Source organism: Gobio gobio, assembly GCF_949357685.1.
Source record: "Gobio gobio genome assembly, chromosome: 1".
Lineage (NCBI taxonomy): Eukaryota > Metazoa > Chordata > Actinopteri > Cypriniformes > Gobionidae > Gobio > Gobio gobio.
The window spans coordinates 85,841,795-85,985,973 of NC_137097.1; the positions used below are offsets into that span (position 1 = coordinate 85,841,795).

General features: G+C 39.4%; 7 protein-coding genes across 12 annotated transcripts; 4 read left to right on the plus strand and 3 right to left on the minus strand.

Annotated features, from left to right (window-relative positions):
- Positions 1–3,509: 3,509 nt before the first annotated feature.
- On the minus strand, positions 3,510–13,319 carry LOC307132251 (uncharacterized protein). 2 transcript variants are annotated; one of them, XM_079826425.1, is made up of 4 exons: positions 13,192–13,319; positions 5,785–6,782; positions 4,259–4,291; positions 3,510–4,093 (listed from the first exon to the last, which is right to left on the minus strand). In XM_079826425.1, exons 2-4 carry the CDS (start codon positions 6,685–6,687, stop codon positions 3,959–3,961), a joined length of 1,071 nt encoding a protein of 356 aa, XP_079682551.1. In that variant the 5' UTR covers positions 6,688–6,782; positions 13,192–13,319; the 3' UTR covers positions 3,510–3,958. The 2 variants fall into 2 exon arrangements, with proteins under 2 accessions (XP_079682551.1, XP_079682550.1); XM_079826424.1 differs by lacking the exon at positions 13,192–13,319 and adding an exon at positions 8,444–8,741.
- Positions 10,569–12,992, minus strand: LOC307132119 (uncharacterized protein). The gene is made up of 2 exons (XM_079826284.1): positions 11,619–12,992; positions 10,569–11,420 (listed from the first exon to the last, which is right to left on the minus strand). Exons 1-2 carry the CDS (start codon positions 12,652–12,654, stop codon positions 10,615–10,617), a joined length of 1,842 nt encoding a protein of 613 aa, XP_079682410.1. The 5' UTR covers positions 12,655–12,992; the 3' UTR covers positions 10,569–10,614.
- Positions 13,320–39,159: 25,840 nt separating the features above from the next.
- Positions 39,160–59,298, plus strand: LOC307132336 (GTPase IMAP family member 9-like). 2 transcript variants are annotated; one of them, XR_013817283.1, is made up of 5 exons: positions 39,162–39,252; positions 51,438–51,497; positions 56,642–56,677; positions 56,770–58,219; positions 58,294–59,298. XR_013817283.1 is itself a non-coding variant. In XM_079826579.1 (4 exons), exons 2-4 carry the CDS (start codon positions 51,473–51,475, stop codon positions 57,690–57,692), a joined length of 984 nt encoding a protein of 327 aa, XP_079682705.1. In that variant the 5' UTR covers positions 39,160–39,252; positions 51,438–51,472; the 3' UTR covers positions 57,693–59,298. The 2 variants fall into 2 exon arrangements, 1 of the variants encoding a protein (XP_079682705.1); XM_079826579.1 differs by having other exon boundaries at positions 39,160–39,252; positions 56,770–59,298.
- A 4,277-nt stretch (positions 59,299–63,575) lies between these two features.
- LOC307132128 (GTPase IMAP family member 8-like) lies at positions 63,576–88,732 on the plus strand. The gene is made up of 7 exons (XM_079826294.1): positions 63,576–63,892; positions 72,043–72,643; positions 73,747–74,992; positions 75,077–75,129; positions 86,290–86,431; positions 87,243–87,295; positions 87,960–88,732. Exons 2-3 carry the CDS (start codon positions 72,064–72,066, stop codon positions 74,829–74,831), a joined length of 1,665 nt encoding a protein of 554 aa, XP_079682420.1. The 5' UTR covers positions 63,576–63,892; positions 72,043–72,063; the 3' UTR covers positions 74,832–74,992; positions 75,077–75,129; positions 86,290–86,431; positions 87,243–87,295; positions 87,960–88,732.
- Positions 88,733–98,340: 9,608 nt separating this feature from the next.
- Positions 98,341–105,371, plus strand: LOC307132321 (GTPase IMAP family member 7-like). 3 transcript variants are annotated; one of them, XR_013817279.1, is made up of 4 exons: positions 98,341–98,490; positions 102,551–102,589; positions 102,727–104,636; positions 104,930–105,371. XR_013817279.1 is itself a non-coding variant. In XM_079826560.1 (3 exons), the coding sequence occupies exons 1-3, from the start codon at positions 98,463–98,465 to the stop codon at positions 103,644–103,646; spliced, it is 987 nt and encodes a 328-aa protein (XP_079682686.1). In that variant the 5' UTR covers positions 98,341–98,462; the 3' UTR covers positions 103,647–105,371. The 3 variants fall into 3 exon arrangements, 1 of the variants encoding a protein (XP_079682686.1); XR_013817280.1 differs by having other exon boundaries at positions 102,727–104,595; XM_079826560.1 differs by having other exon boundaries at positions 102,727–105,371.
- A 1,188-nt stretch (positions 105,372–106,559) lies between these two features.
- Positions 106,560–119,842, plus strand: LOC307136902 (GTPase IMAP family member 8-like). 2 transcript variants are annotated; one of them, XM_079834261.1, is made up of 6 exons: positions 106,560–106,677; positions 110,793–111,393; positions 111,485–112,721; positions 112,799–112,851; positions 116,830–116,886; positions 117,103–119,842. In XM_079834261.1, the coding sequence occupies exons 2-3, from the start codon at positions 110,814–110,816 to the stop codon at positions 112,534–112,536; spliced, it is 1,632 nt and encodes a 543-aa protein (XP_079690387.1). In that variant the 5' UTR covers positions 106,560–106,677; positions 110,793–110,813; the 3' UTR covers positions 112,537–112,721; positions 112,799–112,851; positions 116,830–116,886; positions 117,103–119,842. The 2 variants fall into 2 exon arrangements, with proteins under 2 accessions (XP_079690387.1, XP_079690386.1); XM_079834260.1 differs by having other exon boundaries at positions 106,569–106,677; positions 112,802–112,851.
- Positions 119,843–130,447: 10,605 nt separating this feature from the next.
- Positions 130,448–137,819, minus strand: LOC307129003 (uncharacterized protein). Its single transcript, XM_079821115.1, has 2 exons — positions 137,783–137,819; positions 130,448–131,042 (listed from the first exon to the last, which is right to left on the minus strand). Exon 2 carries the CDS (start codon positions 131,014–131,016, stop codon positions 130,543–130,545), a length of 474 nt encoding a protein of 157 aa, XP_079677241.1. The 5' UTR covers positions 131,017–131,042; positions 137,783–137,819; the 3' UTR covers positions 130,448–130,542.
- Between the last annotated feature and the right edge of the window lie 6,360 nt (positions 137,820–144,179).

Here is a 144,179-nt window from a genome sequence, read left to right on the forward strand (position 1 = left end):
TAATAAAATAATCAAACGTTGTAACGTCAGTCGCAATTGTATTTCTTTTCATCTACAGATGGTCAGTCCACACACACACACACACACACGCACACACACACACACACACACACACACACACACACACACACACACACACACACACACACACACACACACACACACACACACACACACACACACACACACACACACACACACACACACACACACACACAGGGAGATCAAACACAACTCACTGTGCACGATCACTGTGATCAGTATGAGCTGCTTACATTGTAGGGCTGTAATCTCCCAGTCGATTAGTCGATTATTAGTTGAAATTTTAGTGATTATTAGTTGAAACCAAAATTCTGATTGGTCGATTTTTTGCCGCGTTCATTTCATTCGTTTTGCTGCGTTCATTTAATCAGTTTTGCCGCGCCACGTTCATTTCATCAGGTGGAAAGCACTAATTGCTAATGGGGGTGTTTTGAGAGCAGCCCTGTTTCACAGGTAACAGTCTGCCTTCAGAACACCCCCATTGTTTCCACTTCTTTTGGATTAGCCCAACCCACTGGCGAAGAGAAGTCTCTCGCGGGTCCTTTGTTTTTCATTCCCGCTGGCTCAAACGCACACCCATAGCGGTAAATTTGAGGAACGCCCATCAACATACACATGAGGGGAATCGTCACAACACCGCGCTAAGTGGATCTGTACTGTCAGTTTTGCCGCGTTCATTTCATCAGTTTTGCCGAGCCACGTTCATTTAATTAGTTTTGCTGCGTTCATTTCATCAGTTTTGCCGCGCCGCGTTCATTTTCATCAGGTGGAAAGCACTAATTGCTAATGGGGGTGTTTTGAGAGCACCCCTGTTTCACAGGTAACAGTCTGTCTTCAGAACACCCCCATTGTTTCCACTTCTTTTGGATTAGCCCAACCCACTGGAGAAGAGAGACAGATTGAAGAATGCTAGTTTTCTTGTATATTATTTATTTAATTGTGAGAGCGTTTTTTCTGCTCTTGATCTGGCTTGTTTAATAAATATTCCTTTTTTATTAAAGTGGACGTGCCTTTTGTGTTTAAGAGTAAAAGCTTTAAGTTAATAGTCTATTCGTGTCTCAGCCGCGAAGCTGAGCTCAGCTGAGCTCCTAACGTTATATGTTTGAGCTGCACAGAGCGGCTGAAATGATAGTGTCTGTCAGTTATTATAATACATACAAAAACAATTGTCTAAATTATGTTGCATATTCCTCAAACGTTCTTGTGATGATATCTAGTTGACAACACATAGTACTATATTCTAGGATGTCATAGGCTATGATATTGCGCAGGTGCACGTGATGCAGCGCTGTCAGAGCCGAGAGACTCGTGTCAGACTCATTTCAGTGCAAAATAATCAGGTCAAAAACGATTTAATATTCTGCAAATAGCCTACTAGTTTTTTATGTTTATTTATAATTAATTTAGGCAGACAACAAGGCTACCAAGTACTGCGCACAGTGCGCAGCTTATTCATTTAACGTTTTTTTTCCTAACGTCATTGTAGTCGATTTTTAGTAGTTTCAGGACTTCAGTCGACCAAGATTTTCTTTGGTTGATTACAGCCCTATTACATTGATTCTTATACAAACTCCTTTTCCTTCTGCACCAGGATTTTTCCTCCAATGCACTTTAGATATTCCGGCCGCCATTTCCTCTTTGATTTCCATTTCTTCGAAGATCGGCCCAGAGTCTCTCTGAATATCTTCAATTGTCACCTTGTATGGTTTCATATATTCTCGTAATTTCTTTGTTATTTTGTGTTCTAATCTGGGGGCCTATACAATTTACTGTTGAATCACAAACTCTTTCTGTCCTTCTGGCTGATTCTCTCTCATTGGCCATCACATAACATTCTGGTTCTAGTATTTCCATGTCATTATTTTCCACAATTATCACCTTAAACAAGTGAGTTAATACTGCTTTCCCTCCCAAGATCTCATATTCCACACGCCTTTCGATTTTATTTTTATCATTATTATCTTTTGACTCTCTGTCACTCGATAGGTAGAGTGGTCCTGTGTACACATGGACCTTACGGACATTCATTTTCTTAGCTATTTCCCGACATAGTTCCTCCAAATGGTTCCAGATGCCAGAGTTAAAGTTACACTGCTGTGGTATAATGTTGCTTATAACATAAGTGTCATCGTAGGCTTCCTGACACCACTTGTGATTGGCAGCCGCAGCGAGATGACCTCGGTTGTATTCCGTATTCGTATACGTTTCCTTAGATGGCTGGAAGAGTGGATGGACTGAGGGATCCTCTTTAAATGGACCTCTTTTTTGAACTTGTATAGATTCTGGACTCTCATTCAATATCTCATACACCCATGCAGCATTCCTGGTTTGGTTGTCATATAACGTAATGTAAGAATTCTTTTGTAGTATTTGAGTAGGTAAAGGAACTTTGTCTAGTAATTTATATTGTTTTTACCCTAACCCTTTCTTTGCAACTGTACGTGAGGCCGTGCATTCTTCATCCTTTTCAACTGTGTGTTTTTTGTTACTCATCTCTGAGAGTGGGATGCGTATGTAGACAGGTTTATTAGCACTGGGATCTTTTCCAGACTGCTGATTATCCTCCTTCACATCAGACTGTTCTGTCTCTTCTTCTGTCTCACTCACATCATTTTTAAAATATTAAACAATATTCCATGTTAAACAGCTAAGTCATAGATTTGATGTATTGGGCCGTTGACAGCATTTCTTATAGTGTCAATGGAACTGAAACGAGTCCTAACCTTGTCTATCCTTTAGAAACAGAGAAAATCATGCAAACTCCAGTCTAGGGCCCAGTAACCAATAATCTTCTAGTAAATGATGTGTTTCAGTTGTGACAGTGAAACTTCAATTTATTGCCAAGTTTAGGCGCACTTCACAAAAGTACTTATGTACCATCCTAATGAAACTAAGATTAGGGCTCAGCAACAAGGATATTGCTTTCAGATTTAATGTCATAGAATGTAACATCTCTAAAATTTTTAGAAGTTAGATCCCTGTTAGCCTATGTCTGCAACTTTGAAGCCTCTCATCAAGTGGCCAAGCAAGTGTGCAATATTAAATAAAATGGCAAAATGTTTGAAACCTAAATATAAACGTTGCAGGTGCATTATCGACTGTACAGAAATTTTGATTCAGACCCACAAATTTAACACCAACACTGTTAAATATTTGGTTGGCATGTCACCTGCAGGAGCCATTACTTTTCTGTCGTCAGGTTGGGGTGGGCGTGTTTCGGATAAACAAATTACAGCTGAGTCCGGATTTTATGACCTCCTAGAGCCTAATGACGAGATACAGGCAGATCGTGGTTTTACCATCAGAGATGAGCTTGCCACACGTGGTGCCACCCTTAGGATCCCTCACTTTACCAAAGGTAGAAAGCAGCTCTCTGCTCAAGAAGTGCATGTATCAAGAGTTATGACCCCTTGGTCTAGGGGTGCAGGGGTGAACATAAAAGCAAGTAACAAAGCAGGTTTACTTTTAAAAGGAACTTTCTCGGGTTCCTGTTTTTATTTTTGTGAGGTTAAAGGGGATGAGCATCGCCAGAAAGTCAAAAAGAAAGCAAATAAATCAGAACGCAAGAATAACTTCAGGACTAGGCCAGGCCAAAATAATAAACAAAAACCCAACTAACTTATCCCAAGAAAAACTAAATTTTCTGTCAAAAGAAAAATAGGACAAAAAGGAAAATACAACATCTTCCCTATCTCCTTAACTAAACATAAACAGGAGAAAAAGTATCTTGAAAGCAAAAGGCACCTAACCCCTACAGCGCTCATAAAAAACAAATGGTGGGTATAACAGTGGAACACACGCCATTAACAAAAAGAAAATGATAGCAATGAGAGGGAGTAAATTCAAAGAAAGAAAACATCAATGGCTCACTCAACAACAGCCGTTCGCCAGCACAATTTCACAACACTGCACAGGACTAGAAACACTGATCAGTCTCTGGCTCTCTCCCTCTCGCGAGGACACACTTCCACTCCTCTTTTAAAAGGACGCCGCGCTGCCCGTAACCAACCACCGCGTGCTCTGACGGCACGTCCAATTTGGGCAGAATGACCTATGAGAAGCAGGATAGGAGGAGAGACAGCGGAAACAACGAGGAGAGAAAAAAGCACGCACATCCGAAAATACAGTCACAGACGTAACACAAGGCATTTGTCTAATGTAAGAATTCACATTGAAAGAGTAGATGGAAAATTCTGACAACTGTTATTCCACTCACACAGGTTGACCTCTTAGATGATATAGCAATTATCTGTGGAGCATTAACAAACCTTTGTAAATGTATAGTCCCAAGAAGATAGCTTGATATAGATTTATGTAACTTTATTGTAATAAACATTTTATTGCACATTCAAGTGTTTCAATGTAAAATAGTAGTACTATATTAAATAATTTGCTTTGAAGTACATTTCAATCTGACTTATTGTTTTTGCACTGTAAATCTCCATCCATTAGCCCAAAAACCGAAAACTAATGACGTGGTCAAAAGGAATTCTGCGTGTAAGCCTTTTCAGCCTTTCGGTGAAGTTCTCCTAATTTATTGATATCTCATTTTAAATCTGACTCCATTAATAATTTTATCTGACTCCAATTCTAAGTGACTCCATAAAGTGTGCTACATTTAGAGTTTATCAGCTGATTTTACGATTAGTTGCGATTTAATTTAGATCGTTGATTTTCTTTATATCTTCCTAGTTTTTATATTCGTTCATCGAGAGACCCTAAATCGCACAGAGACATGACGCGTCCGGATTTCGCGCGCTCACGGGCACAAAACGGTTACTTCTGTGATTAGTCAGAGGGTGCAGGGTGAATATTTTACCTTTAAGTGGTTGCACATGCTCACTCAACAAAAAGTGTAATTTTAGCAATATTCACGGACTACAACTTGCTAACCCAGCGATAGTCAGAAATCGGAATATCGCGCACGCTGCGCTCCATGCTTCAGTCGTGGCGTCATCGGTGTGATCTATCATAACCCTAGATTTTGCGGTAATAAAGGAGTCTACATCGATCCATACTAGAATAATGATTTCGGAACCATACAAGAGAAATCAAGGTTAACATTTATTTTGGCCAGACAGGAAAAGTAAATACGTAAACAAGAATCCATGGTACACAACTGATCAGCGTAAAAACATAAAACACAATTGCAAAGCAATATGAAAATAATTTAAAAGAGTCATCATGTCTGGCACATCTACATGCAGTTTGCACGGGGGGTCTGACTACAGAATATTCCCCCAGAGAGTTAGAACATCCAGCCTTAAATACTCCAACCAGAACAAAAGGGCTGTAAATATTTGCAACACCCCCACCTGGTTTTGGGGGAGTGGATCAGATATCTTTGAAGAGACTACTCAAAGGAGAACTGAATTCTCATTAGTTTTCCAATCTTTCTAATACTACCAGTGACTGCAGTGAAACTGAGACCATTTTACCATTCGCACTGAGACCTTTAAAAAGACATCAAACATGAAAGGGATAAAACAATAGATTTACAAAATACATCATCACTGATATATCTGCATTTGGTGACTTGAAACCAGGACAAGGAGAGGGCAAAATGGGGAATGGGGAGGAATGTTTGTCAGGGTGTTGTCACAGTTTCTGTGAGATCTTTTCCTCAAGATTAGTGACTTTTATTGTTCAATTACTGAGGTGTGTATCTCAGCTTTTGTCTTAGCACCAAAACCGACTCTTACAGCACTGTTCACAATACCAGTCCACTACCTTTCTTCTTACCCTGGCACATGTGTAGTGGAAATGGTTCTTGCACTTCGCACAGTCCATCATCATTCCAAAGTTTGGCCTTTGACAGTGTGGGCAGATTTTAGGTGTATGCATCAGTGGATCCATGCTGCGCGTTAACAGCTCAGGCAAAACACTCTGTTTGAAGAACACTTCAGCTTTAGGCAGGACTGCTTGCAGCATTTCTTCATCTCTGCTGATGCGGTTGATGACAACAACTTGCTTAGTCCAAACCACAAAATCGCAGTACTGGGTGTTGCATACATACATGTGAAGCTGAACTTGATGGTAGTATTCATGATTCTTCTTTAGCTGTAGTGCTTTGTCTAAACAGAACTGTGTGTCCTCACTACTCCCCATCAGACCATCACGGTATTTGTAAGGGCACTTAATCTCTACAGTTGCTTTCCCACAGCAGGTACAGCTTGCTATTCCATCCGGCGATGCCCCAAGATGTGGTTTGTCTGGTCTCACAAGAAGACCGCAGAGCTCCACGTCAAAGTTTTGATGTTTTGCTTTCATTATTTCTGTATATTGTCTCCTGGCTGTGTCCTCCATATCCTTTCCCCAAAGTACTGCTGGAACATGGGACAAGTCTCGTTTGTTGTAGTGCATCACCTGTTTTACAAGGTTTGTTTTAGCGCTCTCAGTCACTACAGTCCATACACGGTGTAGGGTTGTGCTCGTTATCCTTCCAGTTCTGTGTGTGTGCCAGGCCTGAGAGTGGGACTGATCTTTAGTCGTAAGCTCAAGGTTTACACACTGCTCATTAGTTAACTCCATCCCCAGTCTTTCAAAGGTCTCTTCACTTCTCTCTTGCAGTTCATTTTGGCAGAGGCCTCTCAGATTGGCATCATACAGAGCTACCAGTGGCTCTGGCAGGTCTCCGGTGTCCATGTCCGATTCTGACGCGGAATCTGTGTCACTGCATTCAATGCTAGTGAGCACAACTGCGTTAGGTGCCAGTACTCTCAGTTCTGCAATGTCTTCATCTGTCAGTCCAGAAAACACAACAAAATAAATGTTAGATAACTTATTTTAATACAAATTGCAATCAAAGATGGTTACATAATGTCATTAAAGGATTGGTTCACTTCCGAAACAAAGATGTACAGATAACTTACTCACCACCTTGTCATCCAAGATGTTCATGTATTTCTGTCTTCAGTTGTAAAGAAATTGTTTTTTTGTTTTTTTTTTAGGAAAACATTTCAGGAATGTCAAAAAAGGTTTAAAGGTTTCTTCAAAAAACTATTTCTTTACTTTGTTCTGGAAGTGAACTAAACCTTCAATAGTTACATGGCACTGATTATAACTTGTGTTTTTACATTAATTACACTACTGTTCAAAGTTTTAGAACATCCCTATTTTATAGTTTTATTGACATAAAAGCAGTTCAAGTCCTGTGAATGGTACAAAAGTAATCAGCAAACTGCCTAAGTTAAAGACCTGTAGAAATGTGTTTCAAGGCTTCATTTACTTCCATTGCTTAAAAAAAAGACTTTTAGATCAGTGAAACTCAGAAATAATGTAATTTTTAGATATGTACAATTTTCAGGGATAAAGTAATGAGTTAACAACGGCAAGATATTCGGCAGCAATAGAAGTAAACAAAGCCATTAAAGTTAATGCAAAAACACATTTCTACAGGTGGTCCAATGTGTAAACACCTTGGAAATGATATTGTTAATACACACTGAGAAGCTTATATGTACAATATTGCAACTAAAAAGTCAATTCATTCAAAAAAAAAGTTATAGTTAATAGCTGCTTGTTGTATGTAGGGGAGAGGGGGGCACAACCTGACGCTTTTTGACTTTCTCAGTTTGTGTAAATCCACTTGGGGTTCAGAGTATTTATTGTTTCCCACATTAATTGCACACGTCTAGTACAATTATGTGGTTTTATTACATTAATACAGTGTATTCTTTTTTCTTGATTTACCCCGAAAGAATGGAAGTGAAATGTGACAACATGCCCAATAGGTGGGGTACATTGTAACATGTGAGGGGTATTATAATCAAAAAAAAATATACAAGACAAACTAAAATATTTTGTCAACAAAATACAATTAATAACTTTTTAAAATAAAATAATGGCATTTTTTAATCATTAAAAATATAAGCATTTTTGAGTTTGACTACAAACACATCGCTAAATACAGCTAAACAGCATAGTTCAAAACATAATAATAATAAATAATTTCTGAACATTAACTCTCAGTCATTATTCACCCTTTTCTCATGGTTTCTCAAAAGAATTCATGAAAGTATAGAATATAATGGCATATTTCTAATAGGGGCTCATTGTAACGCAGTGTTAACACACCCCACCTGCTCAACTGGGATGTAAACCCGCGGCTCGTGTCTTCTGCTGTTAGATCAGCATTAAAGAACATCTCAACTGTTAAATAACAGAAAAAACTAAACTTAAGTAAGAAATTTACTTTTGCTATGGTTAAATACATTCAGTAATATCTTCCAAAGATTGTTTAATTTTGGCGCTATTTTGGCGCTTCACTAAGTTTCGTCATGGCATGTGTGGAAAGGGTTAAAACATGCGTGTTACAACTAACCCCGCGTTAGGTTGTGCCCCGCGCTCCCCTACATGACCTGGAATGACCTGGTCTCCTCTACACTCAGATTGTGTCTACCTTTTACATTGCTCTTTCTACATTTCACTCTGACTGGCTGCATTTGGGTGTCTGTCCTCTTAGCCTTTCTGAAGCTGATCTCACTCAGTCTGGCTGGTTTCACCTCTCTCCTGGATGGCTGGATCCACATATTTGTCCCTGAAGAACAACACTGTCCATCTTTCCTATCCTGACCCATACTTTAAACATAAGTGCAGCTGCATGGCTGCAGCATGATCCTAACCTGCACAAAATGTTATAAAGTATGAAACACAATGGTTTAAATCGTGCTTTAGGCTATACATATAACAACAGTTGATTAAATGTTTGATTCCGTTGCTGACAATGTATGAAAATGTAAGATTTTGGTTACATACCCAGCCATACAGGTGCAGTAAGAATACAGCTGTTTTTCTTGTTGACAATAACCCAGGGCTTGTACAGTTCTGTCTTCTTACCCTGTCTTTGGCTATAGGCAGAACCTCCGTCTTCAGCACTACGAAGTTGTGAATGTGGTAATTGTGAAATTGTATGTCTTGGACATGACCACACAGAACGATGTTGTACGCATCAAGAGACTTGTACGCTTTTACCTTATCCCTGGTATATGCACTTGGAGTGTCGATCAGGTAATTATATATCTCTGGCCACTGGATGCTTGGCCAGTTCGTTTCATCGTTTACCCATTGACAAGATGGTATGGCAAACGGATCAGTAAGACGTATTCCACTCACTAGCGTTCATTTCGTTGACTAACACTCCTTGTCGCTGGGTGACAAGGTAGTGTAATATGCGGACAACATTTTGAAAATGACGTATCTATAATTTATAAATATATATCTATAAATAATCTATAATCTTTTTTAAATCTAACGATTTAGTATCGTATCCATTAGGGATGCCACAATTCTCAATATAATATTGAACCGTTCGGTACGGCATTCACGGTTCAATACGCGCTTGTGAATTGCGTTTTTTTCGGTTTCGCATTTAATTAATTATTTTTCTACAAATTCTATAATTTGCCTCCATCCCAATACTGAACAACGCGACATACATTCACATCACAGGTTAGTGGTAGAGTTATACTCACGGGACACTAGAGTTATTCACAATCACCAAAGTTCATTATTTGCATGCGTTTTAAAGGCTTGCCGGTTTCATTCGCGTGCGCGGTTTTAACATGCGCTTTTCAGAGCGCGCGCACTAAACGCCTGTCAAACACGTGATTACTGGACTAAGTAGTCTTACTGCGCTAATACTGTCAAATACACACAAGGTTAACATAAACACTGTCGGTTATGTCTAAAGTGAAAGTAAAATCTTAATCTGTATATTAGATGTGTAGAGGTCTTAAACTGACAGCAGCGCAGCCTATAGTGAACACACGGTCCTTAAAGGGACAGTTCACCTATAAAATTATGTTATTTACTCACTCTAATATTGTTTCAAACCTGTATTCATTTCTCGATGACAGAATTTTCAGTTTTGAGTGAACTAACCCTTTAATGTTAATACAACAACAAAAGACAAAGAGAAAATCACTCACTGCTCTTGACTGAAGAACTAATACAGTAGCTTTAATAAGAATCAGTGTATATTTTATAGTGAAGTCTGTGTAGTGTTTTATTTTTACATTCATTCATTCAATTTCATACTTAAATGCTGCTGTACAGCTCTGAGCTGCCAGTGTAAATCTTTATATATATTTATTTTATATTATCCAATACACTAGGAATGTGTTCAAGGGTTTTTTTTTAAGTAAAGTTTTAAGTTTAAGTAAGGTTTTTCAATTCTTTTAAGTAAAATAAAGAAAGAGTATTGCAATAAAAAAATAGTCTTTTTTCTCTTTAACCTCTTGCGGTTCCTGTCGCCTAAGAATAGAATAACAAAAAGTTTATGTGACAAGCCATCAGAACCGAACCGAACCGAAAACCGTGGGTAAAAACCGAGGTATGTATTTACATTTACATTTACATTTAGTCATTTAGCAGACGCTTTTATCCAAAGCGACTTACAAATGAGAGCAATAGAAGCAACTAGAACGGTCAAGGGCTACAGTATGCAAGTGCTGTAACAAGTCTCAGTTAATCTAACACAGAACACACAATTTTTTTTTTTTTTTTTTTTTTTTTTTTTTTTTTTTAAATAAATTAGACAGACAGAAAATGAATCGAATGGAATGTTAAGTGCTATTCTTGATTGGTTAGGTGCTGCTGGAAAAGACGTGTCTTTAGCCGTTTTTTGAAAATGGCTACAGACTCGGCGGCTCGAATTGAGATAGGCAGGTTATTCCACCAGGTGGGGGCAGTCCAGGAAAAGGTCCGTGAGAGTGATTTCATGCCTCTTTGGTATGGCACTACAAGGCGTCGTTCACTGGCAGACCGTAAGCTCCTGGAGGGTGTGTAAGTCTGAACAAGCGAGTTTAGGTATATTGGTGCAGAGCCAGTGGTTGCTTTGAAGGCGAGCACCAGTGACTTGAATTTGATGCGAGCAGCTATTGGCAGCCAGTGGAGACTGATGAAGAGAGGCGTGACGTGCGCTCTCTTCGGCTCGTTAAAGATCACCCTTGCCGCTGCATTCTGGATCAGTTGCAAGGGTTTGATAGTGCATGCCGAAAGGCCCGCTAGAAGAGCATTACAATAGTCCAGTCTGGAGAGAACAAGAGCTTGGACCAGGAGTTGTGTGGCCTGCTCTGATAGGAAGGGTCTGATCCTCCTAATATTGTATAACGCAAATCTGCAGGACCGGGATGTTGCAGTAATGTGGTCAGTGAATTTTAGCTGATCATCAATCACAACTCCAAGATTCCTGGCTGTCCTGGACGGAGTTATGGTTGATGATCCTAGCTGAATGGAGAGATTATGATGAAGTGCTGGGTTGGCTGAGACCACAAGCAGTTCTGTCTTTGGAAGGTTGAGTTGCAGGTGATGTTCCTTCATCCAGGCAGAAATGTCTGTTAGGCAGGCAGCGATACGACCACCAACCGTGGGATCATCTGGTTGAAATGAGAAGTAGAGTTGAGTGTCGTCAGCATAGCAATGATAGGAAAAGCCATGTTTCTGAATGACAGTTCCCAGTGATGACATGTAGATGGAGAAGAGAAGTGGTCCAAGCACTGAGCCCTGGGGAACTCCAGTGGCTAGATGATGTGACTTAGACACTTCACCTCTCCATGACACTCTGAAGGACCTACCTGAGAGGTAAGACTTGAGCCACTGGAGAGCAGTTCCTGAGATGCCCATCTCCATGAGAGTTGACAGGAGTATCTGGTGGTTAACTGTGTCAAAAGCAGCAGACAAATCCAGTAAGATAAGTACTGTGGATTTGGAAGCCGCTCTTGCCTGTCTCAGTGCTTCAGTAACCGAGAGCAGGGCAGTCTCAGTTGAGTGGCCACTTTTGAAGCCAGATTGGTTGATATCCAGGAGGTTGTTCTGTTCAAGAAACGTAGAGAGCTGGTTAAAAACAACTCGCTCGAGTGTCTTTGCAATGAAAGGCAGAAGGGATACCGGTCTGTAGTTTTCTAAAAGTGCTGGGTTCAGAGAGGGTTTCTTAAGCAGTGGGGTTACCCGAGCCTGCTTAAATGCTGTGGGGAAAGTCCCGGTGTGAAGAGAGGTGTTGACAATGTGAGTGAGTGCAGGAGTAACAGAAGAAGAGATGGCCTGAAGGAGGTGAGTGGGGATAGGGTCAAGTGGACAGGTAGTGGGGTGGTTGGAAAGGATGAGTTTGGAGATGTCAGCTTCAGAGAGCAGAGAAAAAGAGGGGAGCGTATGTGTGATGGTTGTTGAGATGTGCGTGTCGGTTTGTGGTGCGGAGAATTGGCTGCTGATGGAGGAGATTTTATTTGTGAAAAATGATGCAAAGTCGCCAGCTGTAAGAGTTGATGAAGGAGGGGGGGGAGGAGGACAAAGGAGTGAAGAGAATGTTCTGAAAAGTGCACGAGAGTCAGAGCAGTTGTTGATTTTGTTGTGGTAGTATGTAGATTTAGCAGTGGAGACATTAGCAGAGAAAGAAGCAAGGAGAGACTGATACAGGGTCAGGTCAGTAGTGTTTTTAGTTTTTCGCCACTTCCTCTCTGCCGCCCGGAGCCCAGAACGATGTTCGCGGAGAACATCAGACAGCCAGGGGGCAGAGGGAGTGGTGCGGGCTGGCCTGGTTGAAACGGGACAGAGGTTGTCCAAGCAAGCAATTGAACAGTGGACTAACTGTATTGTTGCATCCCTAGTATCCATGTAATCTTCTATATGTAAACGCTGCCTCTCTAGTGTTTTCTGCGACCTAGTTGCGCACGCATCCTGTTTGTTTACAAACAGTAAATTGGTCTATTCCACATACTTTAGGTGGCCGTTACAAAATGCAGAGGCTGGAAATAATTTATCCTTTGCTGAAACTTCTTAGACTTAATGGAGAATGCGGCTCATAATAATAAACACCACTGGAGCGCACGCTCCCGAGCTCTTGAAGAGACGAGAAAGCGACACAGCTCGCATTTCCACACGTTTTAGACGCGACATGTGAACGGGCCATTAATACGCGTTAAGCACTTCCGCATTGAGCATTTTAGAATCACTGATTTGCCTAGGACCTGCGCGAGACATGCATGCACAACATAAAACACAGGCTATAATTCTGAACAATCTGTTCTGATCTAAAATCTGTTCTGGTGATGTTCCAACAGAAGTAACATTCCCAGAATGCCCCAAGAATCAATAATGATTAGATGGGTTTAGTAAAAGTCAAATATCAAATAAATGTAAATGTAAAAAAACCTGAGGGAATCTGTGTTGCTGAGTTTTTCTGCTGGATGTGATGTAAGAGATGCGTCTTGTTTTCTTGAATTCTTTTGCTGTACTCTTTTGCCACTACATTTTGGGCTTAAATAAGTGTAAGCCCACTCATGTTATGTAAGATGCACGTCAGCCAATCAGAAAGGATCTGCATGTTATTGAGAATGTCTCTTTTTCCAGTAAGTCACATGAGTTTCAGGAAAAATACCACAGTATTTGGTCTGGGCGGGCGAGTGGGAGGCAGGACTTGTGACTGTGGAAAAGAATATGAATGTCGTCTTTGTCTCAAGACACGTAATCTGTGTTGAATGTTCACTGAAGGCACTGTTTCTCATTGTTATATCACATAGCTGCATATTATTGTCATTTTTTACACTGATTTGATGCCAGGGGAAGGATGTGCTTCTTTTTGTAATTAGCTTTTAGTTTGTAATGATATCGTTTACGCTGTTGTCTTCTTCTAGCACTCGTGCTCTTCTTCACTGTAGTCTTCGTCTGTCTCATCTCTGCTGGCGGTTTCAACACGTTCTCTTCACCCTCGGATATCCTCTCGAGAATCTGTGTGGTTGGTTATGAAACATTAAGTTCAGGAAACAAACTTTCACAACTTTTGCTCATCTCATCCTGCTCTATAAAAAACAGCCCTAGCTACTTAAATTGAATAAGTAGTCATGCAAGTACTTTTAATAAAGTACATTTCAAATCAAGTACTTTTTTTAACTTAAGTAGGGTTGTCATTGTGGTACTTCTACTTTTACTGAAGTAAATATGTCTCTGGTTATTTGTAACCTACTTTTACTTCCACCACTGGTGATAGAGAATGCGTTATACTCGTAGCTCATAAGAGGCTGAACTGTGACAGGAGTCGCATTGGAGTGATGTAAACTTCCCTCTTCCATTGATTGGCTAGAGGATGAGCTGTCAATCTAGAACTAGTGGACCAATGGTGATGCTAAGACCCGCCCTAATTTACATGAAACTCTAACTGCATCATTTGGAAACACAAGTGCAGAATGTGGAAACAAGAGCAAAGGAGAAAAGAGCACGGACATACAAAAAATGAAAATAAGAGCAGAAAACATGATTTTGTGTGCGATTCAGATCATTTTGAATTCATGATTCAGTTTTGAGCAATATCATGTTAAACTTGTTAAAATATTTGATTTACGCTCATTCTTTTTTTATGCGTGACCGCAAAACATTAGGTGGGAATCTGATCCCATAAACCACCAAAGTGAATTTTGCATAACATGTTTCTTTTAAGTGGGGGATCAATGACAAAATGATCAATGACAAATCATACTATGTTAATGACATCATGAGCTGATGACATCACCATTTTCTCCGGAGCGGCTGTACGGCTGAATAAAATTATGCTGTATTATTTTCCTGTTTAACACTGTGAAGCTGCTTTGATACAATCTGCATTGTAATAAGCGCTATATAAAAAAAGATGACTTGACTTAATACAGCTGTTCTGTTAAAGAAAACTGACTGCAATGCATATTTATCATGAAATGGAAGATTGTATGTATTTTGGTGTAACTGGGTGGCAGATCCTCTTCAGTTAATGACATTGGTCTGTGTCTGTTTGGTTCACTGGAAGGGCATTGCATTTCTGTTTTGATGCATGTGTTCTTGCACAGCCTTCAGTGCTCCTCATCTAGTCTTACTGCAGATACACTCAAGGCAATATAATTGTTGTAGTGGAACCCACTGGACACTAGAGGGCACTCCAGTTTAGTAAAAGAGATAGAGAAATGTGCATAGAAGGAAAATAAAAATGTATGGATGTTTGTGTTTGCGTGTCCTGATGTTTCACCTCAGAGTTGATAACCAATCTGTTAAAATTGTCATAAAACATGTTACACAAAGAGAAATGGATAAATATAGGCTACATATACAAATGTGATCACAATAAACAAGTCGTGCCAATCACACAAAACATGTATGACTTATTAACTAATAGGCCTAAGTTATATATTTTGTGTCATTGCTAATTATTTTCTGTTTAACTCTGGATGTTTCTAACTCATGTGATCAGCTAAAGACAGAAAAGAAGGGATGACTTTAGATGACAGGCAGCAAAACATCTGAATCAACACTGAACCCCATGTTCTCCGTCGGGTTGCTTTCATCTAGAACATCTTTTGCACTTTTATGATGACAGGGCTGGACTGGGGCTAAAACTCGGCCCTGGCAAACCTAGCCCATCCGGCCCATGAGTTCCTCTTGAATGTTTAACTGGGGTTAGGGCCTTAAATTGGAGTAAATAAATAAATCTAGGACAGGGACAACTAATGATGGATATTATCGAATTTACTGCAAATGCAGATAACAAACGTAATATTGCACTTTTGTCACACAGAAATGCACTTGACAGTAAACCACTGATTTTGAGCTAGGATACATTAAAGTGAATTTACTGCTTTTAAAATCTGTCGTCATTTACTCACTCTCATGTCGTTCCAAACCTGTATGACTTTCTCTCTTCCGTGAAACATAAAAAGATATTTTGAAGAATGTTTGTAACAAAGCAGATAGAGCAACTATTGACTACCATAGTATTTTTTTCCTACTATGGTAGGTAATGGTTGCTCTATCTGCTTGGTTACAAACATTCTTCAAAATATCTTCTTTTGTGTTCAGCAGAACAAAGAAACTCACACAGGTTTGGAACAACTTGAGGGTGAGTAAATGATGACACAATTTAAATTTTTGGGTGAACTATCCCTTTAATGCATGGGATCCAGGCTTTAAAGCTGTTTTGTTGAATTATAATTTAATTACCCTACACTCTAAAAAAAAAAAAGGTTCTATATGGCACCAAAAATGGTTCTTGGCTCGTAATGATAGGGGAACCTTTTTTAGTGCTATATAGCACCAATTTTGGTGCTTCAGTGGTTCTTCAGTGGTTCTTCAGAGGTGCTATAAAGCACCTTAGTCAAAGAACCGGTGAAGAACTTCTGAAGAACCGCTGAAGAACCACTGAAGCACCAAAATTGGTGCTATATAGCACTAAAAAAGGTTCCCCTATGATTACGAGGCAAGAACCATTTTTGGTGCCATATAGAACCTTTTTTTTTAGAGTGTAATGACATTTTAACTGAGTTTAACTGTAGGTCAGTTTCATTTAACTGTATGGGCATGGTAGTCACAGGTAAAATCATGCTCCTCATTACCATAGGTATATGGTTTCGAAAATAAATAAATAAATAATAATAAACTATTAAATTTGGTTGTGCTGGAGTGACAAGTTTGTAGTTGTGTGTATTGCTGTTTTCCAATTTACCTCGTAATGTAGGCTATTTACATGGTCGCGGCTGTTTTCAGCTGATTCACCACAGAACCTTTAATGTTCCCATATCACACGATTGTATAAAACAACATTCGGAGTCAAAGTGCCGGTTCATCACTTCATAGAGCAGTAGAAACGCAGCGCACGTTCGTCGGCGGCAGCGCTGTTGCGCGGATATTCGCCTTTTGCAGTTCATGCGCCCACATTTTTAAACAGCGCCTAATATTAAATATGGACACAGTCTATGGAGGAGGGAAGGTCTCTCTCGCTTTGGCCTGTCAATTCAGAAAACAAACCAATGGGACGCTGTCCCTGCATGATGGGCCAGTCCGTGGCAAAAAAATTAATAAATAAATAAATAACCTTGTATCGGCCCCAAAGTGCGTCGGCCCACCGGGAAAGTGCCCGGTATGCCAGATTACCAGTCCAGCCCTGTATGATGATAGATGCACTTTTATGATGGACAGATGCACTTTTATGATGATAGATGCACTTTTATGATAATAGATACACTTTTATGATGATAGATACACTTTTATGATGATAGATACACTTTTAGATTAGATTAGATTAGATTCAACTTTATTGTCATTACACAAGTACAAGTACAAGGCAACGAAATGCAGTTTAGGTCTAACCAGAAGTGCAATAGCAGCAAGTGCAGGATATACAACGTTTGCATAAGTGCAGGACACTAGATAGGTGATAAGTGCGTTTTGATGCCTTGCCTTGCCTTGCCTTGGATGTGCTCGATGGCAGGTAGTGGAGTCCCTGTGATGCGCTGGGCAGTTTTCACCACCCGCTGCAGTGCCTTGCGCTCCGCAACAGAGCAGCTCCCATACCACACTGCGACACAGTTGGTCAGGAAGCTTTCTATTGCGCAGCGGTAGAAGTTCACCAGGATAGCCGAGGAGAGCTGATTCTTCCTCAGTGTCCTCAGGAAGAAGAGGCACTGGTGAGCCTTCTTGACCAGGCTGGAGGTGTTGGTCGTCCACGACATGTTTTAGAGATGTGGATCCCCAGGAACTTGAAACTGGAGACACGCTCAACAGCCATTCCATTGATGTGGATGGTGTCGTGTGTGCCTCTTGACTCCTTCCTGAAGTCCACGATGAGCTCCTTCGTTTTGGTGGTGTTGAGGAGCAGGTTATTTTCGGTGCACCATGTGGCCAGGTGCTGGATCTCCTCCCTATAGGCAGTCTCATCGTTGTTGCTGATGAGACCAATCACCGTAGTGTCGTCCGCAAACTTGACGATAGAATTAGATCCATACACAGGGTTGCAGTCGGAGGTGAAGAGGGAGTAGAGAAACGGGCTTAGCACACAGCCCTGTGGTACACCAGTGTTAAGAGTTATGGATGTGGAGCAGGTGAATCCTGAACGAACATTCTGGGATCTGTCAGTTAGGAAGTCCAAAATCCAGTTACACATTGAAGTGTTGATGCCCAGGTCTCCAAGTTTGGCTATTAACTTGGTTGGGATGACAGTGTTGAATGCTGAGCTGAAGTCAACAAACAGCATGCGTGCGTAAGTGTTTTTATTGTCCAGGTGAGTGAGCACAGAGTGCAGTGCCATGGAAACGGCATCCTCTGTGCTCCTATTGCTGCGGTAGGCAAACTGGTGTGAGTCCAATGTGGATGGTAGAGAGTCTTTTAGGTGTTCCAGGACCAGCCGCTCAAAGCACTTCATGACGATGGGTGTGAGTGCTACAGGGCGGTAGTCATTAGGGCACCTCGGGCTGGAGTGTTTCGGCACTGGCACAATGGAAGTGCGTTTAAAGCATGAAGGTACAGCTGCTTGGGCAAGAGACAGGTTGAAAATGTCTGTAAAAACCTCAGCGAGCTGCTCCGCACATGCCCTGAGAACACGTCCAGGGATGTTGTCTGGTCCAGCAGCCTTGTGCGCCCTGATCCGGCTCAGTGCCTTGCAGACATCTGTGGTGGAGAGTGTGATTGGTGGGTGGTCAGCTGAGGGTTTGAGCTTGGTGGCAGTTTCTCTGTTGTCTCTTTCAAAGCGAGCATAAAAGTGATTTAGCTCGTTCAGGAAGTTGACATCAGTGGCTGCGGGGGTGGAGTGGGGGGTTTGTAGTCACTGATGGCCTGAATGCCCTGCCACATGCGTCGAGGGTCAAAGTTGGAAAAGTGTCCCTCTATCTTTAGCTTGTAGCAGTGCTTGGCCTTTTTGATGCCCCTCTTCAGGTTTGCTCTGGATGTGCTGTACGCTTGTGCATCTCCTGATCTGAAGGCAGTATTGCGTGACTTCAGCAGGAGTCGCACTTCCCTGTTCATCCATGGCTTCTGATTTGGGTATGTGGTGATCTGTTTCTGGGTTGTAAAACTGTCAATGGTGGTATTGATATGATCCAATACAGAGGAGGTGTAGAAGTCAATGTCCGTGTGAGCGCCACTGGTGGCTTGAGAAGCAAACACACTCCAGTCTGTGTGTAGAAACCTTTCCTGGAGTGTGGAATCAACCCCCGCAGGCCACACCTTGATGGTCTTCACTGATGGCTTCACACGGTTGATGAGGGGTGCATATTTGGGGATGAGGAACAAAGAAAGGTGATCTGACTGTCCCAGGTGGGGGAGGGGTGTCGCAACGTAAGCGCCAGCCATGTTTGTGTAAACATGGTCTAAGGTTTTGTTTCCTCTGGTGTGGCAGGAAACATGCTGGTAAAACTTGGGTAGCACTGACTTTAAGTTTGAATGATTAAAGTCACCTGCAACAATAAAAGCAGCTTCCGGGTGATCAGTCTGTTGTTTACTGATGGCTGCATGAAGTTCTTTCATAGCAAGCTTGGCATCAGCATCCGGGGGAATATAGGCTGCAGTTATAATGGTGGAAGTGAACTCCCGCGGTAGATAAAACGGTCTACATTTAAACATGAGAAACTCGAGGTTAGCTGAACAATGACTCCCAACAATAGCAGAGTTTGTGCACCAGGCTTTGTTAATGTAAATGCACAATCCACCACCTCTGGTCTTACCGGAGCCATCTAATGTTCTATCCGCCCGGAGCGTGTGGCATCCCGCTAGCTCAATAGCGGTGTCCGGTATTCCGCTGTTTAACCAGGTTTCCGCGAAGATTAGGACGTTACAGTTCAAAAGTTTCTTGCTGTATGTGATGCTGAGTCGAATCTCCTCCATTTTGTTCACTAGCGACCGTACATTGGCAAGGAAAATACTGGGTAAAGAGAGCCGATGTGGGGTTAGCCTTAGCTTTAGCCTTAGCTTAGCTCTCAGACCTCCGCGTTTCCCCCGCCTTTGTTTACGATCTCGGCGCCGCCTGCGAGCACTTCCGCCCGGCCAGGTAGAGTGCATTGCCTCGGGTGTCCTAGCGATCTCAGGAAGGAGTCGAAGATTGTCCATAAAACTGTCGGAAATTCGCAAACCAATATCCAAAATCTCACCACGGGTGTACGATGTTAAGGCACAACTATTCTGAACGAACAGACCCGAGATGAGCAGGAAAAATACCGCAAAATTGCAGAATCTGGAGAGACCCAGAGCCTCACGAACTACTCGCGCCGCCATCTTGGAATGAGATGGCGGGCGAGTTGAGACATATGGCGGGAGCGTAGACCACCCTGGTGGTTGATGTACGCTACTGTCGTCTGTCCGGACTAGTACATGTTGACCCTTAAGCAACGCTAGGAAGCGGTGCAGGGCGAACCGTACTGCCAGCAACTCGAGGCAATTGACATGCAGAAGGCGCTGGGGTCCTGTCCAGGAGCCCACGGCTGCTTGTCCATTGCACATGGCACCCCAGCCCGTGGAGGAGGCATCTGTTGATACAACAACATGATGGAAACTCGTTCTAAGGACACTCCGGTCCGTAGAAAACTGAGGTTTGACCACGGGGTGAGCGTCTGTAAGCAGACCCGAGTCACTTGTACCCGGAGCGTGCCAGACCGCCATGCCCATCTCGGGACTCGATCGCGAAGCCAAAGCTGAAAACTTCAGTGGGACTGCACTCTTGCTCTCGCATTAATGAAGGCAAGTCAGCCGAGACTGCGTGCGCGCTCGCTGGTAAGCAGCACGCACCTGCGACCGAGTCGGAAACCACACTGAGAAAAGAGATCCTCTGCACGGGGCAGAGTCGCTCTTCTCCCAGTCGACCCGAAGGCCCAGACGGGCTAAGTGCCGGAGCACTTGGACTCTGTGTCCGCAGACCTGCTTACGAGAGTGACCCAGTATGAGCCAGTCATCGAAGTAGTTCAGGATGTGAACCCCGTGCTGCCTGAGTGGCGCAAGGGCTGCCTCGATAGACCATGTAGAGTCACGAGGGGACAGAGCTGCCCGAATGGGAGGACTGCGTACTGAATGTCCGCCCCTTGAAGCAAATCATAGGAACGGTCCGCGTCGAGGAAGGAGACATAAAAGTAAGCGTCCTTCAGGTCGATCGTTGCAACCAATCTACCGGACGAACGCATCCGAGGAGGCGTTCGCTACCGACATCCTGAACGGAAGCCTGTGAAGGGATCGGTTCAAGATGGGCAGATCCAGGATTGGCCATAACCCACCGGTTTCCAAGGGTACAATGAAGCAAGGGCTGAGAAGTCGGACTTCACTTCGGCTGGAGGGACAGGCTCGATCACACCCTTCGCCAGTAGGGTGGCAACCTCCGCACGCATGACTGGGGCATTAGGCCCCATCATGGCGGGCGGACTCCCCAGAGCGGGGAGGAGCCTACGCGAACCGAATCACGTAGCCGAGCCTGATGGTCTTCGCGACCCAGTGGACAGTCCCGGAAGCTGTGTCGTCCCGGAAGCTGACCAGCAGGATCACTCCAACCACAGACGTACCCCGGGTGGGCCAGCGAGGCAGCGTGACTGGCCCAGACGTGGGAGGCGTAGTGTCCCGGTGTGGGGGCACAGTCAGCAGCTGCGTCCTGACAGAGGAGACCAGAGAAGGATGCACGTTCCACTGGGGTCTGCTCTGAGAGGAGGCTGGCGAGAGAGAGGGACGAGAGCGGCGCGGCCCGGAGGTGGCGCACACTGGAGGGAAGGAGAGGCCCTGCTACCATCCCCTGGAAAGAACTGGAACCCATCTCTGAGTTGTCCACCTCCAGCCTGGCGTTTAGTCAGGCTGAGGAGCGGACTGGGCGTCATCCTGCAACCACCTCCACAGCGCGGCCCAGGTGAAGATAGCCACGCCATGTCAAAACCCTCCGTGGACACCGTAGTGCGCAACAGAGTGTTCAACAGTGAGGGGACCCCAGTGTACCCTTGGCCGCGGCCCCATCGAGGGCAGAGAAGGCGGAGGAGGCCACCGAACGGTCACAGGAGCACGGGGACCTCCAGGACCGCGTGATCTCCTCATGCATCTCGGGAGTGAAAGGCATTGGGGGCGGGGCCCAACAGCTGTCAGGTGCCGCTCCCAAAACCAATCGCGCAACCACGAGCGCTCGTGACAGGGCGGAGTTCCACACCCGCGCGAGGCTCGCGGCTGCCCGAGAAAACATGGCTGTTAACTCTAGGTCGGATCCGGCAGTGCTGACACACCCGAAGGCGGAGCACAGCCTAATCGTCATCCCCAAAGGACTCTAGCCCACCTTGAGATGCGGGGATCGACATCTCGCTGCTATCTGGAGTGTGAACAAAACGAACGGGGCGTCCGAGACGGTCTCGCCACTTCAGTCCAGCACTCGCGGGAAGCGATGTGCAAGAGAGGGGCGTGGCCCGAGGAATGATCGTCGGGGTTCTTAATACCACAGCACCACCTCTCTCTGAGACGGTAGATTGGGGTGTGGCAGAGGGGACTCTCTCTCCTCACGGAGATCACTGAGTCTCGACCGCGACATCACGATGGTCACGTTCCCGCAGTGGGAACATGACACATCCACAAACACTGCCCGAACGTGCTGAAGCCCAAACACGTTGGGTAGTGAATGTGCCCATAGACAGCAACGGAGATCGATCGCACCCGGAAGTGCACGGGCGAACCGTCTTGAAAAAGACGTGCCAATCGCAAGCTCTTTTTGTGAGAGGAAAGCTCTGCAGAGTGCCGAAGTGCCCAGGGAAAACACACACAGCTGTTGCAGATCAGTGCACAGATCAGCAGGCAGGCAATGCGAGATCACTGGAATGCGCCGTCACACCAACACCCTGGAGAACTGCTCGTCTCGAAGACTGAAGAGAAGATGTCAGAATTCAGGCTTGTAGGAGTGAAGAGATGCTCTTGGCTCCGATGCAGAAACATAATGCGATGTTGCCAGCGTACTTCCTTATATACCCACGAGGTGGGGCGGAGTTACGCATGCAAATTCCGCATGCCCATGGCATTGGCACTGCCATTGGGCGCTGTTAAATTCTCGAAGGTAATTGGCTTCTAAGCGAAACCCCCATTCGTTAGTCACTAACGTTATGTCGTAGTGACTGAACAAAAGGGAACAGGTAATGTAGTGGATAATGGCATCACAGTGAATTGCGGACGGGAGGTTTGGCGCTTATGGTGGTTTGGTGTGATATTGGTGGGAGCGCGGAGAGTTTCTGCACACCGCGTACAGCTCGTACCAGCTCATGTTGTTTGATTTATTATGTGTAAAAGAAAGTCGAGTTGTGTGTTTGAGCGTGTACGTTTTTGCGTTGTAGCAACAACCTGCCAGCAAGGTCATTGATCTGGATCTGTATGTCTCTGATCATTGCTTTTCCCTGTCCATGTTGCTGATAATACTCTGGTAGGTCAGTTGAGTTTTATCATGTGCCATCAGTAGTTGATCGCCGCTTAAGCAGCGGAGTAAAGTTAATTTTATGTTTGATATTCGCCGGATTTTTGTTTTCCCTTGATACAGTTCTAAAGAGTCAATCTTTGAGAGACATAAATACCATGAATAGTTTTAACAATTACGCAACTACTGTATAGCAACATAAACAATTAATTCAAAACCACTTACGTGTATTACAGCTGCATATTTATGCTGATTTATACCCGGGAATGCTTTGATCACCTTCATGACAAAGGGAATGTCTGGAAGTTCCCCAACAGCGTAAAAACGTCTAATTTGTAGAAGTTAAAATGACTTTTAAAATAAAAAATAAATACAAATAATTCGAAGTTGTAGTACATTAAAAATATTTTAGACTGACTTACAAGTATTAGCGCTCATCATATAGTGAGTTACTGTATTTTTTTCTATAAATATTAGTGTACTGTACGTACAGTAAGGATGATATTGTCTAAAACGAGATATTGGCAAAATATAATAAATATTTTCGCCCGCTAGGCATTTACATAGCCCTGTAAAAATGTATTTGAATGAATTGTTGAGACTCGATTTGCACTGTGTGGTGAATTTGCAGACGGTCCCTTAAGCAGCCTATGCGGATATGTGGCTAATATCAAACCTAAAACTAACTTTACCTCGCTTTTTTAGCGCGTTTTCTTTTTTCATTGTAGTAAATGAGGCAGCGTGGTTGCTGAACTTGATTGATTATGAGCTTTTGTGGAGGTAATTTGAATATATTAAAAGTTTTATAAAGTACTTCATTAAAATAAATGGTCGAAAGGCAATTTTTTTCATTTGTATAGTGTTCACTACCAGTTGATGTATTTGATGATTGTATATTAGCTTGCACGTGTGGACTTCACAAGATTTTATGCTTGTACTAGAAATAGCTGAGACTGTTACTTACAATTGAAGACTTTTAGTCTAAATGAGTCCATCTGGTCCCCTTATTCCTGACATTTTGTTTGTATTTATTTTGCATTGTATTTTGTTGATATTGATTTTATTTTATATATTGGATTCTATATGGGTTTAAGAATTGTTTTTCTTTTAAAGAAATAAAGACCATGTACTGCACCATGCATGCACAACATAAAGCACAGGCTATAATTCTGAACAATCTGTGATGTTCCAACAGAAGTAACATTCCCAGAATGCCCCAGGAATCAATAATGATCAGATGGGTTTAATAAAAGTCAAATAAATGTAAATGTAAAAAAGTCAAACCTGAGGGAATCTGTGTCGCTGAGGTTTTCTGCTGGATGTGATGTAAGAGATGCGTCTTGTTTTCTTGAATTCTTTTGCTGTACTCTTTTGCCACTACATTTTGGGCGTAAATAAGTGTATTGTAAGATGCATGTCAGCCAATCAGAAAGGATCTGCATGTTAATGAGAAGAGTCTCTTTTTCCAGTAAGTCACATGAGTTTCAGTAAAAATTACCACAGTATTTGGTCTGGGTGGGACTCATCACCCTCGGATATCCCCTCGATAACTGTGTGGTTGGTTATGAAACATTAAGTTCAGGAAACAAACTTTCACAACTTTTGCTCATCTCATCCTGCCCTACAAAAAAGAGCAAGTCAAATACATTTGTTTCTACATTAAAACCATTTTAGGTATTGCAGGTTCTCTCTAATCAGCAAAAACCAAACACAAATAACGACTTTATTCAACTATCTCTTCTCTTCCATGACACTCTCCTACACGATTCACGCAAGCACCACATGTATGTGATCATGTGATCGTGCTCGGCCAATAGTGGGTCGGCATTCTGCCGTAGAACCCGGAATCTCTCCCGGAGAGTGACAGGGAAGACAAGGCATTGTTGAATAAAGTGGTTATTTGTGTGTGTTTTTGAACACTAAAGTATTCTCATCTCTTCATCACATTAAGGCTGAGCCACTGAAGTCACATGGGCTATTTTAACCTTGTCTTTACTGTCTTTCTGGCCCTTGAAAGTGTTCATTACGTTGCTGTCTGTGGAGGGGTCAGCGAGCTCTGGGATTTCATCAGAAATATCCTGGTAACCACGCTCACGTCCATATTGACAAATGCCAAGTTTTACGAGGAAACAGCCATATGCACAGTCATACATTTGTTTCATAAATGAGACCCAATGCGTGCATGATTTAGTAAAACAAGGAAATGTATTATTATATCCTGTATTCATTTTCTCATTTTAATAAATCATGTGCACAATATAATAATTAATCTACTAAATCAAAACTCTGCACATTTTTGAAACAGATCTTACAGTCGAAGTGAGAATTATTAAAGGGATAAATGATTATATACATTTCAACAAAGGTTGAGTAATCTTTGAAGTTATGTCGTTATGTGCATGTGTCTCATGAGGATTCAGTGACGGAGAACAAGGGCTTTTGGGGCTTTTAAGAGCCAGAACTGAGCAAGCTGAACTTTATCTGTGGCGTGAGCTTCTGTCCTGTTAAAGGGGTGGTAAAACACATTCTTTTGAAGGCTTGATTGTGTTTGTGGGGTGCACTGTAACATGTGTTCATGCTTCGTTTAAAAAAAAAAAAAATCATTATTTTTCATATATTTGACCTTTATTCTACACTGCTCTGTCCCTCCTGATGCTTTCCGGGTTGTATGAAGCCAGTCCCTCAAAAATACGCAATGGGCTCAGATTGGTTAGCTGGCCCAGTGTGTTGTGATTCGCTAACCGCAGAAACGTCACGCCCCTTACCTTACCGGTAGCCGGTAGACTGTGCTTTGGTCAGTATTAGAAATGATGGCGTCAATAAAACCACACCAATCTGAGCCCGAATCAGACCCAGAACATTTGAGTGAAGATGATCGAGCAGAACCTGTTCAGTCCTCAAGAGTAAAGACTGCGGATCTATAGTGATCGCTACTGAATGGCACTGTTACTTTTGTATTTTTAGAACATTATAGCCAAATATCTGTCGCAAGAACTATTAACCCAAAACACTAAACACTGGCTTTACTATAGTAGCCAAATCACACACAGAAGCATGTTTAGCATGCCTGTAGATAAACAATACATAAAAGCTCTAATCAAAGAATCATTTACACTAATGTCAGGTTCGCTGTTGAGATTTTAACGTTAGTGTTTGTAATGTTAGGTGTTCGTCGGATAACGTTAAGTATGAATGAGCATTTAACAGACTGGTTTGCAGAACAGCTTGTCATCTGTTTACTTCCTTGCTACAACCTATTACAGGAAAACACATCGATGAAAAATAAATCAGACTTACAGGTTGTGGCCCGTAAACAGCTTCTGTTTGTAAATCCAGCTTTCAGGACAAGCCATTGTGCATATCCTGCATTGAACTCGCGAACATTGTGAAAGTTTTCCTCCGTGAAATGTGCAGCGGGAGGGAGCCCCGCGCGCGTCGTGCATTCACACACTGGCAGTGTTTGTCTCACGGACTCACGCAGCTGACGTTGTGCAAATCCGGTGTTGAACTCGCGAACATTGTGGAAGTTTCCCTCCGTGAGATGTGCTGCGGGAGCCCCGCACGTGCTTGTTCCCCTCTGTCTCATACACACGTGCATATAACATGTTGTATGTTAAACGCTCTGCAACGCACACCCCCGTCCCTAGGAAGGCTGAACAAAGCAAGTACCCCAGACCTGCAATCCGGATGAATATAACAGCGTTTCCTCGGCATCGCGGCAACAACACTCCAGCCTAACTATACCACAACAACACTCCAGCCTAACTATACCACAACAACACTCCAGCCTAACTATACCACAACAACACTCCAGCCTAACTATACCACAACAACACTCCAGCCTAACTATACCACAACAACACTCCAGCCTAACTATACCACAACAACACTCCAGCCTAACTATACCACAACAACACTCCAGCCTAACTATACCACAACAACACTCCAGCCTAACTATACCACAACACCACTCCAGCCTAACTATACCACAACACCACTCCAGCCTAACTATACCACAACACCACTCCAGCCTAACTATACCACAACACCACTCCAGCCTAACTATACCACAACAACACTCCAGCCTAACTATACCACAACACCACTCCAGCCTAACTATACCACAACACCACTCCAGCCTAACTATACCACAACACCACTCCAGCCTAACTATACCACAACAACACTCCAGCCTACTAACTATACCACAACAACACTCCAGCCTAACTATACCACAACAGCGCCGCGATACAAAATGGCGCCCCCGCCCCCCCTATTTAATATTCTCGGAGGAGGGGTTTATGTAAATATTGAGCCTAGTGATGTCACCAACCCTGGAGGAATGTGTGTAGTCGCCTACTGGCCGTTTGCTGTAGTTCTTAGAAATGGATTTCTTTAAAAGCAAATATCTCCCTTTGCTTTAAACTTTGAACGTTGTAACTTTGCAGATGTTGTTTATCCTCAAGCAGCAACATTACACGCTAGCTAAAGTTAGAATAGTGAAATCGTGGTTTACCACCCCTTTAATATTTCATGAGGAGTGAGACAAAAATGGCCACAATTCTGTTGTGTTGGAGGTACTAAAACAGTCCAATACATAGTCAAATTCATTTTATGTTGAAAAAAAAGAGGATTTCTGTGCCAGACTGGTTTTCACTCACTGTAAGAGCTGAATAAAACACAGTACAAGAAGTGTGCATTAAAGTCTTACCCATAATCTCTCTCTCCCTTGCGTTACGATCAGCATACACAGCGAGTTACACAATAACACTCCTTACAACTAGTAAGCAAATACAGACTTTATGTCTTTTCAGTGGGTGTTTAATAAACCGGTAAACTTTATGTCTGTAAAACTCTAACAACTTGTGTGTTCTCCCTCTCAGGACTGCCGTGACCAGTATCACTCCAGAGACCATAAACTGGATCACCAACAGTTTGTACAGATCCAGCCTTGACTTTTTAGCAAAGCCTGCCTTGTATTACCCCTTGTTCACAAAGCGGTCTGGAGTGAAATGAGTCCCGCAGACAGAAACAAATGTACTTTGTTGGCGCATTTTCACTGTGTCCTCAGTGGCTCAGCTGTTGGAGGAAATGAAGACTGCCATGTTCACTCTTACATCCAATAACAGAACACTGGGATTGCTTACGAGACGTTGGCCCCTCAATACTACAGAAAACGGCAGATAGCATACAACTCACTGAGGGCCGGAAACTCTGGTAATGCAGGACTGCCAGTCAGCAGCCGTGGGCGGGGCCTAGAATAAAAACATGTCTAATGTGACTGCTTTGGTTTAAAGGGGATTAAAAAAAGGAGTGGATGGATTGTGTACACACACTGCCAACATTTATGTCCAAACCATTATGGGATCAGATTCCCGCATGAAAAAATAATAAGCGTGCAGTGAATCAAAATTTTAAAAACATGTGAAAATATAACACACAAAACTGACAATTCAATGGAAAGTTAACCAGAATCACAAACCACCAGAAGACATGGGGGACAGAAATGATTTTGACAACAGTAAGTTTTGTTCTGATGAAAGCCTTTCTTTTAAGTGAATTCCGTTTTGTATAAATTGTATCTTAGTATTAATCAATGTTTTATCAACCATTTGCCTGGATTTAATAAATAATAATCAAATATAGTAGAGTAAGCTGACAATGACATGGAGGCGCCAGCGCTGTGTGAACAACGGCTTAAATGAACAACTCGGCTACTAGAATTTTTTTAGCTACTTAAATTGAATAAGTAGTCATGCAAGGACTTTTAATAAAGTACATTTCAGATCAAGTACTTCTTTTTAACTTAAGTAGGGTTGTCATTGTGGTACTTCTACTTTTACTGAAGTAAATATGTCTCTGGTTATTTGTAACCTACTTTTACTTCCACCACTGGTGATAGAGAATGCGTTATACTCGTAGCTCAACAGCGGCTGAACTGTGACAGGAGTCGCATTGGAGTGATGTAAACTTCCCTCTTCCATTGATTGGCTAGAGGATGAGCTGTCAATCTAGAACTAGTGGACCAATGGTGATGCTAAGACCCGCCCTAATTTACATGAAACTCTAACTGCATCATTTGGAAACACAAGTGCAGAATGTGGAAACAAGAGCAAAGGAGAAAAGAGCACGGACATACAAAAAATGAAAATAAGAGCAGAAAACATGATTTTGTGTGCGATTCAGATCATTTTGAATTCATGATTCAGTTTTGAGCAATATCATTTTAAACTTGTTCAAATGTTTGATTTACGCTTATTATTTTTTTATGCGTGACCGCAAAGCATTAGGCGGGAATCTGATCCCATAAACCACCAAAGTGAATTTTGCATAATATATTTCTTTGATCAATGACAAATCATACTATGTTAATGACATCATGAGCTGATGACATCACCGTTTTCTCCGGAGCGGCTGTACGGCTGAATAAAACACTGTGAAGCTGCTTTGATACATTCTGCATTGTAAACAGAGCTATATAAATAAAGCCGACTTGACTTAATACAGCTGTTCTGTTAAAGAAAACTGACTGCAATGCATTTTTATCATGAAATGGAAGACTGTATGTATTTTGGTTGGCAGATCCTCTTTAGTTAATGGCGTTGGTCTGTGTCTGTTTGGTTCACTGGAAGGGCATTGCATTTCTGTTGTCACGCATATGTTCTTGTACAGCCTTCGTTGCTCCTCATCTAGGCTGCGTTCGAAACCGCATACTCATTGAGTAGGTACTCATTTTCAATAAGTACTTACTTAACGAGCTCTAAAAGAGTAGGTACTTTATTGCCTGATCTCGTTAAGTATGAATGCGATCCGCACTTTATGCGCCATGTTGACGTTATCATGTGACCTACGACGTTATATCAAGCGCAACGACTTGAAAGACGAGTGACAGGTTTAATTAATCGATCTATAAATATCTTAATATTGATTAAACTTGCTAATTGTGTGGGCTTGTTGAAGAAACAGCTGCCCATTTATTTTGTGATATTAACCCTACTAATCTGACCCAGTTTTATCCTTATCAAACCCACAATCGTGATCTCTTGAATATGTTGTTAATTTCTTTATTTTATATGCAAAACATGTCATCCACAAGCAAAATTGCCCTAGATCTCCTTTATATTTTCCTTTTTAAATTTAACTCCTGTTTTATCCCTCAATCCCTTATTCAAAGATATCTAACCTTGTTATTGTTTTTTCTTTGTATATAATGTATGCAAACCCATGATATTTGTTTTATTATTAGGATTGTTAAAGATACAACTATGTAATTATAAAATAAAAGATAGGCCTATGAGTGACAGGTGCAGTAACAGCTCAAAGCATCAGTAACTCCACCGCCCGACCTGTGCGGTTTCCCTCAGAGTCTGCAACGAGGACCTCTTTCAGCTGCTCGAAGATCTCACCTTGGGAGAACACTGTTGATTTTATACTCTTAAAATGTAAGTTATCACTATTCAAAATTAAGATTACCCCAGAATGAATTGCATTGCTAGCCCACTAAAACACTTACAATAATAATAATAACAAATGCTGACCAATACTTAATTATATTACTTTTTTTTTACTGAAAATTATATTGTTTTAGTAAAACAAGCAAAATGCAACTTGTTGTCATATGACATAGCGATGCATGAATACACACTAGACAAATGCAGCCGATGTGAATACCAATTTTCAGTCAAGCAATGAATAAATGCATGAGTTAATAAAATATTTTATTTACTGACAACAATACGAAACATGAATTAATGAGTAAAAGAATGAATAAAAGTAAACATCACAAATGAATAAGTCACCATGAAACAAAGCTTTATTCAAACGTATTGTTCTAACAAACCATCACACATTTACAGACGGTGAACCCCACATCTGCTGCCATCTCAACACAGCTGTGCCAGTTCTGTGGCTTTATATTGATGAAGCAGTTGACCACCGTGAACACCTTCACCTGTCCCAGCCGTCCATCATGTCCCTCCATCATGTCCATCATGTCCCTCCATCATGTCCTCCTGAACCCCACAACCCTGAAGCAAGAGTGGGAGAACATGTGTGGGACAATCTGACTGCTGATGTCTGCTCCAAACATCTGTGTGCCTCCATCAGCATGACTACTTAAAACGCTTTACAATTCATGCTGTCAGCATCCCATTTCTTGCCATATTTGATTTAATATTTTTTACAATTACATGCTACTTGTATTGTAGCTTTATGACTTTTGTGGTGTAGTGGGCTAAACGATTAACTGATAAGCAGAAGGTTTCCTTGAGCAAGGCTCAACCACAGAAGCTCTGCAGCAAACACACAGACATCAAGAATCAGAAAAGTGCTGAAATAACTCTGTTTGAAATTAAAATAAAATACAACTTAAGATTTAAATGTATGTTTTATTCATTTCTGTAGTATACTCAAAGCCTTTGATGACAGGCTTCCTTCATCACCCTCTCTCCAGTCTCCACCAGATAAACACACACACACACACACACACGTGCTCTTCTGCCCCTGTAACATCAGACAACTTTCATGTTACCTGTATCTTAAACAACACCTTGATAAAAGCATACACGTTTATGTGCTCAATTGCCTTAAATGTTGAGGTAGTTGCTGATGTGTTAATGTTCCTCAATTCATCAACAGTATAATGGACAAATAAAAAAGATAACTTATGTTTAGTTACTTTATGTAGATCTATTAACATTACTGACGTTTATGTAAAGCAGTGTTGACCACAGTGAACTCTACATTATAGCACACACACATCACTCTGATCAGATGTCTATTTCATGCTGTGATGTCATCTGCAATACTTATCGAAAATGTTCCTGTCAGATGTTAAATAAACATTTAATAAGCATCTTTATCTTTAAGTATATCGTTTATGTAAATCCACTTTGGAGACGTGTGTGTGTGTGTTACTGGAGCTCATACATAATAAAACGTGTTTTTACAGCCCAATCACAACTACACTATACTGTCTGTCGTCTTTACACTTTTAACAATTCAACAGTTTAACGTTACTCTACAGTAGTCCAACAAATGCGATTTTAACACAAGGAACGGTGATTTTGGTTTGTAATACTCACATTTGATTGGCTTTTCTCCGCCTGACGTATCCTTTCCTGTGGCCTCATGGGAAGGCAGGGATAGAAATGTATCCGACGATGGGTACTTCACAATCTGGGCGGAATCAGTAAGCCATCCGGGAACTTCTCGCCTACTCTTTTATGATTACTGAGGTTTCGAACATACTTCTCCTTTCACGTACTGTTTTCGCCTACTATATAGTAGGTAAGTAGGCATATTCGAACGCAACATCAGTATACGCACGTCCGAATCTCGCGAGAAATACTCCAAAACCCTGGTAGTTCTCGCCTTCTCTTTTATGAATACAAAGGATTCGAGCATACTCTTCGCTCGCCTACTGCTTTTTACATACTATATAGTAGGTAAGTACGCGGTTTCGAACGCAGCCCTAGTCTTACTGCAAATACACTTTTGTCAATATAATTGTTGTAGTGGAACCCACTGGACACTAGAGGGCACTCCAGTTCAGTAAAAGAGATAGAGAAATGTGCATAGAAGGAGAATAAACATGTGTGGATGTTTGTGTTACAATCGTCATAAAACATGTTACACAAAGAGAAATGGATAAATATAGGCTACATATACAAATGTGATCACACGTGCCAATCACACAAAACATGTATGACTTATTAACTAATAGGCCTAGGTTATATATTTTGTGTCATTACTAATTATTTTCTGTTTAACTCAGGCATGTGATCAGCTAAAGACAGAAAAGAAGGGATGACTTTAGATGACAGGCAGCAAAAGATCTGAATCAACACTGAACCCCATGTTCTCCATCGTGTTGCTTTCATCTAATACATCTTCTCTCTCCTGCTTGAATATAACTTGATTTGCATCTCATTCTCCCAAGTTATCGGATGAGCTATGGTCTGAGGCCCTTGCTAGAGCTCTGTATGTGCTTGGCTAAGTCTCATTCGGCTAAAAGTCTTGCATTAAATTCATCTGTCCAAAGCTGCACTTCATAAATCGTTCCCAGAAACAGTTTCACCAGATGCTCCTTCTCTCCTGCTGATCACACCCATACATTCTTTATCTGCCCAAAACTGGACTCATATTGGGCTTCTTCCTTTGACTTCACGTCTAGGGTTCTGGACGTTCGCCCATGTCCTGTAGTTGCCATCTTTGGGATATCTCACTATATCTCCACACTACTCAACTGCTCAACTGATGGATAGATGCACTTTTATGATGGACAGATGCACTTTTATGATGGATAGATGCACTTTTATGATGGATAGAGGCACTTTTATGATGGATAGATGCACTTTTATGATGGATAGAGGCACTTTTATGATGGATAGAGGCACTTTTATGATGGATAGAGGCACTTTTATGATGGATAGATGCACTTTTATGATGGATGGATGCACGTTTACGATGGATAGATGCACTTTTATGATGGATAGATGCACTTTTATGATGGACAGATGCACTTTTATGATGGGTGGATGCACTTTTATGATGGATGGATGCACTTTTATGATGGATAGATGCACTTTTATGATGGACGGATACACTTTTATGATGGATAGAGGCACTTTTATGATGGACAGATGCACTTTTATGATGGGTGGATGCACTTTTATGATGGATGGATGCACTTTTATGATGGACGGATGCACTTTTATGATGATGGATGCACTTTTATGATGGATGGATGCACTTTTATGATGGATGGATGCACTTTTATGATGATGGATGCACTTTTATGATGGATAGATGCACTTTTATGATGGATAGATGCACTTTTATGATGGACAGATGCACTTTTATGATGGGTGGATGCACTTTTATGATGGATGGATGCACTTTTATGATGGACGGATGCACTTTTATGATGGACAGATGCACTTTTATGATGGATAGATGCACTTTTATGATGGATAGATGCACTTTTATGATGGACAGATGCACTTTTATGATGGGTGGATGCACTTTTATGATGGATGGATGCACTTTTATGATGGATAGATGCACTTTTATGATGGACGGATACACTTTTATGATGGATAGAGGCACTTTTATGATGGACAGATGCACTTTTATGATGGGTGGATGCACTTTTATGATGGATGGATGCACTTTTATGATGGATAGATGCACTTTTATGATGGATGGATGCACTTTTATGATGGATAGATGCACTTTTATGATGGACAGATGCACTTTTATGATGGGTGGATGCACTTTTATGATGGACGGATGCACTTTTATGATGGATAGATGCACTTTTATGATGGATGGATGCACTTTTATGATGGATAGATGCACTTTTATGATGGATAGATGCACTTTTATGATGGACAGATGCACTTTTATGATGGGTGGATGCACTTTTATGATGGATGGATGCACTTTTATGATGGACGGATGCACTTTTATGATGGACAGATGCACTTTTATGATGGATAGATGCACTTTTATGATGGATGGATGCACTTTTATGATGGATAGATGCACTTTTATGATGGATAGATGCACTTTTATGATGGACAGATGCACTTTTATGATGGATGGATGCACTTTTATGATGATGATGCACTTTTATGATGGATAGATGCACTTTTATGATGGACAGATGCACTTTTATGATGGACAGATGCACTTTTATGATGGATAGATGCACTTTTATGATGGATAGATGCACTTTTATGATGGATAGAGGCACTTTTATAATGATAGATGCACTTTTATGATGGACAGATGCACTTTTATGATGGATGGATGCACTTTTATGATGATGGATGCACTTTTATGATGGACAGATGCACTTTTATGATGGACAGATGCACTTTTATGATGGACGGATGCACTTTTATGATGGACAGATGCACTTTTATGATGGATAGATGCACTTTTATGATGATGGATGCACTTTTATGATGATGGATGCACTTTTATGATGGATAGATGCACTTTTATGATGGATAGATGCACTTTTATGATGGACAGATGCACTTTTATGATGGATGGATGCACTTTTATGATGATGGATGCACTTTTATGATGGATAGATGCACTTTTATGATGGACAGATGCACTTTTATGATGGACAGATGCACTTTTATGATGGACAGATGCACTTTTATGATGGATAGATGCACTTTTATGATGGATGGATGCACTTTTATGATGGATAGATGCACTTTTATGATGGATAGATGCACTTTTATGATGGATGGATGCACTTTTATGATGGATGGATGCACTTTTATGATGGATAGATGCACTTTTATGATGGATGGATGCACTTTTATGATGGATAGATGCACTTTTATGATGGATAGATGCACTTTTATGATGGATAGATGCACTTTTATGATGGACAGATGCACTTTTATGATGGATGGATGCACTTTTATGATGATGGATGCACTTTTATGATGGATAGATGCACTTTTATGATGGACAGATGCACTTTTATGATGGACAGATGCACTTTTATGATGGACAGATGCACTTTTATGATGGATAGATGCACTTTTATGATGGATAGAGGCACTTTTATAATGATAGATGCACTTTTATGATGGGTGGATGCACTTTTATGATGGATGGATGCACTTTTATGATGGACGGATGCACTTTTATGATGGACAGATGCACTTTTATGATGGATAGATGCACTTTTATGATGGATGGATGCACTTTTATGATGATGGATGCACTTTTATGATGGATAGATGCACTTTTATGATGGGTAGATGCACTTTTATGATGGACAGATGCACTTTTATGATGGATGGATGCACTTTTATGATGATGGATGCACTTTTATGATGGACAGATGCACTTTTATGATGGACAGATGCACTTTTATGATGGATAGATGCACTTTTATGATGGACAGATGCACTTTTATGATGGACAGATGCACTTTTATGATGGACAGATGCACTTTTATGATGGACAGATGCACTTTTATGATGGATAGATGCACTTTTATGATGGATAGAGGCACTTTTATAATGATGGATGCACTTTTATGATGGACGGATGCACTTTTATGATGGACAGATGCACTTTTATGATGGATAGATGCACTTTTATGATGATGGATGCACTTTTATGATGGATAGATGCACTTTTATGATGGATAGATGCACTTTTATGATGGACAGATGCACTTTTATGATGGACAGATGCACTTTTATGATGGATGGATGCACTTTTATGATGATGGATGCACTTTTATGATGGATAGATGCACTTTTATGATGGACAGATGCACTTTTATGATGGATGGATGCACTTTTATGATGATGGATGCACTTTTATGATGGATAGATGCACTTTTATGATGGACAGATGCACTTTTATGATGGACAGATGCACTTTTATGATGGACAGATGCACTTTTATGATGGATAGATGCACTTTTATGATGGATAGATGCACTTTTATGATGGATAGATGCACTTTTATGATGGATAGATGCACTTTTATGATGGGTGGATGCACTTTTATGATGGATGGATGCACTTTTATGATGGACGGATGCACTTTTATGATGGACAGATGCACTTTTATGATGGATAGATGCACTTTTATGATGGATGGATGCACTTTTATGATGATGGATGCACTTTTTTGATGGATAGATGCACTTTTATGATGGATAGATGCACTTTTATGATGGACAGATGCACTTTTATGATGGATGGATGCACTTTTATGATGATGGATGCACTTTTATGATGGATAGATGCACTTTTATGATGGACAGATGCACTTTTATGATGGACAGATGCACTTTTATGATGGACAGATGCACTTTTATGATGGATAGATGCACTTTTATGATGGATAGAGGCACTTTTATAATGATAGATGCACTTTTATGATGGATAGAGGCACTTTTATGATGGATAGATGCACTTTTATGATGGACAGATGCACTTTTATGATGGACAGATGCACTTTTATGATGGACAGATGCACTTTTATGATGGATAGATGCACTTTTATGATGGATAGATGCACTTTTATGATGGATAGATGCACTTTTATGATGGATAGATGCACTTTTATGATGGGTGGATGCACTTTTATGATGGATGGATGCACTTTTATGATGGACAGATGCACTTTTATGATGGATAGATGCACTTTTATGATGGATGGATGCACTTTTATGATGATGGATGCACTTTTTTGATGGATAGATGCACTTTTATGATGGATAGATGCACTTTTATGATGGACAGATGCACTTTTATGATGGATGGATGCACTTTTATGATGATGGATGCACTTTTATGATGGATAGATGCACTTTTATGATGGACAGATGCACTTTTATGATGGACAGATGCACTTTTATGATGGACAGATGCACTTTTATGATGGATAGATGCACTTTTATGATGGATAGAGGCACTTTTATAATGATAGATGCACTTTTATGATGGATAGAGGCACTTTTATGATGGATAGATGCACTTTTATGATGGACAGATGCACTTTTATGATGATAGATGCACTTTTATGATGGATGGATGCACTTTTATGATGGATAGATGCACTTTTATGATGGATAGATGCACTTTTATGATGGATCCAGACAGACATATAAACAACATTAAAGTACTTGATTTTCACCACAGGGGGACTGTAAGCAAAGCTGGGGTCTTGATAAAGGCAAGTTCATCAAATGCAGAAGAATGATTAAAGGTGGACACTGTGTAACTTGGCAAGGATCTCCATCAACAGGTCAACATCTGAAACACTTCCAGGACTGTGTCACCATGAGCAAGCTAAAGAAATGCATTCACCTTTGCTGAGAAGATCCAACCGCACAGTACCGCCTCCTGAGAGACTGAACCTCTGAATATTGCTTAAACACATCTGAAGCATTGGAAAGTAAATAATTCTGGAGATTGTTATTTGATACATTACGTCCTGTATAATGTGTACAGTGCTTACTTAGTGGTTAGACCATCTAGAAGTCATTAGTAATAACTTGTTCTCTGTGTCTAATGGAGAGGGGATGTAGTGATAGTATAGTTGTATATACAGAAACTAACCACTAGGTATCAGTATTATTATACTCGAAATAAGAAACATTACAGATTGCATTCAATCTGATTAAATATAACCTAAATGAGGGACAGCCTGCTCTGTTTATTGTGTCAGATTTTACTGTTAAATGTTAAAACAGATCATATTTGTATGTTTCATTCATTAAGAAGAGTCTCTAAGTGTAAATATATACTCTCTAATACAGAATATTGAGTCTTATAACATCATGCCTTACTGCATATTCAACAGGCATTCATTCACAGCAGCTTTCTGCTCATTTGCATAATACACAATATATCTCAGTTGAGAAATGAGAGAATAATGCTTTACTGTAAGAAAGCTTTCTGTCAAAGGTTACAGATCCTCGCTTATAGTTTTTATGCTTAGTAGTCTGGAAACCTTCCTTATAATCTGACATATTATTCAGAGTGCACCTATTCACACCTGACAGATCCGTACACATGTGTAATATCTATAAAGATAATAAACATTGTCCTGTGGCTTTATCTGAACCTACACTTTTCACAAGCAACACTTGTGAAGTCTTTTATTGTAAAACACAAGCAACATCTATTATTAGCAGTAAAACCTTCACAAATGAATTATAATTCATTGTTATATTATTAGTAGATATTTCTCCTAGTGCTAATGAACACAAATCATTTGATGATGATGTTATTATCTCTAATGCTCAACAGTTTGCATTCACAGAACAAGCATTCAGACGCATGCGTACTGCTGATCACAGCATGAATATGGTTATGTGTACTGTATATTGTTATCCACACCGAATGCAGATTTAGACCTTAACTTTACATCATTCACTCTAATTCCCTCCTACACTCATCCGACCAGTTGTATCACGTGACTCTGCTCTTCTTCCGGTGATGTTCGTGTTTGAGGAAGAGTCGCCATCTTACAACAGCGCGTCATGTCGTCTTCAAGTGGCACAAAATAGACAAAAGGTAACTTTCTGTCTTTATTGTGAGATTATTTTTGGTCATACTAATTATACCACACTAGTAGATGTTATCTGTTCAGGGCACACGAGTGTGTTTACCTCAGAACCGTCGAGCTGTTTTACTTTCGGTTTGTAAAGCTTCACATACTGACCATACTGCCCTTAACTCTGTTTTTCTCCTATAGGAGAAAAAAAACAATCTGTTTTTTTAAATCTGTTCCCACAAATTCATAATCCAAAAAATAAAATAAAAAAGTGAGTAAAGTTTTTACAAACCCGTGCGCACGGATTGTTAAAGCGAAAACTTTACTCACGGATTCATTTCAGAAGAAGAACAGCAAACTCCCATGAATATTATTGTTTTATTGTGTATTATTCATCAGATTATATGAACTGCAGTGATTCTCTATAGTGTGTTTTCACGATACGTCATCATTTGGCGATACTGAATGTACACAATGCCACTGAACCGAACGGAACTTTCGCTGATTATTTCTGCTGAAAATGGTCAATTATTGTCGTGTTTTAGGCTGCACTAATTGGTCGGACCGGGAAAAACATTTGGGGTTTTATAGACTGCCAAAAGTAATAACAAATCAAGGAGAAGAGTGCAAAAACTGAGGAAAGAAGGCGTTTGTGTTTGGCCAAACTGAACCAGGAGTTCAAGGGCAAGAATCTTGAAAGTTGCTGTTTTAGGCCATGTTTGTAAAAATAATCCTTTGTAAATTGTATTTTTGTGTAATACAAACATACATAGTATACCATTAAAACAACATGGCAGTGACAGCAACATGACTTATTAAAAGAGCAGCTGGGTATGGTACGCCACAACTTTTTACTTTATTATATGATGTACAAATTATGTGAAAATGTACTCTATTAAATAAAACTGTAACAACAGAAAAAATAGCGTGAATTGTCATTATAACACATTACATTTTCAAAAGGAAATAAAATAAATATTAAAATAAATCTTTCAGCCTAATTGAAAAAAACAAACAAAAGTGAAGTGCTTAAGGAAAGAAATGACTATGCTTGGCTACACTTAAGCTGTACATCAGAGATATAAATGAAAACGTGAAGCTACAGAATGATTCACTGCATATAACAAATATACACATGGTTTTTTTACTTAATACCTTTCTAATGTGGCGTTCACACCGGACGCGATTTGCGCGAATAATTCGCGCTTATCGTGCGAAGGTGGACGCTTGAACATTTTGAGTTTACTCGCTTCATTCACGCGTGACAACTACACAACAGACGCAAATTCGCATCATGGGAGGGGCTTCTGCCCTATATGAGTCTATGTGAGCCTATATGGGCCCTATTTGAGCCCTATATGAGTCTATATGAGCCTATATGAGCCCTATATGAGCCTATATGAGCCCTATATGAGCCCTATATGAGTCTATATGAGCCCTATATGAGTCTATATGAGCCCTATATGAGCCTATATGAGCCTATATGAGCCCTATATGACCCTATATGAGCCTATATGAGCCCTATATGAGCCCTATATGAGTCTATATGAGCCCTATATGAGCCTATATGAGCCTATATGAGCCCTATATGACCCTATATGAGCCTATATGAGCCCATATGAGCCTATATGAGCCCTATATGAGCCTATATGAGCCCTATATGAGCCCTATATGAGCCTATATGAGCCCTATATGACCCTATATGAGCCTATATGAGCCCATATGAGCCCTATATGAGCCTATATGAGCCCTATATGAGCCTATATGAGCCCTATATGAGCCCTATATGAGCCTATATGAGCCCTATATGAGCCTATATCAGCCTATATGAGCCTATACGAGCCCTATACGAGCCTATATGAGCCCTATATGAGCCCTATATGAGCCTATATGAGTCTATATGAGCCCTATATGAGCCCTATATGAGTCTATATGAGTCTATATGAGCCCTATATGAGCCCTATATGAGCCCTATATGAGCCCTATGAGTCTATATGAGCCCTATATGAGCCTTATGAGTCTATATGAGCCCTATATGAGCCCTATGAGTCTATATGAGCCAGCTTGTCTCAGTCACTTGAAGTCTTTTCTGTAAAAAATACTGCTATTAATGTGTGACAAAACGTAGTTTAAAGACTTTTTCAGGCGATAATATAGTTGTTTAAAGCTCAAATCTGTGGTTAATTTATAAAAAGAGCCTATTTGAGCATTTTATCTGGCGTTTTGGGAGTTCTGCGCTCGTTTACCCGGCGAGACCCGCCTTTCCTCGGCTAGTCCTTCTCTCATTTGCCGCTGACTCTGGCTCTTTTTTTCTGCTCCAGTCTCGTTGTGAAATGGCTGACATAGATTGTGTTGAGAGGGTAACTCACTTTCTTCCAAGCAAGATCCTTTTTATTCCTGTTCCTGTAGTGATAGGATGATGTATCACACAGCTCCGGGTCTCCACATGCGGCCACCCTTATCTTGTCCTCCATTGTTGTTGGGATTTCTGCCTCCGCTTGTAAATGCGTCACTGCTAAAGCAAGCTCGTGATTGGTTAACGCGGCACGAAATATCCGCCAAAGTTCAGATTTTTCAACTTGAGCGATTAATCGCGCAAATCGCACGTTCAAAACGCTCAATTCACGTCATTCGTGCCGCCTCATTCGCATGAATCGTGCCGCAGAATGCCATTTCGCGTCTCTGCATTGACTTAACATGTAAATCACTCGCACGAATCGCGTCCGGTGTGAACGCACCATTAGACCTTTTTTGAAGAAACTGAGGTAGCTTACAGCAGTTAGAACAAAACCATTTTCCTTTTGGAGCAACCTGAACATTAACACATGCATAGTGAAACCACTGAATAGGACATTTTGCATTGTCACACATAATCATCTGACCAAACTCAACCTGGCCACAGTGACACCAGCTTTTTTCTTGCCTACTGCCACTTGCACCATTGTCAGAACCATCCGAATCAGGGACGGATACACCAGGTTGTGCTGACACATTAGCCATGGTCGATGAAAGCCAACTAGTTCTGGCATAATGCACATGTCGTTGATGAGCTGATGCTGTGCCTCTCTCACCCATCCACACACCATCTGGTTGTAGGCCTCCAAACCTTTGTAACATTTGAGGTCTTCAGCTGTGTATGGGCTTGGCGAAAAAACGAAGTAGTTCACTGTGTCCGGATAAGAAATCGAAGGGAGAATTGTCAGGTCGTCAGTCCACGACAAAGGAGCTAGCTCGTACGGATCTTTACCGCCTATTAACTTAAGTTTCTCAAAATATCGCTCCCTTTCCTGCTTACTAAGTCCTTCTCTATATGATTTCGCAGCTTCCACACGTTTTTTCCATGGTTTAGACATCATAAATTAGTAGAAATTAGTCTTCAGTGGTATATTATCCCTTTTCTTCTTCTAAATGCATGTAGCATAAATGCAACAATAGGCAAATAATAATTATAATAATAATAACAACAATTATTATTAGGCAACGCGGGGCTCAACCTAACGCGGACCACACACGCCAGAATGACGAAACTCAGTGTATTTACTAGTTGCCATAGCAACATTATTTAGAGAAAAAATAGCGCCAAAATGAAAACATCTCTGGAAGATATCACTGAACATTTATTTAACCATAGCAAAAGTACATTTCTTACTTAAGTTTAGTTTTCATCTGTTTTTTGTGTTTATTAAAAATAAGACAAATGCGATATTATTGTAATCTTCTATCTGTTATTTATCAGATGTTGTTTAATGCGGATCACTGCGTTACAATGAGCCCCTATTAGAAATACGCTATTATATTCTATACTTTTATGAGTTCTGTTGAGAAACCATGAGAAAAGGGTGAATAATGACAGAGTCCATGTTCATAAATTATTAATTATTATTATGTTTTGAACTGTTTAGCTGTATTTAGCGATGTGTTTGTAGTCAAACTCAATTTTTATATTTTTAATGATTAAAAAAAATGCCATTACTTTATTTTAAAAAGTTAATAATTGTATATTATTGACAAAATATTTTAGTTTGTCTTGTATATTTGTTTGATTATATCAGGTCACATGTTAAGCTGTTATTTGGTCATGTTATAATGCACCCCACCTATGGGGCATGTTGTCACATATTTCACTTCCATTCTTTCGGGGTAAATCAATAATAAAGTAAACACTGTATTAACGAAACAAAACCACATAATTGTACTAGACACGTGTGACATTAATGTGTGAAACAATAAATACTCTGAACCCCGAGTGGATTTACACAAACTGAGAGAGTCAGAAAGCGTTAGGTTGTGCCCGCTCTCCCCTATTTATTGTATTTATGTATGTATAAATGTATTCAAAATCAAATCAATCAAATCAAATCAAATCACTTTATTTGTCACTCTACCATATGCACAAGTGCAACAGCAGGTGAAATTCTTAGGTGCAGTTCCGAGCAACATAGCAGTCATGACATGACATGTACAACATTTAAAGCAGCATCAGATTACACATCTGATGCGCCCACAATTACTCACATAACAGTATACACTACAATAAACAATAAATAATTTACACAATGTGAGTGTCGTTCTCACAGCTTTAACCAATATATACATACTTACAATATACATATACTTTAAACAATATACACTAAACATACATTAAACAATATACATTAAGCTATAATAATAATAATATACAATGTACAGTATACATTATTATTCACAGTGGAGATCCACACAACAGAGTTATGAGAACCATATGTACAATAGGTGCTATATGATAGATGATAAATAAATGTGTATATAATGTGTGTGTATCTACAGTGGGTTGTGCTGAGTGATATTCTGTCCAGTGTGTGTTATGATCCTGATGGATCAGGAGTTAAGGAGTCTAATTGCTTGTGGGAAGAAGCTGTTCTGGAGTCGGCTGGTGCGTGTTCTGATGCTGCGGTACCGTCTGCCTGATGGCAGCAGTGAGAGCAGCCCATGGTTCGGGTGGCTAGAGTCTCTGATGATCCTCTGAGCTCTCTTCACACACCGCCTGGCATAAATGTCCTGGAGGGAGGGAAGCTCACTTCCGATGATGCAGCTGGCCGTGCGCACTACCCTTTGCAGGGCTTTACGGATGCGGGCGGTACTGTTGCCGTACCAGGTGGTGATGCAGCCAGTCAGCAGGCTCTCTGTGGTGCTAGAGAGAGAGAGAGAGAGAGAGAGAGATAGAGATAGAGATAGAGATAGAGAGATAGAGAGAGAGACATTATTTGAATCTTTTAAAGTCTATTTTGGGCAAAAAGCATAGTATAATAAAATCACTAAAACAAGTCTTTCATGTTAAAAATGAATAGTACACAAACATTTCTAAAACTCTACAAACTTTTTTTTTTTTTTAATAGCGCATTAATTATTTTATGATAAACATACTGTTTTAAGTGCACTCATTTATAGTCATAAATTAAAAATAATTGATAAATAAATACATTTAAAAATAAATACAATAAATAATAATTGTTGTTGTTGTTGTTATTATTATAATTATTATTTGCCTATTGTTGCATTTAGAAGAAGAAAAGGGAACAAATAAATGAAAAGTCAGTCATAATACACAATGTCAGGTTTATTAATAAAGTGCTAAGATTATTACAGTTAAACAAGATTTTGACGCACATAATTCTTATTAAATCGTTGCATTCCGCCGTTTATAGAGAATCACTGCAGTTGATATAATTTGATGAATAATACACAATAAAACAATAATATTGGTGGGAGTTTGCTGTTCTTCTTCTAAAATGAATCCGTGAGGAAAGTTTTTACAAACCCGTGCGCACGGATTATGAATTTGTGGGAACAGATTTAAAATCTGAGGGTACGGTTTACAAAATCTGAGCGCATGGATTGGAAATTCATGGGTACGGTTTATTAATCCGTGGGCACGATTTGTTAAACCAAGGGAACAGTTTAAGAAATCGTGATCACGGTTTATAAACTGAGGGAACGGATTGCAAAACCGTCGGCACGGATTGTGTTTTTTTCTCCTATAGGTGACCTGCCGGGCTCTGTACTATTCCCTGCATCACTGAGGTTCACAGGATAGGGATGGGGAAATGAAGCCTCATAAAGCTTTGCAGCTTTTCTCTGATTTAAGATTTGAAGCACCAGGGGTTATAGAGAATGGGAACGTGACGTCAGCAACGCAATGCATTCCTGGACTTTAGGACACAGACACTACACTACATGTTTTGCAGAAATCATTTCTTTAAAGTGAATTTCGCTTTCTATAAATTGTATTTTAATTTTGATCAAGGTTTCAACCCACTGGCCATGTTTCCTGAAAGCGTCTTTCTTTTGAATGCATTTCTTGAATGTCTTAATTACAGTAGGCCTATAGCTAATAATGATATTTGTGGCTGCACCGGGTCCATCATTATTAGGTTAAAGCTCCGCGCTAATCATGAGCGATCCATGGCTCCTGCTACCCGTGGCTGTTAAGAACATGGGCTACATCAATACATTACAACAATCTCGTGCTAATTGAGTGGGAAAATGTTTTTTATTTGGCAGCAATGCGTCACCGCACACATATTAATGTTTACTTATTTAATTGCCCATATTTTAATTGAAGATATGTCATAATAAAAAATAAAAAACATAGGCCTAATAAATTTTGTCATAATAAAAATCACTCAACTAACCTATAGGTTTAATGAAAGTGAAGATGCCTGAAATGTGCATCTAATTCATGAAAATATTCAATAATAGCCCCGTTAATTACAATAAGTATTACATTTAATAACAATAACACCAGTAACAACATGCCACTTGGGGCCTTCTGTGCCAAATATGGCTGGGTCATCTTACCCCAAGAGTCTAATTTTATCTTTTTTCTTCAAAATAAAAGCTATAACATTTACTCTGCAAATCCCTCATTAACAAAGACACAAAAACTTTATTCAACATAATACAATGTCATATATCACTATTTTCGATAGACACAGAATTAGATCAGAACTGTTTTGACTGGCTAGTAAGAGTAAGATGGGGAATTTGTATGGACAAGCACCCAATCCTCGCCCCAATGCCACCCCGCCCCACTGCCCCTTATTCTGGTTTAGGCCACTGCCCCTCAAAATGTGGCCTATATATATATATATATATATATATAATATATATGCACACACACGTAGGGGGTTATACAAGAAGGGGTTAGGCTAAATACCATGGCTGGGTATTGACACCAATTTCACAATTCGATTCTATTTCGATTCGGTTTAATATCCATTATTTTGGATATATATACAATACATGACAATTTTTCTCAAGGAAAACAAATCTCTAAATCTAGGTGTAAACTATGGGAGTCAGTTGGTACTACATTAGCCTACTAATATTGAAGGTACAAATGAACTGATTTGTATACAAACACTTAAATTATACTGTTTTTTTTTTTAACTTTACAATTACATAATCATAATTCTACTCCAATTAGGTTTTTGAAAGATAAACATTTAAATGGTGGCTGTCATAAAAACATGCCAGATTTATCCATACATGCATTAAATATTGAAAAACATTGACAATGAATATCCTATGTAATGTGTTGCATATATTTAGCTAAATGCTCCTCTCTAGATTTCATGTTTCTGCTGACTAGCGAGTTTATGGACACTGGATATGGTTTTTCTGAGGTAAATGTGACGTCACATGATATTGTTTACAAGCTGTTTTACTGCAGTTAAAACACTTGAGCTATTCCATATGACATGATATGGATCTCGGTAAGTTGTCCTGTATCTTTGACACACTTTCAGAAGCTCATTCGTGTTTATTTCCCGCTGATACTGATATTAAAGCGGAAGAGAAGATCCGTTCATGTTCTCTCTGCGCTGCTGCTTCTCTTGAGCTGAGCTGAGCCAGAGCGGTATTTATGTTTTTGAATTTCTTAATAAAACGGACGTAATTTCAAATCTGAGACTTTGTTTCATATCAAATGTAACAAATCACAAAGAGTATTGTGATTTATTGGACGGGAGCTGCGCTGTAATGTTTATTTCATTCATTAACTGAAAACAGGATGACTAATCGATTTGGGATTTAAGAATCCATATTCTTTTGTAAAAATGAGAATCGATTAAAATCGAGAAATCAATATTTTTTTTACCCAGCCCTACTAAAAACTGACTTTAGCCGGACTGAGGTAATTAGAAATCGCTGTTTACATCAGAGTATGGTCTTAATCAGAGTATGGTCTTAATCAGAGTATGGTCTTAATCAGAGTATGGTCTTAATCAGAGTATGGTCTTAATCAGAGTATGGTCTTAATCAGAGTATGGTCTTAATCAGAGTATGGTCTTAATCAGATACTACGTTTACATGGACAGCAGTAATCTAATTATTGACCTTACTCTGAATAAGGCAATAATCTGATTAAGGTGTTTACATGAGTTGCTTTTAGAATATTACGTTCATGTTCCCGTTTTACATGTTACAGAACATAGTTTGATTAATGGTACGTCATTACGTCCCCATGCCACGCTACGCTGTCCGGGGTCCAATCATAGCGCGACTTTCGTGGGTGTGTTCAAATCAATGGGCTCAGGCAACCCACTGTAACTTTACCTGCGGGTGTCGCTGTTGGACAGTGTGACTTTATAAAAACGAGTGATTTTTATACTTTTTTTTTTATGATATTATGATATTATATATATATATATATATATAGTTTTATTTTTTGTAATATTAAATATTGTCTTTCAGGTTTTTTAAGAGACACTGCCCATCTTGCCTCCTTCTTGACAGCCTACATTTCGAATAATAGTTATGATAAATGATGAAAATGTGATGAAAAGGTTTCAAAATCGTGATTGTTTGGATTGTTTTTTTTTCTGCTATCGAGCCACAAAGCGTTCACTGAATGGCATATGGCTCGCAAGCCTAGAGGTTCCCGACCGCTGTTGTAAGTCAGACAAATATGAATCTGGGATTACAGATACAAAATGATCGTATTTTACTTTTAAAATGAGCATTATTGCAACACAAAGAAAAAAAATATAGAGGAGGCCGTGTCCGAGTGAGCAGAGTTTTTACGGTCTATGAGCAAGACACGCAGTCACACACCATAGCAACACGTCATGGCAACGACATTTCAGACTGAAAGGTACGTAAAAGATAAACGGGAATTTAAGCGCATTGTTTTGTACGTGCGGTTATATTAATTATAATTCAAATTCTGTTTTATTTGTCACAATATTATTGATGATTGTTTAGAGGGGCACTTTATATACTTTTGATACGAGCCCCCAAAGCCCTCCCCTCTGCACTTGCCTGGTGTGTGTGTGTGTGTGTGTGTGTGTGTGTGTGTGTGTGTGACCTGTCACAAAACGCGGCGGAAACTCCTTCACGACGTTAATAGTTAGATTAAGGTGTGTACATGTCTACAATGCACTTAGATAATGCGACTAAAACAGGCATACTCCACATGTCTTAATTCGATTTTTGTTTAATTCGAGTATGGCTTTAACCGGATTAAGGTAATTAGAAATCGCTGTTTACATGGTAGTTTCTTAATCAGAGTATGGTCTTAATCAGATTAATATCGGAGTATTGTTGTCCATGTAAACGTACTGAGAGTATGGTCTTAATCAGAGTATGGTCTTAATCAGAGTATGGTCTTAATCAGAGTATGGTCTTAATCAGAGTATGGTCTTAATCAGAGTATGGTCTTAATCAGAGTATGGTCTTAATCAGAGTATGGTCTTAATCAGAGTATGGTCTTAATCAGAGTATGGTCTTAATCAGAGTATGGTCTTAATCAGAGTATGGTCTTAATCAGAGTATGGTCTTAATCAGAGTATGGTCTTAATCAGAGTATGGTCTTAATCCAGGGCTGGACTGGGGCTAAAATTCGGCCCTGGCAAACCCAGTCCATCCATGAGTTCCCTGTGAATGTTTTTGCTGACGGTAAATTGGAGTAAATAAATAAAACTAGGACAGGGACAAATAATGATGGATATTATCGAATTTACTGCAAATGCAGATAACAAACTTGCACTCACACAGAAATGCACTTGAAATGAAATTCGAGATGGACTCGGTAGCCAGCCCTTTAACAATCCTGATACATTATAAAACTGTACACAATAATCATTCACACCATACATACCACGCACATTCAAATGTGTAGAACGTAACTAATCCATATTCAACAATCTGATTGATACAAAATCAGTTTATAACGGAGAACTCTACCTTCTCCCGGGGGGGAAGAGTTCATAGCATGGATAAATGGGATAGTCTTTCAGTCCGATCATTTTCATCAGAATTCGAATTATATTCATTCTCTTTGATTACCAAACCAGGAGGACAGGCCATATCTGATGACACTTTCTAGTACAGACTGATAAAGAGGAACATGATTTTCTTATCAACTCCATAAAACTGCAGTCTTCGTTAAAAATACAATCTCTGATGACGTCTTTTACACACCCAGTCAACATGTGTGACTTGACAGTAAAGCACTGATTTTGAGCTGCGGTAAAGTCTTCGTTTACTCACTCATGTCATTCCAAACCTGTATGACTTTCGTGAAACACAACAGCCAAAATATATTTTGAAGAATGTTGGCAAACAAACCATAGGCTACCATTAGACAGTTCTGAACCACTGAATCGACTCACTGACTCATAACGCTCTGAACCACTGAATCGACTCACTGACTCATAAGGCTCTGAACCGCTGAATCGACTCGCTGATTCATAACGCTCTGAACCGCTGAATCGACTCACTGACTCATAACGCTCTGAACCGCTGAATCGACTCACTGACTCATAACGTTCTGAACCGCTGAATCGACTCACTGATTCATAACGCTCTGAACCACTGAATCGACTCACTGACTCAAAACGCTCTGAACCGCTGAATCGACTCGCTGATTCATAACGCTCTGAATCGACTCACTGACTCATAACGCTCTGAACCGCTGAATCGACTCACTGACTCATAACGCTCTGAACCGCTGAATCGACTCACTGACTCATAATGCTCTGAACCGCTGAATCGACTCACTGACTCATAACGCTCTGAACCGCTGAATCGACTCACTGATTCATAACGCTCTGAACCGCTGAATCGACTCACTGATTCATAACGCTCTGAACCGCTGAATCGACTCACTGATTCATAACGCTCTGAACCGCTGAATCGACTCGCTGATTCATAACGCTCTGAACCACTGAATCGACTCGCTGATTCATAACGCTCTGAACCACTGAATCGACTCACTGACTCATAACGCTCTGAACCGCTGAATCGACTCACTGACTCATAACGCTCTGAACCGCTGAATCGACTCACTGATTCATAACGCTCTGAACCGCTGAATCGACTCACTGATTCATAACGCTCTGAACCGCTGAATCGACTCACTGATTCATAACGCTCTGAAGCTTCATGATGCATTGTTTTGAAATCGGTCCAAATTGAGCCGTGTGTTTATTAAGGTCTTCAATAAAACAAGATGAGAACTTAAATATTCAATTAAAAATATTAGCTTTTTTTCTCTTTTTCATCAAATCTCAGTTTTTGCGAGTTTTATCGCATAAAATTGCATAAATATCTGCATTTTTCATCGCATTTTTTAAGAAAACGTGCCGCATAATCAAGGATTTTTGCCGCAACAATCACAAAAAAAAGCCGCATTTTTCTGGAAGGACTGATAAAAAATTGTATGGACAAAAAAACAGACTCAAATGATTTTCTTTTATGTTACACAGAAAGAAATTCATTCAGGTTTGGAATGACATTAGGGTGAGTAAACGATCACATTTTGGGGTTGAACTAGCCCTTTAAAAACAATATTTTTCAAGAGTGAACACCTAATTTATGAAAGACACTGATATCCATCTTTCACGAGGCTCTCATTGAAATAACATTTACTTAAATTTCATTTAACGCATTTAAAGAGAAAAAAGCCGTGTCCTTAATTCAGGGGATCCAGGCTTTAAAGCTGTTTAGTTGAATTATCCTTTAATTACCCTAATGACATTTGAACTGTAAGATCATGGTAGTCACAGGTAAAAGAGCGCTCCTCATTACCATGGGCCTATAGGGTTCCTAAAATAAATAAATAATAATAAATGTTTGAATTTGTAATAAAGTACAACACTGATTACAATAAATACAGACAAAATATAACAAGTTATTGGTTATTTTTCATGTTTCCCTGTTCCAGTGATTGCAGTGGAGCGTCTGCTGTGATTCTTAATCATGGCGTCCTCATCTGAGACACAAGGTAACTGTGTGCCTTATTAATAATCTGATATTTTTGATACTTTTGATTTGCATGTGCATTGTAAAGTGCTGTTCACCTGATCAGAAAATAGCATTCATGACAATACAAAATGTAGTAAACAATGAAGAAAGCCCAATGAAAGTTAAGTAAATAAAGTCATTTATATATAAAATGTTACCCAAGGAGTGAAGTGGAATGAGTCTAATAGTAACCAAGTAGTAGTGGTGTAGCGGTTCTCCACGCACGGTTCATCGCAAATCTGAAATCATGATGTCTCAGATCTCATCTATAATATAGTTTGTTGAAAATAACGTGTAAAACAGACAGACAGAGTGAAGGCCTGTTCACACCGGGACGAATATCGTGCACGCTTATCGCCAGCGTTTTTCAGCGCGTCTTTGTGTTCACACCCAAGTGATTTTCACTGGCGATCCCAGTACACAAGAGGGCGCTGTGCCACTTTACGCTTCTGACACTCGCTTGTCACGCAGAAGAAGAAGAAGAGAGACAGGCGCTGAATCCAAAATCGCCCCCTAAACCCTCATTCACTATCGCCTACGTTATCCACTAATACAGCTCACTTGAAGGAGTGAATGAATACGAGTGTGTGTAGTCGGACATTCAGCGTGTAGTACATCAGCTGTACACTCGTTATTGCAGTGCAATGTGGGATTGAATGAGTGCACTCAATAACGTCCACTATGGTTTCGTTCACCACTACAAATGGCTGTCCCTTCATATAATGCACTATTTAACCCTCTGGGGGACTTCGGGTCAAAAGTGACCCAAAGCGCTTTATAACTAAAAAAAAAAAAATCGTAGCTTCATCGGAATGGTCCGAAACTTGATGACTTTATTGGTACTTGGCATATGAACACACAAAAAAAATTGGGGACTTGAAAAGTCTATGTGGTTGTAAAAAAATAGTCTCACTCAGGACCTTCGGGTCAAAAATGACCCCCATAGGAAATATGATATACATAAACATACAATCTACAAATAAGACAGGATGCAGAAAAAAGGACTCAACAGTGAAGGGGTGAATCTCTAAAACATCAAGAGTGCAAAACAGACAAAAAAAACTCTCACACACACACACACACACAAAAGAACGCGTGTCATTCCAAAAGCTAATTTTGGGAAATGTGTGAAATAAAAGCAATTATTCATCAATGTAAGAAATAAAGATTACAGCAATGAAAGCATGAGCCTGTAAGCCATCAAGGTTGCAAAATACACACATACACACACACACACACACACACATAGGGGAATATGAGAAATGTGAGAATATGTGAAATAAAATCAATGAATCAAATAAAACTATGGGTAACAAAATGCTTTCCATTTGTTCTCTTTCTAATGCAATGTTCAGGTTTGACTGTATTATAAAGTAAAACTGGCACTTCAAATGACCATTCAAACCAACCAAACAAACAGAACACTTGACAAAAATAGTCTTTGAGAATCTCTTATTATATATTAAAATCAACAACCTGAAAAAAAATTGGCAAATATGTGCAAAAATCACTAGAATTCACAAGCCTTTCTTCAGAGAGCTGTAAATCCACTATAGTGGTTCATTAAAAAATAGCTTTCATGAGGCCTAGGCTTGACTCTAAAATGAAATACAGCTTTAATAATTAAAAGTAAAAAATTATATATATAATGTATATTATATACATTTTCTATTATATTCAATGGGAAAAAATGGGTCATAATTATTGCATACATATTAATTATAAATCATAATATTATCTCAAAACAAGACAAAAAAAAATATTATTGAACAAAAATATATTTCATTGATTTTACTCACTTTTTTTTTTTATCTTAATCCCGTCCTCCGGGTAATTTTTGACCCGAAAGTCCTGAGTGTGACCCATAAACGAAGTACCCCAGAGGGTTAAGGGTTTAGGGGGTGAAAATCATTCACATACTTTTTGCTAACTGACAAGCAGCATTAGCAGCTCATCTTCTCCATTGTCTACTTAAGCCCCGTTTCCACCGAAATTACGCGGAACAATTTGTACCAGGAACTTTTTTCCCAATAACTTTTTTCCCCCAGATCTGCTACTGTCTGCGTTTCCATCGCGGTCTAAAGTACCGTGAAGATTAGGCAGATTAGTCCGGTGATGTGGTACTGCGTGCGGCTGCTCCTCCTAGTCAGAGACGGACAGTTATCATTTTTGCGCGATACTGTCTGCAACAATAACAAGTGGAGGAGATGCAAGCAGTGCTGATTTTGCTGGTTATGTATTGGTTTACTAAATAGGTCATTAACAAAATTGCGGAAAAGAGACGAGCACTGATACTAAAGCATATTCTGAAAGCTCGTAAAGCTAGATTTAAAATAAGACAACGTATGTTATTATCAGCTATTACGGACATTGACCGTGAGATTGCTGAGATGAATGCTCGCCATCGGACAGAAAGAGCAAGACTCATATTTACTGAATGCAGAACGAACCTCGCAAAAGACTTTTAAAAATGTTGGTTGAAATAAAATACTGCTTGAGCTCAACCAATCAGCATGTTCAGTGCCCATGTCCCACCCCCGAAGGTTCCTGAACTTTGAAAAAGTACTACCTCAGGAGCAGGGCCGCTCGGAGGGGGAAATATTTACCCCGAACTTCATTTAGACCCCGGTTCCTGCGGTCGAAACACACAGAGTACCAGCCCAAAGTTCCTAGTTCCTGGGGAAAGCTCCTTCGGTGAAAACGCGTCTTTACTTCCTCTCCGTCGTATCAATGTGTGCTCGGCAAGACCGTTTTGTGCTTGAGCGCCACCAAGTGGTGCTTTGCTGTTACTTCAGCAGCTCCAGGCACATGAACAAAAGCGCCAATCTCATTGGTCGGACAGTTTTTAATGCGCTGCGTCAAAACGAAAAAAAAACCCACCCAAGGCGTTTTTTAACAATTATGCTTTTACACCTGCCGGTGTGCACACTAACATTGCCGCCCTTTGTTTAGTCACAAGGTGTTAAACGTTGGCAATAAACGCGCGCAAAAATCATTCCCGGTGTGAACAGGCCTCTAGGCTAATGTATGTTTCTGTCAATGGATACACACTCTCGCTTGCCAATACATTACAGCAACAGCGATGATCAGTAGGTGGCGGCAGGTGACCGTCTTAATGAGTGAGTCATTGAGTCGTTTATCTTTGACTCAACCGATTCATTCAAATGCTGAATCATTCAGTAACGCACCGTTGCTGTGAGAAGCAATATGGTTCTGATGTGATCTTTGTTTGAATATTTTCTATTGTTTATGGAGCTGCCGTTTGAAATCAGTGTCACATTTTCAATCGTGATGGTGTTCAGGAAAACAGCACTCTTGGTCATGTGTTGCTGCGTAACTGTATCATATGTTATAAATATACTAGAATTATACTAAAATATACTAATATACCAGAATTTTTACAGCCATAAGATAACTGAGTTTCTCTGTGTGAGCAGCGCTCATTTGTTTCCATTTCTCCTCATGAGGCTGCGTGAGCGTCAACCTTGTTAGTGTCAGTTCATTACATTATATATTGTCCACTATCAATCGCCACTTACACTAATGAATGCAGATTCATTCTTACATTTTGGTGGTTCCCTAGTTATTTTTTGTTATTGACGTTTTAATCAGGATACTACACACACATATATATATACACACACACACACACACACACACACACACACATGTTTGGTTTTCATCTTTTATGGGGACTTTCCATAGGCGTAATGGTTTTTATACCGTACATACCGTATATTCTATCCCCCTACACTGCCCCTGCCCCTAAACCTAACCCTCACAGGAGACATTCTGCAATTTTACATTTTCAAAAAACATCACTTAGTCTGATTTATAAGATGTTTTCCTCATGGGGACCTAAAAATGTCCCCACAAGGATGAGGATTTCGGATATTGCTATCTTTGTGGGGACATTTTGTCCCCATAACGTGATGATTACCAGTCCACACACACACACACACACACACACACACACAGGGGTGTTTTTGTGAAATGTGGGGACATTCCATAGGCGTAATGGTTTTTATACCGTACAAACTGTATTTTCTATCTCCTTACACTGCCCCTAAACCTACCCCTCACACACACACACACACACACACACACACACACACACACACACACTGACCCTGCCCCTAAACCTACCCCTCACAGGAGACTGTGCAGTTCACTTTCTGTGAAAAAAACCTCATTCTGTGATTTATAAGCATTTTGAAAAGTGAGGACATGGGGAACGTCCTCATATTTCACCCTCTTTTTGTAATACCCATGTCATTATACACATTTGTGTCCTGATATTTCACAAAAACATGCCCCCACACACACACACACACACACACACACACAGTGGCGGTACCCTTTTGGTCCGTGGCGAAGAAAACGTATAACTGTACCTTTTTAAAAGGACACAATCGGTCCTTAGGGCACAGTTATACCATGGTTTTCCTCTACTTTCCTCTACACAGAGAGCTACTGTCCTGCAGAGTTTGGCTCCAACCCTAAAAGATATCAAATTAAGTTTAGATGTTGGTTTAATTTAAAATGTTCACCATTATTGTGATCAGTGTTTCCTTTTGTTGGCCAGTTTGACTGGTTTGACAGGTTTTTTTTTATGTGAGTTTGTGGTTTTTATAACGCTGTTACCAAAACACATAATCTGTTGCAAAGGAAACCATAAACAAACTGTATCAGGTGATATAGTTTTCATCATCATAAAGAAAAATGTTTGACTAAGCTCACCCCTGACCAAAACTAATACACTAATAAATAATATTCACCAACAGTACTTTCTTGCCACTGATCAGACATTCTGAATTCTAATTTTTAAATACATTCTAAGGGGAAAAGACGCACACATATATCAATAATTGGCATATGAATCACAACAATGGTGACATACTTAATGCTGCAAAGCATGCTGGGAGCCATGAGTTCTATACTGTGGTGGCTTAGTAGGGTTGGAGCTAAACTCAGAACATCAGCTCTCTAGGACCGAACTTGCCTACCCCTGACTTAGAGCTACAAAAATGTCCCCTTAAGGGTCCCACCCCAGTGACGGCCACTTGTACCTTTTTTTCAGAGTGCATATCTATAATCAAATGATTGTCTTCTCATTTTTTGTAGGTAGAAGGGGAAGCTTTAATAATGAAATTCCAAATAGTGAGTATACCTATACATTATGCTCGTAATATAATGTCTTTTGACTTAATTCAGTTTGTCTACAGCAGATCAGCTCATTTTCTCTTTTTCAGTGTCTTTGAGACTGGTGTTGGTGGGAAGGACTGGAGCAGGTAAAAGCTCTTCTGGAAACACAATCCTGGACAGAAACGCCTTCAGAGCTGCAAAAAGTTCTTCATCTGTGACTAAAGGGTGCTGGAAAGAGACTGGAGAGGTGGCTGGAAGACAAATTACCCTAGTAGATACTCCTGGTCTGTTTGACACTGATGCTTCAGACGAAAATCTGAAGCAGGAGATCAGTAAATGTGTGAACATGACGGCACCTGGACCTCACGCCATCCTCCTGGTCATTCAGCTCGGCCCCTTCACAAAAGAAGAGAGACTCTCAGTGGAGAAGATCAGAGCTGTATTTGGAGAAACGGCTGATAAACACACAATCGTCCTCTTCACTCACGGGGATGAACTGACCGGCTCTATTGAAGAATACGTTGATGGAGCCAGTGAAAACCTGAAAGAAATCCTGAGGCGCTGTGGGGGAAGATATCACGTCTTCAACAATAAAGAGATGGAGGATCGTAATCAGGTTGTGGAGCTCCTGGAGAAAGTGGATGACATGATCACCGCTAATGGAGGAGGATTTTACACCAGCGACTCTTACCAGGAGGTGGAGATCATGCTGAAGACCACAGTAGAGGAACTGAGACGAGAATACGAGAAGAAACTACAAGAGAAAGAGAGGGAACTGGAGTCCAGATTTGCTGAAGAGAAGAGACGTCTGGAGGAGAGAATAAACGCGCCAACAGCATCTGAGCAAGAGAAGGAAAGGAAGATCCAAGAGCTGGAACGACTGAATCAGAGGAACAAGATTAGAATGATTGAGTACAAGCGATCTTATGAAGCAAAGCTCAGAGAGGCCAGAGAGGAGGCAGAACAGACCCGTATTCATGACTATAAGTTGATGGAGATCCTTGCCAAGTTACACAGTGTCCACCTTTAATCATTCTTCTGCATTTGATGAACTCTTAAATTGCCTTTAAGCAAAGCTGGGGTCTTGATACAGTCCCCCTGTTTTGAAAATCAAGTACTGTTGTTTATATGTCTGTCTGGTGTTTTTAACATGCTTAAACACAAACCATGTTCAAACTCATCAGTACACTTTTACTGAGCAGTTTTGCCTTAAAGCATTAGTTCACTTTTAAATCAACTTTAGCTGATAATTTACTCACCCCCATGTCATCCAAGATGTCCATGTGTTTCTTTCTGCAGTCGAACAGAAATGAATGTTTTTGATGAAAGCATTTCATCTATATATATCCATATAATGGACGTCAATGTACCCCAGATGGGGCAAGGTCCAAATGACAGTTTCAGTGCAGCTTTAAATGATTCCAGACGATGAATAAGGGTCTTATCCAACGAAACAATCGGTTTCTGTGAGAGATCGAGCATTATTTATGCTATTATATTACCTCTTATCAGACAAAGGTTTGAATCTCTGAGCTCCGGCATTACTTCCGCTAAGTGGTCAAAACACTATCGTGGTCATAGATTTATCGATCATAGATGTCTCATTTGGCATTAGCGCCTGCACGGGTCAGTCGAATGAGACATCTATGATCGCTATATCTATGACCACGCTCATATTTTGACCTCACTTAGCGGAAGTTATGGCGGAGCTCAGAGATTCAAACCTTCGTCTGATAAGAGGTAAAATAATAGCATAAATACTGCTTGATCTCTCACAAACGGATGACATGGGGGTGAGGTAAATTATCAGCTAAAGTTGATTTAAAAGTGAACTAATCCTTTAAGACTCAAAGTCCGTTTGCTACCACCACAAACATGTAATCAATCCAGTCAACTTGGTCCAAGGTGGGGTTTTTCATATCATTATCAACATGTTTCTACCCAGATGCTAGCAGTCTGAGATGGCAAACGGGAACATGGTGTAACATTAAGCAACACATTATTAACTGTGTGATTAGCCTTTGGTTTGACTCTTAAGATATCAATAGACCCTTTTCACACTGTGATGAGGGGTTTTAACGGTCATCAGCACTGTAAAATTAAATCCTGCAAAGTTTTTGTTTTCTTTTTAAATGTACAGTTATATACTTAGCATTATATTACCTTTGCATCAAATTACAAGACATTAGTTAACTGTGAGTTGTAATACAGCGACTGACAGTAAAATCTCTCTTCTGACTGCGGTTATCGATCTCTTCTTTTTGAAAGTTGTGAAAACTCTGTTGTGGAGTTTTTCTTTTGCTATTTAAGTAATTGGGAACACAAAGAAAGCTGAGGATTTTCTCAACACATCCAATATTTCACTTAGTTTTCATTTTGATTGTATGATTTACTAATGATTTAAGTATTTTGCTTAATTTCACAAATGAATCTAATGGGGGAACACTAAATGTTCAACTAAATTACACTGTCACTGTATGATAATTGAATGAACTGATGACATCAGCGTTTTCTCCAGAATGGCTGTACGGCTGAATAAAATGATGCTGCATTATTTTCCTGTTTAACACTGAAGCTGCTCTGAAACAATCTACATTGTTAAAAGCGCTATATAAATAAAGGTGAAGGTGAATCTTGATGGTTGTGAGATATGAATAATATACTAATAAACACTGAACTCTGATCTTTCCTGGTAATAAATCATGATGCAATAACTTTTGTTGAAAATGGTATGTTGATACATTTCACATACCAGCTTACAAAGCCTCTCAGGTCCTACAAACCCTCGTCATTTTCCAAATCTCTGGGCGTTCAACACTAGCAATTAGAAGGTGTTTTTTTCATGTGAAATTATAATATTGCAAAGTAAAAAAAAATTTTTTTTAAAAGAAATTACAATAAATAATACATTGTTTTATTATTAGGGGCCAAGGTGCAAAGGCACCTATTGAAATCCTTAGCGTTATTATTATTATTCTTCCGCCAGTGATGGCAGCCCATAGAACCTTATGGTAAAAAGATGTAAATTTGTCACACTCATAGAAGACAGTCTAATATGTCACTATAGTAAATATATATAACTCAATCCCTCCAGCTCCACCACCTGTCCAAACTTTCACTCATGTTTAATCTTATAACTTTTGAACCCTAATGGTGCGTTCACACCGGACGCGATTCTCACGAGTGATTTACATGTTAAGTCAATGCAGAGACGCGAAATGGCATTCTGCATAATTGAGGGTTTTGAACACGTGATTCGCGCAAATCGCTCAAGTTGAAAAATCTGAACTTTGGCGGATATTCGCACCGCGTTAACCAATCAGGAGCTTGCTCTAGTAGTGACAGCAATGAGGAGAGAATCTGTATATTAATATCTGGTTCAGACAATATGATCATCACTGTGATAACATTAAATGACATGAAACAACCCAGTCTCTTTTTGTTAAATGCAAGTTTATGTTTGATCAATAATACAGAAGTATAAGAAGCTACACATGAAATAAAGCAAACAATTCAGTCAAACATTCACAGTCAGCGCTAGTCGACTACAACGCTAAAGTTAAATAGCCTAAAAATAAACAAGTAATGAAACTTCACTTTGCCCTCAGCCTAAACGATTTGCCAGGGAACAAATTATAGATCCATGAGACCAAAGATCAGCCGTTAGATCTACACAAGATTAATTATATCTGGAGCCGCCACAGAGACATCAGAGCCAGCGGCAGAAGGACTGGCTGAGGAAAGGCTGATCTCACTGGGTTAATGAGCGCCGCTGATCCACTGGAGCTCACAACTCCACAAACGCCAGATAAAATGTTCAAATAGGCACTCTTTATATAAATAAACCACAGATTTGAGCTTTAAACAACTACATTATCGCCTGAAAAGTCTTAAAACTACGTTTTGTTGTAGAGTTGAACAAAAAAGACGTGTAAACACAGCCCATGTCAGCCATTTCTCAACGAGACGAGCCGCTGGCAGAAGCTCCGCCCATGAGGTGAATTTACATCTGTTGTGAAGTGAATGTCACACGCCAATGAAGCGAGTAAACTCAAAATGTTCAAGCGTCCACCTTCGCACGAATAGCACGATTTATTTGCGTCAATCGCGTCCGGTGTGAACGCCACATAAGGGATAGAAACAAAATTAACAAAACCTTCTGATTCCTTGGACACACACACACACGGACACACACTCACTCACTCACTCATTCGCGCAGACACACTCACTTGCACAGACACACTCACACGGACACACACACACACACACTCACTTGCACACAAACACACACACTCACACGGACACACACTCACTCACTCACTCACTCACTCGTGCAGACACACTCACTTGCACAGACACACTCACGCGGACACACACACACACACACACACTCACTTGCACAGACACACTCACGCGGACACACTCACGCGGACACACACACACACACTCACTCGCGCTCACATAAGTGTGTGTTCAGAAGGAAGCTTATGCAGGGACTGTGTTCTTCTACAACCAGGCACAGCACAATGTGTTCCTCTCTTCGGCATGTTTATAGAACCTTAGCTCACGAGTCAGTGGGCGGGGCTACAGAATCAGGTGTACTTATTTATCTGTAGAGGTTGCGTCCGCATCCCTACCGCATATTCTGAGATCTCTCGTTTTCTAGGCCTGGTGTCAATAAAAGCTTTTCTTTGACTAACAAGGACAACTTCAGCTCTGAAACTGACGGGATATTCTTATATTACCATGACCTGTTATATATCAAAGGCTCAAGGGAAAGTTGATTTCTCAATTCATCAGCCCTTTAAACAAAGAACAATAAGAGTGAGGATAGGATATCATATCAAGGAATAATCAAATATGGCACTCCTGAGGGAAGTGTAATAAGTCCAGTGTGTTTTATAATGATGATATTTTAGTAAGGTGTTTAGGAGTATTGGAAGAGCATTGTTTGCAGAGGTGTTTCAGAAGTATATAATGCAGAAGACAAGAGCATGAGGTAGTTAATGCTCATAAACAGACACAAACAAAGAAAATAGATAATGAATGGAAGAACAAATAAATGGCACAAGTGACATCTATTAGATTCCATAATTATGACTTTAAAACTCATATTTTCGATTTAGTAAGTCGTAATTTGTATTTTCTTATGTGGTGGGAATGGGCTTCCAAACACACAAGACTAAACAGTGCACTTTATAAAATGAGTAAACACGATACGGGGAAGAGTGGGCAAGAAGAAACTGGAACATCCCAGATAGCACACACACACATCTCGGAGACGTCTATTTGATGTGCGTGTTTACATCTTTAAGATGTATTTTTTAGAGTGTTTGCTCATCTGCAATACGTCTATTGGACGTTTCCTGTCAGATGTCACGTTTAAACAATGTCTTTAAGATGTTTATGATTTAGAATGTATGAAAAACTGACATCTTATAGACGTCTATCAGATGTTTGTAAACAGCCTAAAGAGAACCTTAGATTAAGTGATCTTTAACAGACCTTTTAGCAGACGTACGTGTGCTATCTGGGATATGTTATACTGTCAGAAATATGAGACTGAAAGAGGGCTTTTAATACAACAAAAAGCAAAATAATTCAGGAATGTTATGGTTTAATTTTTCAATATCTTAAAGTGGCTACTTTGTGGGAGAGAATATAAAAAGGGAGGAAATGTGTGATGTTGATCCACACTCCAGTCCAGTCGGTGGCGGTAATCAGTGTTGCCAAGTCCGCGGTTTCCCCGCAGTATCGGGCTACTTCATCACTGTTGCCGCGGGCTGATTTTCATGTCCGCGGGTTGAAGCGACCCCAATTATGTGATATTTAGCACCGGGAATGCGAATTTTAGTAGGCAACCATGCCAAAAACACATATATTTAACCCCTAAATGCGATTTTTTAGTAATGGCCAAATGAAGCGTTTCGAAGCATTATTGCTTTCTGATACAATTGTGTCGAAAATGGTTCATTACTCGAAGCTTCATTCAGATAGAAATTGCAGCACCATCTCCTGGTGAAGTAAATGTAATGCAACAAAGCTGACAACCATAAAATGCAAGTAGGCTTATATGCTAACGTCCCGTTTATTACGTGTTAACCGAGGCGATCAAAGCTGAAGCAGTGTTAGTGCTGTGAAACTCATTTATGTAGGTGAATTTTACAGATACTGATGATTTTCATGTGTTCACATTAAACATTAAGGATGATGTGTGTGTGTGTGTGTGTGTGTGTGTGTGTGTGTGTGTGTGTGTGTGTGTGTGTGTGTGTGTGTGTGTGTGTGTGTGTGTGTGTGTGTGTGTGTGTGTGTGTGTGTGTGTGTGTGTGTGTGTGTGTGTGTAATTATTTCTTTAGACAAGGACAGAAGATCAGACCAGCTTAAAAAAAGTTGGAAACCATCACAGAAATTCTAATGGTTTCTATTACAATACCAATAGGAACCTTTGGCTTTTACCATTTAAACCACTACAGAATTATTTTTGTAGTGTGTTTGGGACATATTAATGCCCCCACCAATAGAACCCAACACATATCAGTAGAGACCCACAGAGACCACCATAATTCCCATTACAACCATTATATCCAATAGAATTTCTGTAATGGTATCTGTAGTTTTTTTTTTTTTAGCAGGGCAGTTTCATGTGTGAAAGCTTTATCTTGTTTAGCTGTGGGAAGCAGAACTTGTTAACTGGTGGGACTGATATTTTTGTATGTTGAAAAGGATGTGCTTGTGTAACTGGTTGTACTTGTATAGTGTAGCAGAGGGTTTTTGAAGTTGGCTTCACTTTTATAAGAAATACAGCCGTCAGGTTTCAAACCTGTCAACACTGGATTGGGCTGTCAGAGCAGTCAGGTGGTTCACTACAGGAGTGAACCAGTGTGTTTGCTTCAAAAGTCATTTTCACGTGACTAGTGATGTAATGATACAAGCTCCGAAGCAGTGGTTCATTGCAAGGACCGTTCGAGTTTGAAGCAAGAGCGTCGGTGTCAGACGTAACATCACTACGATTTTGACTGGCGATGCACCCCTGAAACGAGATCGGGCTTGTTTTGGGCTAGTTTTGAGTAGCAATTGGGCGGGTTTTGTGGAAACCTGGCAACCCAAACACACCATTGTAAAGAAGAACAGAAAGTGGAAGACGCGGAAGAGGGGAAGAAGAGGCAATCAGAGAAACAGGCCGCGGCTGTACTACTTATTTTCCTATATATTGTTTTATTCTCATCCGAGGTAAGATTTAATTATCATTTACAATCATCATAATCATTTTATTACATGGTTAGAGGTTTTGTGTGGATGAATATGGAGTAATAGAGAACTGCTGGAGTTCTGAAAGTGTGTGAGCACTTCTGCTCGGGATTATATAAATTACTAAAACATAAGGAGCATGTGCTGTTTGAAAGTTGTCGTATATATACTGTTATATTGATGCATATTTAGTTATCATAAACTAATGTTTCTTTGCTAATCCAAGCGATAGGGCTACGGGTAAAAAGAAACTAAAACTCGACACATTGCGCAGACTATAGAGCTGTGTCTCAAATGACGCCCCGGCTAACAGGGAACGTTCTCAGAACATTGGCTAACGTTCTCTGAAAGTTCTCTCAGTTATCAAAAAACGTTCTTGCGGTAACGTTATTAGAACTTTGTGTAAACGTTATATACTATTGATAAACGTTCTAAAAAATGTTAGCTTTAAAACGTTATTCTTACATTGTTAGAGGAACGTTTTTAAAACGTTATTACATTAAAACTATTAATAGTCATTACAAATTAGTCACACAGCGTTTTCTTCTGCAAATCAACTTCAGATACATCATTTGTATATCCAGTGACACAACTAATGACACAATGCACTTAAATGCAATTTTTCGTTAAAATATTTTTATATTGTCAGAAAAAAAATCCCAAATTGAACGTTCTCAATAACGTTCTTATACCCTAACAAGAACGTTAATACAACGTTTAAAAAACTGGACGCTTTTAACGTTCCTAGACCATTCAGAAATAACGTTTTTATAACTAAATGGGAACGTTGTGTTTGTGGGGTGCACTGTAACATGTGTTCATGCTACGTTTTTAAAAAAATTCAGTATTTTTCATATATTTGACCTTTATTCTACACTGCTCTGTCCCTCCTTGTAAAAACGGTCTGATGCTTTCCGGGTTGTATGAAGCCAGTCCCTCAAAAATACGCAATGGGCTCAGATTGGTTAGCTGGCCCAGTGTGTTGAGATTGGCTAACCGCCTAGTTTACGTTTGTCGGAAGCGCCACGCCCCTTACCTTTACCGGCAGCCTCAGGCTAAGCCTGTGCTTTGGGTACAATAGCCTCAATAAAACCACACCAATCTGAGCCCGAATCAGACCCAGAACATTTGAGTGAAGATGATCGAGCAGAACCTGTTCAGTCCTCAAGAGTAAAGACTGCGGATCTATAGTGATCGCTACTGAATGGCACTGTTGTATTTTTAGAACGATTATAGCCAAATATCTGTCGCAAGAACGAACACTAAACATTGGCTTTACTATAGTATAACACAGAAGCATGTTTAGCCTGTAGATAAACAACACATAAAAGCTCTAATCAAAGAATCATTTACACTAATGCCAAGTTCGCTGTTGAGATTTAAAACAGTTTGTAACGTGAGGTGTTTGTCGGATAACGTTAAGTATGAATGAGCGTTTAACAAACTGGTTTGCAGAGCAGCGTTGTCATCTGTTTACTTCCTTGCTACAACATAGACTACAATTAACAACACAACCTATTACAGGAAAACACATCGATGAAAAATAATTCACACTTACAGGTTGTGGCCCGTAAACAGCTTCTGTTTTTAATCCATCTTTCAGGACAAGCCGTTGAGCGAATCCTGCATTGAACTCGTGAAGATTGTGGAAGCTTTCCTGCGTGAAATGTGCTCATGTATTGCAAATACAGACGAATATTGTCCATTATGTCACATTTTCCGGTCTTCTCCTCCAACCCCTGTCTGTCTCGTGCTTTGATTTATGATGGGCAGCATATATCTGCTGCAAATGCGACCTGTTCCCCTCTGTCTCATACACACATGAATATCACATGTTGTATGTTAAACGCACTGCAACGCCCGCTACAACACTCCAGCCTACTAACTATACCACAACAACACTCCAGCCTACTAACTACACCACAACAACACTCCAGCCTACTAACTATACCACAACAACACTCCAGCCTACTAACTATACCACAACAACACTCCAGCCCACAAACTATACCACAACAACACTCCAGCCCACTAACTATACCACAACAACACTCCAGCCCACTAACTATACCACAACAACACTCCAGCCTACTAACTATACCACAACAACACTCCAGCCTACTAACTATACCACAACAACACTCCAGCCTAACTATACCACAACAACACTCCAGCCTACTAACTATACCACAACAACACTCCAGCCTACTAACTATACCACAACAACACTCCAGCCTACTAACTACACCACAACAACACTCCAGCCTACTAACTATACCACAACAACACTCCAGCCTACTAACTATACCACAACAACACTCCAGCCTACTAACTATACCACAACAACACTCCAGTCTACTAACTATACCACAACAACACTCAGTCTACTAACTATACCACAACAACACTCCAGTCTACTAACTATACCACAACAACACTCCAGCCTACTAACTATACCTTAACAACACTCCAGTCTACTAACTACACCACAACAACACTCCAGCCTACTAACTATACCACAACAACACTCCAGCCTACTAACTATACCACAACAACACTCCAGCCTACTAACTATACCACAACAACACTCCAGCCTACTAACTATACCACAACAACACTCCAGTCTACTAACTACACCACAACAACACTCCAGCCTACTAACTATACCACAACAACACTCCAGCCTACTAACTACACCACAACAACACTCCAGCCTACTAACTATACCACAACAACACTCCAGCCTACTAACTATACCACAACAACACTCCAGCCTACTAACTATACCACAACAATACTCCAGCCTACTAACTATACCACAACAACACTCCAGCCTACTAACTACACCACAACAACACTCCAGCCTACTAACTACACCACAACAGCACTCCAGCCTACTAACTACACCACAACAACACTCCAGTCTACTAACTATACCACAACAACACTCCAGCCTACTAACTACACCACAACAACACTCCAGCCTACTAACTACACCACAACAACACTCCAGTCTACTAACTATACCACAACAACACTCCAGTCTACTAACTACACCACAACAACACTCCAGCCTACTAACTATACCACAACAACACTCCAGCCTACTAACTATACCACAACAACACTCCAGCCTACTAACTATACCACAACAACACTCCAGCCCACTAACTATACCACAACAACACTCCAGCCTACTAACTATACCACAACAACACTCCAGCCTACTAACTATACCACAGCAACACTCCAGCCCACTAACTATACCACAACAACACTCCAGCCCACTAACTATACCACAACAACACTCCAGCCTACTAACTATACCACAACAACACTCCAGTCTACTAACTATACCACAACAACACTCAGTCTACTAACTATACCACAACAACACTCCAGCCTACTAACTATACCACAACAACACTCCAGCCTACTAACTATACCACAACAACACTCCAGTCTACTAACTATACCACAACAACACTCCAGCCTACTAACTATACCACAGCAACACTCCAGCCTACTAACTATACCACAACAACACTCCAGCCTACTAACTATACCACAACAACACTCCAGCCTACTAACTATACCACAACAACACTCCAGTCTACTAACTATACCACAACAACACTCCAGCCTACTAACTATACCACAGCAACACTCCAGCCTACTAACTATACCACAACAACACTCCATCCTACTAACTATACCACAACAATACTCCAGCCTACTAACTACACCACAACAACACTCCATCCTACTAACTATACCACAACAATACTCCAGCCTACTAACTACACCACAACAACACTCCAGCCTACTAACTATACCACAACAACACTCCAGCCTACTAACTACACCACAACAACACTCCAGCCTACTAACTATACCACAACAACACTCCAGCCTACTAACTACACCACAACAACACTCCAGCCTACTAACTATACCACAACAACACTCCAGCCTACTAACTACACCACATCAACACTCCAGCCTACTAACTACACCACATCAACACTCCAGCCTACTAACTATACCACAACAACACTCCAGCCTACTAACTACACCACAACAACACTCCAGCCTACTAACTATACCACAACAACACTCCAGCCTACTAACTACACCACAACAACACTCCAGCCTACTAACTATACCACAACAACACTCCAGCCTACTAACTACACCACAACAACACTCCAGCCTACTAACTATACCACAACAACACTCCAGCCTACTAACTACACCACATCAACACTCCAGCCTACTAACTACACCACAACAGCACTCCAGCCTAGTGAGCCTACTAACTACACCACAACAGCACTCCAGCCTACTAACTACACCACAACAACACTCCAGTCTACTAACTACACCACAACAACACTCCAGCCTACTAACTACACCACAACAACACTCCAGCCTACTAACTACACCACAACAACACTCCAGCCTACTAACTATACCACAACAGCACTCCAGCCTACTAACTACACCACAACAGCACTCCAGCCTACTAATTACACCACAACAGCACTCCAGCCTACTAACTACACCACAACAACACTCCAGCCTACTAACTACACCACAACAACACTCCAGCCTACTAACTATACCACAACAACACTCCAGTCTACTAACTATACCACAGCAACATTCCAGCCTACTAACTATACCACAGCAACACTCCCGCCTACTAACTATACCACAGCAACACTCCAGCCCACTAACTATACCACAACAACACTCCAGCCCACTAACTATACCACAACAACACTCCAGCCTACTAACTATACCACAACAACACTCCAGCCTACTAACTATACCACAGCAACACTCCAGCCTACTAACTATACCACAACAACACTCCAGTCTACTAACTATACCACAGCAACATTCCAGCCTACTAACTATACCACAGCAACACTCCCGCCTACTAACTATACCACAGCAACACTCCAGCCCACTAACTATACCACAACAACACTCCAGCCCACTAACTATACCACATCAACACTCCAGCCTACTAACTACACCACATCAACACTCCAGCCTACTAACTATACCACAACAACACTCCAGCCTACTAACTATACCACAACAACACTCCAGCCTACTAACTATACCACAACAACACTCCAGCCTACTAACTACACCACAACAACACTCCAGCCTACTAACTATACCACAACAACACTCCAGCCTACTAACTACACCACAACAACACTCCAGCCTACTAACTATACCACAACAACACTCCAGCCTACTAACTACACCACATCAACACTCCAGCCTACTAACTACACCACAACAGCACTCCAGCCTAGTGAGCCTACTAACTACACCACAACAGCACTCCAGCCTACTAACTACACCACAACAACACTCCAGTCTACTAACTACACCACAACAACACTCCAGCCTACTAACTACACCACAACAACACTCCAGCCTACTAACTACACCACAACAACACTCCAGCCTACTAACTATACCACAACAACACTCCAGTCTACTAACTATACCACAACAACACTCCAGTCTACTAACTATACCACAACAACACTCCAGCCTACTAACTATACCACAACAGCACTCCAGCCTACTAACTACACCACAACAGCACTCCAGCCTACTAATTACACCACAACAGCACTCCAGCCTACTAACTACACCACAACAACACTCCAGCCTACTAACTACACCACAACAACACTCCAGCCTACTAACTATACCACAACAACACTCCAGTCTACTAACTATACCACAGCAACATTCCAGCCTACTAACTATACCACAGCAACACTCCCGCCTACTAACTATACCACAGCAACACTCCAGCCCACTAACTATACCACAACAACACTCCAGCCCACTAACTATACCACAACAACACTCCAGCCTACTAACTATACCACAACAACACTCCAGCCCACTAACTATACCACAACAACACTCCAGCCTACTAACTATACCACAACAACACTCCAGCCTACTAACTATACCACAACAACACTCCAGCCTACTAACTACACCACAGCAACACTCCAGCCTACTAACTATACCACAGCAACACTCCAGCCTACTAACTATACCACAGCAACACTCCCGCCTACTAACTATACCACAGCAACACTCCAGCCTACTAACTACACCACAACAACACTCCAGCCTACTAACTATACCACAACAACACTCCAGCCTACTAACTACACCACAACAACACTCCAGCCTACTAACTACACCACAACAACACTCCAGTCTACTAACTATACCACAACAACACTCCAGTCTACTAACTATACCACAACAACACTCCAGTCTACTAACTATACCACAGCAAAACTCCAGCCTACTAACTATACCACAACAAAACTCCAGTCTACTAACTATACCACAACAACACTCCAGCCTACTAACTACACCACAACAACACTCCAGCCTACTAACTGTACCACAACAACACTCCAGTCTACTAACTATACCACAGCAACACTCCAGCCTACTAACTATACCACAGCAACACTCCAGCCTACTAACTATACCACAACAACACTCCAGTCTACTAACTATACCACAGCAACACTCCAGCCTACTAACTACACCACAACAACACTCCAGCCTACTAACTATACCACAACAACACTCCAGCCTAACTATACCACAGCAACACTCCAGCCTAACTATACCACAACAACACTACAGCCTAACTATACCGCAACAACACTCCAGCCTACTAACTATACCACAACAACACTCCAGCCTACTAACTATACCACAACAACACTCCAGCCTACTAACTACACCACAACAACACTCCAGCCTACTAACTACACCACAACAACACTCCAGCCTACTAACTACACCACAACAACACTCCAGCCTACTAACTACACCACAACAACACTCCAGTCTACTAACTATACCACAACAACACTCCAGCCTACTAACTATACCACAACAACACTCCAGTCTACTAACTATACCACAACAACACTCCATCCTACTAACTACACCACAACAACACTCCAGCCTACTAACTACACCACAACAACACTCCAGTCTACTAACTATACCACAACAACACTCCAGCCTAACTATACCACAACAACACTCCAGTCTACTAACTATACCACAACAACACTCCAGCCTAACTATACCACAACAACACTCCAGTCTACTAACTATACCACAACAACACTCCAGCCTACTAACTATACCACAACAACACTCCAGCCTACTAACTATACCACAACAACACTCCAGCCTACTAACTACACCACAACAACACTCCAGCCTACTAACTATACCACAACAACACTCCAGTCTACTAACTATACCACAACAACACTCCAGTCTACTAACTATACCACAACAACACTCCAGCCTAACTATACCACAACAACACTCCAGCCTAACTATACCACAACAACACTCCAGCCTACTAACTATACCACAACAACACTCCAGTCTACTAACTATACCACAGCAACACTCCAGCCTACTAACTATACCACAACAACACTCCAGTCTACTAACTATACCACAGCAACACTCCAGCCTACTAACTATACCACAACAACACTCCAGCCTACTAACTTTGCTGTAGTCCTTAGAAATTGATTTCTTTAAAAGCAAATATCTCCCTTTGCTTTAAACTTTGAACGTTGTAACTTTGCAGATGTTGTTTATGCTCAAAAAGCAACATTACACGCTAGCAAAAGTTAGAAAAGTCAAATCGTGGTTTACCACCCCTTTAAAGGTCTATTTGACATCTGACAGGAAACGTCCAATAGACGTATTGCAGATGAGCAAACACTCTAAAAAATACATCTTCCAGATGTAAACATGCACATCAAATAGACGTCTCCGAGATGTGTGTGCTATCTGGGTATGAACTCAACCGTGTTGGTTATTTAGTGCATCATCCAGGTATTTAAAGTGCACTTTTTCTTTTTGTAATTTTCAGTGTGAACACACTACTTAAAACCGTAGAATAGTGCGAGTTGGGACGCAAAATCACACAACGAGAAGCAATGTGACATTAACTCTGAAATAATGTGATGCTCTTTATTTAAACATGGCTAAGTGAAATGATCTAACACGTCTGTGTTCGCTCTCAGGTTTTTGCTATATTACTGGAAATGGCAGAAATGATTGCAGGTCTGAATTTGGTGTTACTGGGAAAAACTGGAGCTGGGAAGAGTTCATCAGGAAACACGATCCTGGGACGAGAAGCTTTTGTGTCAAAGAAAAGCTCCAGATCAGTCACACGAGATGTTGCTGTGGAATCTGGGAGTGTGTGTAGACTACAGGTCTCTGTTTATGACACGCCAGGATTATCTAACTCAGAGCTGAGAGAAGAGGAGATTCAGCAGAAACATGAAGAGGTTCTCCAGAGATTTGAATCAGGTCCCTGTGTGTTTCTGCTGGTCATCAAAGCTGACAGATTCACTGAAGAAGAGAGAGAAGCTGTGGAGAACATTGAGAAGCTGCTGGGAGAAAAACACCTGAAGAAAACCTGGATTCTCTTCACTGGAGGAGATCAGCTGGAGGAAGAAAAAATCACAATACAAGAGTTCATCAATGATAATCAATTCTTAAAAAAACTCATTCAGAAATATGAGCAGCAATATCATGTGTTCAACAACAAGAAGAGGGGATCTAATGAACAAGTTCAAATGCTGATTACTAAAATCCTTACAACATGTCTACACACAATGGGTGAGTCTTTTTCTTCTTTACAAAAACACTGTTAAAAAGAGTTAATAAAACATTATTATTATTATTGTTTATCTTTTTATTCAGAATTATTTCCATCATTACTGGTATAGAGTTTGTCCTCTCACTGACCTTTCAATGCAGTTGCATATTTTGTTGAATTGAGTGCTTACATCATCACAATGATGATATCACGATGCACTGCATCCTCATTTATATAATTTTGTCAGTCAGTTATATGAACTGAACCTTTAATTTGACCTGCTCAAAGAAAACACGCTTCTTGAATGAATCAAACATCAAATAAAACTCACGACTCGCAGCACACAGTCATCATTCCCCACATTCTCGCTCGAGCTTCTATTTTGCTATTTTTCTATTATTCTTGTTGGGCGTGGGGCGGGACTTTACTTATTACATTGTAACCTGAAATGTCATTGGTTAATTAACTTTATTGATTATTTTTATGGAGCTGTAGCTACTGGGGAAAATGAGAACATGGTTATATTTGCTGTAGTTCACCGCTACATTACCACTGTACTTCAGCTAAACAGTATCTATGTTTACCCAGCCACAATTATATCAGTTCTGAGAATATTAATAATAATTAAAGTTAATAGAGTATCTGGTAAGGACATATTATATTAATAATGCAATCAATCAGTCAGTAAATGAAGTTTAACTCTCTTGCATCTGGTCTGTTGATGAAGCCATGTCTAATGGTTTTACAGCGGCATACAATCACAACTGTCTTCTGGAAAAACGGAATTAACCGCGCGCGGGTTTAAAAAGAGCTTGTGTGCTGCCGTTTCCTCGCGTGTCGATCTGTTATTCTCTCGCTGGAGTGATTTACTGCGCACGCAAGCATCAGTTGTGCGCTCGGTTATTAATGGCAGTAAAATGCCTCCATAGCAGTGTAAAATGTCCCAGGCTCTCAACCCGCCCTGCTTCACACCACAGTAACGGTAATACATCAGCTCATCCATGAACATGGTTTCTGCCTGAGTTAATAAAATATATGAATTAAAAAAATAACATTGTTACTGTATGTAAGAGGTGAGGAAACTGTCTTAAAACTATTAATGTTTTGTTTCTTTTTATTCCAGGTAGAGTAAAGGGAGCAACAAGACCAAAGCTAAAAGCAACACTTGCTGACAGTCTCTCATCCAGACGGATTGTTCTTCTGGGACGAGGTGGTTTTGGGAGGAGTGCATCTGGAAACACAATACTGGGACAGAAAGAGTTCAGATCTGTGAAGAGGATGAACTCAGTCACCAGTGAATGTTCAGATGCTCACGCCACTGTTTCAGGCAGATCTGTGTGTGTAGTTGATACTCCTGGGTTCTTCGACACACAGATGAAAGAGGAAGAGATCATGACAGAGATAGCCAGAAGTGTTTATATATCCAGTCCTGGACCGCACGCTTTTCTCATTGTGTTTAGAGTAGATGACAGATTCACTGAGCATGAGCAGCAGATTCCTCAGCAGATTGAGATGATGTTTGGTGAAGATGTGTTAAAATACTCCATCATTCTCTTCACTCATGGAGATCATCTGGAAGAAATGTCCATAGAGGAGCTCATTGAGGGGAACTGTAGATTAAGAGATCTAGTTGATCAGTGTGGAGGCAGATTTCACGTCTTCAACAACAGAGATGAGAAGAACAGAGAGCAGGTGAAGGATCTACTGCAGAAGATTGACTCAATGATAGAGCAGAACGGAGGAGGACACTACAGCAATCAGATGTACGAAGACGCTCAGAGACTCAGGGGAGAGAGAGAAGAAGAGAGGAGACAGAGAGAGGAAGAAGAGAGGAGACAGAGAGAGGAAGAGGAGAGGAGACAGAGAGAGGAAGAGCAGACAAACTACAAACTACAAGTGGAGAAACAAATACAAGAGGAGATTGAAAGAGGGATGAAGGAGAGAGAGGAGCGATTCAGACCAGAAAGCAGTGGACTTAACAGTTTTTTTACCAGGCATAGGAATAGACTTTTAGTGCGTGTTGGAGCCACTGTTGGAGCCATTATTGTTGCACCAGCTGTTGGTGTTTCTGCTGCTATTGCTGCTGCTGTTACTGGTGGTGCTGCTGCTGGAGTTGTCAATGCTATTGCAGCCAGAGCTGATGACCCTCGGAGGAGGCAGAGAAAGGAAGAGGAGAGAAAACAACAGGAGCTTGAGAGACTGAAATAAAAAGAAGTTCAGAGTGTAAATGCAGACAGAGGAGGATGAAGGGGAGCAATAACAGCTGCTACCTGCTGAACGTCTGATGGGAAAGGCCTGAGAAATGCCCCTCTCTGCTTCAGATGGTGTTTGAACAGCTGATGAGACGACACCGCACCAGAGACCATGAGGTAGAATATGATTGAGTTTACTCTGATTTTGACATCTGCTGCTTGAAGTCAGTAGTTCATCTTTCTGTGATTTGTGTTTAACAGCAGACCCTGCGTCTCCATCAGCGATGTGATGTTCATCAGTGCTTCAGCTGCAGGTGAGGAGTGTTCACTGTTTCCATTCAATGGCCTTTTAAAGATTAAATGTTGTGCGGAATGACGCCATCCCTAAAAAACGCATTGTCGCATACGATTGGTTGTATCACTAAAAAATCTACCCTCAAGCCGTTTCCATGCGTAATTTCACTTATATCGCATATATTGTATTTTTCCTGTCCCGAAAATTATTAAAACAGAATAATGAGAAGATTGAAATGTACTGCTAATAAAATGCTATTACTAAATTAGGGAATATGAATCAGAAGATGATGAAGTGGGACAGCTGGTCTGACGGGACTGATGAACGGCCTTTATGATGAAGCTCTTGGGTTTGGACACAGGGCCGCTCATTTGTTCATTTGTTTCTCTCAGAGACAGAGGCAGCGGTAACCTAACCGTTTTATTTGTGTAAATATTTAACTATTTTAAATAGTCTAACTTAAAGCTTGACTATGTAACTTTTCCGTCCCCTAGAGGTCACCTATTCAAAATAAATGTGTAGTTTGACGGCAAGCTGGCCCGAGTTTTGTGGAGCTGAGGAACCGCTGGAGCGATTGTTAAAGGGTCACTTCAGTGATTTAGCATTAAGCTTTGTGTCAGTAGAAACCCGGTAGTATTAGGGATGCACAAAATTATAGGCACGATATCGGAATCGGCCGATAAATGCTTGAAATATAAAAATTGGTATGAAATATGAAAAATTATGCTGATTTGCCTTGCCGATATGATAAAGTGTTGATATGAGCTTGCAATAACTCACGTGTGCAAGGACTGCTATAGCGATAAGATCATGTCATCCCTGTGCTCATTCTTGAAGTGAAAACAAGCAAATGCATTGCATATATGGTGATTTATATTGACAGTTTTTAAATGCTGCCTTGAATTTCTGAATAAACGCAGGATTGCCAGGTTTTCACAACAAAACTAGCCCAAAAAAAGTACAATCGCGTCTCCTCACTCTCTAGCGCGCGCACAGCCTCTACAGCAGCTGAAGCTCCTCCAGGTCCTAGTGCCCGCCCGCTGGAGTGTTTTTTATATATATATATATATTAGTGCTGGGCATCGATTAAAAAAAATTAACTAATTAATCACACTTTTTTCTGTAATTAATCGCGATTAATCGCAAGTTTTTAATATTTTGCGTTTTTAATATTTTGATATTGTAATAATTTCAGTTACTCTCCAAATGAATGTATAAACAATTTAAAGACAGCATATTTTAAATATGTGTTGTATTGTCATATTTTTATGAATAAAGGCCAGTATCACTGATACTAAAGTGTCTATGAAACATTAATGACGTTACATTACAGTATAACTGAAAGCTCCCAATTTCAACATTTATTAGGCTTTAAAAAAAAACAACTTTTTAATTTAAGTGAACTTAAAACAATCTTTACATAAACCCATTATAATAAATGTTATATTTACCCATGGCCTTCCCTGTTATACATATACAGAAATGTTATCTTTCTTAACTGCATAAATAATCAATTAAATATAGATGAATCATCATTAAAGCTAACATTTTCTCTGTTCCTGTTGTTCTGTGATGAACATTAATGACATCATCATCAGTGCTCCTGTCACTTTAAGATCGGCCGCTGACGAACATGACGCGGATCTCACGCGCTGTCCCGCGCATCTCATTTCCTCACAACTCTTTAAGTTAATTTAAGACGTTATTTAACTAATTTAAGACTCTAATATGAGAATACTCAAAATCCTCTGTGTTATTGTTTGTTCAAGAGCAAAAGAGAACTCGATGTGAGCAGGAAACTGACGCGAGTCTATCCATGCGTCGTCGAGTGTGTGTTTGTGTGTGTGTGTGTGTCCCTTGATTAGCTGACATGAGACGCATCCACACACACAGGACACACACACACAGACAGGACATTGGCATACTTCGCATTCTCTTGTCTTGTCGCTTGGAAGCATTTACATGAATAAGAGCGTGATGATCATGTAACGCTAAGCAAAAAATGGATATAAAAACGGACGCTGCGTTATTTGCGTTAAATATTTTTGATGCGTTAAGCTGAAAAAATTAATCGCCCGCGTTAATGCGTTAATTTGCCCAGCCCTAATATATATATATATATATATATATATATATATATATATATATATATATATATATATATATATATATATATATATATATATATATATATATATATATATATATATTTTAGGGGTGTAACGGTACACGTATTTGTACCGAACCGTTTCAGTTCAGGGCTCTCGGTTCGGTGCGTGTGTGTACTGAACGGTTCCGAATGCAATCTTTAACAGTTCACAGTCGGCTTGTTTTAAGCGCGGAACACACTTCAATCCTCAAGTTCAAGTCTTTATTTTGCCAGAACGACCCACATCGCCTGGAATTCATTTTGGTGAATTAGCTCACACAGGACAATGCAACATAACATATACAATAAAAAACATAAAAACCTAAACAGAGAACAAATACTTTAATTACTGCTAATAAATAATAATAAAACTAGTCAGACAAAGTGCTAGTGCGTTTAGTGACCCTAAGAAGAAGGAAGGCATAGCTGTGTTTGTATAAGTAAAGTAGATAGAGATTGTTGTTGTGAGTTGAGAGCCCTCACAACCTGCGGGTAAGTGCTATTTGAAAAACGGCTGGTTCTGGATCTGATGCTTCCCAACCTTCTACCACATGGTAAAGGGATGAAAAGGGAATTAGCAGGGTGTGATGAATCCTTGAGTATTTTCAGACCAGTTTTGAGTAGACGGATGTTATAAATGTCACTGATCTTAGGGAGGTCCAACCCAATTATTCTTGACGCAGAGCTAACTACCCTGTCCAACGCAGACTTATCCTCCGCCGAGCAACTACCCCACCATACAGTAATGGAGAAAGTGAGAATGCTCTCTATCACAGCCCTGTAAAAGTGGAGCATTCCAGCCTTGGACACTTTAAATTTCCTAAGTTGTCTCAAAAAGAAAAGTCGCTGCTGAGCTTTTTTATCAATCTGGCTGACATTGAGGTTTCATTTGAGACTAGAGGATATAACGGTCCCAAGGAACCTGAAACTTCCCACCCACTCTACAGCTTTGTCCTTGAGGGCCAGGGACTGGAGCAACTTAATATTGATGATCCTAAAATCAACAACCATCTCCTTGATTTTGGAGATGTTAAGGGACAAGTTGTTAATTGTGCACCACTCAGTAAGCAAGGACACTTCTGTTCTGTAGGCCGATTCATCATCATTAGTAATGAGGGCTACCACAGTGGTATCATCTGCAAATTTAAACATTTTGACTGAGTCATGATGAGAAAAACAGTCATTGGTATAAAATGAGTATAAAAGGGGAGACAGAACACACCCCTGGGGGGCGCCAATGCTGGTGGACATTGATTTTGACAAAAGGTTATTAACCCTAACCACTTGCGATCTATTTGTTAAAAAGTCAAGAATCCACTTACATATGGACTCCTTAACCCCCAACCCCAGGAGTTTGTCACACAATCTCTTTGGTATAATATTATTAAAAGCGGAACTAAAATCAATAAACAAAACCTGTGCATATGTAGCTGGCCCCTCCAAATGTTGAAGAATATTATGGACACAAAGAGAAACTGCATCTTCAACAGACCTGTTCTCCCTATATGCAAATTGGTGAGGATCAAGTGACGTAGCTGAGAGATGATTAGCCACCAGTCGCTCAGAAACGTTCATGATAACAGAGGTAAGGGCCACTGGTCTGTAGTCATTCAAACAACTCACATTCGACTTCTTGGGCACAGGAATGATTATAGGGGATTACAGATAGGGGATTTCATCTTTATTTTTTATTTCCTTTTAATTCCTATTATAACTGTTATACTATATATATTTTTATTTTTTCACTTATGACTATTTTAACTTAATTTCTGTGTAAAGCACTTTGAATTGCCACTGTGTATGAAATGTGCTATACAAATAAACTTGCCTTGCCTTGCCTATAGCTGATTTAAAACATGCTGGGACCTTACATACTCTAAGGGACCAATTAAAAATGTCAGTAAAGACATACGACAACTCATTGGCACACCATTTAATAGTGGCAGCAGAGACCTGGTTGGGGCCTGATGCCTTCCTACAATTTTGTTTCCTCAACAGAGATCTGACCTCTGTTTCTTCTATCAGAAAAGGTGGTTCAAGAGGACCTATGTCATTGAGGAAATTATAGCTGACTGAACATTCAGGGCCCTATCTTGCACCCAGCGCAATTGACTTTGTACACCGACGCATGTGTCATTCCTATTTTGCACCCGCGCAAAGCGCGCTTTTCCCTCCACAGAAGCACGTCGCTAAACTAGTGAATGAACTTGCGCTACCTGGGCGGTTCAGCGCAAAAAAGGAGGCGTGTTCCGGCGCAAACAATCCCTGGTGCTATTTTGCTGTTCCATTAAACAATTGCGCCACTGACCAGAAAAAACCTAGTCTAAAGTCAGTGGCGCGTTGCGCGTTGTTCATTATGCTATTTTAAGGGCGCATGCTTGACCATAATGTATAGCGTGCACAACGCGCATACACTTTGCTCATGTAATCTACACAGATGCAACAGTTATTTTTGCAAATCATAAATTGTTACACTAAAAAATATTAACACATGAGATGACGGAAATCATTGTGGTGTGCCACGAAGATGTGAAAAAATAGGCATAAATCTAGCTTACAAATGATTCAGGCTAATTGTAGTCTAATAATTAAGGAGACCTGTTTGCCCAATAGTGGCAACTTCTGGCAAGACATATATGTATATAAGGACATCTAACAAATTGGTTTGTCCGTCAAGAACCAGGAAAAGAATCGGTGAGGGTGGACGCAGCGATGTCCTCTGCTGGCGTCAGGTCCTGAGTAGAGGCAGATCCACCTCCCGTTACACGGCGTGCCTGATTGATGCTGGCAAGCTTGGACTTTCCCCGTCTTCTGATGTCATTGTAGCGCTTGCGGCACTGGTGCGACGTCCTGGGGATGCCAGCTGATGAAACAATTGTGGCTATTTCCTCCCACGCCTGTTTAACCGACGCTATTTTGGGTGGGTTTCTCCCATCCCCATACAACACAACTTCTCTGTCTTTCACTGCTCTTACAAGCACATCAGTCTCCTCGGCTGTGAACCGCTCCTGGCGTGCGCCTGGTAAATACGCCATAATAATAGCAATCCATAATGGAACTTGCGCACCTGCTTTTAAAGGGAATGTTGGGTGACGCTCTGATTGGTTTATTCACGTTACGCCCAAACCACACCTATGAATAATGAAGCTACTTCAGACCAACCCATTTTAGATTTGCGCCGGGCGCAAGAGCCATTTATCCCGCCGGGAAAATAGCAACAGCGCCGAGACCCGCCCACAAAGTTACTTGTGCTTCACGCTTTGACACTTGCGTTTCAGATCGTTAAAATAGGGCCCTCAGAGTTGCATTCAAATCTAAAATAAAATTAATTTAGTTTATTAGGTAGAGAAGGGTCATCATCAGAAACTGTATGATTGTTTTTATAATTAGTAATCTGTTGAAGTCTTTGCCAAACACCCCTGTTATCATGGACATCAAGCTTAGCCTCAAGCTTGGTCCTATAGTCAGTTTTAGCCTTTCTAACAGCCCTTTCAAATGCATATTTAGCCAGAGAATACTGACAGATATCTCCACTCTGAAAAGCACTTTTTCTCTCCAGATACAGCATTCTAATATCCTTACTAAACCATGGCTTGTTATTGCTATAAACAGTCAGTTTTAGAGGGAAAACATACATTTTCAGCAAAGTGAATATATGAAGTAACAGCATCACAGTATTCGTCCAGGGTAGTGAACTCATCCCTGAAGACAGACCAGTCAGTAGTATGAAGACATTCTTTTCATTCGTTTTGTGCTTTTATAGACCATTGTTTGATCACTTTTTTTGTCGGCTTATTAGATTTCAGTCTCTGACGATATCGAGGGATGAGGAAGATAGTGTTATGATCTGACCGTCCCAAAGGAGGCCAAGCAATCGAATGATATGCATTAGAAATTACACAGTAGCATTTATCTAGTGTCTTTTCACCCCTGGTAGCAGTATGAATCTGCTGCTTGAACTTGGGTAGTGATTTCTTTAAGTCCACGTGATTAAAATCATCTAAAATTAAAAGCACAGAGTCCGGGCTAGAATTCTCCACCTCTGTTATGAGAGCCGCCAGCTGCCTGCAAGCCTCCTTGGCTCCCGCTTTAGGTGGAATGTAAACAGTGGCGAAAATGACGGAGGAGAACTCCCGCGGGAGATAAAAGGGTCTGCATTTAACAATTAAGCTCCAGTGAACAATGTCGCGAGAGAACGACAGAGTTGGTGGACCAGCTTTGGTTTATATTAAAACAGACACCCCGCCTTGCTTTTTCTGTGAATCCTGCTGCGATCGATCCGCTCGTAGTAGAGTGAAACCCGGCAGTAGAAGACCCTCATCCGGCGTGCTGCCATCCAGCCACGTCTCGGTCAGGCATATTACAGAACAGTCCGAAGCGTCCCGCTTGGATCGAATCAGGATAGCCAGCTCGTCCTGTTTGTTAGTCAGGGAGCGGACATTCGACAGGATCATGCTGGGAAGCGGAGAGCGGTGAACCCTCTGTCTTAGTCGAACCAAAACGCCCGCTCGTTTGCCTCTCTTCCTTGGAGGTCGCTTGTGTCTGTAAGCATTGGCTTGACTGCCAATATTTCCGGCAACATTCCTCCAGTAATCGGAGGCCGGTAAGTTTTGCAAAGTATCCCGAATACATAATAGTTCATGTCTGTCATATTCAATTCAATTCAATTCAATTCAAATGTATTTGTATAGCGCTTTTCACAATACACATTGTTTCAAAGCAGCTTTACAGAAAGTGCATTTCATAAATGTACATTAAAAAATGTTAGAAAGACAATGTTAAAGAAAAATGTTCGAAAAAGTTAATCAATCGTGTATTAATTTAGGCCATAACAACGCTGGCGTTGAGTCGTCTCTTCACAGGCGTGGAGTCGTCTCATCACAGGTGTCGAGTCGTCTCTTCACAGGCGTTGAGTCGTCTCTTCACAGGTGTCGAGTCGTCTCTTCACAGGCGTGGAGTCGTCTCTTCACAGGCCTGGAGTCGTCTCATCACAGGTGTCGAGTCGTCTCTTCACAGGCGTTGAGTCGTCTCTTCACAGGTGTCGAGTCGTCTCTTCACAGGCGTGGAGTCGTCTCTTCACAGGCCTGGAGTCGTCTCATCACAGGTGTCGGGGCATCCGAAGTCTCCATGAGAGGCTGATACAAACTGGAGCTGACGAACTATTTACCTCGGGACTAACTGTAGTTTGTTTATTGAGGATGCAGGACAACCAGCTAATAAAGCATTACAGTAATCTAGTCTCGAGGTCATGAATGCATGAACTAACTTTTCTGCATCAGAAATAGATAGCATGTTAAGTAGCTTAGCAATGTTTCTAAGATGGAAAAATGCCGTTCTTGTAACATATGAAATATGATTTTCGAATGTCAGGTTGCGGTCTAATATAACACCCAGGTCTTTTACTGTAGTGGATAAAGTGACAGGACATCCTTCCAAGGTAAAATTGTATTGCGAGAGGTTTTGTGGGCAGTTTTTTGGACCAATGAGTAATACCTCCGTTTTATCTGAATTTAATAGCAGAAAATTACACGTCATCCAGTATTTAATATCTTCAACACACGCTGTCAGTTTAGATAATTTAGCGTTTTCATCCGGTCGTGATGAAATATATAATTGAGTGTCATCAGCATAACAGTGGAAATTAATTCCATGTTTTCTTATAATATTACCAAGTGGCAGCATATATATTGAGAATAGCAGAGGGCCTAACACGGATCCTTGCGGCACCCCATAGTCTACTGACGTCATCTTTGATTTTTCCCCATTTAGACAGACAAAATGGTAGCGGTCTGATAAGTACGATCTAAACCAGTTTAATGCCTGTCCCTGAACACCAGTGTAATTTTGAAGTCGATCTAAGAGTAGTTTATGATCTATAGTATCGAACGCAGCACTAAGATCGAGTAGAACTAGTATTGAGATACAGCCTTGGTCAGAAGCTAGAAGTAAATCATTTGTGATTTTAACGAGTGCGGTTTCTGTGCTGTGATGCGGCCTGAATCCTGATTGAAATTTTTCATAGATATCATTTTCTTGCAAGAAAGAGCACAATTGAGCGGACACAACTTTTTCTAGTATTTTAGACATAAATGGAAGATTTGAAATTGGTCTGTAATTTGCTAGGTTATTATGATCTAATTGTGGCTTCTTAATGAGAGGTTTTATGACTGCCAACTTGAATATTCTTGGAACATGACCTAAAGATAAAGACGAGTTAATAATATTGAGAAGAGGCTCTTCCACTACAGGTAACAACTCTTTCAGTAGTTTAGTGGGTATTGGATCTAATAAACATGTTGTTGGTTTAGATGCAATGATAAGTTTATTTAGCTCTTCCTGTCCTATAGTTGTAAAGCGGTGTAGTAGTTCTTGAGGGGCGATAGTTGCGGTTGAATCATAAGACATCATTAATGATTGTACATTTACAATTTTGTTTCTGATGCTTTCTATTTTCTCAGTGAAGAAATTCATAAAATCATTACTACTAAACTGTAACGGAATATTTTGCTCAGGCGATGTTTGTTTATTTGTTAGTCTAGCCACGGTGTTAAATAAAAACCTTGGGTTATTTTGATTATTTTCTATTAGTTTGCGGAGATGCTCAGCCCTGGCTGCTTTTAGGGCTTTTTTATAACGTGACATACTATCTTTCCACGCGATTCTAAAGACCTCTAAATTAGTTTGTTTCCATTTACGCTCTAAGTTACGAGTTTCTCTCTTGATAACATGTGTAGCACTGTTGTACCATGGTGCTTTAGTTTTCTCTCTAACCTTTTTTAATCTAATTGGTGCAACAATTTCTAATGTGCTAGATAAAATCGTGCTCATACTGCTAGTCATTTCCTCTAGTTCATCTGTTTGTTTGGGTTCACTGAGCAGCTGAGACAGATCAGGTAAGGTATTTGAGAATCTATCTATAGTGGTTGGAAGGATTGTTCTGCCTGGTCGATAACGTGGCGCAACATGACAGATTTCAGCAGTACGCAGTATGCAAGTTACCATGTAATGGTCAGTGACATCATCACTTTGCGGTATAATATCTATATCGGTTGGGTTGGTTCCATGTGATATAATTAAATCTAGTGTGTGATTAAGACGATGAGTGGGACCAGTGACGTTTTGCTTGACCCCAAAGGAGTTTAATAGATCTGTAAACGCAGCCCCTAACGCATCATTTGTGTCATCTACGTGTATGTTAAAATCTCCAACAATTAATGCTTTATCGACGTTGACCAATAGATCTGAGAGAAAGTCTGCAAACTCTTTTAGGAAATCAGCATAGGGCCCTGGAGGTCTATACACAGTAGCCAAGGCTAGAGATAATACGGATTTCTTTCTTACATTTAAGAGCGTAACATTTAGCACTAGTACTTCAAACGAATTAAACCTGTGACCTGTTTTATGAGTAACATTAAGAATATCTCTATAGATTGTTGCAACACCGCCGCCACGACCAATCAGACGGGGCTCATGCTTATAACAGTATCCTGGTGGAGTAGACTCATTAAGACCGAAATAATCATTTGGCTTAAGCCAGGTTTCAGTAAGGCAAAGTACATCGAAACTATTATCTGTGACCATTTCATTTACAATAACCGCCTTAGGTGTGAGCGATCTAATGTTTAGAAGACCTAGTTTTAGAAATTGTTTTTGTTCACTAATATTGAGATTTTCTGGTTTAATCACAATTAGATATTTCCTAGATCTTACAGTAGATGTAATGTTTGACCTCACTAAACGAGGAATAGACACAGTTTCTATATAGTGTTCTACACAGTTATGTTCAGACACAGTTTCTATATAATGTTCTACATTGGTACTTATGTCAGTTAAGTTAGGACAGCAAAGACTGTGATCTGGACTTTGACTTACTAGTCATATGGTGGTGTGTAACGCCCTGGAGATGTTGTCCGACAGAAGAGGCGCTCCGATTCTGCTGGGGTGAAGGCCATCAGGACGGAAATGTCTGACAAAAACAGCAAACTGTATTTCTTCTGTCAAAAGTTGATTGATAATAATCAAAAGGGAGGAGCGGATATTAATTGAGCTTTATGCAGAATGTATTTACTTTATATTGTGCATGTGTTTGCATGACAACAAACACCTGATCTTAGTGGAAAATCACTGTTTATGTGAGCTATCTCGTGTGTCTACTACACATCCTGCTGTTTCTTAGAAGTGGCTCCTCTATCCGGGGCCTAGAGAATGAGAGATAGGTCTTGTCTCCTTATGGAATAATATATCTTCAGTTTATTCATCATAACAGGAAGACAGCAGGGGGTAAGATGTAAGGAAGCCTGCACTGGATGAGGCTGTCCTTCTCTGCAGAACCTTTGTCTGTATGTGAATGGCCTTTGTGAAAGAATAAAGTACTTCAAAGACAAGTGGGGTTGGTTTTCATTACAATCTCACCACTAAAGTTTCCCCACAAATGTCCTCGACTGTCACATTGCATATCCTCAGGCCTGGTTCTACGGTGCTAAGCTCTCTCAAACTCAAGCAAGAGCACCCTCAGTTGATTCTGTAATAATATATTAGCGAAACAGATTGGGCAAATGCTCAGCATAACGCTATGGAGAACGTCAAATGCATCTATTTACAATGTGTTTTTGCAGCGGTGGGCAATGTAGCCAATCACAGACACAGTTGTTGATCTCTTGAACGCGATGGCCAATCAGAGGTGTTTAAGTTAGTTAGAATCCACTCGCCGCTCAAAACACCAGAGATTTTATTCAGTGTTGAATTATGCAGTATCACGAAACCTCTCGCTAACAAAGTAAGAGATTTATTGTGCATTGTTGACAGCTCCGTTTATTATAATGGAACTTTGTGAGATCGCGATGAACTGACAATGCGACTCTTTCGAGAATATACAGTCTATAAAATCCATTTTAAACGTCTACAGATAAAGGCTGGATGGGACAGAAATGATCAACCTCGCAGATCTAGTAAAGTCTTTATTATGTTCATTTTTTGAAATATTTAATTCATATTTCTAATGCAGTACTTTGTGTTATTTTACATTGGCAGAAAATTACCCAGCTATGACGATGTCCGCTTCTGAGAAACCTGGAAATGTGAGAAGAGCCCATAAGCACACCATTGAGGCGATTCAGTGACTGAGTGAGACTGTTTTATGCAGCTGAGCGTTCGATATCAAAAGGACTTAAAGGTAGCCTAATATGAGAACGCTTTCAGTGGTCACTGCTCATTTAACTGATATATTAGAATAATCCAATCGATTATTGTTGTTTCATAGCTAATCATCACGAGCGTGGCGCGTGGATCAAACAGCTCATAGAGTGTAAAAAAGAGCCTGATCACAGGAAAATGTGTATAAATAATCTAACTAGTCCCTAAAATTACACATATATAATGTTAAATTACACATATAATTACATACAACTGTTCCATTGTTCTGTTGAATATTTACTTTATAGAAATGGTTTAACGTTAGTGTCTTCGGAAAAAGATCTCAACCATTAGGCTAACGTTATGAGAGGTAACTTAGGCTAACTATAGCCTTGAGCTCTTATTTATGAAAGTTTGGGGTTTTAATCACATATTATGATTAGATAAGAGGGCTTTGATAGTTTTGTTAACGTTGTGCTGGCAATGTGTGAATGGATGAATGGAAGTTAATCTAATTATTTAACCTAAAAGTTTGCACTGTAAGGTTAATCGGTGACGTCACTCACATGGAGCGTAAAAATGGGCTGAAACTATTTCAACCACCTTTTTTCTTTTATCTTTCATGGTTTTCCATGAATTATTGACCGCGTATATATCTCCATGCATCTGTAAAACCCCAAAACATAAATTCTGGTATCTTAAGATATTATATATATATATATGTTGTATATCCTGTATATTCTTACTTTTTTCAGCATTTTAACCACATGCTCTAATTTATTTATTTCGAATAAACCTGACATTGTATACCACATATTGTTGGCTCTGTGACAAATTGTTTATGTTTCCAGATTCTGATGGATGTGCAGAGAACATCTCTAAAGTACTATGAACCATCTGACTTGTAAGTAAAACCTCAAACATACAAACATTCCTGTGTGTATATGATACAACAAATGTTGATAGTTCTAGTAAATGAAATGGTAAAATGTTCATGAAGTGACTCTGAGAGCAGCTCTGCAGGTGAAGTTCATGTATAGAGAGACAGCAGACACTGAAATCATCGCAAGCGTTTAGTTTGTGTAGTAGTAGTCGAAACTGCAGCGCTCATTCACACAGACATGGCAGAACATAAAGACTTCAGATTTCATTAGCAGTTTTTTTAGCTTTAATATTCACAGGTACTAGTCTGTATCGATATCTGATTCATTGTACAGCCCTACTTATAATTTATTAATTCAAAAATTGCCAAATTCTGTGGCGTTCCGCTTTATACAGTAAATTGTGACTGGATTCTGTGGTTTCATGCATGTTTTTGCATCACGGAAATCATATGACTCTACGTGGTATTTGCAGTATTAAAGAGAGTTAGTTTTGAGAATTATTTATTGTTGTGTCATAAATTTGTTACCATTAGTATAAGAAGGGTATGAATGACTAAAAGACTACATTTCATTCCGGCAGAATTCTCTGTACACTTTACCACAGAGGCCAAATGAGCATTTTGAATGTAAGAACCTCACGTTATATTTATAACAATCCTTGTTGATATTTGAATTGTATTTCAGGGCAGTTTGTGAAGACAGATGAACAAGAGATGTTGGTTCCAGATCCACCTTCCACACCAGATTTCTCTCTCATATGGATTGCTGTCTGCTGGCATATTATATGTTCTCTGCAGAATTAGGTTCATGCAGATATTACTCAGGAACATGACTAAACTTTGTTTGCTATAATACATCTATTTAGTGCACCAGTGTGAAACATACTTCCCCCCCACATTTGCTGTATATCTATATCTTTGTCATAGTATTCTTTCAGTGGTTAAGAGGATTTTACATGACAGGCGTCAACGTTAGTAAATGCAATGATCTCTATGAAATGAAGCGTCCGATTTCTGGTGTTGTGCCGAAATCTGACCTACCAAATCATGTGACCCTAGTTGGCTGTTACAACTAAACCCATCCCTAATCCTAACCTTATAACTAGGGTCACAGATAGGGCTGTAGTCGATTATTAGTCGATTTGTTCTGGCTCGACCAAAATTCTGATTGGTCGATTTTTTTGCCGCGTCCATTTCATTAGTTTTGCGGCGTTCATTTGATCAGGTGGAAAGCACTAATTGCTAATGGGGGTGTTTTGAGAGCACCCCTGTTTCACAGGTAACAGTCTGTCTTCAGAACACCCCCATTGTTTCCACTTCTTTTGGATTAGCCCAACCCACTGGAGAAGAGACACAGATTGAAGAATGCTAGTTTGCTGTATTTATTTTTTTAATTGTGAGCGTTTTTTCTGCTCTTGATTTGGCTTGTTTAATAAATATTCCTTTTTTATTAAAGTGGACGTGCCTTTTGTGTTTAAGAGTAAAAGCTTTAAGTTAATAGTCTATTCGTGTCTCAGCCGTGAAGCTGAGCTGATCCTGTGTTCACAGAGCGGCTGATAGTGTCTGTCAGTTATTATAATACATATGACAAAAACAATTGTCTAAATGATGTTGCATATTCCTCAAAAGTTCTTGTGATGATATCACTAGTTGACAACATAGTACTATATTTTGGGAAATCATAGGCTATGATGGAGCACGTGAGGCTGTCAGAGCCGAAAGACTCGTGTGTCAGACCCACTTCAGAGCAAAATAATCTGCTCAAAAACCATTTAATATACTGTAAATAACCTACTAGTTTATGTTTATTTACAATTCATTTAGGCAGACAACAAGGCCACCAAGTACTGCGCACAGTGTGCAGCTAATTCATTTAACGTTTTTTTTTCCTAACGTCATTTTTAGTCGAAAATTTCAGGACCTCAGTCGACCAAGATTTTCTTTGGTTGATCACAGCCCTAGTCACAGAATTGAGCACTATAACAGAATGAATCAGCATTGAATGAATGGTTTACTTGCTAACTCACTCATTAAGACAGCCCCTTGCAGCCCCCTACTAGCATAACAATGATAAGCTATGAAAGCGCTGAAAAATCAAGTATGCCATTATAAACCTTATATTTATATTATAAACATATGTAATGTATATGAATTAATAAGTTATAAATTGTATTTTAATTATTATAACAATTGCAATAAAATAATTTGTAACTAGTTAATATGAGAAAGTTTACATTTTACAGATGAAATGCAGTTTTTTTTCTGTTATAACATCTGTGCACTCAAATTTCTTGGATTTTTCTATTTGTTAATGTTCTTATATATAAATGTGCCAGTCATTTCATGATTTGCATGTGCTGTACTTTATTTGTACCATTTTGTTTTATTGGCGTAGTTTTATTTATCTGTTTAGAATTTTCTGTTATTATTAATGAGGGCGCTAATTGTAGTCTTTGAAAAAAAAATCTCAAGGAAAGTACTGGAATTGAATTATACATTATCTCTACAAACAGGTGAATGGTGAATAAGGAACATTATGCTTATCTCCTGACTAAGGTTAACATTAACACCTCCCTTTATTCAACAGAGGAAAGAAAGTCATACAGGTTTACACTGGAATAACGCAGGGATGAGTAAATGAAAGATTTCTCTTTTTTGTGAACGACCTCAATCATATTTATTTTTATATTGTGTGAATAAATACAATGAGTGACTAAATTTGTGTATAGTATAAATTATTAGTGCTACATATGTTAATGTAGTTTTATAAAATGGGCAACAACCAGAGGTCTACAGGTAAGGTGAAATGTAAAAAGTGTTTGTAAATGTACAGAAATATTGTAACATGACTAGCCTATGACGAATTATAAAGAGACCTGTAAATACCACTTAATCTATTTCTCTTACTGTAGTTATAATATTGTTTTATATTAAAGTCATTTTTCAAAGATAACAGTAAAAAAAAAAACATTTTGATTACATGTGTGAAGTGAAGAACAGTTTGGACGTGGTAAGTACGTTTCTGCAACGTTGAAATGAGACGTGGTAACGTGATAAAAGCGTTATAAATACGTTTCTGCAACGTTGTGAAAAAACGTATTTATAACGTGAAAAACCCCGACATCTGTCGTATTAAATACGTAGGATAAAAACGTTATCACAACCTTTTCACAACGTGAAAAAAACGTTTTTACAACTTTGCTGGGTGTGTACATAAATGCCCACTGTCCAGAGGAAACATCAACATTATGAAGCTGAAGCCTCGGAGCCAGCTGCATCTACAGTCCCGCATTCTCAGGCCCCTCGTTTTTCGAGACTGCGCCTCCTGCTGTTCGGAAGATCGTATAACACCCTTATCCAAATGCCACTGAAAACAATAGGATGAAATATTACAGTCTCGTTTAAAGTTATCCAAAGAAATGCGTTCCCTGATTAATGCATGTGCCAAAAAAACCTCATTGTGCTCTCTGACTAACAAATTACCCAGTAGTTATTTTTTGAGCATTAGTGTAATTGAAAGTAAATTACTGATGGAAGGGATACAATTATAGATGTGATATATTGCTACAATGTTTTTTAAAAAAAATTCAAATTCCAATGTTTCTTTCAGTTCAACCTATAATGGTCTAATTAACATTATACCATGCTAACATTACAAAACCTGTTTTCTGAGATTTTGAATGCGAAGCAAAACTCAAAAAAGAATAGACAAAACGCCAGTAATACATTCTGTACTTCATTTAAAGATCACCTAAACATCATCTTGCTGTAAACAGGACAAAGCAAAGAAAAAAGGAAGAAATAATTGTGTTAGTGACTTTACTTTTCATCTTCAGTTGCATTAAAACAATCTCCTAATTTATAAGTCGCTCTGGATAAAAGCGTCTGCTAAATGAAGGAATGCATAAGGTAAAATAATTACTTTCTGGTAGGCGAATGTTTCTTCTTTTTACAATCGCTCTGTCAAATTCCTCGACTTCACTAAAATAAAAGATGAATGCCATTGTCAAAAATATTGTGCAATAAAAAATCATATTTATTTTTGCAAATGCAAATTACAAGCATACCTAGGGTGATAAGTAGGGCCACGGAGGAACACCTCCTCAGCTCCTGCCAGGATAATGCCTGCATCTCACACAGGTCATGAATGATGGCCTGTCCATAGAAATAAATACATTAATTAATATATAAAACATTGCATATATGGCAATAATAGAAACAATCCAATTGACAAACATGTTCGGGCCTACCTCAGGAAAAAGAAAACTACAAATGAACTCAGTTGAGTTTTAGTCTTATCCAGCAGAGCTTGGATGTGTTCACACTGCTGCTCACTGTCCATGTAGACTGGCACACGCGGCTTTAGGGGAACCACTTTGACGGTTTCCCATTGAGAACATCCTGCGGGGCAAACAAAAAGTATTGTTTTATATATACACACAAGCTCTGATGTGCAGTGCCGTCATGAATAAAAGAAAATATAAAGAAACATATTGACCGTAAAACACACAAATCAACCAATTCAGGACATTAATGCCAGTTTCCACCTTGCAAGCCAGTGTGTGGATAAATCTAATGGCATATTCACCGTGCTTAATGTTGCACGAGGTCAGAGTAATCCTCTTCATGTCCAGCACAAAACACGGGGAGAACAGCAAAAAGTCTGCTGCGAATCAAATGAATGCCAAGTAAACATGGAAGTAGCACGGAGGAGTGGTCTGTTATCATATCAGTGTATGCATGTCAGATCTCTAAGTTACTGCACATCCTCAGCTGAAGAAGTCTCTCTAAAGGAAGAAGTTTTAACGGAAATGGTGAGAGCAAAGTGGTTTGGTGACGAGAAGAAAAACGTATGCCTTGCTCGTCAGCAGCTTGCCATTTCTAGCAGTGTACCACTGTCTGTAGAAACCTCAATTGGCAGCCCTCAAACTAAAACGTTCATTTCTGTGTTTGAGCCAAATGTGTCCTATTATAGCCGGCTGGGGCGTGTCATTGTTGTTTACAACACCAAATTAAACACCTGGCACTGCCGCTGTTCCCAAGTGCGCCGCTCATGTCCACATAAGTATATTGCGAAATGGCATCTATTTCAAACGGACCGTGAGCTTTTCCGTACTGTCTTCAGCAGAGAAGAATCCCCACCCCAAAAGGCACATACTCAGTCAGAGGAGAGCAATGTCACAGAAGACCATCCGTTGTATCCTCCACATGATCTGGGACTGAAACAAATGGTGCAGTACATTCTACAGAACAAGAAGATACCTGCTCAGACAATATACGTGCACCATCAGTAGGCAAAGAATACCCCAAATATCTTTGTCCAGAAGAAACTATGTGTCAGAGATGTCCAGGTGTCGTCCCACTTAGTGACCCTATTCTAATTACAAAGAGGGCTAAAATTCTCTCCAACTGGTGCATTGCTGAAGGTAGGATTTTGTTATTAATGTGGATATGTTACGCTGATGCTTGATTTGAATGATAGATGAATGATAGATGTATCAACCTACTGTAAGCAGTGTCCGCTGTGTGGAATGTTTTATCGCTACCAAGAGTGGAAAGACAAGCTCCACAACTTTAACGACCACATCATCCTTGACATACATTTATGTCTTACCTTAAGAAACCTTCTACAGGTAACCTTGAAAGTATGAATGTGTTCAGTAAGAACAGCACATTTCAATGTCTCAGTGTGTACATTGATATTTTTTTTGTAACTTTTTGTTATCAGGCTCATACTGCTGTGAGCAGAGCAGTTGAGTTTTTACAGGATATGACAGGTGTGAAGTTTCCGCCAGCAAACACAGTGCTTCATGCATACTTGCACTTTGAGGCCCTTACGGATCACGAATACAAGTATTCCTGCATTACTTGTGGTGATCACCCCCCCCCCCGTGGTGATCATGGATCTACACAAAAAAGGTGTTTTCCATTTACCAGGTATGACTACTGTTATACTCCCCTTTAGGGCTGTCAAACGATTCATCCCAATTAATTGCATCCAAAATGGAATTTTGTGTTTACATAATATTTGTATGTTTGTACTGTATATGTTGATGTATATTTGAATACACACACATGCATGTATTTAAAAGAACTTTGCTTGCGTGTGTGTATATATATACTTGCTATATACACACATGCTATATTATTATTGTTCTTATTATTATTATTATTATTATATTTTTTTAAAATCTGAATTTGACAGACACTTGTTAATTGTTTATTGTAGTTTTCTCAGTTTGACCTTGTCATAATGCACTGTTTATGTCAGGTCCTGCAGAGAATTTTAATGGGGAGGTCAACATGGAGGAGTTTTGGGAGGCCATGTCTTGTGATATGATTGGTCGTGGATTTGTTGCAAGTATGAACACAGTGCTTTGTACATTATTGGAAAATATGTCAAAATGCAACATGATACCATGTTTTTTTGTTTTGTTTTTAGGTGGTAGACAAAATCCATGTGCGGTATCACCAACATACCATTTTTGGGCTCCTTGGATAGGGAAGCACACACGGTGTTCAGGCTCTGTACTAAACACAGAGTTTGAAAAGATTCATGTTGCGAAATCTGGATCCGAAATTTCGGAAATTACGGTTACAGAGGACAGACTCTACTATACAAACAAAAGGTATGGTTTGTTAGTCAAAAACTGTGTTGTGTTTTTAATATTACCTTGTTAACAAAATTATATATTTTTTTAGGTTGCCATTTGGTCATTAGGAAGTTATGTAAAGAATGTGGTTTGGACCCCAATGGATCCCGCAGCGATCTTCTTTTGAGGTTGTCAAATGAATGAAATCCAGACAAACGTATGACAAAATCTTTGACAAAATCTGGGCAGCCTCTGGTAAGATGCACATCATTTTTCATTAAATCTGGTTAATGTGCAGTTATAAGCAAAACAAACTAAATTAAACTTTGATTTTCTGAATGAGATTAATATCTTGTCTTATAGGAGGCTGGGCTGTGATCATGTGCCCATGTGGGATTGTTTACAGTGTAAAATGCAATCTGCGAGCTGAGAGCCCTCGAGACTTTGCAGACTTACTGTTATCCTGGAAGCATATGCCAAATGTCATAATTTATGACTTTGCACAGGGTCTTGCAACACACTTGAACTTACGAGCACCAGAAAAGGTACCCATCTCTCCATTTGAGGGTCGTTTGGCAGAACCCACTCCGTCCAACATAGCATTGGCCAAACGTGGACAGCTTAAAGTATCGCTACCTTGGCTGAACACTAAAAAGACAGTGCCAGACCTTAATGGTCACCCAGTGACGGGTTCGTCTGATCACTATGTGCTATATGATCGGTTTCATGAAGCCAATACAAAAGACAGCAAAGATGTGCTGAGGAAGCTCACTCTAGTACCTCAGTTGTCTGGGAAAGTAAACAGCCAGGTTGCAGAGCAACTCTTCGCGAAGATGAAAAAAAACAATTACTTTTTGAACATGTCTTTGCCATCAACGCATCTCTTTCAAATTAGGAACATAATTCATCACTATAATGAAAAGAAAAACAACAAAGTGCTGGAAAGATTAAGGAAGACTTTTGGGGCCACGTTGGTAACAAATGTTTATGGACAAGCAATGTTTGGTAAATTTACCTTGTTTTTTATATCACATTAACCTACCAAGATTTGTGACATTAAAATCCTATGTTATAATAATGTAATGATCCACTAACCACTGATGAATTCAGTTCAGTACAGTTCATTTGGGTAACTCTCTTAAACAGGTAATCCATGCTTCACCTCCGAGGAACCAGGTGGGACTGAAGTAGTGATGGAGGACAGTACCCCGACTGCTGCAATGGCTACAACTGCTGGTGAGTGTTTTCATTGGGCGGTGTGGTTGGGGGAGGGGGTTAAATGGAGGTAACACATTGTTGAAGTTTTATGCTGTATTTTATACATTGTGCATAATTTATTTTCAAAATGTCTACACTTCTACAGGACATATGGTTTGTGACATTAAACACTTGTCTGCCAGTAGAAGTTGTTGGGATTTCCAGCTAAATGAGAGGCAGTCATCAATGGTAATATTGTTTGTTTTTATAGCACTTTTCATAACACATGTTGTGTATTCTGTTGTGAATGTAATTTTGGTCTCTTTATCTTTATCAGTGGTAAAGCTTGACCAGGTTTTGAGTAGAAATGACCCAGATGAGAAAATTGCTCAAGTTGGAAGCATTACACTGCAGCGAAAAGATTTCTTGACCTTGGGCCTTGAGGCAGAGCTAGAGGCGACGGTAAGTCCACCCACAATGATTTAAAAAATAGAAATATTTACTATAGAACTGATATTATATATACATATACATATATACATATATACATATATATATATATATATATATATATATATATATATATATATATATATATATATATATATATATATATATATATATATATAATTATTATTATTTTTTTTTAAACAGATTGCAAACTGCTGTCTTAATGCAATCATTGGGGTGGCTAAGGAACAGGTATTTTTCCCTACAACCTATAACCCGTGATCACCTGGAGACATAATTGTCTTTTGTAATGGCTGTTCAAATGAATGTTATGCTTATAGGGAATGGCTGTGTTTGCAGCAAATTCGTATGTTGTTGTAACCTGGCTACCACCACATGATTTGGATCCATTTTTATCATTTCCAGTAAGTCAATAAATTTGTATTTTATCTAAAACCGTTACGGTTATAAATGCAGATACAACAAAGTACTCAATCTTGTGCCCCCTCCAACAGGATGACATCGCATCCAAGGATTGTATTCTGCTCCCTGCTTGGAAGTCAGGACACTGGATGCTATGTGTATGTTGTTTTCTTAATTTTTGGTCAATGTAATGATGCATACATTTTCACATATTGCTTTTGTTTCTATTTAAACTGATTGTTATGATTTAATTGAAGTGATTTTAGGATTCAATATGCTAACAACTGTATTTCACAGGTTCTGAAGCCTAAAAACAACACTTTGTTTTTTTTATTTTTATTCAAAACATCCCTACGGGATTGGTGACACAGAATATGTGACAGTATTCAGGTTGCACTAACAAATATAGATATTATGTTCAGAGTTCAGAGTTCTCAGTTCAAGGTTTGCTGTTCGAAGTTCACAGTTCATTGCTGTTTATGCTTGGTATGATGTTCAGTTGCATGATGTTCTGCATGTTTCTTTTATATTCAGAATTTTAAATGTTGTTTTTGCAGTGCAGTCAGTGGTAATTTTGCCTTTAGAACAACGAAACTTGGCTCACTTGACAATTTTTTATGGTTATAATATATTCATATTTCTGTTTGATTTTGTTGCAGTAAATTGACAAGCAGAATCGCTCCAGGAACATGGAGGCTGATAAAAAACAAGGTTTGTTTTATCAGGCATTCATAAAACATAAGCTACTTTTTGTGTGGTGTTATATGTTTGTTACATCCTTTCCAGGAATAACGTTACGATATTCCATTGTTTTAGAATGTTCCACACCAGTTGGCTGGCTCTGTTGACTTCATGTTGATGGTGAGAAAATATTGGAGAGTAGGGAAAGTTATGAACTGGAATGTCTTTTTCATAAGAATGAAAAATGAAAACCAAAGAATGGTTGATTGTGAATTGAACTTGACTGAATTTTTTATTTCAGTATGCTCTGTACATGGTCTTTGAGACACCCTTTGATTTCACAGCTGTAAGTCTTGGTTTAAAAAATTCTCTATTAATTAGATAATATAATCTATTAAATTTGTTGATCTATTAACACCCCCCCCCCCCTCCCCAATATGAAAGTATGATTTTCCCCTCATTCGAAAATGGTGGTGTCTTATTCTGATGGAGAATTTTGCCATTGTAAGGTAACTCTCTTGCTCTCAAGTTTATCTCTGTCCATGTGTCTATAAAATAACTTCATTAATTTGTCACAGGGAAGATGCTGCCATTGAGGTGCAGGTGTCACCTAAAGGACAGGACACTGAAATCTGTGACAAGGTATGTTTTTATTGATACAGGGGAATTTCAAAACTTTAATATACATGTTACATCCTGATTAAAACCGGTATTGTTAAGGACACTTTTAATCTGCCCAGGTACAACATATGGAAATTAGCCACAGCTAAATCTGGTGCACACAACTTCTCCACTTGTGAGAGAATTTTTAAATATTTAATCCCTTATTTGTATATTTCTCTCATGAAGGAGTCCCTGATAGTGAAAGAGCTTTGGGCCGCAGTTGGATGGATGCAGAAAAACTGCCATACCTTCAAAGGTTTCGTGGAAGAGCCATGGTACCTACATTTGAACAAGGAAGACCAGGAAAATGCCCTTCTTCAACTCGATAAAGCAGAAGTTAATGAACCTTTCATGTTTCGTTTCCAATTCAGAGAAGACATGGAAGCTTTTCTTTATGAATGCTGCGAAAAAAACGGTCTCAGGGTCAACTCAATAATTATGGAGGGTTAGATGTGTGCCTGCTGTGCCTTAACTTTTGTTAGATTTTCTGTTTTGATTTAAATTTGGTTTGAATTTGTATTTTTATTTCATTACTTGTATTTATTTATTTATTTGGAGCAGGTGCAGCTATTGTGTTATGCGTTTGCTGTTTAAGAGAACAAGAAATACATTTAATTAAACATCAATTATGTGTCTTTTTTTCAGGCAATTATGTTTTGTGTGTTCTATGAAAAAAAAAAAGTTTAGTTACCGTAAATGGATGTATAAACACATGTTCAAACACCAAGCTTTGTGTTTTTTGTTCAATTTATTTTGTTTATTATTTATGACAACAAAACAAATAGATAATAAACAATCATTTTAACTATATAATTGAACAATTTGTCTATGGTAGTATATTGTCTTTTGTTAATAGGTCACAGCATAAGTCTTTTATATATCTTTATATCATATAATATATCTTTTATATCATTGATTTATACATGTACACACACACACACACAATTAAATTGTTTTAATAAAAATCTTGATAATAGCAACGTTGTTTTAAACTTTGAAACGGACCAAAACACGGAAGTAACGCGCAATGACCTTGCTCCGCCCACTTCCGGCGTGGTGACTGTGGAGAGTCTGACCTCTCAAACTGTTGTGAGTGACGTATATGGTTCTGCAGTTAGTCAAACGCAGAGAGAAGAGTCGCCATATTGCCTGATCGCCTGCGCAGTTATCTGCTCTTCATCATGTCAAGCGCCACTACAGAAACAAAAGGTGACTTTTTAAGTTTATTGTGCGATACATTATGAGAATAAATAGTGTTTAGCTGAGCCTAACTATTTGGCACACGTCAGTGTCTTCGTGCTGTTTTACTTTCGGTTTCGGTAGTGGCCTATATTACTGCAGTTATTTGGGTTTTATGTGGTGTGTGCAAACTTACATGCTTTTCAAGGGCCTGGGAATAAGTCCTGGCATAAGACGTGTTTCCCACATCACTGAAGGCGATGTTGAATGTGCACTTTTCCCTCGAGTTATAAAAGCTGTGGCGCACATTTGCCTCGGGAAACGGCCTCTAGCGGCCTTTCTAATATATTACATCCGCACTTCAAATATTGCATTGGCTGCAGCATTGCTGTTCATTTTAAATGTTTAATTTGTGTAGCTTTTCAGTGGAAATGTATTTTGTACGCATAAAACCATGGTTTAATTTTTCGCGCTTTCTGTCTGTCTCAGTTTGTGTAAATCACTCGGGGTTCAGAGTATTTATTGTTTCCCACATTAATGTCACACATGTCTAGTACAATTATGTGGTTTTGTTTCATTAATACAGTGTGTACTTTACCCCGAAAGAATGGAAGTTAAATGTTATAATGTACCCCACCTATGGGGCATGTTGTCACATGACCAAATGACAGCTTAAAATGTGACCTGATATAATCAAACAAATATACAGGACAAACTAAAATACAATTATTAACTTTTTCAAATAAAATTTTAATCATTAAAAATAAACTCATTTTTGAGTTTGACAAACACACCGCTAAACACAGCTATACAGCATAGATCAAAACATAATAATAATAATGAATAACTTCTGAACATTGACTGTTTCTAAATATAATTCATAAAAGTGTAGAATATAATATCATATTTCTAATAGGGGCTCAGTGTGACAACATGCTTTTTCTATGGTTAAATAAATGTTGTGATATCTTCCAAAGATATTTATAAAAATGTTTCTCTAAATAATGTTATGTTTTATCATCCTGGCATGTGTGGAAAGTGTTTAACCATGTGTGTTAACTAACCCCGCGTTAGGTTGTGCCCTGCTCTCCCCTACACATTTATTGGATGCTGAATAAAACCTTATGGTTTGTTTTTTTCAATCTCTTAACAGAAAAATAGGTATTTGTACGCGGTCACATTAAAGGAGCAGTGTGTGAATTTTAGTGGCAAGCACAAACATGTGGTCGTCTGAGACAGCAGAGAGTAGCTAGTGCAGAGAGAAGTTTGTCCCTTTAGGGCCACTGTAGAAACATGGCGGCACAAAATGGCGTCTTCACTGTAAGGGACCCGTGGTGTGTGTAGAGAGAAGCGGCTCATTCTAAGATCATAAACACACAACGCTCTTCATACTCCACTGAAAACAGAGTTATGTTTATTATATTGCATTTCTGTCAATAGAGCCTCATAAATACTACACACTGCCCCTTTAAGAACATCATTAACATTGCAGGAAAGATACAACTTTATTGATCTTTACATGGAAATACTTCATATACTGCATTTCAGTAGTTCCCCACAGTGGAAGTGATTTCAGACATGAAAATGTATTATGTGTGTTACATAATGAATAATAATAATTTTATCGATTCCAATTCTTCTTATTTATTCCAATTCTTAGCAATTAGTTTCAAATTTCAAGTAAACTTTCGGCCTTCCCTGTTCAATTTATGGAAAAAGTGTTGAAAGTTCCCCTGCCGATGGAAAGACTAACGCGAGCAGGTCTGCTTGTCATGACGTCACAAACGCATCTTGAGTTTCACTTTTCAACAATCAACACTTTTCCACGGAAGGCAGTCGGCCGAAAGTTTACTTTATAAAGTTTTAAATATGGATATTTTTCTTACACAAACGCATCTATTCGCTTCAGAAGGCCTTTATTAACACCCCAGAGCCGCGTGGAGCAGTTATATGACAGACAGATGCACTTTTTATGGACTTCAAAAACAGAGCAACTATGAATCCAATTCTAATGCTGCGTTCACACAATACACGAATAGAGCGTCAAAATCGCGTCTAGTTTCACGCACGAACATTTTGAATGCATTCGCGGCGAATTGGACGCACGTAGAAATTGAGCACTGGAAGCAAAATTGACGAGCGCTCAAAGCACTCCAGGAGAGATGTCATAAAACACCACTCTGCCTCTTTTCATTTTCATTAAAAATGTATATTAAACATTAATAGCCACACAAATGTGGTCCAGGCGACTCCTACATTATCTTCACTGCATGTGTATTTAATTATCCTTAAAAAAATAAAGTTATGAAACTTCTCTTTGCCCTCAGTCAAAATGATTTGGCAGACGACAAAGTATAGATTCATGAGAGCAAAGATCGGCCGTTAGATCAGCACAAGATGCACCACTACAGGACATCAGAGCCAGCGGCTGAAGGACTGGCCGAGGAAAGGCTGCTCTCGCTGGGGTTAATGAGCACTGAGCGCCCGGTGATCGCCTGGAGCTCACAACTCCAAAAACACAAGATTATTTTTTTAAAGGTCCCGTTCTTGGTGTTTTTTTGAAGCTTTGATTGTGTTTACAGTGTGCAATATAACATGTGTTCATGTTTCGCGTGTAAAAAAACACAGTGTTTTTCACACAGTTTACTGATCTGTGTACGGCTGTTTTCACTGTCCTAAAAACAGCTGATGAGTTCCTGTTCTATGAAGTCCCTCCTTCAGAAATACGTAACGAGTTCTGATTGGGCCAGCGGTTCCCGTGTTGTGATTTGACCGCAGCTTAGCGCACGTAACTTGCACGGAAAGGTCACGCCTCTTAACGGGAGATGCATGCACTCAATGATCTCTAAGTACAGCGTCCCTGGGAAAGCCAAACAAAGGTGATTTGACTCCGGCATGAAAATAACAGCGTCTCGACGACATGGCGACAAACACACTCAAACGCAACACTTCAAGACCACGCCCCCTTTTTTGCGTATTCTTGTGGGCAGAGGTTAGTCTGTTCTACTGTTCTATTGACGTAATTAATGAAGGAAGTACCAGGATGTAGTCCAAACCAGCCGTTCGCTGTAAGCTTTGAAAGGGAACTTCTGTTAAATAAAATATCTGGCTTGGCATTGAACTTTGAGCTTTATAATTTTACAGTTATTATTTATGCTCTAACAGCAACATTACACACTAACTAAAGTCTGAACAATGGGATCACGAAGAACAGGACCTTTAAATAGGCGCTCTCTTTATAAATAAACCACAGATTTGAGCTTTAAACAACTACATTCTCACCTGAAAAAGTCTTAAAACTACATTTTGTGACACAATAGTAGTATTTTTTAATGATGCCGGGTTTCTCATCACATCACTTCACCACGTGACAGCAGCGAGCAGGCTCCTGATTGGTTAACGCGGCGTGAATTGACGGCAAAGTTCAAATTTTTCAACTCCGGCGTCAGACGCAAATTCGTTTCAAACGCGTGAATGCACAAAAGCACCACTCACGTGTATCGCGCAAGACGCTCAAGTCGCGTCATTCGCGCGAACGAGGCGGATTCGCATCCTTCGCGCCGCGGGACTTCCAGGACCTCCGTCAACGCGCCTTTCCATTGACTTAACATTGAAATCACTCGTGCCAGACGCTCTATTCGTGTTTGGTGTGAACGCAGCATAATGCTTGGATTAGCCTGGACTTGTGTAATATAACTCAGATTTTATGCGTCTGAAAGAAGAATGTCATACAATCCTTGGATGAGCTGAGGGAGAGGAAATTATGGGCTAATCTTCATTTTTGGGTGAATTATCCCTTTAATGTTCTGTACCATCTGTTCTTCCGGCACTGTAGAAAACATGTCCCATCAGGATTTGAAAATGTTGGTACCGAAGTATCGGTTCTTGTGACGTCCGTACTGCTTACCGCTGCTCTCTAATGGTTTAGTTGATTTTCAGATAGCGGACCATTGTGATGCGGTGCCAGGCGGAAGTATAAATGAGGCTTTATAATGATTCTGCAGCTATTTCTGTGTACTATAAGGCTAACTTCTTCCCAGAAACTCTCAAAATGTAAATTAACTAAAAGTCTATTCTTTTTGTTTTTTAGTATGGAGAAGGGGAAGCTTCGATATAAATCAACCAAATAGTGAGTATACACCTACAAATGTTTACAATATAAGCTGCTGTTTGCAAATATGCATTTTGACTTATTAGACAATCAATGAATCTGTGTGTAATCTGTTTAGTTAAATGAAATGATCTTAACTTCTCACTCTTGTTCAGTGTCTTTGAGACTGGTGGTGGTGGGAAGGACTGGAGCTGGTAAAAGCTCTTCTGGAAACACAATTCTGGGCAGAAGCGCCTTCAGAGCTGCCAGAAGTGGCTCATCTGTGACCAAAGAGTGCTGGAAAGAGACCGGAGAAGTGTCTGGAAGAGAAATTACAGTGATCGATACTCCTGGTATGTTTGACACAGATGTACCTGAGGATCTCCTGAAGCAGAAGATCAGCAAGTGTATAAACATGACTGCACCTGGACCTCACGCCATCATCCTGGTCATTCAGCTGGGTCCGTTCACAAAAGAAGAGAGACTCTCTGTGGAGAAGATCAGAGCTGTATTTGGAGAAGAAGCTGACAAACACACAATCATCCTCTTCACTCACAGTGATGAACTGACCAGCTCTATTGAAGAATTCATTAAAGCCAGTGAGGATCTCGGAGAAATCCTGAGGCGCTGTGGGGGAAGATATCACGTCTTCAACAATAAAGAGATGGAGGATCGTAATCAGGTTGTGGAGCTCCTGGAGAAAGTGGATGATATGATCACCGCTAATGGAGGAGGATTTTACACCAGCGACTCTTACCAGGAGGTGGAGCTCATGCTGAAGACCAAAGAAGAGGACCTGAGACGAGAATATGAGAAGAAACTACAAGAGAAAGAGAGGGAACTGGAGTCCAGATTTGCTGAAGAGAAGCAGAAACTACAAGAGACAATAGAGACTCTAACAGCATCTGATCAGGAGAAACAAGAGAAGATCAATGAGCTGGAACGACTGAATCAGAGGAACATGAACAAATTGTCCGAGTACAAGCGATACTATGAAGCAAAGCTCAGATTGGTCAGACTGGAGGCAGAACTCACTCACATTAATGAGGGGAAAATGATGGAGATCCTTGCCAAGTTACAAAGCCTCCAGCTGTAATTATTTCTGAACTTTAATTCCTTGCAAGTGCTCATACACACAGCTCTATATGTAACTCTGAGAATAACGCATTTCTCTTTGTGCACAGCTAAATAAAACGGGCCAATAATATTACAGTGAAGGTTACTCAAATCAAGCCACCTTTATTTCTATAGCAGAATTTAATACAACGCCGATTGTTTCAAAGCAGCTTTACATTGATGACAGGAAAATAATGCTTTATAGTGTTTCAATATTACCGGTATTGGCGATAACCGTGATATTCGAAGCACGAAATATCGACATTGTGTTAATTTAGGGTGTGGCATTATACCGGTATTGGCGATAACCACAATATTTAAAATGAATAGGACTCTTATGATAACATGACACGTAAATACTCCTGTGTCCCGAGTCTGACCAAGTTGCAGCCATAAAAATAGTTCAGCTTTGTTTTTAATGTCAAAATAGTTATATTTCGTTTCTTTATTACGTTATCCATCCATCCATCTTCTTACGCTTTATCCGGGGCCGGGTTGCAGGTTGTCATTTATTACGTTAATTTAGAAAAAATGTTTGGAGCAATTTTTGTTTGTTAAATGAACGTTTTTGTTTTTTAAAGTAACGACCAAATGGTTGACAGTGAGTTAACCACATGTTTGATCAATGTATCCTCTCAAATCAACACTTGACTTCTCTTGCCTATAATAAAATCCATAGATATGAAACGCTTCAAGCATATCACACTGTTAGTTTAATGTTTACTATCACCACCACAGTAAAAACACACGTTTGAAAAGCTGAGGCTGATGCTGCCCGCAGCTCGCAAATGAAACGGGCTATACAATCTAATCTAATAAACTAAATAAAACTTAAAACATGCAGGTTGTCTTGCCTTACAACTTTCCTCAAAATGAATATAAATCCGATCTTCGATTCCCGCGTTATAGGCTAGACAAAATCAGTTCACGTCAACAAAAGCAAAAGATGCGAGCTACATTATATTCATCAGCTCATTTCAAGATCATAGAGCGACCTAAGCACTGGTGAGAGTGTAACAGTCTCATTAGTTTTAAAGGGATAGTTCACCCAAAAATGAAGATTCTGTCATCATTTACTCACCCTCAAGTTTGAGTTTCTTTGTTCTGCTGAACACAAAAGAAGATATTTAGAAGAATGTGTGTAACCAAGCAGAGAGAGCAACTGTTGACTACCATAGTAGGAAAAAAAATACTATGGTAGTCAATGGTTGCTCTCTCTGCTTGGTTACAAACATTCTTCACTCTTTCTTCTTTTGTGTTCAGCAGAACAAAGAAACTCTTGGAACAACTTGAGGGCGAGTAAATGATGACAGAATCTTAATTTTTGGGTGAACTGTCCCTTTAATGAAGATGATTGTGTTTTTGAGCATCTGAGACTTGGGCTACTTTCAGTTTCCCTGGCGGCCGTTTGCGTGTTGGCTTAGTAGTGATAGTGGACTCTAAGCACCAGTCAGAGCCAGTCGCCGGTCGCGGTATCATGGGCTTGTGTTGTTTCCACCAGTGCAGCACATCTCACAGTTTCTTTTAATTAATCAATGTCTATTTACAGAGGCTAATGTATATTTTTGTATTTGCAATCTAGTCATGGTCAATCCTGCATTTATGTATTTATTTACTGTTGAACGTGACATTCCTCTCGTTATTTCATAGGGAGTTTCAAACAAGATGCCCTGTGTTTATCAGTATCTAATTATGTTTGCTGGGTAAAAAAAAAAAAAAACTAAGTCAAAATTAATTTGATAACTTTTCCCCCCAAGGTTTCTATAGATATCGCGATATATACCGATATCGTGAATTCTTTTGGCCACAATAATCGTGGTGTGAAAAATCTAATATCGTGACAGCCGTATTTTGAAGTATCAATAATTGTGGAAATTCACTCGTATCGTGAAATAAGACTGTAATCATATTGCCTTAATAATCTTGTTAAATAACTATGATTTCAATATGGTCCAAATAATTGAATGATATTTTCCCCCCATAATCAAGTAGCCCTAAAATGTGTCATATTTTAATTTGCACATATATATATATATATATATATATATATACACACACACACACACACACACACACACACGGTATATAAATACACATACACATACATCTATATATATCTCAAATAAGGCAATTAGCCTCACTCCTAATAATAATAATATTACTACTATAACTATATTATTACTATAACCTACTACCATAACTATTAATTCTGGTCCCTTTGTCCTCTGATTTTTCTTTATGTATTAAACTGATTTCTACATGCTTTGCTCATATGACATTTCTTGTAATTGTCCCTGATTTGTAAAGGGTCTATTGAATAAAAATAAAATCAGCTTTATAAATACATGTGTATGTACCTTGACTGGCTTTTTCTTTGTTTTGATATTATTGGATAATATCAATAAATGTTCATATTCCATTAGATGCAAATATGTTTGTCTATACAACATATCCTTCAAAAAAATAAAACAATATCAAAATGTAGGAACATTTCCCTGACTAACTTCACATCTTCATCTGATATCTAGAGCAACAGTGTGAGTTGAGGATTATAGTCGGGTTCACTGTTATAGCGGTGAATGAGAGAATACATTAAATATATGTGTTGTGTCTCAGATAGCAAAAGAAAAACTCCACAATAGTGATTTCACAACTTTCAAAAAGAGGGAAAATAGAGTGAGATTGATAACGAAAGTGAAAAGAGAGAAAGATGTTCATTTTTCCATCACTCGGACATTGTATTAGAAACTAAAATACAAAGTATTAGTCTTATAAATGTACATACATTTAAAAAAAAGTGAAAATACAAAAACTCTTTAATTTATGATATTGAAACGCGTCACCACAGTGTGTGCTGTGACTCCTCCACTCCAGCTGGTGGCGTGACAAGCCCGAGCACAGCCTACCAATAAACCCACGAAGAAGAAGAAGAAGAGGAAGAGAGGAAGACGAGAAAAGGCTGATGAAGAGACTCTTTCCCTCCTTTCCGTGTCGCTTTATTCTCCCATGAGGTAACGGTTCTGGAAATTAGGCATTTTGTGAAATGTTTGAGGCTCGCGCTGTCCTAAGGAAGAAGATATTAATTAGCCTAGCGTTAGCCTAGCGTTAGCCGCTACCACAGAGAGTCAACAAAGCGTTTAAAACTTCAAATCTGTGTGATTGTGTTTAAATAAGTAGAGTTTGTAATGTTCAGACGTCGACTCAGTGTGTTCAGGCCCTTAGCTAGAGAAAGCAGGGGTTCTTTTTCTCCAAAAACTGGACCCTATTTACTATAATGTTGTCAAATTACTAATCAAGATCATGTAGCACTTTTTTCTTTCCCAGCCCAAACACACACACAGTGTGGATAATATTGTGAGTGTATTATTGGCATGGATAATCAAAACTTGCCCACAATGTTCAATTAACTATTAAACATGTTTTAGTTTTGAAGAAGTCACTTTGTGTGATCAGTAACTTTTATAATTGGTCAGCAAACAAAGGCGCTTTAGTTTATTTATTAATAAAGAGCACTAGGGCTGGGCGACATGGCCCAAAAACATTATCACGATATCATTTTCCATATCGATAACTAGCACGATAAATCTCAAATCTTTATTTCTTTAAAGTTTAAAGGTTGCAGTTTAAAGTGAAAGATGTAGAAAACAGACCGTTAACTGTGGTTTAAACGATCCTTTACTGTCTAAACATGACCAACACTTCCAAAAACTGAGGTAGAGTTATTTATTATTAATAAGATCAATATTAATAGACTAGAATATTATTAATATGAATTCTAGAAGTGTAATGATGTAACGTGGCTCTGCTCTGCACGTGCTGTAAAGATCATGTGTGTCACTGAACAGAAATGGAGCAGTAGAGTTAGCGCTGTGTTGGGCTCAGTCCATATGGAAGAAGCCAGATAACTGAAGAATGATATCACCGTGTGTGAGCCTATGATAAGCAGTGCACAGCGCTCTGTTTTATGTCTGATTGCAAATATCTCCAAACCTTTCTTGTCAACGATATCGGTGTCCTCCGAGCTGGGGTCTGTTCTTCATACCTCGCTCAACACATCTGAGATGATCTGACAGATCCCAGATCTTCTAATCATGATAACTGATGTCTGGCTAATTTGGTTCTTCAAACGAATTTGCGGATTGGATTAAATTATCTAGGATTACTGCGTGTTCTTGTGTTCCCTGATGAGGGCAGATGCATCAATACACGATCAGTAAAGCAGTGATTGGCTGCTGACAAGACCGCAACGTAATGACATCATGTAATTAAAAACCCCGTACAAATTACGCACAAAAACCCACACATTTCTGGACCTTTATAAGGAAACAGCCAAATGACCAAACCAATATAAGTTTTAATAGATAAGCAATCCGTGTATCATTCGTTCAGTCGATTTCTGATTTATTATTGAAAGTTGAAAAATGAGAAAACGGCTTGTTTTAAATTTTTTCGTTTTTTTCAGAAAAATGAGATTTAGACTTGATTTTTCGTTCAGAGGTAGAAAAATGAATAAACAGTTTGAATATTCGATTTCTACACGTGGGTGGGAAATATACGGCCCTTTCTGCTGATTGGTCAGCTGAAGATCAAACTATTCCGTCATTGGTTGTTCCTCAGTTCCGCTCAGCAGAATAAAAGCCCTGCTTCTGCAGCTGTACGGACTCTTAACGCGTTTATTGCAACTACATTTCTGATTTTTCTCACAACCGGACTAACGAATGGCTCGACACAACCCGTCCCGGGGCAGAGCCTAGACAGGGCTTTCTTCACCTCTATTATTCACTTCTTTGCATCAGCTGGCAGTATATGACGGCTGTCATAGCCTACCTTGGTTAAGTAAATATTATATATATTAATGCAAAAAGGAAAGAATAATGCGTTGGAACCAGAAAAACCGGAGAACAACAGAGATATTCAAATACATACTCATAAACATTACAGTGATTAAGCCCAAAGTGAATGTGAGTGGGGATAATTAACACAGTGTAGCCTACAGCCTATAACGCATCGTATGCATATTGTAATAATAAAGCACATTTTATAACTGACCGTATTTGCCAGAAAAGTCTCACTGAGTGTAATTGTTGAGAGAAAAACACGCAAACGTAGCATTGTTTTATTATTAGCATACATTCAGAAAAATACCGGTAAATAAAATACAACATTAGCATTATAAACACTATTAACACGTACGCTATGTAGGCTATGTTTAGGCTATTTTACTTCCCATCACTGTATGACTAATCCTTAAATGAATGGTAGGCCTATTCAGAAAACAACAAGAATGAAAAATATAAGTAGCCATATAATAAAAATATACATAGAAGCCTAGCCTATATAAATAGTCTATATATTATGCCATTTATTACAAGCAACGTTTAGTTTAAACACCAAGCCTAAATGAGTTTATTTGAATTGAAACGTTGGGCTCGTCGCTCGTGCATCTTTCATTCGGTCCACAGTTTCCATATTTGCAATGTGACATTTGGATGCTATTATACTATTTATGTAAGAAGGCTTCGTATTTCAGTCCAGTCCCATACGGCTAAATCGGCAGCTTCACATGCAGAGATATGAGTCTGGAATAACAGCAAGTACTGACTTGCACAGCCTTAATATTTTACAACAGACACATTAAATTAAACCAAACTTTTTATATGTTATGTGATCTTGCGAGTCGCCAGCGCTATCACTTATTTTTTTCCTCATTCGAAACAGTAAAATATTTATTTTATTTGTGTACATTTAAAATGACTACAAAATGTCATGCCTTTGTAAAATAAAGGAAACCGGATGCACCGCTTTAGCGCGTCTCGGGCTCAACATCTTCTGCCGCACAACATAACCGAAATGTTGACTTTAGCCTATTTTAGTTAATTTGACAAATGCATTAATTAAGTCACTTTGGAATAAATCACGGCATGTTTCATGATAAAAAAACGTGACTTTACAGTACGGAAAATATGGTAAGATATAGCAAATTATTTCACGGACCTGGACTAAAACCGCTGGTCTACACAGAAGAAAGCCCTGTCTAGGCTCTGCCCCGGGATGGGTTGTGTTGAGCCATTCCTTAGTCCGGTTGTGAGAAAAATCAGAAATGTAGTTGCAATAAACGCGTTAAGAGTCCGTACAGCTGCAGAAGCGGAACTGAGGAAGAACCGATGACAGAATAGTTTGATCTTCGGCTGACCAATCAGCAGAAAGGGCCGTATAATTCCCGCCCACGTGTAGAAATCGAATATTCAAACTGTTTATTCATTTTTCTACCTCTGAACGAAAAATCAAGTCGAAATCTTTTTTTTTTTATTTAAATGCAAAAATGAAAAACGAGCTGTTTTCTCATTTTTCAACTTTCAATATTAAATCAAAAATCGACTGAATGAATGATACACAGATTATAAGCGATCAATGTTGTTGTTTTTTTACTGGAATTCGCGCTCACACCTTCAGTCAACATAAAGCCCGCCTACTTTGTGTTTTGATTGGCCCGTTCGAGCCCCCCCTGCCTATATAAATAATGGTATTTATTTACATATTTTTCCGTCTCCGTTATGAAGGAAATTTCTGGACACTTTATAGCGACCTAAAGAAATGTAGACATTTACTACATTACGATTGTTTTATTGTCTATTACATTTATAACTTGAGCGGAAACATATTGGCACTGTCTGTCAAACAGTTTCTGATTTACTGTTATGTCTTATGCTTTTGTTATTCATATTTTCAAGTTTTATTATGTTTTATTCTATTTAGGGGAAAATGTATTGTAACGAGAATTGTCGTTGTTAGGATCACAAATGTCATGTTAATGTAGTTCAGCCAGAAATGAACATGAGCCCATGATTTACTCTCCTATGTGTATGACATTCTTCTTTAACATAAGAATATATGAGAAACATGGATAAACGCAATCCACACAGCTCCGGGGCGTTAGTTGACGTATGTATTTTTCACAAAGACTGGGACAAGTTTGTAGATTTAAAACATTACATATAATGTAAAATGGCAACAGCTGACTGACTATGGAAATAAACATGGCATAATGTTTCCCTCACACTTTTAACACTTAATTCAAATGTGGTGATGTAAATGCTATAACGCATGATTGCTGTTATTCATACAGGCTTTTAACAACATTTTGAAAATGGCCTCGAGTATTGGAGGTCTGAATTTGGTCTTGTTCGGAAAAATGGGAGCTGGGAAGAGTTCATCAGGAAACACAATCCTGGGACGAGACGCATTCAATTCAAAGAAAAGCCCCACACCAGTCACACGAGATGTTGCCGAGGAATCTGGAGCTGTCTGTGGGTTTACAGTCTCTGTTTATGACACGCCAGGATTCTGTCACTCAGAGCTGAGTGATGAAGAGATTCAGCTGAAATGCCACCGCATTCTCCAGAGATATGAATCAGATCTCTGTGCGTTTCTGCTGGTCATCAAACCAGACAGATTCACTGAAGAAGAGAGAGAAGCTGTGGATAAGATTGAGAAGCTGCTGGGAGAAAAACGCCTGAAGAAAACCTGGATTCTCTTCACTGGTGGAGATCAACTGGAAGAAGACAACATGACAATACAAGAGTTCATCAATGAGACTGAGCAACTGAAGAAACTCGTTCAGAAATATGAGCAGAGATATCACGTGTTCAACAACAAGCAGAGAGGATCTAGTGGACAAGTTAAAATGCTGATTACTAAAATCCTCAATCCACGTCTTAATACAATGGGTGAGTCTTTCATACCAATTATTACAATGTGTTAATTACAATAGCTGTGAATAAGGTGAATGTTAAAACTGTACTTTTCTTTTTTATACAGTGAAAATGAAGCCAAACATTGTTAAACCGGACACTCGTGACAGTCCTTCATCCAGACGGATTGTTCTTCTGGGTAGAGGTGGTGTTGGGAAGAGTGCATCTGGAAACACAATCCTGGGACAGAAAGAGTTTAACTCTGTGATGCGTATGAGCTCAGTCACCAGTGAATGCTCAGATGCTCACGCCACTGTTTCAGGCAGATCTGTGTGTGTAGTTGATACTCCTGGATTCTTCGACACACAGATGAAACCTGAAGAGCTAATGACAGAGATAGCCAGAAGTGTTTATATATCCAGTCCTGGACCGCACGCTTTTCTCATTGTTTTTAGAGCAATTGACAGATTCACTGAACGGGAGCAGCAGATTCCTCAGATGATTGAGATGATGTTTGGTGAGGGAGTGTTAAAATACTCCATCATTCTCTTCACTCATGGAGATCATCTAGAAGGAGAGTCCATAGAGAAACTCATTGAGGGGAACTGTAGATTAAGAGATCTAGTTCAGCAGTGTGGAGGCAGATATCACGTCTTCAACAACAGAGATGAGAAGAACAGAGAGCAGGTGAAGGATCTGCTGCAGAAGATTGACTCAATGATAGAGCAGAACGGAGGAGGACACTACAGTAATCAGATGTACGAAGATGCTCAGAGATTCAGACGAGAGGAAGAAGAGAGGAGACAGAGAGAGGAAGAAGAGAGGAGACAGAGAGAGGAAGAAGAGAGGAGACAGAGAGAGGAAGAAGAGAGGAGACAGAGAGAGAGAGAAGAGAGGAGACAGAGACGAGAAGAAAGCAGTGGATTAAACCGTTTTTTTACCAGGCATAGGAATAGCCTTTTAGTGGGTGTTGGAGCCGCTGTTGGAGCCATTATTGCTGCACCAGTTGTTGCTGTTGCTGCTGCTGTTGGTGTTGGTGTTGGTGTTGGTGTTGGTGCTGCTGCTGGAGCTGTTGGTGGTGCTGCTGCAGAAGTTGTCAATGCTATTGAAGCCAGAGCTGATGACACTCGGAGGAGGCAGAGAAAGGAAGAGGAGAGAAAACAACAGGAGAAAAAATAACAGGAGCTTGAGAGACTGAAATAAAAAGAAGTTCAGAGTGTAAATGCAGACAGAGGAGGATGAAGGGGAGCAATAACAGCTGCTACCTGCTAAACGTCTGATGGGAAAGGCCTGAGAAATGCCCCTCTCTGCTTCAGATGGTGTTTGAACAGCTGATGAGACGACACCGCACCAGAGACCATGAGGTAGAATATGATTGTGTTTACTCTGATTTTGACATCTGCTGCTTGAAGTCAGTAGTTGATCACTCTCTGTCAAACAGCAGACCCTGCGTCTCCATCAGCGCTGTGATGTTCATCAGTGTTTCAGCTGCAGGTGAGGTCACCACTTTCTACACTTCTCTTTAACTTGCTGTTGGCAAGGCATTAACAATGTGTTATTCTTGATATCCAGCAAACCTTAGCCAAGTTTCCATCCACCTTTTCCACTGTTTTGTTATCGACAAAGTGAATATGCGTTAAAAAAAGATTTGCACAATTACAGCTGTTTCCATACAATGCAGATAAAATGGTGTGACGTCATCACTAAGAAAACACATTGTTCATACCTGCGATCTTTTTTTGGCACTCTAATGTGGCGTGACGTTCACAGATCACTTAGACATGTTACTTAAAACAAATAAAAAACATACAAGGTTTGGATTGAGGCAGGCCTGCTATTTTTATTTGATGGAGAAAAACAATTTCGGTTCTTCAAAGCTTTTGTCATCTTAATTTGATTCCGTCTTTTCCTCTTTTGTCAGAAACGCTGCAGGTGCGAACATGTGATCATGTGAATCCAGATTTACGTGTGACGTTCAAGTAAATGCACACAAACACAGGCATAAAAGACACAAGCATAGCGTTAAGAGTTGGAGTCAGATTTTAATTGCAAGTGGCGATCCTTCTCTTATGTGGTTTAGGCAATAGTAGAGCCAGATCACATGACTCGCTGTTTGGTTGAAGAAATGATGCTATTCCGTACCGCTGAGAAAAGAAGAGTCGAGCTCAACCTGCCCTAACATTGCTTAGTTCTGATGAGTTGTGCTAAACTTCGAGTCTTATTTCTTTAGACGTTGTTTCTCAGGGAACAGTCCGTGGATATGAACGCACTCGTCCAATCGCAACTTGTTGAAACTTTGAATCATTTATTCCACCAAAAATGGATTGCAAACGATGACAAAAACTGTTCCATAATTCCTATTAAACTCAAAAGATATCGAAAAAACAACAAAGTTATAAAAAATACATACATTTTTTTCATATTATTGTTGTTAATATGTCTAATCAGCCTATGTTAATAATTTTTTTTTTTTTTTTGGCGAATACGAAATGAAATAACGAAATTGAAAATCCTGTGAATAACTGGACAAAACTTATGGAAACGCCAATCAATGCTCTGAATTTCTGCTGCCCATTTACATGATCAAGATCAGACTTTATTGATCCCCAGCTGGAGAAATTTGCTTGTTATAGCAACTCCAGATACAGCACAACAGATAAAATACACATTAAATAAAGAAATTGAGAATAAGAGCATAATATAGACTACAAAATACACAGCGAAAAGGAGGTAGTGGCGCGTTTTAGAAATAAATACATTTTGCATAGGACGAAAGTTATGTGTTCAAATCACTCAAATAGTGCGTTTAGCAAACTACGGAGAAACTGGCAGCCAGGCGACACGCAAGTGATCGATCCTGAGTGGCAACACACACACACATTCTAGTAGGGCTGCTCAATTAATCGTATTTCAATTTCGATTTTGGCTTCCAACGATTATGAAAATAAGAAAATGGAGGTAAAACGATTTAGGGCTGTCAAAATTGCTCAAAAATGACGTTCGAATATTCCCTCTAAAAAAAGCACGAATATTCGAACTATTCGAACAACTGGTTGCGCATTTTATCAATGACGCGCATTACGTCAATAACAGGACAAATGAATACAAAGAGACAACTACTTATATAGGTAGTCTATTTAAGTTTAAACATATTTGACAACGTATTACCTACACAAAAACAAGTAAATCAACTAATGGCTAAGACCGCAGACCTCACTCTCTCTCGCCCTCACGCTCTCTGCGTATAACGGCTTAAATGAACACACACATTTTGAGGCTGATCAAGAGTTTTGTGCAAGCAATTTAAGGTCGCGACTCTTGTCCCAAATATAGCAGGCTTCATTCAGTGATTGAAACAAATATTAATATAAGTTTTACAGCATATTATTGAACGCTCCGAGCGAGCTGTGCTGTGGTAAACATGGAACTTTTCCTTGACATGAAACGGTAAATAATCAAACCAGTGGAAGCAGTGCATTTATCCTTCATTCATGCAATATCCCTTCAGTCAGTACCTCGGTTCCACTGCTTGACAGAACTCCCTGAAGCCGCCTCATCCACGACACTGATCGCTCTCATGTCCTTATGAATGAACAAAATTAATTTCTCCGTTATGGCCTCTTGTCGTGTTGCAGACAGAGAGCTTGTGGCGGGCGATGCAAAGTAAGGCTGGTCCAGTTTGCACATACAAATTAGTTGCATATATTTACAAAACGAGCCTACAAAAGCATAAAAAAGCTTGTTTAATAAAGAAAAGTTCACGAAACTAAGTGAAAACTCACTAAAGTGTTTAGTGAAATTATGAAACATTTAGATATCATAAATTGAGTTGTATAAGTTAACGTTACATTTCTACATACATTTTGTTCTCATGTCACAAGTAATATCAAGGTTTATTTTGATCTGTTTTACATGATTCTTTTGTAGTGTGGTTTTCGGTGAAGTGTACTAAAATAAATATTGTCACCTGTGTACATTAGCCCACTTCTTCTCGACGCTTTTCCTGATAGTTTATAGAACAATTACTCCGAGTCGCCCTCTGTCGTTTCAAAGAAAAGCACAACGGCGAGCGCGTCAAGTATAAACACCTCGTCCGCTTGGGGAGGAGCGCGCGCAGTCAGCGGAGGCTCGCGCTGCGGAGACAGGCCATAGTACACAAGGCTGCCCACTCGCAAAGCAGACAGCCACGCCTCTACTACCGCGGGCGTTTTTTCCCCCACATTTTTTTATTTATTCGAATATTAATTTTCACCTTCGAAATTCGTTTTTTAAAAACTATTCGAATATATATTCGAATTTAGAATATTCGTTGACAGCCCTAAAACGATTACTGTACGGCTTCCCGCGTTCAGTCCGCACACTCTCCTTTCCTTCACAGCAGACAGCAGTGCGCTTGCATTCCTCTCTAACCCAAAACTTAACATCCAAATCAGCTGAATAAGAGAGTGATGTAAAATGCAGTCTACTGTTGATAAACTGCAGGACGTGGTTGATAACAAACAATGCTATTAAAAGTGCATTAAGATGCGAAAGAAATGCTGCATAAGCAAAGTATACTATGGGCTTCAGATACACGCCTAAACGCTCAAATAGTCTAGTACACACAAATATATTGGAATGCCTTTTTGGTAAGTATCCTCGTAAACGCAGTGGGTTATGTCTTAAATGAACACAGAAAGAGTGCGTGTATAACAGTGGGCCTATGATAAGATTTTGATCATATGACCCACCAATAATCGTGTTAAATAATCGTGATTTCAATATTGACCAATACAATCGTGATTATGATTTTTGCCATAATCGAACAGCCCTACATTGTAGCACTACAGTAGTCGGTGGAGGGAAACTCATCATACCCCTTCGTCCGAAGTGTGGTCCTGAAAAATCTTTGTTTGAAAGGCTATCTGGCCCTTAGCCCTACCACTCCAGCCAAAAGAGAATCGAGACGCCCCTACCCCTTCACATGAATGCGCAAAACATAGGGGTAGGGGTGTCTCGATAGGGAAGGGCTAAGGGGTAGAAATGGGATTGGGTCTTAGTGCGTCTGTGAACTAGAGGAACGCTGCTTTAGCGGGAGAAATGCCACACGCGAACGCTGCACATGATGGGCTAATTCTGTCATGTAACACCACATTTATTTGCGTTAAATCTTTTTTTCTTGACAGAGTGTTTCCAAACTACTTTTCGCAACATTTGAAGTATCGACATATTTATACGCTGAAGTTAAGCGGAAAAAATGATCAATTAATTGGCATTTCCATCAGCTGTAAACATTTTGATGTGCATGGATGTAAAGCTGGCTAATGTCATGCCTTCAGACGTCTGTTTCACCTCACTGTTGATCATCATCACTGTCATCATGCTCATTATATGATTAAAGATCTAATGCGCTTGCTAAGAACGAAGAACATTTTAATAGCTTTATTAAATCCCACTGGATTATTTCTAAAATCAGTGTCATTTATTTCCCAGTCGACTTCGAGTACGCAGAAGGCGAGAGAGGACATGCAGCTCACACTAAAACAAGAGGTACGTTATTTCTTTAACATTATGATCTACACTTTCTTCAAAGAATTCATTTTAGTTTAACGAATGTGATATTTTAATGAATAAAATGATGACCACAAGCCAATTTTTGCATGCTTAGCATTTAAATGTTAAATTTCCTGATACTGATTTATTTGTATGTGGTTGAGTGGACTTTTTATGTTTTTAAAGTACATTATTACTTTTTTTTTTAAAAAGTTCTTAGCTCCTGGAATGGTAACACATAAAGACTGTTGCTCGTCTGGATCCTGGTTCTGGTCTTGGCATCCATTATCTGCCATGTGACGCCGATCACTTCCACCAGAATCGCTCTCCTTCTGCTTCGGTCCTCTGGACCCTCTATGGGCTTGGACCCGCTGGGTTCTCCACCTGACGTGAGAAGGCCGTCAGCCAATGGAGGCAGAGGAGAAGAGGACAAAGAGGCGGCATTCGATTACGTCGAGGATAGACCTCCCTTGCCAGCTCGCAGGTTGAACTGGATGGCTTCTCCCTGGTTCAGGCCGATCGTTCGGCAGCATCGGGCAAGAACCGAGGTGGAGGTTTACTGAGAGATCCATAACATGGAACCCTGATATTGACCTGCTATGTCTAAGCGTAAGGCTGTTCTATCTACCCAGAGAGTTGGGTTACATCCTCTTATGTGGGGTTTGTTCCACCTCTGGTAATGCAGTAAGAGCAGCGGAGCACATTAATGACTGTGGTCAACAACTGCTACACTCACCCAATGCACCTGTGTTCACACTGGGGGACCTGGAACTGTCACTACCTGGATTTGAGCAATATGTGAAGTGTGGCACAAGAGACAATAGAATCCTAAATAAATGTTGTGGGAATAAATAATCAAAGCTCTCATTAGCGATCTCTGACCACAACACAGTGCACATTATTCCAACTTATAGGACCGTCTTAAAAAGTTTGAAACCAGTCACCAAAGAGGTTCTTGTGTGGTCTGAAAAACATCGAATCCCTGAAGGGTTGTTTTCTGTGTCCTGATTGGGATGTTTTTAATAGTGCTGACCTCAATGAAACTACTGATTATGTAAATGTTCGTACGGATGATGTAGTCCTCATCTATCAAAATAATAAAGTTTATATTATTAAAGCGATAAAGCATTGTATTAATAGGAAAAAAGCTGTGTATTAGAAACTGTGATCGTGTTGAATTATAATCCGTGCAGAAAGAACTGAATCAGTTACTGAGAGCGGCTAGGAACAAACAAACAAATATTTTAGAAGAGAATTTCAATCAACCTTAAGGCCTGTGCACACCGGGACGAATATCGCACTCTTATCGCCAGCGTTTTTCCAGACGTTTTTCAGCGCGTCGTTGTGTTCACACCAAAGAGATTTTCACTGGTGAAAGACTGAGAAAACCTGCATAACGCCAAGATGTCTGGTGGAAGACAATTACTCCCTGAGAGGAGACTTCTCACAGACGACACACTAGTGAATCAACTAAAAATGGCTCTTATTTGCATTTAATAATAATGCATTTCCCTTCCCCTGAATTTCCCCCATCATACTCTACTTAATTTTGAGAGCTCACCTAGAATTCACCCAAACTCTGATTTAAATGTCCACTCTCACTATACAGTATTATATGTGTTTGATATAGTTTGAAATGTCTCAGTGCGACTGGCACAAAAATCTCATCACCACTGAAGTATACAAGAAGGTAATAAGAGTTTTTAGAGATATTTTGCTCATGACGGTGGGTGTGGCTGCTGGAGCCATTTGGTTTCTTTTTAAGACAGACACATGGGAGTGCGACTCAATTTAAAGGGTAACTAAACCCCTGCTCAGAGCTTAACTCCACCCACTGGCAATTTTCAAAAAATGCTGGAAAAGTGGGCAGAGCCCGGCGGACACAGAGGGGACGAACCGAGGGCGGGGCTGAGCGGAGGGTGTGCACCTGAGACCCTCAGGGACGGATTGATTGACAGCTGTCAGACTCGTGAGTCGCAAAGATGGAGAATGACTGGAGTGACGCCAGCTTTGCAACAGAGCGGTCATTCTCCTACCTTCACCTGAAGTGGAGGAGGGTGGATTGTCTGTAACAGACACAAACCCGGAGCCTTATCAATGCGAGCCGCTGCTCAAACTGCGTTAACTCCCGATGCCGACGATGCCAGTGAAGCAGCCGCGAAAGAGAACCGACCTAATCTATCTGCGTCCGCGGCAACCACTTGCGTGTCCGGGTTTGAAAGCGCGTCTCATGTATGAAAATTATCTGTACACATGACGGGCGGCAATAATATCGCAAGAAAAGCCTGACGTGTACTGACAACTGCATTATTTAACCGTATTTTCTTCAATACAATGTTAAAGCAAGTGTCAAGTGAGTTTCATTCATAATGTTTACTTCATGTAATATGACAGTTCATACTGGAGTAAAGCCGTTCTCATCGTGTGATTGGGGGAAACATTTCTGAGGGCGTGGTGAGCTCGTGCTAGGGGCGCGGATAGTGAGCCGTTTGAAGTGCCATCATACGTCACGATGTACCACAACGTCCAATAGGAAAATTCAACTGCAGTAGCCACCGTTCAACCTTAAGAGGGCAGCACTTTGGCGGTTTTACACCATATTTTATAGAATTAAAACACTTTATACTCAAATGTCAAAGCATTTACTCGAATCAATGAACAGCATTAATAAAGCCCCAGTATTACAGATCATTAACTAAAAAAAGTTGGTTTAGGGTTTAGTTACCCTTTAAATACCCTTTATCATGTTTCCATTTGAAAGAGGTTTCTAGTCTGAGCTACTTAAAGCGGTGTAGCAGAAAGATCAGGGCTCGATGCTGTAGTATTATTCAGAAGTCAGGTATCAATATCTTATTCTTTGCTGCAGAGTATTTGATGTTGTGTATGGATTATCTTTGAATTAATTGGCATTATACATTACCTGACTGTTAATAAATTGTTACATTTTGATCTATTCTGACTTGATCTGGAGTTATTAACTATCTCTAGTAGATTATGAACGGGCATAATTTCAACAAAGGGTTAAACAGAATGACTAAATATGTGACTAATTATTAAATATAAATGACCAAACAACCAATTGGCAGTTTAACCTAAATTCGAGATTATGATTAATGGAGTCAGATTAAAGATAAATTAGAATTAATCCATTCTGCCCAGCTGGAAACACCTTCAACCACAGATCGTTAGCCTCCATTGGAACGAATCCAGCTTGGTGACCCCGACGTGATGTTCAACTTGGATGAGCAACGTGTTTCAGCAAAGTATTGGATTTAAAATCGACACGAGGTTTGAGCTTCTCTTTCTTCAGCTGTTGTGGTAAGTCAAATTCTTTCTGCCTTTTTAGAAATGTTGAGGGAAAAACAGATGCACTCCATACAGACACATTTAGCATGAGATAGTGTAAAGTCCACCCACTGGCTCAATGACGAAATCCAGCAGCTGGTCGAAGGACTTCTGCGTGTATGTCTTTTCTGGCGCTTCTGTAAAAATCACTTTAATTCATTAAAATGTGAAGATCCATTTCCTCAAATCTGACTCCATATATATATAAATTAATCTGACTCCAATTTCATGTGACTCCATAAAATGTTTTACGTTTAGAGTTTATCAGCTGATTTTAAGATTAGTTGTGATTTAATTTAGATCATTGATTTTCTTAGTATCACTTATTTTCAAATATTAATATCCTCCATGGGACACGGAGTCGCAAATAGGCTAAGCGTCCGGATTTCGCTTGCTCTAACGGTCACAGATTAGTCAGTTCTGATATTACAGAGGATTGCAGGGTGAACTATCTTACCTCTAAGTGAGTCACACATGTGCACTCATAATAAAACATGTAATTTTAGTGATAGCCACGGAAACTGCAACTTATAATAACAGTGGCAGGTCAGAAATCAGGTTTTCCCTCATGCATGGCTCAATGCTCCCGCTATGGAGTTCCCAGTATGGCCTGCCCTGGCAGAGAGATCTGCGGTAACCCCTACAAAACCCCGCATGGACATGAATAAAATAATGATTTCAGAAGAATACAAGATAAATCAAAATTAATGTTTATTTCGCCAGGCAAAAGATCAAATAAAGGAATTTAAAAAATCCAACATACACAACTGATCAGCATAGAAAACAATTCATAATTACCAAATAATAGTATCAAAATAGTTTCAAAATAGTTTCAAGGAGTCATACCTGGCAGTAGAGACACACCGCAACAGTGTGGGAAGTTCTGATTACAGATGCTTCCTTGAGCGGTTTGTCAATTCCCCTTAAATACTCACCCAGAACAAAAGAACAATAAACATTCAGCACCCAAATATTTATGCAGCTTTTGGTGGAACTTTTCTCGTGCCCAAATGGTCACACCTATTTTGGGGGGATGACAGCAAATGTTTATCAAAAGATCTCTATGAGCATCTCCCACATCCGGAGAACAAGCATTGTTTTCTTTATTTGGACCTGTTCTACTGATGTGGGACTGAAACCTCTTTACCATTCGCACCAACAGTATTTATATTGACCCTCAAGAAAGGGCCTGCAGGGTCTGAGATTTGCATGATTGTCTAAGCCCTGAGAAAGAGAGGGTGAAAAAGGTCAGGCCTCAGCAGGGAGAGGAGATAAGGTTGAAACAGGCGGTGTCCTGTTTTCTCTTGTAGATCTCCTCTTCAGATGAGTGGAGTTTTATTGTCTTATTGCACCTTAGATCTTGTGAGTTCATTTCCAGGTGAAATCCATTCTTACAATAGCATAGCCAGATAGCATGGGCCGGAATGCCCAATGTTTGACTGGGGCCGTAAATCCGGAGTATTGTGAAATTAGACAAAAACACATATCAGGGACGTAATATCGCTAGCGCAGATGAGGAATGAAACTCGTGTTATGGATTGCTAAGGATCTCATTGTCTGCATACGTAACAATGAAATCTAAATTGGAATAACGTCTATTTTCTGGGACTCAATGAAGAGCTGCAAATTAGTTTAAAATGCCTAAAGTTTTAAAATCAGCTAACCGCTTTCTCTATTGTTTTATTAGAATTAATAATAATATACTAGAGTTAATTACATTAAGTTCTTAGGAGTGTTTATAGATCATAAAATGGCATGGATATACCATATACAAAATGTTCAAAAGAAAATATCAAAAACAATTGCAATTTTATATAAATTGCAATATATTTTTAACAAAAGTGCATTATATATATTGTACAGTACTCTCATCACTCCAAATGTAACCTATAGAATAGAAATCTGGGGAAATGCATAAAAATCTAGAACTACCCCAGTTTTTCTACTACAAAAAAGGCCATCAGAATAATTACACATTCTCCATATAATACCCCAACGAATTCTTTGTTTACCCAGTTGAAAACATTACAATTCTACGACTTGGTAGATTTGTACACTACTAAACTTGTATATAAGGCAAGACAACACTCCCTCCCTCAGTCCTTGCAAGCTATGTTCAGCTTGAGAGACAGTAATTAGTTAGTTAGTTAGAATCTTTATTGTCATTGCAGTACAACGAAATTATAATGCCCATCTGATCAGTGAAAACACAAACACACATAGCAAAAGACAATGAAAACCATAAAATTTTAAGTTAAATAAATAACACTAAGTGAATAATCATCTATAAAAGTAGTCACATAACATGTTAAAAGATATATTGGTTTATTGCACCTTAAAATGTAGTGACCTTAGAGGGACATATGTGTTTAATATTCCATATTGTAGAACTCATTTAAGAAGAAACTGCCCATCAAATAAAGGTTTTCAGCTTTGGAATAGCTTCCCTGATGAATTAAAAAAGGCTAATTCATTAATACAGTTTAAAATACTTTATAAATGATTTTTAATGAAAAGATATATTGAATAGTGATGATAATAATAGTAGTAGTAGTGATGATGTTAATGGTGACAGTGATGGTAGTGGTAATGATAATAGTGATAATAATAATGATAATAATAATAATAATAATAATGTTCTTTCAAATACACCTTGAGAATATCCTATATTTGTCATATTAAATGAATGTTAATTAGTGCTGCTTGTGTGGAGTTAAGGGTAGGCATAATAAGCTTTAGGTTCAGCCTACACATTTGGTCAATAAAAATGTAAACATCTTGATTTATTTTTTTATGGTTATGTATGTATGCTTGCATATACCCAATTGTATGTATGTACCTGTATGTCATGCTTTCCTGTGTAAAATGATTGCAAATGGAATTTTGCTTGTTGACCAAAAAACAAATAAATAATAAAAACAAATAAATAATAATTAGCTTTGTTGCAACAGACTAGCAACGCGCGATGAGATAAAAAAAAACAACAGAATTTAAAACTCAAGTTTGGAAACAATTGGAAAACATGCGATTTGATAAATATGCATTTATCGATGCATTTGTTTATAAAAAGCAAAATTGGGAGAAACAAGGGTGATGTGTTGAAAAGTTAAGAAAACATTTTTGTTTGACCAATAATTAGCGACAAAATTCTAAGAAAATTCTTTGAAATGTGGGCGTTTACTCTTAAAATTAACTAAAAAATCCTAGTAAAGAAAAAAGTAATTCAGAAAGCATCTTAACCCTTAAAAGAGGTCTTAAGGTCATATTTGTTAGGAGCACAGACGAGGACTTTTAAGAGGCTTAAGAGTTTCTTTATCAGCGGAGAAAATGGCAGAAAGACAAAGAGGGAGAAGAAATGTGTTGCAGACAATGGATGACAGTGACTTAATAAGACGCTATAGATTAGATCGTGCAGGGATCATGTTTGTTGCATTAAACCCAACTTTCACCAATTAAATAGACATGCCAGCAATCAGTGTAATTGGAAAGAGTGGAACAATGTTTATCGTTCTAAGCCAATCAAATACCTTATAGAAAATTAACAGCATGGTAAATAATAAAAGGATTTATATACATATAATGTGTGTGTGTGTGTGTTTGTGAATGAGAGAGAACGGTAAAATAGGACTTTGCACTTGTAATTTGAAAGTGAAGGCTTAAAATAGACCCTATACTTAAAAGCGCTTCTTTTTTCCCCTTTTTGGACAACCAACCAATCACCGTCTGCAAAAGACTGTGTCATACGTAACAACGGGGTCCGCCCCGCTCTTCACTAAGATACAAGTTTTTGTATTTTCCTTGCTCAGAGTTGCTCTCAGATCGGTCCCGAATAGCTCTTAAGCTAAGACTCCTACGTAAAAGTGTTTAAGCTAAATTAGGAGTTTTCTGAGAGGACTCTTAGAGCGAATTGAGCGTCTTGCGCGATACGCGAGTTACACGCGAATGATGCTTTTGTGCATTCACGCGTTTGAAGCGAATTCGTGTCTGACGTCGAGTTGAAAAATTTTAACTTTGGCGTCAGTTCGCGCCGCGTTAACCAATCAGGAGCCTGCTCGCTGCGGTCACGTGGTAAAGTGACGGGATGAGAAATCCTGCATAATTTAAAAATACTACTATTGTGTCACAAAATGTAGTTTTAAGACTTTTTCAGGTGAGAATGTAGTTGTTTAAAGCTCAAATCTGTGGTTTATTTATAAAGAGAGCATCTATTTAAAAAAAATAATCTTGTGTGTGTGGAGTTGTGAGATCCAGGCGATCACCGGGCGCTCAGCGCTCATTAACCCCAGCGAGAGCAGCCTTTCCTCGGCCAGTCCTTCTGATGTCTGCTGCTGGCTCTGATGGCCTGTAGTGGTGCGTCTTGTGTAGATCTAACGGCCGATCTTTGCTCTCATGAATCTATAATTTGTTGTCTGCCAAATCGTGTTGACTGAGGGCAAAGTGAAGTTTCATAACTTTATATTTTAAGGATATTTAAATATACATGCAGTGAAGATTATGTAGGAGTTGCCTGGACCACATTTGTGAGGCTATTAATGCTTAATATTTATTTTTAATGAAAATGAAAAGAGGCAGAGTGGTATTTTATGACATATTTCTCCTGGAGTGCCTTGAATGCGCGTCAATTTCACTTCCAGCGCTCAATTTCTATGCGCGTCCAATTCACTGCGAACGCGCGAATGCATTCAAAATGTTTGCACGTGAAACTAGACGCGGTAGACGCGATTTTGACGCTCTATTCACGTTTGGTGTGAACGCAGCATTACAGTGCCCTTATTACAGGGACAATCCCCCTGGAGCAACATGGAGTAAAGTGCCTTGCTCAAGGACACACTGGTGGTGACCTGGTGGGATCAAACCAGCAACCTTCTGCATATCAGTTCAGTGGTTTAACCCACTGGACCACCATCTCACACTACATGGGAAACCATGGCATGACTAAACCAAAACTACTATTAGAGAAAGTATTGGTCGACTTATAGCTATAGTAGTGGTCGTGACCTCTGACTAGAGATAACGTAACTTTAATTCAAGTGTACACAGATCTATGGGGACTATAATACAATACTTTTAGGCCTAGTCCACACGTACACAGATATTTTTATAACCAGAGTTTTTCCTCCTCCGTTTTAAAAAACAATCGCGTCCACACAAGCACGGTTTAAAAAAATCTTCGTCCACATAAAAACGCAAAACCGCGCTATGATTGGCTGCCTGATTTCCATGGTCCCATCCATGGCACCGTTGCACTGAGGGATGCCATAGGCTCAGTGAAACCCTTCTACAAGTTTACTTTGGACTCAGTGACAGGTAACTGTACACAGGGGCAGGGCCCAAGTGGACTGAAGCTTCACACACTTGCCTTACTATGTTATATTATTGCATTCTGTCGCCTCTGTTCTGCAATACAACGAGATAACTGCGCATGTATCTGTATACATGTGATAAGCGCTATTAGCAGAGTTATTAAAAGCTACGCCCGCAACTGCATAGACTCCACTCATGTAAACAAAAGCGATAACGGCGCACAAACTGACGTCAAACAAAGGAGAGAACAGCGCACATTTCGACTTAACATGCCTAAATCTCCGGTTTCACCATCTACACGACAACGCTGTAACCGGAGTTTCTAAAAAACTTCACCCTGGCCGGAGTTTTCAAAAAAGTCCGGTTTCAGTAACCGGATACTGCGTTTGCGTGTGGACGAACAGCCAAACCGCATAGAAAAAGCTGTGGTTTTGAAAATACCCGTGTTCGTGTGGACAGGGCCATAGAGTGAGTGTGCATGAGAGCAACCCTCTAAATAGTCATTACCTCTGTCTAAATGACCAAGACTGGCGAGTTTGTGACGTGGGCCCGCATAAATGGCCAGTGTGAGGACTCTGAGCGACGATGAGAACCGAATAAACAAGTCCAATAAGAGTGAAGAGTTAAATAGATGTAAAGAGTTTTTTAGTTGACATGAATTGCTTGATTGAGTAGTGTATGCCGGAGTCAGAACCAATGAAATGTGACCAGACCAGATGGGTAGAGGTGGTGCCTTATATCCATGCTGGACATATCTACAAACATGGTCGGTGTGTTTTTCCTGGAGGTGGACACTGGCCATGCTGGTCATGTTGGGAGGGCAGTCTTTAGACAGGCTATAAAGTCTATCTTCTGGCATCGAACACTCGAGTGATTTTTCACCTGGTTTCACTTTTGCTTGACGTCAGACAAACATTGGGTTTAGGCGTTAACCTGATTTTCATTTTCAACCAGAATTTGATGTCTGACCGACGTTGGATTAGTTGTTTAATAATTCTCAGGATATGAATTCTTGATATCAACAATGACGTCACTCGCAGAAATCGAATTGTTGTTATCAAGAATTAAATTTAAACTAGTAAAAAATTTTAGTCTTGATATAAACAATTTATATCCCGGGAATAGCAATAGGCAAGCCGTTTTGACTTTTAATCAATTGCAAGATATGTATTTCTGATATCAACTATTACATTTTCACTAGTTAAAATACTAATTTCAGATATCAATAATTACATTGTTACTAGTGCAAATATCTATTCTTGATATCAACAATTGAATTGCTACTAACAATGTTCATTTCTGATATCATGAATGTGATTGTAGGAAAGCCATTTTAGATTGAGATCAGAAATACATTTTCTGATATGAAATGAACATTTTACTAGTAGCAATTCAATTGTTGTATCAAGAATAGACATTTCAACTAGTGACAATCAGAAATCCGCGTTTTTACCAGTAACAATGTAATTATTGATATCAACAAAGGCCGTTGAAATTGCCCTTGCAACTAGTGGAAATAGAATTACTGATATCTTAATATATAGTAAAAATACTCTTACAGATATCTAGAAATGCCATTATTACATGTAAGAATAGCTATGGTAATGAGTTCATGAATATTAATGAGATCTGGTTTTCCTATAATCCCCTTTAGGCCGAAGATGGAGGAAGAACGTCCACGCAGAGAAACGGCTCCTTCTTTATTTATTTTGTAACGTTCAGCCAAAGTGGTTGTGTTACAATATTTAAAATGGGGTCAGATTTTACTGTGTGAGATCTTTAGGTGTTAAAAGAATGAGAAACAGAGATGAGATTAATTAGAAATGGTGTATTTACAATGTTCACTTGAGACTTTAAAACAACACGGTAAAACCAGGAAAACTCAGGCTGTTAAAAGAGTCCAATGTACCATACCCTAAAACAGTCCAAGCATCCTAATGTGCTGTTAAGTCCCAATGTGAGTGTCCTCCAGTGTATATACACAATCCAAGAAAAAGATCATCCAAACGTGTGCAGTTGTGTCTGAAAAGGGGAGTCCACAGGCTGGAAACTCCACAATCCAGAAGGTAGTCTTTAGTGACTGTTAGTGATTGTGGAGTTTCCAACGGCAATAGCTGGGTCTCCATCCAACTTTTTAATGTACATTTTAACCATTTGAAAAAGAAATCCTGCCTGGAAATGGTTAAATATTCTAATGGGAAGTTGTTGTAATATATAAGTTGTTAATGTTAAATACATCAAGGTCAATTTCTTCTATGAGCAAATACATTTTTTTTTCTTCGTTTTTTTAATTCAATTAAATTCAAATTTATTTGTATAGCGCTTTTCACAATACACATTGTTTCAAAGCAGCTTTACAGAAAGTGCATTTCATAAATGTACATTGAAAAATGTTAGAAAGAGAATGTTAAAAAAAATGTTAGGATAAGTTAATCAATCATGTATTATTTTAGGCCATAACAACGCTGGCGTTGAGTCGTCTCTTCACAGGCGTGGAGTCGTCTCATCACAGGGGCATCTGAAGTCTCCATGAGAGGCTGGATACAAACTGGAGCTGATGAACTATTTACCTCGGGACTAGTGTCCCGAGATAACAACAGAAAAGCAGATGGGAAATAATTAGCATAGCTGCTGTTCAGAATATTATATTAATGCTTTTGATCCGATTTAACTGTAGTATAAAAGGTAATTATAATGTGAATGCTTGGCTAAAGAGATGCGTCTTTAATCTAGTTTTAAACTGGGACAGCGAGTCTGAACCTCGAACAATATCAGGAAGACTATTCCAGAGTTTAGGAGCTAAATGTGAAAATGCCCTCCCTCCTTTAGTGGACTTAGATATCCTAGGAATGACCAGATCAACAGATATGAAAACTTGAAACCTTTTCTCTCTCTCTCTTTGAGTTTGGGTGGATGGGCTAGTAGTGGTGTGAGCCTTTACAGTCCTTTAATTGCTCCTATAATTTTCTTTTTTTTAATTGTTTGCCAAGTGTGCCAGTCTACATGGACAGTGATCAGGAGCTTGCCATTCTTTAACACCTCAAAGCTCTGCTGGATAAGTCAAACTCAACAAACTCAAGTACAGTTATTATTTTACCTTATGCAATTGAAGATGAAACATGATGTTTAGGTGATGGTTAAATAAAATACAGAATAATTTATTATTGGTGTTTTGTCTATTCTTATTTGAGTTTTGCTTTGCATTCAAAATATCAAAAAACAGGTTTTGTAATGTTAGCATGTGTATAATGTTAATTAGACCATTAGCATAGGTTGAACTGAAAGAAACATTGGAATCAGAATTTAAAAAAACATTGTAGCAATATAATATCACATTACATTTTTCAGAAGATAGTTCAATCTGTAATTGTATCTCTTCCATCAGTCATTTTCTTTCAATTACCACCCACACTCAAAAAATAACCACTGGGTAATGTGTTAGTCCGAGAACACAATGAGAGTTTTTGGCACATGCATTGAACAGGGAACGCAAATATGTTTGCAAAATCGTTATTTTGTGTAAATGTATTTGGAAAACTAGCCGAGCATGACGTCTCATCACACCGGCACACAGTTTGCACATACAAATTAGGGGCTTATATTTACAAAATGAGCCTACAAAACCAGAAATAAGCCCTTTTAAGTAAAGATCCATGTTTAATAAAAAAAAAATCACTAAACTAAATGAAAATGTTTAGTGAAATTAGGAAATATGTAAGAGAGAGTTAATTTAGTTGTATACATGTGTACATATATTTTGTGCTTCAGGAAGCCTCATTTTGGCATCACTAGAAAGAGTCAAGAGCTCATATAAAGGAGGCCGTGATTGGCTGACAAAAAAAAAAACTACCTGTTAATCTTTACGTTTTTAATAAATTTACATTTTATTTTTGTATTTACTTATTTATTTCAGAGCTTTTATAGGGTACCATTTAAAATATACCTATAATGTTTTTGATAAACACAAACTGCCCTCCACCCAGAGTTACATTTGAACATACTCTATGAGTTGAATCTACACGTGTCAAACGACCAACTGCCATCATTTTTTAACACTTTTTACAGTGCATGATGTAATATATCACATTATATTTTGCAGTATTTTTCCATATATTTTGTTCCATAAGGGTAACTAAGCATTGTAATGAAGTTAATATTAGACTGTAAGAGAGAAGAAGAATATCAGGGGGAAATATTCAGCAAATCCTGTACAAGGTGCTTTCTTTACCAAGTATTGACCTTAATATCTTTGTATTTCACAACAGTGGGGGTTGCTTTTAAATTAAATGCAGCAATTTCTGAAGAATTATGTCTATTGGAGCTGCTTTTGTGAGTCATTTTACCAAGCAATTGTTTGTTGATTTGAAGTTTCGAAATCAACAAACAGTTATATAATTAAGACTTTCGCTTTCAGTTAAAATAAAGATTTGTATTTGGTTATGCATGCTTTTCTCTTCAGTGCTTTCATTCCCAGTGTATATCTGTTATTATATGTTCCCAGAACGTTCTGGAGACTTTGGACTTACACAATACACTGAAAAAAAGTCACCACAGTTTTTGCAGTGTTCTTTTGTGATAACATGCTATAAATCAAATAAATGTGAAAAAGACAAGCCATAACTTGTAAGATCTCAAATAAAGCATTATTTTATGTTTTATATTGATAAAGTTTGTGTTTTTATAGCTAAACAATATTAATTCTGCATTAAAACTTTAAGGGGTAAAGTGTATGTGTATGTATATATATATATATATATACATACTGTATGTGTGAATGGGTATTTATTGTTTAAACTAAAGCGATTTACAAATGAGGAATATACAACAAATGATTCATCATAAAAGGTGCTCATAATACAAAGTTTCATACATAGTTCAGATAAGAAATTAAGTGATGACAGAAGAGATGACTTCAAGTGTTTTATTGAATATTGTCAGAGATTCAGCATTTCTGTTTCTGTCTACATGATTTCATGTAATATAAACATTAAAGGTAGTACATGACTACATGATTGAACATGACACTTCATTACCCAGAAGAGAGATGCTGGTTTTCTCACCAATGGAGAATCCAGTTCCCAGGAATTTTATCTCCGCCCCAGTTGGACCAATAGTTGCACCTGTATCAACTCCAAGTCCCACTTTCACAGCAAGTGGACCGGCTTTAGCTGATGCACTGGCGACTTCAGCCCGAGCTATTGCTCCGGCTCCAATCACATTGGCTTCAGCACTAGCTGAGGCGTTGGGGCCTTTGGCTTCTGCCTCAAATACACTGAATTCAGCACGAGCTCGTCCAACTCCTGCTTCTGCAAACGCTCCAGCCTTGGGAATTCTCTTTCCTGGTTTGTTTTCAGGAAGCCCTGCATATGCTCCAGTTCGAGCATAGGTGTCTTCTGTATAGGCATCTGCTGGTCTGTCAAATGTGTCAATCATGTTTATGGTGTCGAGTAGATCAACATTAGCAGATGCAAGTTGCATTCTTGGCCGTTTTTCCACTTTAAACACTGTAAAAGATAAATAGTTGAGAAAATAGTTGTGAAACTTGTCACAGTTGTTTCCTGGATGGAAACAAATTAATTAGCAAAATTAAGTGACACCACACTACAATTCTACAATTATTTTACGTCTATTTAAAAATGACAGAAATTGAGTTATTCCTTTATCATTTTAGTTTAGTTTTAAGCACATGCCTGCATGAACAGATAGTGAAATGTTATAAAATTCCTAAAGGGATAGTTTGCCCAAAACTGAAAAATTGTCATCAGTTACTCACCCACAGGTTATTCCAAACAGTCAATTTCTACAGTCAACTGTTTGGTTATCAACAATCTTCTAAATATCTTCTTTGTGTTTAACAGAAGACAGACACATGAAAGTTTGGAACAGCCTTTGTGTGAGTAAATGACAATTTTTCAGTTTTGGGCAAACTATCCCAAAATGTTTTGACATTATTGTTTTACTATTTTAAGGCATATCAATATGAGAGTGCAGTGTTTCATTGTAAAAGAGCTTGAAATCTGTTTAACTGTAATTAAAAACATTTTTAAAAAAGGATCCACAACACCGCAAGGCACAGTTTTCATGTTTTCATACAGTTTCTTTTGAGTAAAATTGTCCATTTAAACTTTAGTCTGTATAAAACAAATGCTTGTTTTGTATTTTTAATGTCTCAACAATGTAAAATCTTAAACTCTTTAAAAACATTAAAAGAACTGGAAACACTAGTCCAAATATGCCTCACCAACAACCATTTTTTAACAGTAAAAAAAATGTTGCAAATCACCTGAAATGCTGTTTTGGTAATTCAGAGCTCTGTTGATTATGTTCTCTTCGACTCACCGGATGGAAACGGTGCTTTATTTGCAAATGTTTTATGCAAAATTGCAATTTTGCGCAGAAGTTATATTCGCAACTTAGGATGGGAACATAGCTAGTGTACATGTGTCCACCCTACAGAGTGTTAAAGTTAATGAGATGATCAAGAGATTAATTAAGTGATGATTGACCATTAGTGATTAACACCTGATGATAACGAGCAGAATATTCACAACCTGATTACACACACAAGCTGATTAGTTAAGCTTGTTTCTATATTAGTTAATAATTAGTAGCTGAAGTGTTAATGTAGTGATACTTCTTAGTCCTGCATTACTTCCTGCACAGTTACCTATTCATGACGGACCATTATTCTAAAGTGTTACAGAGTCCAAAGACAAAGTCCTTTTTCTGTACCACACTCTACCAAGTTAAGGTCTTTTGCCTTTGTAGGGTAGTATAAAATACTTACAGTATAAATAATTTGTACATTTTCCTGGTAGTTACTGCTTTTAACCCAAATATTACATATTGTTCCCTTATACCTACATGTACATATTATAGTTACACAATAATTACTGAAGTTACGCTGTAAATTTGTTTTACTTGCGCAGTACTTTCCGGGCTGTAATCTAAAGTGAGCATTTCTATGCTGGTGTCAGTCACTAATGCCTTGCTTGAAAAATCAGGAAAAAAGTCTCGCAAAATCCTGGTGGGACTGCTTGTTAATTTAAGATGTCATATTTCATTTTTATTACATTAATCACTGATTCTTGAGATAAGGGATAAAACATATCCCGAACACAAAAGCCCTATTTGTGTTAAAAAGAATATCAGCACAATAAAAATACTTAAGTTATATCTAAGGGAAATGTGTATACTCAGGACATTCATTGTTTATTCTTTTAAATAATTTCTTTAGTATTATTTTAAAAGCACACTCTATACTTGGAAACACATGTAATATAACCTGTCCTCATGAGGTCACAATGTAAAACTGCCAAACAAAGTGTTTAAAATGCAGCAAATTAAAAAAATACACAGTTACATTAAAAGGCGGAGATCTTTAAGATATCAAAAAATACAACAAGTAAATATTGAATAATATTTTCCATTAAAAAATAGCTTTAAAAGTTGTGTCCTCACTTTGCGTCAACACTGTCCGGATGTTTTATAATTCTGAATAAATCAGGCAGTGTCATGGGCAGCTTTTGTCACAGTCATGGTCTGTTTGTTTTGGTTTTCTGTTATCACATGTTCCTTTGTTCTGTCTCCCCGGTTAACATCAGAATTAGTTCATCTGTGTCAGCTGTGTGTTATCATTATCCTCTTGGTGTTCACTATATAAGTTCCTCCCATTCCTTCAGTCTCTGTCCAATCTCAGTTATGTCATGTGTGTTGTGCGATCATCTGACTGACTTCCTTGAGAATACTATATTAAACTCTCTGTTTGAGAACTACCGTTACCTGTCTTCGCCTTCCTGCCTGCACAGTTTGTAACAGCTTTAACTCTGAGGAGCTCTTACTGTTTCCTGTTCATTGTGGATCTCACAGTAGGACACATAGTCCTGGAAGTTATAGATGTTTTTATATTTTAAACAAACAATATTGAAGTTTCTGCGGTCACAGCCTTTACATGTCAACTCCGTCATCGCAGTGTTATAGTTTCTGTAAATAGTTGTGGGATAAATCTTGCCATTTTGATATGTTTATTAAGGCTGCAACTGAGGAAAAAAATGAAACTGCTCCACTGTACAACCCATGAGTAAGGTGGAAAAACATTAAATTTTGTCAACTCCGTCAGGTTTTATGTCTGATAGTTGACAAGTGCTCTCAAAAAGTCTTTATTATGTGATTTAATACGTTTTTTGCATGTGGGGAATTCTTCTAATGCTGTTTCATTATTATATTTACATATACTGTATATCTGGCCTCAGCTTGACCTTTGTCAGCATCGTCAGGTGAAGGTTTTTGTTAATTTTGAAAGAAATGTCATGTTCTTTTTTCAATTTCTTGTGTAAAAATGTTAACATCAATGAAACTACATAATGATATGTCTTAATTACCTAAGAACATTGGCGATATATGTTTAATATTAAAGGGGTGGTAAAACACATTCTTTTGAAGGCTTGATTGTGTTTGTGGGGTGCACTGTAACATGTGTTCATGCTTCGTTTTTAAAAAAATCATTATTTTTCATATATTTGACCTTTATTCTACACTGCTCTGTCCCTCCTTGTAAAACGGTCTGATGGTTTCCGGGTTGTATGAAGCCGGTCCCTCAAAAATACGCAATGGGCTCAGATTGGTTAGCTGGCCCAGTGTGTTGTGATTGGCTAACCGCCTAGTGCACGTTTGTCGGAAAAACCACGCCCCTTCCCTTTACCGGTAGACTGTGCTTTGGTCAGTATTAGAAACAAAGGCGTCAATAAAACCACACCAATCTGAGCCCTAATCAGACCCAGAACATTTTAGTGAAGATGATCGAGCAGAACCTGTTCAGTCCTCAAGAGTAAAGACTGCGGATCTATAGTGATCGCTACTGAATGGCACTGTTACTTTTGTATTTTTAGAACGATTATAGCCAAATATCAGTCGCAAGAGCTATTAACCCAAAACGAACACTAAACATTGGCTTTACTATAGTAGCCAAATCACACACAGAACCATGTTTAGCATGCCTGTAGATAAACTATACATAAAAGCTCTAATCAAAGAATCATTTACACTAATGCCAAGTTCGCTGTTGAGATTTCAACGTTAGGTGTTCGTCGGATAACGTTAAGTATGAATGAGCATTTAACAGACTGGTTTGCAGAACAGCGTTGTCATCTGTTTACTTCCTTGCTACAACCTACAATTAACAAGTCAATTAACAAGGGCAGTCGTGGCCTAATGGTTAGAGAGTCGTGAAATGTGCAGCGGGAGCCGTTGTGCTTCATACTGGCAGTGTTTGTCTCGCGCAGCTGAACCGCGGCTCGTTAATTGCAAAAGCAAATCTTAATCTTTAAAAGCAAATATCTCCCTTTGCTTTAAACTTTGAACGTTGTAACTTTGCACACTGTAAAACCTAACAGTTGTATGTACTAAAAAAAAATGAGTTCACTGCACTCAAACATTACAGAATGTTGTGTGGACACAATGACTGAAACAGAACTCAAAATGAATGAGTTATAGAACATTTCTAGTTCCCAATATGATAATTGGATAATAATTGTATTGTTAAGTGATTAAATAAGTAATAATTGCAAATTGGTGGTGACACCTGATGATGGTAATGAGCAGAATCACTGAAGGAAAGAGAAACACAAGAACTACAACTGACTTCAGCCACAGCTTTAGATGAAATCAACTGAAGGATAAAAGAAGACATTAAATCTCTGAAGATCTCAGCAGAGGAGGATTAAACAACTCCACAAACAGCATTACCAGCTTCACACATTACTAACCAGACTAACTTTATTTCTGTCATTTCTGATATATTGAAAATAATAGCAGTCACCATGATGGTGTTCAGTGTTTGCGTTTGTTGGGATCTTGACCCTTGACAAAACATGTCTTGCTCTGGCTGCTTTAACGAAGCACATTTGTTATGATAAGAAAAGCCAAGAGGAAATGTGATCAGCTGGTGTTGGTTGTTTTTTGCTGATGATATTATCGTTATGGAATGACTAAATCACTTATCTCATTCAGAGTTTAATGCTCGGGTTATAGAGGTTTTATGTTGTTTTTTTTAATAATTATTCATTAAAGAACCTATGTAATCCTACAGCACAAGATCCAGGATGGTTGCAGAGATCAAACAGGATATAAATGAATAAAATTAATGCACAGAAGGTTTTAATCTACAACAGTACCCTGACACACACAGACATCAGGAATCAGCGTATGAATCTCAACAATGGTGACAATCCAAAAATATATTCAGATAAACAGATCAAATTTGAACATAAAACAAGCTACAAAAACATCACAACAAACACAGCAAAAGTAAAAGCAAATAGTAAGAATCAAAGAAAATGAGTCACAATTCAGATGCATATTTTATTCATGCCGCAATGCATGCTGGGACCCATGAGGGAGTTTTGATTGGTGGTATCCAGCATGCACTGCAGCATGAAGCTTTTCATTTATTGTCACCATTGTTGAGATTCATACGCAGATTCTTGATATCTGTGTGTGTCTAAGTAACGTCATAGATTAAAACTGCATTACAACTTTTGAGCACTACATGATTTTAAAATTTTGCATATTATTCAATTACCACAACAGTGCTGGATCGTGTGCTGCTGAATCACGTAGGCACCATTATGAATAATACAAATATTAAGAGCACAATACTGCTATAACCAGAGAATAAAACTCTGAGTGAGATCAGTGACTTAAGCCACCACATGATGATTGTACCAGCATCACTGTATAGCCAACATCACCTAATCACATTTTCTCTAGGCATTTCTTACCATAACAAATGTGCTTTCTAAACACAAAGTTAAAGCAGCCAGAGGGAAAAAAATTAAAGTTAAATGTTTAAGGGTCACGAGCCCAACTAAAGAAAAGACTCATCTCCATCATGGTGACATGATGAATGAATGATCAATTTAATTATTATTTTCATTAAAACAGAAATGACAGAAATAAAGTCAGTCTGGTTAGTATTGGATAGTGTTGTTTGTAGAGTTGTTTAATCCTCCTCTGTTGAGATATTCAGAGATTTAATGTCTTCTTTTATCTTCTGTTATTTCATCTAAAGCTGTGGCTTAAATCAATTGTAGTTCTTGTGTTTCTCTTTCCTTCTGTGATTCTGCTCATTATCATCAGGTGTTCATAATTAAATCAATCAGTGCTCAATCATCACTTAATTACTCAACTGCAACATATATTAAGAATAATTTAAAAAAATGTCTATTATTGTACTCAACTGAAATGAGCTTAGAGTACTCATAACTGTTGGTTTTTAAACTCAAATTATTTGAGGTAAAGTTTCCTCAAATGTAATGAGTTTGCTTAACTCATTGGGTTTGACTTTGTGTGTGCTATTGTGAGCTAGCAGTAACTAGCAAGCTCTCTGAGTTAATTTAAAGTTTGTTATTTCTGTTGTTTTACTCATTATAGTGAAGTTTTAGCTGTAAAAATTATTTGAATGCAGTGTAAAGTTTAATTGGATATTAAGAAATATCCTTGGTTTAGTGGACTCAATTAAAATAAGTTCAGAGTACTCATAACTACAGTTTTTCTTTACTTCAATTAAGTTTGTTAAACTCAATTTAATTGAGGTAATCAGTTTCCTCAAATTAAATGAGTTAGCTTAACTTGTTGGGTTTTACAGTGCAGATGTTGTTTATGCTCAAGCAGCAACATTACAAACTAGCTAAAGTTAGAAAAGTGAAATCGTGGTTTACCACCCCTTTAAAAGGAGGGAGGAAAATTAAGGAATTTAGAAACTGGGTTGTTCATAATAGTGTGAAAACAAACACAAAATAAACATACGAGAATGTATTTGGATGATTTACTGAAAACCAATATTTCATAACTAAAGACTTTACACTGTTTTTGGATATATTAAATTAAATTAGCATGCTTTTTAGTGTGTCTGACGGAGTTGACACAAATTAAGTTATGGACTGAATACATATAATTGTTTAGAAAAACAAATTTAGAAAAAAGCTGTTCCCTTACATGGTTTCTTATCCGAGACCTTTGTATACAAAAATAACAGTGTTAGTTTTTATATTTTTTTTACATCTAATGCATGTTTTGTCCCTTTTCTCAATAATCAGTGTAATATAACAACATTCACCAATCTGTCTGAGAGTACTTGAGATTATATACATAATTGACATACCAAAGTTAAGAAAGTGAAAGAAGTAAATAAACACACAAAATACAAAAACTACTAAATATAGGCCAACTATTAAAATAGAGTTACCTTGTCTTCTGTGGTTTTCAGACCTTTCTGTTTGTCGCAAGTCTTAAAAGCTCACTAGGTCTTTGGTGGTGTCGCAAGAGCTGTACTTTGATCCTTCAAAAGTGCAGCTTCTGTCAAACTGTTTCTGGGTTGCCAAGTCCCAGAAACATTTATAGCCAAAAGACGGACTCAAAACTCGCCCAGAAGGAATGAAAACTACAGCCCGTCCAATCACAGTTGAGAGCTGTGGGATTCCCATAAAAGCCCTTAAAATAAATTGTATTTATTCTGTTTAAAATAGATATGAGTAACACTGTCCCAACAATCAGTGAGAGTCTGAGAAACTTCAAGCAGTAAACAATAATGCCAGTAAAGTACAGTTTTTTAATGAATAGAATTGATCACAGATTTAACTTGAGCTTCTTCCTTAATATTTAAAGGTCAATCAAAGAATGTTGTCCAAAGAATGTTTTCTGCTAACATTATGAGGATAAAATAAATCATCAAATACTAATGACAATATATCTGGTCATTTCATGAATGGAAATTAACACTTTCAAAACAAACACTTGAATAACCTTTCCATAAGCTCAAGAGAAAATTGAGAACAATGACTAACTAATGACTAATAATGACAATAACTTTCTCATGTTCCAAGGATGTTCTTTTAAAACATCACACACAACTTTATTCATTTGAAGTTAGTTATTCCAAGAATATTGTTCTAAGAACGTTTTCTCCCAACATTATGATTTTTTTACTTCTACAAGCAATGTATAAATAATGTTTTAGTGCTAATCTTTTTAGAACATTATTGACAACCAGATAACATTGAACATTAATGGTCCTGGAAAATAACTATGAGAGAATCTTGACAGAACATTAACCAAAGTTATGAGAATGTTCCCTGTTAGCTGGGAAATCACGTGGACAGTAAAAGCTCTTAGTCACCAAGACAATTATTGCAAACATGACCTCAAACAGGAACAAAACTTGTGATCACAGCTCACAGTATGCAAACTTCAAATGGGGTGACGAGAGACAAAAAATATTTTACAAAATCATCAACCTTAATCATTTGTCACTGTGGCCTCAAAGCTTCAGCACTGCCACACTGAGCCCAATTGCTATGTCTGAGGTAAAACACACCCCCTCATTACCATATGGACAAAGAAATGTGGAAATAAATAAATGTCCACAAATAGAAATATACATAAATGTGGAAATAAATAAAAGTGGAGGAGATGGTGATGTGCCTGTGACGATCTCGTGAGACATCGTGTGCGATCTAACATGGCGGCGCCCTGAACACAGCTAAAAACTGTCACGGTTCATGAATTCATCGTCTCATTCTGCCTGTGTTGTGTGGTGTTGTTGGAGGCGTGGTCACTGATTACTCATCACCTCATCACACTCACCTGCTGTACCTGATTACCAGGGCTATATCACCGTGTGTCTCACTCAGTCTTGTTGTCAGATCGTTGCAGTGTGTCCTGTGGGTTTCCTGTGTGTCTCGTGTTCTTCGTGGGATTGCTTCACCCCGGTTCCGGTTCCAGCCGACCGTGTCTGCCCATTTGCCTCCCTGCTGCACTGAGTTCACCAGCGTCCTGCCATCCTGCCATTTGGACTGTGCTGCTTTCTGCCTTCAGATACATTACTGTTCTGATCTACCTTGTATGTTGAGTAATAAATCATTGTTGATTCGCTATTGGATCCTTCTGCTTATTTCTACCAGCGCTCACGACAGAACGATCTGACCAACCATGGATCCAGTGAAGAGGGCGGAATTACAAGAGTATTTGACTGCCAACAGTCAACGTATGAAGCGGCAGGAGAAGCATATCACCGCCAATGCACAGGCTGTGCAGGTACTCGTGCAGCAGGTGTCCGAGCTCTCGACTCAAATCCAACACCTGACATCGCCCACTGCGCCCAGCCCACCGTCCGTTTTCCCAGACCCAGTCGCCGTCACCAACCATCACGAACCCCGCATCCCCACACCAGAGAGGTACGCGGGTGAGTTATGCAGACCTTTTTTGACTCGCTGCTCTCTATTCTTCTCACTACAGCCTCTTACGTTCGCTACTGAGAGAGCGAAGGTGGCGTTGGTGATCAATCTACTATCTGGCCGAGCAGCGGTTTGGGGAACGGCGGTGTGGGAGACTGACCATCAATGCTGTTCTTCGTTCCAGACACTCTCAGCGGAACTTAGAAGGGTCTTTGATCGAGCAGCAACAGGTCGCGAGGCGGCTCGCACACTCTCGGAATTACGTCAAGACCAGCATTCGGTGTCGGAGTACATGATTCAGTTCCGGAACACACTGCAACGAACATGTGCCGGAGGGAGTTCGGTCCGACGTTATTCGATGGGGTCATGGTTCCAATGTGGCTTGTCATCCAGGAGTCAATAGAACCAAGTTTTTGGTAAAGCAACGGTTCTGGTGGCCTGGCATGGCTCGTGACATCCGGGAATTCGTATTGGCTTGTTCAGTTTGTGCCATGGGTAAGACTTCCAATCGCTCCCCAGATGGGTTACTCCAACCGCTGTCTGTTCCTTCGAGACCCTGGTCCCACATTGTGCTAGATTTTGTTACCGCCCTCCCGCCCTCTCAAGGCAAGACGGTCGTTTTGACCGTTGTGGACCGGTTCTCGAGAATGGTTCATTTTATTCCCTTGCCTTCGGCCAAGGAGACAGCGGTGGCTGTCGTAGATCACGTCTTTCGTTTACATGGCCTTCCGATGGACGTGGTTTCCGACAGGGGGCCCCAATTTATATCCAAATTTTGGCGTGAATTCTGTAAATTACTGGGGGCGACAGTTAGTCTGTCTTCGGGGTTCCATCCCCAGAGCAATGGTCAAACAGAGCGAGCCAATCAGGATCTTGAGAGAGTGTTGCGATGTATTGCTGCCAAGAACCCTTCCTCTTGGAGCCAACTGATTTCTTGGGTTGAGTACGCTCACAACTCGTTACCAGTGTCGGCCACGGGCCTCTCTCCGTTTAAGTGCAGTTTAGGTTACCAGCCACCTATCTTTCCTAGTCTGGAGTCCGAAGTCGCGGTCCCCTCCGCCCACGCCTTCATCCAGAGGTGTCGTCACACATGGAATAGAGTCCGTGAGACTCTGTTCCATGTGGGTAGACGCACCAAGGCCCAAGCCGATCGCCACCGGTCTAAGCCTCCCGTATACGTCGTGGGTCAAAAAGAGTGGCTTTCATCTAAGAACATTCCTCTGCGGTCCGTAAGTAATAAACTGGCTCCTAAAATTCATTGGCCCGTTTCCTATCACCAAGATCATTAGTCTGGTGACAGTCCGCCTCAAACTACCTCCAGCGTACGGGAGGATTCATCCCGCCTTTCATGTCTCCAAATTGAAACCTGTTTTTCACTCCCACATAAATCCGCCAGTCCCGGTTCCCCCCCCTGCCGCGTCTCGTAGATGGGGAACCTACTTATTCGGTCAACCGTATTCTGGATTCTAGACGGAGGGGACGCGGATTTCAGTACCTGGTGGACTGGGAAGGTTACGGTCCGGAGGAGAGAAGTTGGGTTCCTGCCAGGGACATATTAGATCATTCCCTTATCGATGATTTCAATCGACAGGTAGGTCCTCCTGGGAGCGCTCGGAGGCGCTCCTAGGGGGAGGGGTACTGTCACGGTTCATGAATTCATCGTCTCATTCTGCCTGTGTTGTGTGGTGTTGTTGGAGGCGTGGTCACTGATTACTCATCACCTCATCACACTCACCTGCTGTACCTGTTTACCAGGGCTATATCACCGTGTGTCTCACTCAGTCTTGTTGTCAGATCGTTGCAGTGTGTCCTGTGGGTTTCCTGTGTGTCTCGTGTTCTTCGTGGGATTGCTTCACCCCGGTTCCGGTTCCTGCCATCCTGCCATTTGGACTGTGCTGCTTTCTGCCTTCAGATACATTACTGTTCTGATCTACCTTGTGTGTTGAGTAATAAATCATTGTTGATTCGCTATTGGATCCTTCTGCTTATTTCTACCAGCGCTCACGACAAAAACAAAAAAGTTCATAGACGGTAGAGCCTGACCTACAGTATATATCGGTGGGACAATATTATCGGTAATTATCTGATATTATCTGCCGATATTAGGCATTTTCCAGACTATCGGTATCGGCATTTATGACGGCCGATAAATTAATATTTAAAAAAATAATAAAAACGGACGAAACACCGCTCAACCACATTATGAGTTTGGCGTTTCATAGTTTTTATACATTTTATTTATCAGAACTTACTGTATATATTAAATATATTTTTATGTTTCTCTGTTATGTTGTGACAATTAAACTGAATTATCATATTATTTTAGAGAGGCTGAGGGATCATGAATAATCTGTTTAAGTTTTTTTTATGCGTTTCTGTTTTTTATATATATATATAAATAATCGGCCGAAATATCAGAATATCTGATTTTTTAATCACCAAATATTTGCATTGGTATCGGCCTTAAAAATCCTTTATCGTTTGGGCTCTAATAGACGGCTGCTTCGGAGACTGCTTTATTCACTGGATTAAAAAACTATATAATACTCCACTAGCATCTGTTATAACGAATGGCATAATATCATCACCATTCCAACTCCAGCGAGGCACTTGCCAAGGCTGCCCCTTATCACCATTACTTTTCGCCTTTTTTATAGAACCTCTTGCTGCTGCAATAAGACAGAATGTTAATATTTTTGGAGTTTTATCAAACAACACTAATCATAATGTCTTTATACGCAGGCAACATACTATTTGTACAAATCCTAAAACATCACTCACAGAAATAATTAAACTCATCAACGAATATTCTACCATATCAGACTACCCCATAAACTGGACTAAATCAACAATTTTACCACTGAATATAAAACAAAGACAGGAGCATACAGGACACACCGTTCAAAATTAATAATATTACATTCTTAGGAATAAACATATCCCAGAACCTCTCTGACTGAAAACAATAGAATATGATTTAACTTGATGCACTGAAAAAAATAATTAATTCATCCAATTAAAAAAAATGCAGGGTAATATTTCACATCTATATTTTATAACTTGAGCCAATGAAAAATAAATAACTTTTCAGTCTGGTTTTAGATCAATGCACAGTACGGAAACTGCTTTGTTGAAGGTCAGCAATGACCTTTTGCAAACCCTAGATACCGGTTTGCACGCAGTGCTTGTCTTATTGGATTTAAGCGCTGCAACCATAGTATCTTGTTACATCAGTTGGAAAAAGTGGTGGGTATTCAGGGTGTCACGTAATCAGGATATTCGTCTCCGGGAAAAAAAAGGCATTTGGGGGGTAAAATATGTGTTATCTTGGCAGGGCTGCCTGCTCAAATTCGCATTCCTGGGTCTGTATAATCACATAATTGGGGTCGCTTCAACCCGCGGACTTGGCAACACAGGGCAGTTGAGTTCTGTTGACATTTGACAACTAACGTTATGCGTCGCTCCGTTGCTCTGATTGGTTGTAGGTCTATCAAATTGAGGTCTTTACTGGTTCGTTTGAAACACGCCCCATAATCACAGCCCAACGGAGCAGATCAGACTCATATTCTGACTAGAATTGAGTATGACTACGTCAGGCTAGAGCGTACCTGGTTGTGTTAGTCTTTCGATCGGCAGAGGCACTTTCAACACTTTTTCCATAAATTGAATACAGAAGGCGTACTTTACTTCATAAAGTTTTAAATATGGATATTTTTCTTACACAAACGCATCTTTTCTCTTCAGGGGTCCTTTATTAACACCCCAGAGCCGTGTGGAGCAGTTATATGACGCACAGATGCATTTTTATGGACTTCAAAAACAGAGCAACTATTACTTCTATTATAATGCTTGGATTAGCCTGGACTTTTTTAATATAACTCAGATTTTATTCGTCTGAAAGAAGAATGTCACACACCTAGGATGAGTTGAGGGAGAGTAAATCATGGGGTAATTTTAATTTTTGGGTGAACTATCCCTTTAACATTCATTGTTGTTAGAGTCCATTTCATAGTCAGTTTCTACATACTGATGATGACAAGAGGAGAAACACTTTGAGTTTGCGTTTGATGATTAATGATTCTGTCATTGAACAACACACATCTGCTGTTTTGCTAGTGTCCAAAATTTTGTTAGTGTCTCTAAATGCCAGTCCTGCAGCCGCTCTACGACTGATTCCCATGCTCTCAGCCTCCTTTATGGCGCTTTCTTTCTCTTCATATGTCACCACCCTCATCCCAATGAGGTTAGCTATAGCTGTTATGTACACGTCAGTAATCATAACCCGTTCAGCTTCCTGTCGTGACTCCTCTGCTAAACTCCAGTACATTTCCTGCCATTCTGTTAAAATGCCCCTTTGTGCTTCAGTTTGAGCTGCTTTATTGTGTTTTTCTCCTCCTCAGTGAATCGACC

Excerpts from the sequence above, each read along its gene's own strand:
- LOC307136902 (XM_079834261.1), top strand. The coding sequence starts at position 110,814 with ATGGCCTCGAGTATTGGAGGTCTGAATTTGGTCTTGTTCGGAAAAATG. Across the intron at positions 111,394-111,484 it reads TCCACGTCTTAATACAATGG|TGAAAATGAAGCCAAACATT; the intron begins GTGAGTCTTTCA and ends TTTTTTATACAG.
- LOC307132119 (XM_079826284.1), bottom strand. The coding sequence starts at position 12,654 with ATGGATACTAGGGATGCAACAATACAGTTAGTCCACTGTTCAATTGCT. Across the intron at positions 11,421-11,618 it reads GCTCAAGTCTTACCTCTCAG|ATGATCCCACGGTTGGTGGT; the intron begins GTAGGTCCTTCA and ends CATTTCAACCAG.
- LOC307132128 (XM_079826294.1), top strand. The coding sequence starts at position 72,064 with ATGGCAGAAATGATTGCAGGTCTGAATTTGGTGTTACTGGGAAAAACT. Across the intron at positions 72,644-73,746 it reads AACATGTCTACACACAATGG|GTAGAGTAAAGGGAGCAACA; the intron begins GTGAGTCTTTTT and ends TTTTTATTCCAG.
- LOC307132321 (XM_079826560.1), top strand. The coding sequence starts at position 98,463 with ATGTCAAGCGCCACTACAGAAACAAAAG. Across the intron at positions 98,491-102,550 it reads CGCCACTACAGAAACAAAAG|TATGGAGAAGGGGAAGCTTC; the intron begins GTGACTTTTTAA and ends TTTGTTTTTTAG. Across the intron at positions 102,590-102,726 it reads CGATATAAATCAACCAAATA|TGTCTTTGAGACTGGTGGTG; the intron begins GTGAGTATACAC and ends ACTCTTGTTCAG.
- LOC307129003 (XM_079821115.1), bottom strand. The coding sequence starts at position 131,016 with ATGCAACTTGCATCTGCTAATGTTGATCTACTCGACACCATAAACATG.
- LOC307132336 (XM_079826579.1), top strand. The coding sequence starts at position 51,473 with ATGGCGTCCTCATCTGAGACACAAG. Across the intron at positions 51,498-56,641 it reads GTCCTCATCTGAGACACAAG|GTAGAAGGGGAAGCTTTAAT; the intron begins GTAACTGTGTGC and ends CATTTTTTGTAG. Across the intron at positions 56,678-56,769 it reads TAATAATGAAATTCCAAATA|TGTCTTTGAGACTGGTGTTG; the intron begins GTGAGTATACCT and ends TCTCTTTTTCAG.
- LOC307132251 (XM_079826424.1), bottom strand. The coding sequence starts at position 8,621 with ATGGGTCAGGATAGGAAAGATGGACAGTGTTGTTCTTCAGGGACAAAT. Across the intron at positions 4,292-5,784 it reads TCCACTACACATGTGCCAGG|ATAATTGCTATATCATCTAA; the intron begins GTAAGAAGAAAG and ends AATGCTCCACAG. Across the intron at positions 4,094-4,258 it reads CATCTAAGAGGTCAACCTGT|GTCATTCTGCCCAAATTGGA; the intron begins GTGAGTGGAATA and ends TGCTTCTCATAG.